The sequence below is a fragment of the Neopsephotus bourkii genome, unplaced genomic scaffold, assembly GCF_033783945.1.
Source record: "Neopsephotus bourkii isolate Nb327-2 ecotype Australia unplaced genomic scaffold, CSIRO-AGI_Nbou_v1 NB_795, whole genome shotgun sequence".
Lineage (NCBI taxonomy): Eukaryota > Metazoa > Chordata > Aves > Psittaciformes > Psittacidae > Neopsephotus > Neopsephotus bourkii.
Genome location: NW_026901291.1, coordinates 1,520,073 through 1,662,641, shown reverse-complemented (window position 1 = coordinate 1,662,641; position 142,569 = coordinate 1,520,073). Strand labels below are relative to the sequence as shown.

Sequence of the window (142,569 nt, the reverse complement as noted above, 5' to 3'; positions counted from 1 at the left end):
ATCCTTTGAAATATTTTACGAGAATGCTTTCTGTTTATATGACTTTCTGCAGAAAATCTTTAGATTTACAAGAACTGCCATTTAAAAGTGTTAAGTAAATTAAAGCATTACAAAATATTGTCCTTAAAGAAAGCAAGCCATAAGCCTTTACACTCTCAAGAAATAAATATTTAGACTTGGAGAAGCCTCTCATGTGGAAAACTTGCTCTGATTTGTTGTTCATTGTGGTAGTGTTGAATTGCAAAAACTGTCTTTTTGAGGTTTCAGTAAGTAGGTGCATGTCTGTCTACAATGATATACTGGTTTAATATATATATGCATACAGTGATACTAGTGGTTTAATTTCTCAATATTTTGAATATATTCACATTTCTTTCTCAATGCATACATAGTTCTAACAGAGTTAAACTGCCAGAGGTGAATTAGATTAGGAAGAATGATTTCATATAAGGTCAGGTTTTAATAGGCCTTCTCTGGTTCACTTCTTTATTCATATCATTCTGGCTTCCAACTGACCTTCAGTATGTTCTGATTCTGTTCCTTAATCTACATATTTCTTATTCAACCTAATTGCTTTAATTATGTGGGTTTTATTTGTTTGGTTTGGGTTTTTTTTACACAGGAAATTAGGTACCATTTCTTAGGGTGTTGTGTGAATCTGGACGTATTTATTTATTTATTTCAATTGGGTGTTTTCTGATTAGAACGTGATTCTTTAATTTGTCTTTTCACAGCAACTGTAGCAGCCATGTATTACAGTTACTATATGTTGCCCGATGGAACCTATTGCCTCGCACCTCCACCTCCAGGAATAGATGTTGCTACATACTACAATGCATTGCCTGCAGGGGTGACTGTATCAAGCACCACAGGGGTATCAACAGTACCTCCACCCCCTGGTACTACACCTCCACCTCCCCCAGACACAACCGATAGCAGCAGTGCGTTAACTTCTACCACAACATCTACAAGGTACCAGATACTGATTTGCTGCTTAGTTGGAGGAGTCTCTTCCCTGTACTTCAATATGATGTATTTAGTAAGGGTTCTATTGCTGGTGACTCTTCAGTATCATTTGCCAGTGTTCATCCAACTCTGATTATCTCCCTTTTGATCTTTGATATTGTCCATGGTTATTGTTACTTACCTACTATGATGTTTTTGCATGATGGAAGATGAAGTTATTTTAACTGGATAATGAAATGGAGAACAAACCTCTATGTAAATTTTTGTTGTTGTTGTTAAAGCAAGAGTCTGAAAGATATGTTCTGTTTATAAAAGCGATGTACTCTTGATGTTTTCAGCACAATTGCTCCAGTGGTTGCCATTATACCTCCACCTCCAGATATCCAACCTGTTATTGATAAGTTAGCTGAATATGTTGCTAGGAATGGGATAAAATTTGAAACCAGTGTTCGTGCCAAGAATGATCTCAGGTAAGAGAAAATGTTATTATTTTAACTTCTGCCTTAAAAGTTGAGGGTTTATTTTTTAAATATACTACCAGGACATGAAGTAGTGGTTTGTTTGTTTTTTTTTTAATTGAAATTCAGGGACCTACTTAAAGGTAATGCCAAACATTATTGCTCAAATCCTCAAAACAGCCAAGCTAACAAAAACATCTTTAAAGAGCATGTTCTGAATGTATATTCTCTGGAATTGCAGGTGTAGTTACAGTGCTTCTAAACATCATTGTTACATTTACTAGAGAAAATCAGATGGCAAAGGATGGTTGATATTTACTATGTTCATGTGCACTTTCACATACTCAGTTTTCTTATAACAGATTTGAGTTCCTGCAACCATGGCACCAGTATAATGCTTATTATGAATTTAAAAAACAGTTCTTCCTTCAAAAAGAGAGCGGTGACAACTGTCAGGTATGTGTGTTTGTATATACATTTATTAAAAATGCGATGTGTGACAAGGACTTGCTTCTATGTTGTGTTATGGTGAGACATTTTTAAAATGGAACACTGAATTATGGAGAAATAGTTCAGCAAAGTATGAGAATTCTTTTTTTTTTTTTCCCTTGCTTTCTGGTTTTGTGTAGCATTTAAATAAGGATATGTGAGGTGGTGTGATATTTAGTTTTTGCTTTTTAGTATAAACCACTCAGTGTGGTTGTAATATAAAATGACAACCTGAAAATCTTTTGGCCTTCTAGACAAGTGAACATATGCTTTGTGGAGGTTTAGAGCTTTGTTAGATTGGGATTAGTGTTCTGTTGTCCGAAGAGTTATGTATAGCTTTTTAACAACCATACCTTCTCGCATGTCTCATGGTTCTTTGTAGAACGCGAACACAGTAGCTAGACTACTTGTCTTATATATATATATTATTTCTTTTTCTGTTGGAGGTTTTGTTAAAGAGTCCTGACATGATTGACTGAAACAATACTGGAGCTTCAAAATCTCACATTAGTTTCCTACTCATTTTGCTTCTTCTAGACCGTGTTAGTAGAAGATGGTATCCAGACTTGGCATCTTTGTTTTCAACCATTCTCATGTTAGCTAATCTCATTAGATTGTTCTCTTGCTGAAAAGAAAATTGCAAATAGTATCAAAAATACATTATCTGATGTTAACTTTTCATGGGAAAGAGCTATTTTTTTTTTAGGCCCTATGTCATTTGTCACCTCAAGGCTTAGATTGGGGAGCCTTAAACTGAAGAAGGTAGGCCTGTGGGTAAACTCCTCAAAATCGCTTTGTGGAAAATGAAGAAATTCAATACTAGTTGCTGTTTGAAATGCTTGTGTCTAATATTTTGTTTTAATAGTGAAAAATGTTTGAAAACACTGTTTTTAAAGATAAGCTGTTCTAAATACGATCTGACGTAGTTACAAAATTATCCTGTACAACAGTGCTGTTATTCTAGAATTTTTTATTTGCAAACCAGTGGGTTGAATTTTCATAATACTTACATAATTAATAAGGACTTGTTAACATTTATTTTGGGGGAAAACTGTACTCTAACCGAAGTGTAATAATAAAGGATTCGTTTTTAGTGTTTGAATGAGTACAGCTAAGAAGCAAGCAGAAGCTGGCTTAAATCCCTTGAGGTTATATGTAGCAATGCATATTTTCCTACTGCATGGTTTGGTAGATAATGGCATTCTCCTTAATTTTTTTAGAATAATGATTTCAATATTATCTTTATGCTTTAGTAATGTGCATACACGCAACTAATGCAATTGATTGTTCTCCTTTTGGCCATTAAAGTTAATAAGAAATTGTAATATGGGCTTCAGTAAATACAGGATGAAGTCCTTGATTTCCTTGTGTTTTTCCCCTTCAAAGATTTTCAGAAATTAGTTCTGCTGGTCAGGGAATGGCTGCAGGGATTGTCTTCAGTACCTGGTATACATACAACATCAAGTATGCTTAACAGCAGCCAGTGGAAAGCAACCAACTATTTAATGAGAGGCTTGTTGAAATGTTGGATTACTTAATGTCATTGCCTGACTCACCGTGTAGATGCGTTCTACGATACCTTAACATTTTTATGCTGAGTTTAGAAGTAGGCTTGAATGATTCAGTCACGTACTAGTAGAAGCAGCATTTCTTTATTTGCTTCAGAATCTCAGCACGTCTGTACTGTATCAATTCAGTGCCACAAAGACCTTCGATAGGCACAATGTACTTGAGCAAAATGGTGAAAAAATCTAACACGTTAACCTGGGTTGATCCCTGTAAAACCTGATTCTGTAAAGAAGTTATCATGCAATTGTACACTAGGGAAAAATTTCATAACCTTTCATTCTGTCACTGTGAATTAACTTTAATGGATTTTTGTCCTGGACCCTGGAGATCAAGCCCTAAAAGAATATACTTTGGAAAAAGAAGTGTATGCTTTTAGTGTCCAATTTTAAAACCAGAGTTTCTAAAACAGCTGTTGGCAAAAGTGTACCAGCTGAAGAACGTTTTCTTTGTTGTGAAATAACAGCACATTCTTACTGTAGGTCTGTAGTTCTTGCAGCCTGTGGATTTACATGAAGCAGTGCATTATTTATAAGAAGCAGACTTTTGGTCACGAGTGCTTATCGATGTAGAATTAGATGTTATGTGATTAGCTGGTAATGTGACTTTTGAAATGACTGGCAAAATTGCAGGTCCACAGACACTGCATTAATTCTTCATGCACTCCCCAGTTAGTAAGCTTGCACATTTCTTTTGAAAAGGGAGTATCTTCATCTGAAGATGTTCCAGCAGATACCACCGGTGATGCACCAAGTGAGGCTCAGTTTGCAGATGAGCATGCACCTGAAGATGCACCTGAGCCAAGTGCTAAGGGAGTTCCAGGAACTAAAAAGGATGTTCTTCCTAAAACTGTCAGTGATGGTAAATTGGTGAAAGGTATGTTAATGTGATTCGTTGTGCATGAGAATATTTGTTAGCATATACTTAAAAGAGAAAAGAAAGTGGGGGAGTGACAAGGGAAAGTAGGGAAGAGAATTTGATTGTGCAGAAAATATTTTTACTAGAAGCCTCAGAAAAGGACTGAAATAAGTTGTTTGATAGCTTTCATATTTCTTATCATACTATCGGGTATTTATGGTCTAACAGAAGAAATTCTTTTATTTCAGTTTTGTGCAAAGTTGAAGGCTTTCATTAGTGACCCCAGTAGAATCTTATTTTTGTCATTTTAAACTTGACAGTTACAAGCTGTGCAAGAAGTTATTCTTTCTGAATAAAAGCAGTGTCTTACTTGAAACCATACATATGGAGGAAGTACACTAGGGTTATCACTCAAGTTGCTCAGTCTTCCTGTGTTGGACATTAGTCATGCTGGAAAAAAAGACCCTTTTCTATGTTTAAATGGAATGTTTTTCTTTCACAGACATAGCAGCAGAGGGACAAAATTGGAGAATCTCTTAAGAGCCAGTCAGACACAATCAGTTAGCACACTGTTGATGTCCTGAGTTGGACAAGCAATTATTTATACCTGGGAACTGAGTCCTCATCTACTGGGAAAAGATATCTTGAAATTTCTTCTTTTCAGTAAAAATTAGAAACTTAAATCTTTTAAATACAACTGAAAGCTGTTGGAAAAAAAACATGAAACACAAAAAACAGTCTTGACCTGTGTTCCCATGGATGGGTACTGCCTTCCTGCCGCTTCAGTCGCTTTCTTAGTTGCAGATAAGTTTATCTGCTCCCTGTGGTCCTTTGGAATCTTTCTCCCTGCTTCTCTCTGCAATTTCTTTCCCCGTATGGGTTGCAAGCTCCAGGGTCTTTGCTGTGGTTGTCTGGCTATCTCTAAAGTTTCTTCTCTGAGCAGCTTGAGTAGTGTCCACAGGGAAAGAACACTTCCCTGTCTTCAAAGATGCCATATTAAGAGACTAATGTACAACACAGAATGATACTTTTTTTTGTCGTGTTAGCAAGTGGCAGATTAGAGCCTGTGCTTTAATATGATGATAATCTGCTCAAATTTAGATGGTGGAATGTAACTATTTTGTGACAGTCCTATTCCTATAAACTTATTTTAATTTCCTGTAATATGGTACAGATCCCACATACTTGTAACCTAAATACTGTACTTGGCTGCAAGACAGGCATAACATCAGCACTAGATTTTTTTCTTCTGCCTCTGAGCACGTAAAATCCAATTTTGGGATTTGTTTTGTCATATGGAAAATTTGGAAAACCCCCATTATAATACCTCTTCTCTTGGAATTCTCGAGTTCTTGATTTCTGAGTCTGTTTCCTTACCCCAGAATTACACGATGCAAAGATTATATTTTATAAAACTTGGTATGAAATTTAATTATTGTATTTTAGTTTCCCTAATTGAAATCTTGGAGGATATATATATGCAAAGGGCGTCCTGAGACAGATGAATATTGATTGCAGCAGACCACATGATAGTAGGTTGCTTCTTTTTGAGATGTGTGAGAAATCCCATTCTTTATTCTGAAAAGTTGCATTTTGGGTAAATGGTTTATAGATATTAATTCTGTGTTTTATATCATAGCTATATGTTAGATATACTTTATATATTTTTTTTAAAGATCCATTAATACAGCATAGCTTGAAATGATCCACAATTTTCTTTTTATTGTGGTATTCCACGTTTTTTTACAGGCATGAATTTTCCTTTGTGCTGTCATGAATGTGTTGTGCTATCTTTTTGTGTTGGAGCAGCAGGGGCTGCTTGAAAGGAATAGTTGACTACCAGTCCTGTTACAGCAAGACTAGCTAAGACATTTGGGGAAAACTACCTAGCTTTTGCGTTTATATCTCCTGTAATGAAATGTTGTTAACTCCCCAAAGTAATTAATTCTCATATAGATGGAAATAAGTCTTTAAATACTGTTCAGTGAGCCTGCCAAATGCTATTGTTGTGCAAACTATCAGTTTAGTGTGAAGGACACATAAGGGACCATATCATACTGTACTGTGTCAGGTGGAGTGTTTTCATCTTAAGCCTGGAAGAGTAGATTGTTCATTTGGGAAAAGTACTAGTATTGAAACTAAAATTTATTTGGGACAGAATATTAAATTATCTTGTTTCAGCAAATTTAATTCCTGAGATGGTTTAGAGCACTTTGCTTTTTTTCCCTGCTGCTAGTGAAGTATTAGAAAAAGACTTTGAGAGAGATCTTTACAGGACAAATGAAGTTCCCAGTGTTTCTTATAAAAAAGGAAAAAAAGGAAAAAAGAAATTAACAGATTGTGTTGTTCTTTTCCCCAGAATAATTAGCATCATGTAAGGATGATACAAGTCTCTTTTAAAGTCAAGAAATCCAACCTGCTTTGTATTATAGTCAGTGATGCATAAAATCTCACTTGTTCATTCACAGCATCATTTGCTCCGATAAGCTTTGCAATCAAGGCCAAAGAAAATGACCTTCTTCCTTTGGAGAAAAACCGTGTAAAATTAGATGATGACAGTGATGAGGAGGAAGAAGAGGGCAAGGAAGGCCAAGAGAATGCTAATAATGCTTCAAACCATGCTCCAGCTGTTGCCACTCCTTGTACTGCTACTGAAGAAAGAAAACCTCAACTTACACAGGAGGAGTTGGAAGCTAAGCAAGGTATCCCATGTTATGCTGACAACAAAAGGAAAGATTGAGTCCTCAGGCAAACTACAAAACTGTCATGTGAATAAGTATGGTATATTGAATCTTCACTGTGTTATGTGAATAGAATCAGAATTCTTTTCCCATGGTTTTCTGCTTTATCGTTAAGAACTAAACTTTGCTGGTTGTTCAGCTAAAATCAAACTTGCAACTTACTGATATTGGGCACTTTGCCCTAATTAATGAACTTCCTGGTTTTTTGGGTTTTTTTCCCCCACTACAATGTCCAAGTAAAACACTAAAGTTCTAGTTTTCAGATTGCATTAACAGAGCCCAGAAAAAGGCATGTCCATTTATCATTTTCTTCAGAGAACAATGAAATGCTTCAAGCTGGTTTTCTGTTACACAGCACTCTGTTAAGAGACTAATATCACTCTGTTGATGTTTTGTTATACTTACAGTGCAAGGCCATTAAGTCTTTCTATGGGTTTTTCCTGTTACTGTGTTTATATGTGTAAAAGCAGAAGGGTATACTGTGTGAATTTGAATGAAACCATCTTTCAGAGAGATCAGATTTCCCTCATACCTTCCCAAGGCTGTTTCACAGCAAAGTGTTTAATAAAGTGGAGGTGCTGTCAGTGTTCACCTGTTTAAAAACTTAATACTTCTGGTACAATTATGAGTATACCACAGGAATTCAATTTTTCATTTCAAAATGTTTTTTTTTGTGTTCCTAAGTAGTAGTTCCTTTGTAAACTTCAGTAACACAAAGTATGCTATGGTGATACATATACCTAAAGTAAATATGAAACACTTTGTGTGATAATAAGAATGAAGTGTAAAACATACTTGGAAAAAGTGTGTTAGAAAAACTGCACTTGAACAGCAAAACCAGTCATCTTGTACATGCACAAAAAACAGAAGTGGAAGATTCAAAGGATTAGACACTTATCTGTTAGGTACACATTTAAATCAAATGGCTAATTTGCTGTAATCACACAACAATAGCTTTTAGTTGTAACAATGGTGAAACAGGTTCTGAAAAGTTCAGGAGCAGGCCTTTATGTAACCATTTTAAGATGTATGTAAATAGGGCTGGAAAATGTAAGGTAAAGATCAGATCTGTGGAAAGAACAAATGGAGAGTTTGCGTCGCTTTAACAAGTACAAGGGAAAGGTTCTGAATTTAGAGTGCTGCTTTTTTAGGTAGCTTTTGTAAATGCAAAAGGATGAATATCCTGAATTTTTAGGGTTGGGCTTTCATGTCGTTTTCCTTAATCTTAAATAGTTTTACTTTACCTGTACTGCTTTTCAACAAGCAGGTTGAATTATGGTGCTTGGAATTTTGCAGTTTCAGGCTGGTAGATCCTTATGTCTTTGGCTGTATTCCATTTGAAAATGGTTGGAGGGGGTGTTTTGTTGTGTTTATTTCGAGGAAACCTAAGTTCCCCAAGCATTACTCACTCTAAGCTTTGTGCTTAATTATCTTTCTTAGCAAAGCAGAAACTAGAGGATAGATTAGCAGCTGCAGCAAGAGAGAAGCTTGCACAGGCCTCCAAAGAATCAAAAGAAAAGCAGCTACAGGCAGAGCGCAAAAGGAAAGCTGCGCTGTTCCTGCAGACCTTGAAAAACCCTCTGGCAGAGGCAGAAACTGAGAAAATTGAGGAGAATTCCTTCAGTAATGAGGTAAGCACGAAATAAATTTCTCTTTATGGTAGAGCTTACCTACAAATTGTGAATCTGATAGTATGTTACAAAATTGAAGAGCTATAGAAGCTTTTCCAAATGGAGAGAAACTTGAATTCTAACCACTGATAATCTTTTTTTAGTTATCTTACGAATGTCTCATTTGTCATTAAAGAACTGGTAGAGAAATTATGCACAATTCAGAGGTCAGCCAGTTACAGAAAGGAAAATGAGCTTGTAAGCTTCACTCTAATAGTGGTCAATGAATTAGAATGCTTTCCTTTCAAGAGTATTTGCCTATCTGTTGTGACATTTAATGTATATTTTCATGTGAGTAAACATCTTCAACTTCAGAAACAGTTCACAGGCAACTGAGCTTATTTTAACACTTACTTTGCACCTGTTCTGCTGGGGTTTGTTGTTTGATACTATTAACTGGTATGAAACAGATGAACAGTTAGTAAACCAGTCAGTGTGATTTAAGGTTTCTGGCTGAGACATCCATAAGAAAAACCATATATATGAGGTAGAAAACTAGGCATATAATGGTTGTTCTTTGTCATCTTTATGCTAGTTGAGTATTTAATGTAAGCTTCTTAAAAGTTTGGAGTGTTAAGATGTTTTCCTCTATTTTTTAGGTCTAAGTTTAGTATGGGAGTTCCAAAAGATTTTGGTTTATTATGAGGACAGGATTTTTAAGATAAAGCTTAACCTACAGATAGCGGTACAGAATTCAAACAAATACATGTATGCATGTTATTCAATGCAAAGTCAGTGAAGAGTCAAAACAAACTCAGTGAAGTAATTGAGGAGGCTAATTATTTTGCTAGCTGTCTCCCAGAGAACTGGAAGTGCGTGCACACTGTGTGTGCCTACTTGCTCGTGGAATGACCTAATCCATTGGGTTCGTTCAGCAGGATCTTTGAAGAGTATAAACAAGTGTCTTTGTGTAGCACATCAAGTTGGAGCATTAGTATTCCTGCACTACTTTCAATGAACAGTTTCTGATAGCTGTGATAGAAGTCCTAACCCTCTGCTTCTTTCTAGAAAACTACAAGGAAATAGTCATGTGGCAGAGGCAGACTGCTTTCTGTCTTTCTTCTGCCTTCTAGTTCTCTTGTCCATTTGCACCCATTTTCATTACAGTCAACAACAATAGATAATGCTAGGGTAATGTAAGTTTTCAGAAGCTCTGTTTTGAGGAGGTTGTAATGATACTGTACTCTTAGGCCAAATGTAAGAGTAACCTGGATATTGATGATGAATTATTAGTTTTCAGGAATTCAATAACATAGTTAATAACTTCTCTTCCCATTTGGCTGTTTACACTGTTGCTTCAAAAGGAAATTGAAACGTAATTTCTCATAGGCATATATTACATTACTAGAATTTATCACAACGAGGAAAAAGATGATTTATCATGCAGATGTAACTGATAATCAGTTGCCATCTTCTGCAGAGAACAGAACTATTATGAGTCAGTTTATTGATGAGTAGTTATAATAAAAATATCTTTTGGGGTAGAGCTTCCAGATATCAGATTTATAAGACTTAGAATTTTCAAGTAGGCAAGTTTAAAGAGGAATCTTGGGCCAGAAGACTTCAGTAATGAAATAGAAAAACAAACTCTAAAAACCTCAATTGATCAAAGGCATGCATTTGCCTTTTTCCCTACTAAGAAACTAAGAATGCTCTTGCAAATAGCTAAGAAATAATGTGTTTCACATAAACCCTTTCTGATTTCAATGAAATAACTGTAATTTTAAAATCCTAAATGGAATATTTGAATTTATTATATATGAAAAATCCTTCAACTTTTGATTTGTCCCTGCATCGTAGCGCTGTCCTGAAGCTTTTCTTTCCCTCTGCAGGTTTTGCCAGCAAAGCTGTGTTTTCTATCAGAGAATCACTTTCCCGTATAGGTTGTATATTTTCTGTTTAAGTTCCTAATGGCTGAACTTCATCCATCCACAGGGGAGAATAGGTTCTGTTCCTGCCTGGTTTCTGTTCTTTTTTTTTTTATTTTTGCCTTGTTCCAGCTTTTTCACTGAGCCAGTCTTTCTGCTAGTACAGTGCTTGTCCTAGCTTAAGAAGCAATGCTTTTACTCCCAGGAGTGTCACAAGCACATCCCAATCCAGCGTGATCTGATCCATGCTTGCTAAAAGACAGGGGAGTCCGTTTTTCTAGCACTTGTACAAACATCTCCAACAAGTCCAGATAACTTGTTTTCGTAGTGGAAAAAAGACTGTCAAAATCCGTTTTCAGCAGTCGCCTTGCACTTACCTCTTCACTGCAATATCTGTAAGCAGCTGTAGATAAAAAGTAGGAATGAGATTTGATGCAGACTACGTAGTTTCCTGAAACTTAACCCAAATAGGGCCAGAAATTTGGGGCATTGTTGTAGGATCTCTCACAAACCAGACATCCTTTGTATATATGCTGCAGTTAGACCTTCCATGCACATTGCAAATGCAGAAATCGTTGGGAAGTAGAACCTTACTTTCCTGATACTGGAATGATGTTGCTTCCAGAAAAGCTAGTAAATCACTCCTGGTTGTGCTAATCAAGCAAGATACTTGAGATGAAAGTTTCAGACGGTCATTGTGATTGTGGTTGTGTGGTTACAAGAATTAACAACATGGCTTTCCGTGGTTTTCTTTCCCTCTGAAAGAATTCCAGTACCTAACAAGTACTTCATTGTCCAGTTCTTAACTTTTCCAAATTATGGAAAAATTATCTCTCAAAGTGCTTTCAAGGGAACAGACAATTGACATACCTCCAGTTTAGGTGATCCATATCCGCACACATTAGCAGATAAGTGAATTGAATGTGGTCATATCCCAGAAGAGATCCTGTGGATTCCCATTGCTACTGCTAACAATTTTTCCCTGACTGGCACATCAGAACTTTTTTCCAGTCATTGAAGAGTGAATGGAAAGAGACAATGATAATGCAAAATTGCTCAGCCTTGCAGTTCTGTTCCCCTTCTCAAGGGGGCTTGTCAAGGGCATAGATATTTCTAAGCAAAATTTCTTTGGTATTTTTCAAGAGCATACCTGAAGTAACCAGTAAGTCTTCATTCAACTGAATCTCTTTCAGAAGAGCAGATGAGTGTCCTCGCTCACATATGAACTTACCAAAGCTCTAAGATGAATTTACTAAAAGCAAGTGAACTTCTCAACAGAAAAGCACTCTAATCCCACTTCTCAGTAAACTGATTTGTATATAAGAGTGTTAAAGTAACCAGTTCCATTACTTCTTACCAATAGAGATGGTGTGGAGGGTCTTTCCTTTATAAAAGGGTTTAGTTAGAATTTCAGATGTGTGTTTAAATGTCACAGAAGTGACCATCTGTTTTGAAATAAAATTGACTTCTGTATTTGAAGTGGCAGAACTGTCTTAATGAACAGTCAGAAATACCATAATGTCTTTGGAAGTAATATTCCTTCTAAGTGTAGCTAGTTTATTGACGCACTTACATATGTTTATATAGATACATATGGATAGATTTTGCATATAAAAGTTTATTTTGAAACATGAACGTTTTTCATGTGGTTATTTTTTCATTTGCCGTATATGAAAAGCTTCCATCTATGTTTGTTCCAATGAGTGATCTGCCTTTTGCTCTACTTGCCTCGTTTGCCTGTTTGTAACAGCCCATTTGAGTCAAGAATTTTATTGGAAAAAGACAAGTGAAATCATATTGTGGATTTGTTAACCTCTGTTTTATATACAGTGAGGATCCAGTAAGCTGCATCATGCTGTCTAAATCAGTTTATGTATGAACAGGTAGCACAGGGGTTTTCTAAGCTATTTTCAGTCATGTTTCAGAAAGAGAAATCTATTTAGAAACACGGATTGCAAAAGTAACAAGAGGTAACTACAGTGGCTGTAATTAGAAAAAATAAGTATGTATATTAAGTCAAGAGAGAGATGTTAAATGAGTTTTGTAGTTTGGTCAATGGAACTAAAAGGGGAAATTGCAGAAGAAATAAAATTAAATATTTAAGTTCACCAAAAATGTCACTTAATCTATTTCATCTCCTGTTTTGGGGGAAGGAGCAACCAATGAGTAGTCCAGGAAACAACGATTGGGTGGTCATAAACTTAATGTAGTGGAACAAGCGAAGTCCAGGTTAGATATATGGAAGAAGTTCTTCATTGTGAGGGTGGTAAGGCACTGGAGTGGTTGCCCAGGGAAACTGTGAATGCTCCATCCCTGGCAGTGTTCAGGGCCAGGCTGGACAGAGCCTTGGGCGACATGGTCTAGGGTGAAGTGTCCCTGCCCATGGCAGGGGAGTTTTAACTTGATGATTTTAAAGGCCTTTCCAACCCTAAATATTCTATGAGTCTGTGATATTTGTAGCTTAAAAAGTTGAATAATGAAGGAGGTGTATAATAAAGCTTGAATCGGAGCTGAAAATGTCCACGGGAGATGTGTAATTCCAGTGACATTGCCCCTGCCTAATAGCTGTGCAAAGACTAGTAATGCTGTTTATGTGTACAAACAGTGTATGTTCTTGCTGAAAACCTGCTTACCACACTATGCAGGAATACATTAAATGAGCAAAGCTTTTCTGACCTCTGTCAGATTTTCCTGATACCAAGCATTTATTGAAAGAAATGCTGGTGCTGGGTACACATTATACCTTTGAACAAAATTGATTCCACTAACTGTATGTAAAGACAATACCACAGAATATAGTGCTTTTAAGCTTTTTTGGCTTCAGCTGAATCTTAAAAATAGTCAGGTCTACTTTTTCCATAGCTGAATTGCTTTTTGTATGGTTTCCTGCTTTTCCTTAAAAGTGAAATCAAGCAAGAGGAACAAAAGGTTGGAAAATGAGCTTGAGCAATGAAGCAGCGTAGCTTTTCACAAATAGTTTCTCACTGTTCTTACATGCATTACAGTTGTACACTTTTCTGAATAGTATTTCTTCAAAACTTGGAAAATATGGAAAAACTTGGAAAACATGTAGCTTAGCTGAGTTTCCAAAAGAGATGCTGTTCAGTAATGTTTTAGCTTGTGAAATCTGCCCTTTTTCAGGATATGGGTAAGCAGTACTTGGGTGGCATCTTACTTCTTGTGTTTACATGTATAATGCACATAGACACTCTTGTAACAAAATCACACCAACTGGCACATCTGTCAGGTAGTGTCAGTAAAGGGAAGTTGCAGTCGCTCTGCAGTGAACATAGGTTCTTTGTCCTACAGCAGCAAACAACCTGTAGTTTTAACAACTGCAGTTGTAGGTCTGCAGAGCTGGAGTACACCAGGTTATCTGGAGTGCTGCATCAAAGTGCCTTCTCATTTTTAAACAGATGAGGTGTTTTCTTAATATGAAATTAAAATCTTGTTCCAAAATTATTAAATTTAAAATGAAAAAAATAAGATGTATATCTTTACCTATTATATAAGTAGAATAAGGGCTAGTTTTGCACATTCCTATATGTATGTACCAAAACTTGATTTAAGTAGACCAGATACTGGGAGTTCTCATGTTAAGATGGTATGTTTGGGATTTGGGTTTGTTTTGGGGAGTGGGGTTGTTGGGTGTTTTCAATGTATCATTGACTATTGGCATGAGTAGAGTTCTGAATACAAGTGTCACGCTTGGTTGTCATCCTAGGTACAGTACACTTGGTATGGTAGGCATGTCACATTTTTGCCACCTTTTTCAGGACTTAAAATGTTGTTTGTCTGCAGATATGCCAGTTCAGGTCTTTTAGTTATCCCCAACCGTGTCCATCTCAGCAGTGGTGTTCTTAAGTGCATCAGAGAGAAAAAGGTTGAAAAGAGAAAGGAAAAGAATCTGTTACAGAGCAGTGTTTCTCCATCTGTGTGCATCCAAGCCTCACAGAAGGAAATTGGCATGGTTCAGTGTCTTGCTGGTGAACACTTGCTTAATGTTTTTGTTAACACATCAAGTGCTTGATAATGGTAGCAGGTTATAGGAGTCTCGCAAAGGGAAAATCTAAGCTGGAAAATCAGCTTCCAGCAAAAAGTTTTGGTAAGTGTCATTTGTGTAGGTAAAGTCTCCTCCCTGCTGTCCCTGTCACAGGAAGGCCTGCAGACCTGCGTTTTTTTGTCAAAGAAGTTGGTCCTAAGTGACCATTAAATGGATTTAATTGATAAAGTGTCTCCCAGAATCTACTGGGGCTGGTAATACCTGCCAGAAATGGGGGAAGGTGGTGCCTGGCCAGACAAAGCACAGTCTGTTCAACTTCTTTAGAGAGGTTGTTGTAGTGGCAAGTGTTCTGTAACCATAGTACAGTTCAGTTTTTGTCTATAGGGATGATTTAACTAATAGTGTGTTTAATACAGGTTATTCTGCTCATCTCTCATATTTTAGCCTGTGTCAGAAATGCTTTAGGGGTGACAGTACTTTGATATGCATGTAAAGTACAATTGGTTATACCCAAACTGTTACCTGTATAAACCTTAGTATCCAATTTAAACAAGGAGAGAAATCCTCAATCACAATGCTGCAAGAACAGACAAGCACATGATTTGAAAGTAACTCCTATTTTAATGGCTTGTTCCAAATGCCACCTGCTATTGTGCTTCTGAATATAGTGCAAACCAAAACTTCCCTTATTTTGTCTCTTTCATCTTCCATCTTCTGAAGTCCTGTTTCATTGTTTATTTAGATGGCTTGCCCTTACTTTTGTCCTGTATATAACAAGTTATTTTTCTCTGTGGAAAGCAGTGTGTTTACAAGTGAAATAGAAATGTGCCATGTTTAAAAATGAGATGCTATTCAAGTTTTGGCAAGTGTAACGGGGTTATCAACAACTACAGATGGTGTACGGCTTTCACTCTCACAGCTGTAATTGATCGTACTTTTTTAGCAGTGGACTGTAAATATTGCTGCATGCCTCTGGGATAATAGTTAGGGTTGGAAAGGACCCCAGGATCACCCAGTTCCAATCCCCCTGCCATGGGCAGGGACACCTCACATTAAACCATGCCACCCAAGGCTCTGTCCAACCTTTCCTTGAACACTGCCAGGGATGGAGCATTCACAACTTCCCTGGGCAACCCATTCCAGTGCCTCACCACCCTTACAGTAAAGAACTTCTTCCTTATATCTAGTCTAAACTTCCCCTGTTTAAGTTTTAACCCATTACCCCTTGTCCTACCACTACAGTCCCTAATGAAGAGTCCCTCCCCAGCATCCCTATAGGCCCCCTTCAGATACTGGGAGGCTGCTATGAGGTCTCCACGCAGCCTTCTCTTCTCCAGGCTGAACAGCCCCAACTTTCTCAGTCTGTCTTCATGTGGGAGGTGCTCCAGTCCCCTGATCATCCTTGTGGCCTCCTCTGGACTTGTTCCAACAGATCCATGTCCTTTTTATGTTGAGGACACCAGAACTGTACACAATACTCCAAGTGAGGTCTCACGAGAGCATAGTAAAGGGGCAGGATCACCTCCTTTGACCTGCTGGTCACGCTCCTTTTGATGCAGCCCAGAATATGGTTGGCTTTCTGGGCTGCAAGTGCACACTGGTGGCTTGTGTTCAGTTTCTCATTGACCAACACCCCCAAGTCCTTCTCCTCAGGGCTGCTCTGAATCTCTTCTATGATGTATAACAGAATTTTACATTTGCGTATTCTCTTAATGTTAATTTGTGAGCAAAATGTAGTAGTCTAATGAAAACCATCCAGTAAGGATTTAAAGAAAAAAAATGCTGTAGAATATTTCAGGGCCATTTAGTTCTTATTTTACTTGTTTTAGGATATAGGTGTCCGTACCTTCTGTTTAGCATGGAAGGGTGTGGGTGTCTGTCTTCCTTTTCAAAAGCACAGATAAAAACATAAAACAAAATGTCACATACTAATGGGATGTTAGAGGGGGATAGCTCACTGGCATTCCTCATACTGTAAATACCTCAATAGGCAGGAAAAAAGGTAAATGTCAGGAACTGTCATCTTAATTTATATAGATGAGGATGCTAAGAATGTTCTATACCTTGGTTTTTAGTCTTCAGAGTACTCAAGATACAAAGGTATATGGATCCATACAGCAAATAGATTCACAGGCACTAATTTCTTTACAGTTGGCCCTTCAAAAGTGAGAATGCAGAATTCTCTCTGGTTTTGAAGAATTTACTGCAGTCCCTGTACTGCTAATTGCTGTGTTTCAGTACATCAGCTAAACCCTGATGTAACTGTTGGGCCTTCGAGTATTGAATTTGTTCTATAAGAACTTTGTGTATAGGAAACATTTTCATCACCTCTGTTTAACCACTTTGTGCTGATTTTTGAGGTTAGGACTGACAAACTCTTCTAAAAGCAGTAACTGTTTGCTTTCATGCACAGAGCAATCATACATTTCCATTGCTGGTAGAGAATTGCTTATTGATGCTCAGCCAGGGAACACTTCACCATAAGCTTTGGGGAGCCTGTGGTAAAAAACTTGCAGTGGTGGAAAAGAATCTGGAGCATTTTCAGGTTTTAGGAAAGTAAAAGAATTGTTGATTAACTCAGTTCTGACATCCTTCACTCTCTCCGGTTTTGATCTAACATAGGATTCAACTTCCTGCAAAGTTCAGCTGTTCAGAACAAAAGAAGTATTAGCCAGTTGTAGAAGTGTTAGTCATGTTATTGATAATGTTCTTTACCAGCAGATTTTATTTGGACCAGGAACAAAGCTTGTGTTTTGTTGTATTACAGTAAGCATCTTTTGGTTCCCTTCTAGTGTTGGCTTTGTGTATTGATCAAGTAGTGTAAGCCCAGAATAACTAATGCATTTTCTGGTCTTAGGAATACCGCGAATATGCAGACACCTTGTAATGAACTGAAGTGCTCGTTTCTGTTCTCATATAGCTATAAATTCATCCTGATACCGAGTTCTTTCATAACCCATTCCTGCTAAACAGGCACTGTGGAATCATCTTTGTTTTCCAAAAGGTTATCTCTGAAACATTTTTTTATACCAAGTGTTTACTGTAGAAAGCATTATTTTAACCGGATTTGCTTCAGTCATGCGAGCAAAATGCTGGAGAGCAGCTCTGCCAGTGAAATTGTCTGACAGTGTAGCATTTAATAATGGCCAAAAAATGTGCTGTTACCTAAAATGGACAAAGAAGTGTGATTCAGTAAATGCTATCTGAATGTTTGCAGTGCAACTTCTTAGAAGAGCTCTCAAAATATTTAAATCTCTCATCCCTTGCGATGCATAGTAAAAGCCAGCAGGTAACCAGAATGTTGCTGTGCTTTCCAAAAATGTGTCCCTGCTGGCCTGCAGACTTGCAGAACCTGGTCGGGAAGACAGTCTTTTCTGCCTTTTGGAAGTGCTCAGTAATCTCCCAGTATCTTTGTTTGCTTTCGTTTTCTTTATTTCTTATTCCCCCCCTCTCACCTCACATTCACGCCTCCAATTTAATTCCCATTCCCTTAGCTTGCCTAGATGAGCTTTCACTAGTGAAACACCAGCCACTGACAGCTCCTTCTGTTTGCCAGAGAGTAAGACAGATTTATTTTTTCCCAAGTATTTGTATTCAGCAGCATTATTTATACACCTGGAAATTTCTCTGTAGCTTGGCAGCTCCCTGAGGTTAAGTTCTCTCATTGAGCTCTGTGTTGTGCTCTGGTGGTGGATCGTTTTAAGGCAACCAGAGTTGTCACTGCAGGAATCGGCACATTTGTTCACAGTTGCAACCTGATAACTCTCACTTGAGCTCCTGGTCTCAGTAGTGTGTTGAGTAGGTTTAGACAGGTAGGTGACTTCTCCCTGTGTTGTAGTTGTTGTATCTCACTTCAGAACCTGCATACTCACCTGGAGATGAAGTTACTTCTGCATGGCTTTCCAAACCTGATTCATTGGTAACCTGAAGTAGTGAAGTCTGAATCTACAGCAGGCCAGTCTGCAGTTGTGCTTTTCTCAGGGGTATCTGGACAGTGCTGTTACTCTTCAGTAAGCATCCTGAAAGGCAAAGAGAGCCCACGAGTTCAGCATCCAGTGCTTTTGGATACACAGGGGAGCTTAGGACGGTGGGGTCCTTTGTTCTGATTCCTGAGGGAATCTCCATATGTGAGCTGAAAGTAAATGTGTCACTCATTTATTATCTTCCTTTGTGGCAGTGGTATGATAACTTCTGTTTTATGCAGCCAAATGAACTTGGGCACTGAAAACTGTTGTTTTTTTTTCTTCCCTCTCTTGTTTTCCTCTTTACTTTACTTTGCCTACAGCTATTTTGTTTCAAGCTATAGGGGTGCCTACTTCAAGGCAAACTGATCTATTACATATTCAGTAGTGTTCGAAGTGAAGACTAGGGTATTGTATAAAGAGGTGAATAACACTGTGAAGGAAGAAAGTCAGCTGCAGTGGTCCTTAGGAAATTGAAGTTTGAAAATTAGGTGTCTGGATTACACACAGGTTGTGAAGTTAGTGAAACTGGAAATGGGCCTCTGTTAAACAGGCCACTCAAATGATCATGCTATAAAGTGTGTATAATCCTTGAAGTAAGCTACTTCAGTATACTGCTTTATTTCTATGTTTGTAAATATTGTGGTAGCAGTTACTGGTTAAAGCTCAGAAAAGTGTCATGGCTCTCTTAACTTGCAGCAAAGGTGGATTTCCAGCTAGTCAAATGTGGTCAATTATTGCCTTGACGTATTCACAGTAAGAGAATGGTAAAAGGAAAGGAAGAGATCAGCTGTTTTGAATTCAGTTATTTCAGGTTTTAGTGTATCACTTTTTATTCTGATCACACTATGCATCCTCATATCAAACAGTGAAAGTGTCAGGTGGAGCAGAAACGATGACAGAGAGAAACTGATTTCTCCAGTTGCCTTGAAATGGCAGCTGTGGGAATGACAGGCTTGGAAATGAGGAGCGTATCTGTAGTACCTGACTTGAATTGTTCTAAACAAGGCATTGAGCAGAATCCTCTCCGGTAAAAGCTGATAATTTGAAAATGCTTTGGAGTATGGTATGTTTTGCTTAACTGACTGCAGTCAGAATTACTGAGCATGAATTGTGCATGGACCTGGTTTTGAAATCTTCCCAACCCTTTGCATTCAAAATACGTATTTCAGCAAGTGCAGAAGCAGTTCATATCAACACAAATTAATTTTACTGTTTTCCTTGAGCTTGTCATCTAAACAGCACAGTTCAGGCATGTGAGTGACATGAAAACATAGCTTTGAATGTCAGGAGGTTCTGATTGTATCTTCAGGTTTAGCATTTTTAAATAAAAAGGATAAATAGATGCAAATGTATCTGATAGTACCCGTTTTTAGAATACGTTTCTTCCAAAAACTAAAGATGAAAACTTCAGAGCTATGTCCTAGTTAAGCTGACAGTCTCAGCATGCATGTCCCACTTTGCATATGTATCTTTAGGGAACTGTGTAGGCCTCCATTCAATACTACTAGACGCACATTTTTGAACGCATCAGCCTTACTTACGCATATTTTACGTGATACTGATGCAGCATTGTGAGGTGTTAAAGCATCCGTGGGAGGTTAGATTGTTATTGATTTAGCACCTATGTTCTTAAGATGGATGCATTTCTCACTTTCATGAATCAAAAAATGTAAGGTGATCGTTTATAGTTATTATTTTCCTTGCTTTTTTACTTGTTATCCAACGTTTCTATCTACCAACTACTACCAAGCAGTATATCTTGGTTTCTTTGCCAGAACATGCATGTATGTGGCATGCACAGGAGTAGATGTAGCCCCTGTATAAAGGACTAGAGATGCTTACATGTTGTCAACACTTACAGGACTTTCTCAGACTAAAAATGTGTGTGCAGCTTTGAAAACTGAACACTGTTCTTTGTTTTCCTTTGATTTCAGAGTGTCAACAGTATACCATGTCCTGTGACTGCAGTCAGAACATTACCCACCTTCGAAGTTAAACAGGCAGAAAGGCCTTCAAGCAAAAGCAGAGATCTTCCTAGGGATGAAGAAAAAGAAAAGAAAAGGAAAAAACACAAGAAAAGGTCTCGGACAAGATCTCGATCACCATTCAAGTATCATTCATCGTCTAAGTCCAGATCTAGATCACACTCAAAAGCAAAGCACTCACTTCCCACTGCCTATAGAACTGTCAGGCATTCAAGGTGGGTTTGGAAACCAAACATACTCTTTCAAGTTCTCTGTGGGCTAACACAATTTTTTTTCACTTCTTCCATTATTTATGTGCCTTCTTATCCATTACAAAGGGTATAGTCACCTTGAAGACAGTATGTAAATATCATCAGATGTGGAAGGTCTTTGAAAATAGTTTTAATGAGATAACGAGTCATTGATTTCTAATTACATAGTGTGAAATTTGTACCAGTAAATGCTTTTTCACTCTGGTCTGTGAAATACCTGGCAATAATGTGTAGGAATGCAATTACAGCATAAAGAGAACTTGCTAACAAGTCTGTGGCTTTTGCTGGGGTAAAGTAACCAGACACTATTAAAGTAAGAAATAGAGGTAGAGAACTGCGTGGTTGAACAGCAAAGCTTGGAAGGAAAGCAGGCATTTGGGCAGCATGTGAAAAAATGATGAATGAATGGCTGGAGAGAGATGACAAGAATCCAAGAAGAGTGAAAACAGAGTTTATGAGTAAGGGAGACCGTAGAATGAATGTAGCCCAGTGCAGTTAACTATATTTAATCTTTATTGAGATTAAATGCGCTATAGTAGTTACCTAGCTATAAAACGATATATATACTGTGTTACATTAATACTGTTAATTACATCTGAGGCATTTGAGTCAAGGCAACTTAGAGTTTATTTTGTGTAAAATTTGTCATATCTGAGTCCCTGCTACACAGCAGTTACTGTGGTCAGTAGGAAGGGCTTATTGTTGAGGTTATATTCTCTGGATCATGCTGCAGAGCAGTGTTTAAGTAACTTGTTCAAATGAGTTGTGTATATAAATACTACTGCAGTTATATATGTCTGTGATGTAGGCAATATCATTAATTTCTTTGTCTTTGTAGCCATTCCTGACATGTGCTTCTTCCTGAAAAACAGCTTCTAGCTCTTTATGGTGGTGTGACAGAACTTCTTGTCTTTTTCTTGTGCATTTTTTGTTTGTTGATGAAGTTTCTACACGAATATTATACACTAATATAAGTAGGTGTTAACACATTAAAACTCTTTATTTTAAGGTTAAATACAGTACTGTTGCAGAAAACATCTCTGCTGTTCAGAGATTCAGGGAATTAAATGACCATAACTTGGGCTGAAATGATCAGTTGGACATACCACTTGTTTGACTGCCTTTGTCAATAGATGATCATGATGCTCTGTTACAAGGCACATTTCAAAGTATTGCATGTCATTCTTTTCTGTGCTTACCACTGTGTAAAGGGAATGATGCTGAATGAAGCTTTCCTTGTTTAAGTAGTGAATGTAAGTCTTCTCAGAGTTAAGGATTCCTTGGAAAAAAGTCTCCTCAGGTGAACCACTCATCTTTTCAATTTCCAGCCAAGCCATATTTTCACTTAAACCTCCCCCATGTTACTTCATCTAAACTATATTGCATATATTTATCCATGATTTTACTAATACATGGTAAAAGTAAAGAGAAGCATCATTCATTGTAATGCAGGAAAACCCCCAAACAAACAGTAATCTTCTGTGGTACCTTGAAAAAGAGAAAGAATCACCTGAGAAGATCCTTATCAATAACTGGGTATGCAGCTTAACAGGATAAAGATAATCCTGCATGTTGCGTGAGTCTGCATTGGGCAGTGACCAGATTAATGGGAACTTGCAAGTTCAGATTGATATGTTTTCAGTGACTTCAGGGAGGTAAGATGTGTGGTCCTTTAGAAGCCTGAGTATTTCCACCAGCTCATGTACATTTGGTTCTGCTGGTGAAAAGACAACAGTCTTCTGAAGCCTACCACGTACACAGTGGATAGTCTCATTATAGATGGGTTTGAATTTTGGGTTCTTTTGCTGGCCAGCTGGTAAAAAAAGTACACAAAAATCCCCAAGAGCAGTTAATCAACTGGAGCTCATTTTCATGTGCCACCTTGAGCGTGCCTTCCAGCACAGACCAAACAATAGACGCATAAAAGCCTTAACATTGTGAACACCTGATTAAGTCTGGTTGGGTATTTCCTTGAGCAGCTCTTGAATTCTACAACCTGGGAAATCCAATAAAGCTTCATGCTGGTAGCTGTGTTTTGAAATTGCTTCAGAAAAACTCACCATGTCTTGCACATATTTTGCACATTTTAAAACTTGACAGAAGTTAGACCTGAATGGGAAAGGGCTTTCCATTCAGCCTGTCTTTCTGTTCTGCAAGTACTGGTTGAAATTAAGGTGTCTGGAGGGTGTCTGTCCCATTCAGAAACCTGTTGTTTCTGGGAACTTAAGACCGTATCATCAGTGCTGCATGAGTGCCTGTTCCCTTTGAGCTTTTTGCAGGCCATAAGAAGTGCAATTAGTGGTAATTATATAAGGTGGGAGACCTGTTAGAAATCTGAATATACCTTCCTCTCTATAGCATTTCACAAGAACATGGCTAAATCTAAACTTCTGACCAAGGACCTCTTATAGTTCAACTGTAAATATCTTTCTCCTGCAACTGATACTTAATATGGTGACTGTATTGGTTTAATGTAGTCAGTAAAGACAATCAAGTCTTAAGGCGGGATGCGTCAAGTGTCTCCTCATCTGGAAGATGTTCTGTTTGGCTTCAGCTAGAGTACTGTGTCCAGTTCTGTGCATCCTTTAGAAGGAATTAGACCATCTGGAGGATGTTTAGAGGGAATCATCAAGAATTTTCAGAATTGAGAGAATTGGAATGACTGTTTGGAAAGACTGAAGGAAGATGAAATAAATCTTCATGTATGCCAAAAAAGAGGGAAATGGACGTTCTTCTTCAGTCCTTGGAGTTTGGACAATAAGTAACGGATTTAAATTGCTAACAGACTAGAAAGCTTTTCATAGTGTCTCAGTGGTAAAGGCAGTTAATACAGCTTGGAACACTCCATTGTGGGAAATTTCTGTATCAAGAATTATAGTTCGGAGAATATTGAATAGTCTTTATTTCTTGAGGTCTTTTCTAGCCCTGACTTTCTAATTAGGGCCCACATGGTCTCACATTGTACAAGAAATGGTGATGATTGAAGGCTTGCTTTATTGAAGGTGTAACTTACTCACTGTATTTCCAAAATTAAAGCTCTTGCTCCTGAAACCAGAGGATTTGGAGAGTAATCAAGAGTGGGAGGGTGATTCATAGCCTAGTTAGATACGGACATGTTTTGTCTCACGCCTTGTCTTAGTAATTGCCAAAAAAGGTAGAAGTTGTTGCCTAGCTAGAAGATATGACTGGTTTCCTTTCTTTTTTCTATGTATTTATATATTTAGTGTGGATTCAGAGAAAATTATTTCCATGGATTGTCTTGTCTCATTCAAAACATGACACCTTTCACATTTCTTTCCTCTTTAGTTTCCCCAGTGCTTCACCTAAACCAGAATTTTTTTTCCCTAGATTCCCCCAAACATTGGATGTTACAGCTTACTATTGAATGGTTATGTAAAAGGACATACCTTCCTGGGATAAAGTGTAATCTATTTGTAGAGGTCTATATGTTCATCTGGTATTAAATGAATGGTGATAATTGTGTGGATATTGATGCTAAATAATTCTGGAACACCCTAGTTTGAGTAACAGCTTTATTTGAGTATCTCAGTCTGATGTTGTATGTTTGAGATTTTATTGCCTTATTTTATTCTGTTCAAAATGCATATTCTAACCTACGAATCTCAGTATAAAGGGATTAATGCTGCTTTATTTTACCTCAGGAGTGGACTGAAGAAAAAAAAAAGGGATTTTCCATTTCTGTAGTAATTACTGCTCCAGTTCCTGGAAATTAATGAACACAGGATCTTTTTTTTTAATAAAGAAACTTTCATCTTTATTAGAGAGTAGCTTATTAGGTTTGAAGTATCTGCAGCACAGTGATGATAAGTATTTTGGATTTGAAGTTCTTTAAACCGTTATATTTGAATGAACTGTGACATCCAAAAGAGGAGTTATGTTTATTTCATAATTTTTCATTAGACTATCTTACATTCAGAATATAATGAATTATCTCTAAATTGTAATAATGACTACTCAACACATACCCTGTATTTGGGGAACTGTCTTGAAGCCTTAGATTTTGTGAGGTTTCCATATAAACGTTAGTAGAGCTTCTCTTTGAAAAGACTTTTGAGTAATTACTATTTAATGGTATAATATCTTTCAAAAAGTAAGATTAAAAGCCACCTTTACCATATAACTTATCATGACAAGTTAACAGAGAATGAGAAGTGGAAAGTGCAGTTAAATGTAGAAATTTGCAATAACTTTCTTTGCTCTCTATTCAGGGGATGTTCAGTATACTTTTCAAGCTCTTCGGTTTTTGGTTTGTGTATCCTAATACTATCTTTTCTCCAATATGCTTATTTTGCATAGAAATCCTACAGATGAATGTTGCAATATACTTTTCTCTATACCATTTATACCATTTGTTTATCACTTATTTTTGCATTGTTAGAGGTCTAGAGGCTCCACTTCATTTAAAAATAGTCTTTTGTGGTAAGATGCAATATTTGCACTGTTGCATTTTCTTTTTAAATTCTTTCTAATGCCTTTTCAGCTCTATTGAAGTAGAAAAATTCTGTTCCAATAACATGAAGTTGATTCAAAGCATGCTTCTGGGTAGCACAACCAAACCTGTTTTGCAGCAACAAGTTTAAAACACTGCAGCTACATAAGGAACCCAGATATATTGTCTTAATTGCGGCATGTGGTGTGCTAACAGCATTTCTCTTTATATCTGCATGTTATTTTCCTGGAACAAAGTTTCTGTACCAAAGTTAGTCCCATCAAGCGCCTAGTATTGTGCAGTTTGAATTCTAGACCAACTTGACAGATTAAAGCTTAACAAAAGTCATGGAAATAGTAAACCATGCCCAGAAGTGCTGTAAGGTGTTGCAGCGTGGATTGCTGTGGAGCTGTTAGTCCCAAAGAGATAGTTGGTTATTACAAATAAGTACTCAGCGTCAAAGATGGGGCACATTTGTTAAATCTGATTGGAAAATGAGCAGTCTTTGGAACCTTTCGGTCACCTCTAGTAAATGTTTCAGCAGTATCTTTGTTCCTGATTGATTTCAAAGCACCACTAAAAAGTTTGATGTGAAATGCACCTGAGAGTGATGCTCTATAAAGAAGTGTAGGTTCTCAGTCACTGGAGTCTTCAGTAATCCTGTTCTAGCTGAGAAGTGAGGTTTTACAGTTGGCTGGCAGTAAATGCAAAGAATTATGGTATTCATCTGAACTACCAATAGATCTTTGTGCTACGTGATCTAAGCTAATGATGTATTTGTATGTGTGAGTGTGGTTTGCTTGTGTATGTAAGAGGAGTGGAGGGGAAGCAGAGGTACTTGTTACGTAGTGATTTAGTTAAATGAAACTTGATAGAGACAGAACATTTAAACTTCTCTTTGATACTGTTTTTGTTTTATTCTTTACACTGTCTAGTACTACAGGAGTACTAAGCCACAGAATTTATGCAGTGAGTTCTAAACAGTACTGAGTAGTTGCATACTTTATTAACTGGTTACTTTTCAGTAGGTTTGGATAGCGTACACGTGTGAATGTGTGTTTGTTGTGCTACTTTTTGCCTCAATGTTAGGAGTTTAAGAGACTTGGAAGTGCCTGGGGTTTGTAAAAGAAAAAAAGGTTGTTCGGGTTTTTTTCTCCTTCCAAACTGATTTTCTCATTGCTGAGGCGGTGTCCATTAACGTAGTTTTAATTCCTAGTTTGTAATGAGGCATGCCAAGCTTTGTAGCCCCTTGAACTGTTGGGACCTTGACTAAACAGAAGTGATATTGGCTTTAAAAGGAATAGAGTGCCTTTTGAAATAACAGTCTAATGAAAGCAATAATTGATGTATTGCGGTAAAATTGTTAAGCTGCTTTTACTTGTTTGAACCTAATGGCCAAAGTTCTTAACATTTGCTGATGTTGTAGAACCACAAACTTCAGTTCATGAAAATGAAGCTAATGACTTTTTCTTTCTGATTGGACTTTTTTTAGGCTGGTCCATGTAGGCATGTTTCACTAACGTTCAGCTTTTGGTTAAGGGGCTGAGCCTTTTCAGGAGTCTAGTTAATACCAAAACTAGGCCATTTTATTCTCAATGTGAAGTGTGTGCCTCCGTATCACAGACTCACAGCATCCACAGGGACACTGAGCATGGAGCCGACTCTGAGCAGCTCATCAATGGCAGCAGCAACAGAGCGGGGAAATTATCAGGCAACTTCGACAACGAAAAGATTTGACTGCTGGAGCTCTTTTGAGGGAAATCCTGGTAAAACGTCAAGGTGTCTGACTGACCCCAAACTTTATCATCTGTTGGTTTTTTCCTTTTTAATCCTTCTGAATGGCCTGCTAAAGATCAGATTTCTAAGTGACAAAGCAATTAATTTGCAACACTTTAACTGTCATTGTGATTAATTTTTTTCATTTTCAGTTGATCTCTTTCGTTGTAGGTGTAAGAGAAATGGTTCAGGAGTGTGTGTATGTATATGTATTATATATATGGTGTGGGTCTGCAGAAGAGCAGTGATTTCACAAATGACTTGTCTTTTAGTCACATCAAATTAGGTATTTTCAAGAACATCAGTGCTTGGTATACATGGAATGACATGCCTGTAGTAAATAAAATAGAAAGACTTTAAGCAAGTAGAAGTAAAATTATTAGAACTATATATTTTAGTGAGAACAAGACTAGCTGTTACTGCCAGGAATTCTGGGGGTGGGTTTGGGGTAGGTTTGGGGTTTTTTTTTCTGTTATTCCAAGCTGGGTCCCTGAATTACCCCCTTTATCATCCCCCCTTTCCCCTGCATCTGTCAGGACTTTTCTCACTTCATTTATTTTGTTTAGAAATACTTGGAATTTACTTGCACATCCACTTAATACCAAATCATAGAGAAAAGGAGTTAAGCGCTTAAGTTGATCTCTGATCTTAACTGGGCATGCTTTATTCTTTCCTCTCTTGATCTCTTTTTCTCACTTTTCTAGGAAAAGTATTTCAGGTCAAATTGCTAGTGCCAAACAACACCGGTCACGGGTTGTTGGTCACTTGCACAAGTGAAAATACTGACTGTGCTAGGATCATTCTGCAGTATCTCGGATAAAATTTCCTGGACTTGTCAGTGATGGAGATGTGCCGAAAACAAAAACTTGTATTTGTCTCAGTGATGCAGCAGTTCTAAAACCATACCACTAATGTGAGAAGACAGGGTCAGGCCTGACAGTCTCAGGCTTTGAGCCAAATTTGTCTTCTGCATACCACTGTTAACAAATTCTGTTGCCACAAAAGGTGACAGGGCTAAAGTAAAATCTTTCCACCTACTACTGCAGAAGTTGACATAAAAATAGCAAAATATAAATGTTTTTGCTATAGCAAAAAATAAATGTTCCCCCCCTGTTGGGAGTGAAAAGCAATGGATAACTACATCCTAAATGTCTTGAATGGGTAAGAAATTTTTATGCAGCTGACAAGTCTTGGACACTAAACACCCCATGTTGATGTAAAATAGGCATTTGAAAGGTGTTCTATTTGCAATTGCTGACAGCACAATTCCACTGAAATAAAAGTAGTGAAAGAAGTAACAAAAAGCAAACTGCTGTATTATTTTTTTTTCCTGCTCAGGTCACGATCAAGGTCACCTAGGAGAAGGGCTCACACACCAGAAAGGCGGAGAGATGAAAGAAGTGTTCCAACAGCTTATCGCATTAGTAACAGTCCTGGAAATAGTAGGAAACGCCCGCGTTCCAAGTAAGTATACCTGCTCCTGGAAAAGGTTATGTCCTGGCATCACAAGGACCATAAACATTGCCTGATGTATTGTAACCTCTCTAGGTAGAACTTCACATTTCTTTATGTTCTGGGCTTTATTTTAATAAACAGGTATTTCTGGGGAGAAAAAAAAGTATAGAAACTGTCATTGTCTTTCTTGAATTCTTGCATATATTTAAACACTAAACGTACAACCCAACCAGTGAACTTTAATATGCTGCTGTGTCCTAGCTGTGAGAGTTCATGTTTTATTTGGATCCTTGTCTTTCCTTCTTTTTGAGTTATTTTCTTATGCTCTGCCTGTGTGAACCAAATGGCCTCTGCACAGAGGTCATATCAGTGGTATTATGTTATTCCTGCTGGCATTGCTTGACACCTCATCATACCTGCAAAAATAAGGGGAAACTCCAGTTTAGCAAACAGTATGCTTTACGTTTAGCAGTTATTTTACTAACAGAGCGGAACGTGAAACATGAATCAAGAGGTGTCTTTTTGAGAGCACCTTGCATATGGTCTCTCTGAACCTATTGTAATCAAAATGGCATACCAAATACTATTTAAGCTAACCAGTTGCAGAAAGAAAGCGTGTGCAAAGTGTGTGCCCAGAAGGCTTTGAAATGTTTTGTGTCTACTATTTTGTGTCATGTTACACCTCCAGCATGCAAGGAAGTGAAAATCTTTTCGTGCTTGTATATGTACACCTAACCCAGCACACTGAATTACTAACCTGAGCATACCAAATTTTTCTTCGAATTGGCAAAGATTAAGTCTTAACCTGTTTCTCCTTATTTCCTGTGGAATAAGAAGCAAAGAGATCACTTTCAACCTTACGATTGTTTAAAAACGTCTGTTGTTTCCTGAGGTAACTTTCCATGTCTTGACAGTTTCTAATTAATTGATGTGTGGTATGCATAATTGAGAGCTTCATCAGTATACTTCAACTGATTCCATTTTTCACATTCATCAACTAGAGATAATAAAAGGCTTCTGTGGAATTCAGCATGCAGATTTGGTTAAGCAGAAAATATATGGAGGCTTAAAATGTTTTCCTATAAACACACACAGGAATTTGTTCCCATCCCTGTGCTGTTTTCAGCACAGTGTTGGTGTTTCTGCTGCTTGACCATTGAGCATCTTAAGCTATAAATTATCTCTACAGTTATGCCACTAATGATAAATTATGATGGTAATTGTGAAACAAACTAGATTCCTCCTTAAACAATATTTATTTATATAAAGGGAAATTGTTCGTATAAGTGGAAAGCTTATATAAGTTTATGTAAGTGGAAGTGGTAAACTTCTGTTAGGCCTACACTTCACAACAAAATATGGCAGTAAGTGCAAAAAATTATGGACTGAAGAAAGAATATTGTAATTACATGTGGATGAGAATATTTTGCAGCTCTGACTGCAGAAAAACTACTGTTTTAGCCCTCTTATGACTGACATGTTAATTTTTTTGTGCAAAAACGTGGATGAGTGGTGGACTTGTTCAGTTATGGAAGAGATTCTTCACAATGGTGTGATGGAAGCAGAGGTTGGGTTCGAGGTCTGTCGGAAGCTAATTGGTTTACTTGAGCTTTCTGTGAGTGAATAGTGTATATTTTGCCTAGTAGGTGAGAGCAGATTTCAGTCTTACATGGCAGCAGTCAGCTGAGTGGGTTTTATTAACCATCATTACACTAAGTAGTAGGCAAGCTTTAGAATCCAGTACTCTCAAGAGGACTGAAAGTTAGAATTCCTGAATACTGCAATGTTATAAGCTTGCTTGGGACATTAATCTGATGTCAGTCGTGGTGCTGAATAGCTAGCATTGCTTGTAAACCCTTAGGTATGTTTCCAGAAGGAAATATGTAAGAACTAGGAAGCTATGCTTTGTCTGGTTTGGGAATTACTGGCTCACTGCTTGTAGAATGAGGTGTGCTTCAGAATAAATATAACAATTGTCTTTTGTTCTGCTTATCCTGTACCTCAGTTGCTATCACAGTCACTTTAAAAAGAAGTCCAGTGTAAATGAGTGTTTTAATCTGACTGCAGTGAATTACTTTCCACAGAGAATATGCACAGTTCTTTGATGCTAGCTTTTGTACCTAGAAAGGTATTTAAAAGATATGCCTAATTATAGCAAATGGAATGTTCTAAAAATAGAAAATGGGTGGACACATTCATTCAGATATTACCATGTTTGTTCTTCATAATCTGAGATGAAAAATACTGAAAGAGGTAACTGTAAAATATTCTTGTATGATGCATGTTTGAGATTTTCAAGAGTTAAGTATGAAATATGTTCACAGCTTGATTACATTATAATGTTTTAAGAACTGGACAATTACAGTACGTAATCTGCTTGCCAAGGAAAAACTGGCTTTGTAACTGAGGCTTTCTTGTATAGTTGTGAAAATGTTGAGGCCAGGAGAGCTGTGGGGTTTTTCTTTTGCCACTTAATGATTATTTTTGCAAGGAAAGTTTAAGGAGGTTTTGCAATTACAGGTCTTAAATGTTTAATACTGTATAAAGACCAGATATTTGTATGATTAATTCTAAGCATCAGAGGTGTTGAATATTGATACAGGAATTTAATGTTATGGTGTAGCTGCTTTTAAAGTAGCAAATTCCAAATAAAATCAAAAAGAAACAATAATGTGATGCTTAAAAGATAGCTCAAAGTTTTACAGTGTTTTAAGAGGTTCTAGAAGCTTCAGCATTTTTCTGAACAGACTTCTAGCAGTATATGCTAGAGAGATATGCCTACAATGAGGTATTGCCTAACTCTAAGTCATTACTCCTGTAGTTCTAATTACAGTAATATCAATATCGGTGCGTAAATCAGATGGCTGTAAATTCATAACCATGTATAAAGATTTTGATAGTTCTGTCTCTAGTATAATGCTAATTGAGTTCTCTTTCAGTTTAATATTGTATGTGAAGAGGCTACCTCTGTTTTCCTCTTCTATCAATAATGAAAACATCAGATACTCATAAGCCCTTTGTTCCAGCTCTCATCATGACAAACATCTATCTACTTTCCAATTCATAAACTGTTTGCACTTAAGACGTGTTGCTAGGTCGAGGTTTGTTTGAGTGGCATACAGTACCTTGTTTATAATTTTGAGCCTGCCATTGGCTACATTAGATTGGATCACAAGGGGGCTGTTTCTTTTAACAAACAAACCATGGATTTGCCTTGTATATCTTTTGCATAGTTATGATTCCATGGTTTAGTTCATTTACGAGCTAGGAAAATTGTAAGGGATATAAATTCTTACATTTCTCATTATATTTTAAGTGTCTGATGTTGTTTGGAAAAGAAGTTCCCTCTAGCAAAGTTATTCTGCAAATCTCCAATGAAGGATTTTTCATTGTCATCCTTCAAATTGTCAAATACTGTCCAGTAATTCCTGTGTATCCATGAAGCACCATTCCAAGTGAGAGCCTGAGATGTTAGTAGTTGCCTAATGTAATATGTTAAAAAGAGCTTCTGAGAGAGTTTTTGCACAGATCATAGAAGTATTGGGGTAAAACTAATGCTTGCTGAATGCATGAGAAGTATTGTGTGGACAAGGGCTGGGTAAGCTTTTAGAAGGGCGACAAGTGACTTCAGTTGGGCAAGTGTACTATTGCTAAAATATCCTTCAATAGAATATTTTCTTCTTGCAGAAGTCCCCATGAAAAGAAGAAGAAGAGGCGGTCTAGATCACGTACCAAGTCCAAAGCTAGGTCTCCTTCACCATCCATGTCACCAGGCAAACCATCCACACACAAAAATTCTGTACATTCAACTAGTGTCTCTCCTGTGGAGAGCAGGGAATCCAGCCAGGAACGCTCCAGGTAATATACTCCTCAACTGTATTACAGCAATGCTGATGGTTCTTTTCTGTGTCTTTTGATCTAACATGGTGAGGAGCTTTGTGTGTGTGTGTAATGTACACCTATTAAAAGTGGAAGACTCTGGGAGTACAGCGCTATGTGTATCAGTCTAATGAAGACACTGAATTTCTGTTGCTTACTAGAGTAAATACTCTACAAACTCTTACAGTAAAACTGGTGCAGAAGATTCTGCAACTGAATTCCAAGTTAGAAATTGAAAACTCACTGAATGGGAGAACTCTTTGAAGTAGAGTTTTAATGGAATTGTGATGTCTGTGCGAGATTCATAATTAGATTATTTCAACACAATATGGAACAGTCCTGTTAAATTCCTAGGCTGTTACCCAGACTTCTCTGCATCAGTTGTGTGAGTGGCTCTTCTGACTGACTTGTCATGGCTTCTAGTTGAATGGGAGAACTGTTGACTTATGAGATACTTGTATGAAGTGTCTCTCATATGTATAAAACTCATGAGTAAAATGTTTTTTCTTAAACATTTACTATGAATTCTTAATTCTAATTTTACTTTGTTTTTAGGGGAGTTTCTCAGGAAAAAGATGGCCAAATCTCTTCAGCAATTGTGTCTTCAGTGCAGAGTAAAATCACTCAGGTACAAATAAAAAATTCAGAGTATGTTACCTAATTAAGTGTGTCCATCATGTCGCTTTCTTACTACCTTCTACTATTCTGAGCTTTTCATGTGATACAGAGACATGTTCATTGTCGTTCCTAATCTGTTTGCTTATGAGAAGAATAATTTTGTTGCTTCTGTAGCTGCTGTCCTTTCAAATTTAATCAAGCCTCTGAAGACCAAGCTTAATTCATTATGCCACAGTATATCCACTGTTACGAAAGTCGCATTATGCTACAATACCCCATCTTACCATGTAGGGCTCTTAACAAGTTTCATGGAAGAAGGGAGGAAGGAGAAATAACATGGCAAAGGCTAAGTTTAAGCAGTATCTTCAACTCACTTATTTCACCCTTGTTGCTGTTTATGTCTCTGAACAATTGTTATGATTTTGTTGATATATTCAAGTTTGCTGTGAATCATGGCATAATAAGTAAGTGCCTGTATATGCTGTATAGCAATCTAAGTGCATTCAGCTCATTCAGCTTCCCTAATGCAGTTTTAAGATACCCAGCCTCCATCAAAAGAATTCCATTCCTGTTTTAAAAGCTACCACATGGTACCACTCTTTAAAATTTTTAATTTCACTCATCCTCTTAGAGCCTTCATGCATATATTTAACTTCCTTTCAGTAGAATATGCCAAGTTTAGAAGAGGAAAGCTCTTAATTAAGCTTTGGGAAATTTACAATATCAAATCAAGAGATGATTTTTATATTCTTATTTTTTCCAATGGATAGATTATTCTTTAAATAAATTAATATTGTTCAAGCTTTTAGTTCCACTGGTGAACTAAACTGGTAGACTAGTATCTTATGTACCATATTTGATCCAGTTTTTAATGGGATACCCAAACCAAGCATATTCAGGAAGATAGAAAAATACCCAGTATAGGTACTAGAGAAAGAAAATGGAGTACTAATTCCAGAGCACTTCTTAGGCTACCGAACAAATTCATGGGTATTCCTGCTGTGAGTAGTGGGATATGAACTACTTTGTGGTCTTCAAAGTAGAGTGAACACTTCACCCTTAAAAAAAATTGAACGTTTCAGACAAAAAAACATACCTTTCAGACAGAAGTGACTGATTCATGCATTTCTTGGCTTAAATAGTGCTTATGGCATAGCATTTCCTAGTTCAATATTAGTTGGCTTGCTTGAAGTACAGCTGTATGAGGAGGAAAGATTACGATATTAAAATGCAGTTCTTAGTTATTACTTGCAAAAAGCAAAAAGAATGACGCTCTCGTGAATCTGCAAGATATTTTCCAACATAGAGTAGTTAAGCATCTTTTTATCTTTAAGGGCCCAAACAAATGCAATTTACCTAATCATTACTAAGATCATTTTGCTGTCAATGTGTTGGCTGACCATAATCAATTTAGTATCTATTTTTCTTTCAAATCCTTCTATCTGTAAAGAGAAATAGTGATGCTGAATTCCCCTATGAAGACTTTTGAGAGCTTGAGATGCAAAATGCTTTAAAGGACCTAAGGATTCTAATTCTTTCATACTGCATTTGTGAAGAAATATTTTAAGTAACTTTAATTCATTACCAATACACTTCATTTTGTGATCGTTTTTTGCAGCCCAATTATTCGGTGCCATTTACATGAAATTTCATTTCCTTTTGTAATGCTGTTTCCAGTGGATATGCAGACAAGACTGAGACTTGCTGTTTGGTTTCACAACAGACTTACTGTTTCAGTCAGTCTGTCAAATGTAAAAATACTGCTGCTATGTAAATTTTTGATGCAGGTTTGCAAAACTAACAGTAAAAAGCTTTCTGTTACAGAGTAATTGTTAGCACTCTCTTCTTGCTCTTTCTCTCTTCTTTTCTTTAAACCTTAGTAGTTGTGTGTTCACTACCGGTTTTGTAAAGATACAGGCATAGTTTCCTTCCATTTCTGTGTTTCATTGTAGAGAAACTGCTCTAAATATTTATGTAGAGCACTTTGAAGCATTGTAGTAAACCCAGGCTTCAATTGCTGGCATAGGAACTTTTCTCCAATTATTTCACTCATTCAGCCTAGGAACCATTAGTATCTGATGATCATGACTTTAACTGTTCTGTGTTAGAATATGGAGCATAAGCTGACCTTCTCATTCAGTTTTTTTGCAATCACATGCTTTAGCTCTGTTCGAAGCTCAGACATGTCTGATCATTTTCCTTTTATTTTCTACAGGATCTTATGGCCAAAGTGAGAGCAATGCTTGCAGCTTCCAAAAACATACAAACTAGTGCCTCCTGAGACCTGTTGAACTGACCATTAAAGAATTGTGTGAAAAAGAACAATATTGAAAAACTGCCTCATCTCAAATGTACAGCTGATCTTAGGTCACTTGGTTCACAACTCGTCTACTATTACCAGAACTTGGGGAGCTAAAACCTATCTTTCTGTACAGACGTGTCTCCTTGAAATTTCATTAAACTTTTTTCAGCCAGAATATCTTTGGGAAGTTTTTGGTTTTTGTAAATTGATTTTTTGACTAATTCTTCAGTAACATTTTATGATCAGCAGTCTATATGTGTATATTTGTAAATACCATGTTTCTGTGAAAGAAGTATTACACAATAATAAAGAAGGAAACATCTTTCATTAGCTGGAGTTTTTGTGGAGTCCTTAATTGTTTGCAGTTGACTTTTGTTACAAATGAATTTCCTTCAGGAATTTCTGCTTTTTAAAATAACAGCTGGTCTAGCCTGCTTGACCAAATACCTTTTTATCTTCCTTCATGCTTGGAATGATCTTAAGAAAAATGCTTGTTTGATTGGATGTTAGTAGTGGATAGTTTGGAGACAAGGGACATGATTTTCTGTGCATCATTTAGAAAGATCCCTGAGCCTCTGAGGAGTTGATGCTTTGAAGTCAGCCACTAATGGTCAGTGGCCTGTTTGTCTTAATGTGCCTTGTTCTCTCTAGTTAGCTACAGAAAAGAGATTATATTTTGTGGTCATTTAATGACATACTTTACAGAAATCCAGCATTCTTCTTTTTTAACATCTTTCATACAGTTGAGAAAGATGTTTACTAACTTATGTTTTACTGGCATATACCAGTTAACACTTTCCAGAAGGCTTGTGGCCTCAGTATAATTGCATGTTTTTTTATTGTGTGTTCTTTGTTGTACACCAAGACAATTATTTCTTTTTAATTTAAATGATGTTAAAATGAGTGCAGAAAGGCATGTGTGAATTTTTCCCCAAGCCTGCTTTAACTGTGAGAATTTATAATAGTTGGTGTATTCAGTGGTGCTCTCATGAGCAGTTATCCGATTCCATAGCGAGTGCAATCAGAGCTTTTAATAACCTCTGAAAAACTCTGATCTATCATCAGAAATATTATGGTTGTAGTGACTCATGTCCTAATTTTCTCAAATATTATCGAGAGTAGGTGGAGGTTGGAGATGGATTAGAGAAAAGAATGTGGTGAAGTTTACTCTTACAGACTAGTTGGTAATTTAACTACACAGATTAATATCTCCAATGCATAATCTCGTTCAAAGCAAGGGGATGAAAAACAGCATGTTCATGTAACTCAAGCTTTGAGTAACATGATGGTCAAAATGGCTGTTGTTATGCCACTCACTCACTTGGAATGCAAGAGATTTAAACCATTGAAACAATAATCAGGTTTCTTTTCAATTTTTGGCCAGTCATAATTAGCAGCTTACACTCCTACAAATAATATAATACTGTGTCTGATGCACAGAAATTTCATTGTCCACGTAAATGACGATGAAAAAAAAGCCATCTAAATGGTAATGTAGAATCATGTTATCTGCCATTTACCTAATTTGTTATTTGTAATGTTTTGACTGCCAAAAATAACTTTCAACCAGTGCAAGAAAGGTAACATTTTCTCTGTATGTGTTGATGAAACAGTACCAGTAGAGACAGAGGTAAAAAAAGGACATAAAGTAAATTACGCAGGCAGCTGTTGTGGATTGTTTTGCAGTGTTAAACTTACAGCAGCTATATTTTTCCCTTCTAAATGGAGTTAAAAGTCTCACCATAGTTAAATAATTGGCAGATTGGATGCCAGTTGTTTGTCATGTAACAGGAAAAAAGCCCAACTCTTTGATAAAATGGACTGGGCAGCTTGTTTTGCTGCTGCTTTGCAGATTTATTCTCTCTGAGAAGGTTGTTGCTTTAATGACTTCTTAAAATATTATCCCTCCCTCTGAGCAAGCCTTTTTTGTCTTTTTTTCCCTCTTACTCCCTTTTGTGTATGAAGTGAGATGAAGGGTTTATCACCAAGAAGATTTAGATTAAACTGCATTTTTATACACTTTCTGTTGTTTACTGAGGACTGTTTGCATTTAGCACTTTCTCATGGGTAGGTGCATTCTCCAGAATTTAAGAACTAGTAGTGATTTTATGGTGTTATTTTTTATTCTTTAACCACAGTGGACACTTTCACTGTATTAAAGGAGCTTGAACTGCTGTACGAGAATAATTCCTTTGTATGTATGCACATTTAGAAATTAGTGCTGCTTTTTTGGTCTGTCTTCACAGGCACTGGCTGTGTTATAACTGATTGTGAATACAGCGTGGAGCTTGTGATACAGTTAGTACTGTTTCTGGTCTCTGCTATATCAGGAGAATGTGTAACCAATAACAAGATAATGTCCTAAGAACTTCAGACTTGGAAGATTCTCACATTTCTGTTTTCCAGGGGCAGACTTTCAGTGCAAGCCCTGGAAGAGACCTCTTTGTGGACCCAGTTACACGATCCTGCCGAAGCATCTGGGACCACAGGCAGCAGGTCTGGGCTTTGCAGAAAAAGGGGCGCTCACACCAGCCTCCCATCCACAGAAACTGTACGTACTTCATTCTTTGCAATGTGGCTATGCACCAGGAAGCCTAAAGAGGCCCTGTATCACCTGACTGTATTGCTAGAATCTTGTTTTTGATGCTTGCTACAGTGGGGAGTTAAGAAATTGGGAGATCTTCAGCTGGAAGAAAAGGGAGCTTTGAAATGAGGAAAGCACTGTGATAGCTCTGAGTTGCCAGCAGCTAGTTTTAGTTTTTCAAATTTCTTAAGTTTTGTGGGAACAATATGAGACTGCTTTACTTAAAATTTGGTCAAATACAGCAATTTAAGCAATTCTTTAGCTATAGGTAATTTGAATTATTTCCTCTGCATGTCTAACAAACCAGGACTTGAAATGTTAACTCTAGCTTTCCAAGGCGCTTTGGAAGGGCCTTCTTGTCTGTAATGTGCTAGGCAGTCTGTCCTCATTGTCTTAGGGGTTTTAATCATATTTCTGATGATAAGTTTTTTTTAGTTGTCAGTTTATACAATAAAAACTTCATTTTCCCTATTCACACAGAGCAGCCTTCTCTCAAACAAATTCCATTGGCAGTAGGAGCTGCTCGAGAGGTGTCAGCTTTTATTCTATGGAGATTAAGGTTCAGCTGAGAAGTTGAAAAAGTACTTTGCAAATGATTTAGTGGTTCAAAGTGTAACAGACTTGGGTATTTGTAGGTGTTACAGACATTTTCTCAGTGATGGATAGCTTTATGAAACAAAGCTAATGGGACAAAGACATCGCTGCAGCAATTGTAGTGTGTAGCCTTGAGTTCTCCACCTTTCTTTGTCAAATAGAAGTGAAACAGATGTTAGGTGCTTGGATACATCTGTCCTCCAGTCCCTGGTATCAGTTTACTTTAGAGTGTATTTCTCAGTACAGCTGTTTTACTTCATCAGTTTTGCCTAGCCTGCCTGTTTAGGTATAATCTTCATAGTTCAATAGGTGTATTAAAGATGCTCTAATTTGAATTAGGTATGTTCAGCAGCTTACTACTTGCCTCTTCAGTCTGCTGGGTAACCTGTTAATAAACTTAAAATAACTTAGATATATCAGTATATACTTGGTTTTCTACAGGTGAAGGGACCTTGCTGCCACTTGTAGGGCAGCTTCTGTTGAATTAATAGTTTGCCATTGAACAATTTGACTCTGTCAAGAAGCTGACAGCCATTGAGATATAGCTGCCATCTCCTTGCACTGATCACGATTTCACATCTGTTGTCAGTTGTAACTCTTTGTATTGTAACATTTCATTTGACAGCAATTACTTTGAAATGCACACTTTCTCACTTGTAAACTTCACCTATTAGAGACAATCAAACCCATATTCTCCGTTTTTCAGCACAGCAACAAATGATAACATTTAGAATTCATGTTTTCTTGGATTTAATGCAATATCTATTATCTTGTGTGAAGACATTTTACTGGGAAATCCTATTACATTTCTACTTAATTGAGTTGCGTTTATCATCTATTCCTCTTCTCCCATCCCTACCCAGCAACTAATTACATGAAGCAAAGAAGTAAAAGACCTGTGGACCGAGGTTAGTAAGATAATAAAGCATTTTCTTTATTAATTTTCCTTTTGCCCCATGATCTCAAATGATGAAATACAGCATTGCACTTATCTGACATCCTTATTTTCATCTTGTAAATTAACTTGGCTACAACTTTATGAAAATTTGATTGAAATTCTTCTGGAGGCAGCTCTTGAAAGCTCAGTGTTTGAATTTTTTTTCCTCCTGTGATTTAAATATGCATATGTTCTGAATATTTTGCTTTTAGGCAGATCCTCTCAGCACCAAAAGCATAGTTTGGTTAAGAATTAGATGTAAAAAGAAAGGCTTTATTGGAGCAGTTGGTTGGAAACTTAATACCTTCCTGCACACTAATTAGGTTTCAGTCTTTCTGATGGCCAGCTTGGCCTGGTATTACTTTTGTTATTCTGTTTGAACCAGTGAAGGATCCTTGATAATTCTTAATGCAAAGCATGTGTTTGATTTCTTGCCATAATTTTCCCTGCTCTGAATTACAGAGGAGGTGAATATAGGTACGGGAATACTCTACTGGATCTTATGTTACTCTTAAAGCAAGTCCTGACTGTTTATAACAAATTCACTTTTACCTTCCAGTGAACTTCAGACTTCCATGGTGTGAATTTAATATCTTTAATTTGAATGGAGATTATAATCTCTTGGCAACAGTTCATCCTGAACATGTAGCATGACAAATGTTACAAAAAGCTCTGCCAGACCATTTCAAAAGTGATGGTGGTAATCTGCCATTTCTGGATCTATGCCATACTCAGGAGAAGTACTGTAACTTGGTTTTGATAAGGATGAAATGGCTGCATATCTAAATGCATGATGACAAAGACTCTTTAGACTGAGTATTAAACTGTTGATGACTAAACAGAAAGTGTGATGACTTCCTGATGATATTTGACAGTTATAAAAACAGCTGCCTGGTTGAGTAAGAGAAATCCCAATCTACAAAACTGGAGAAGGGCAGATGTGACTTGTATTTCCTCTATTAAAAAGTAAGAGGATTTGGCGTTTCTTCTTAAAATGCAATCCAAGTGCGTTTGTCTGCAATTTATTTATTAGGATATGGTAGCCTTGCTGATTGTAGAACTGTCTGTTAAATTATTGCTCTGGTTTGTTATAAAAGCTTTTTCCCTTCATAAATGTTAAGGCTTGGAAAAAACTAACCTTAACTCTCCTCAAGAAATAAGTCAGAGGATTTGGAATCAAAAGGAAGAAAATAAAGCTAATCTCTCTTTTCCATTTTTATTATTATTACTATATTTTATTTAAGTTATAAAACTGTTCTTAACCCATGGTTCTCCCTTTTCCGTGGTTCTCTTCCCCATCGCACCAGGGTAGGGGGAGTGAGTGAGCAGCAGCATAGTAGTTGCCAGCTGGGGTTAAACCGTGACAATTGTCCGCAGGTCTTTTGAGTGCCCTAGCTTATGCACAGTGAAGATTATAAATCACCATATACAATAATTAAAATATTTTACTAAAATCATAAGATGTTACCTTAAAAAAAAAAAAGTTGGTATGGGTGAAGCCTCTTTTACAATGGCACCATTACAGTCAATTTTCAGTGAGCTGTCTATGCTGCAAGAGAAGTTAGGAAGCCATATGATCTTGACCTCACCCAGAAACCTTCTCCCAGTGGATACTCACCCAGAGTGAAAAGGCAGCTACTCAGAGGTGTATTTCTGGCAGTAAAGCCCTTATTCCCTTGGATTCTTATAGTGAAATATGTGGGATTTAAGTGTAATGGTATCATAATGATGGGCAGAGGAATGAAGGTTCTTTAAGTGCTCCAATCTATTGTTTTATATTCCCAGAACTAAACATTTCATGTATTTGCATAATAACAAGCCACCAGTTTGGTCAGTTGAATCATGAACTGTGAAAGCCTTTGAGTTTATAAGTTAATAGTTTTCTCAGAATTGCCTTTGCAGAGACTAGACAATCATTATCCTTTTGTGCTGGTCACTTACCTGTCTGGGTTCATGCTGGCCCTGTAAGTTGTGCTGCAACTTACAGAATTTGCAGTGGGAAGGTATTTCCAGCTCACTCGTGTTCTGTCTGTCAGGGCTCTGAATACACTGATAGACCCTAGTGGTACTGATCAGTTTGGCATGCACCTTCACCCACGGCCTTTGACCCACAACCCCGTTTCAGCTCAGCATCTCTCTCTCTGCTAAACACTGTAGGTATGTCTCCCTAGGTCCATGGACCTCCTTCAGGGAGCAGCTGGCTGTCACGGCTCCAGTTCAAGCAGCTGTTGTCATTGCCTTGAGGGGTTGTGAAGCCTCTATCCCTGGAGACAGTCAGAACTGATTGCACACAGCCACTCTGCCCTAACTCTTCTTGCTTTGAGTCAAGGGCTTGGATGCAAAGACCTCCAGAGGTCTCTGCCAACCTCAGCTATTCTGTGGCTCGTGTTTGCTAACACTCCCAAGACTGTCCATTTTAATCAGGGTGGAAATGACTGTGGTTTTGCCTCCACTCTGCATATTGTAGGTCAAATGGTCCCCTATGTCTCAGGAATAGCTTTTCAGAGCTATATTAAGTTCAAAGGTGAATTCCCTATCTTACCACAATAGGCAATAGAAATGATAACAAAGACTGGAAAAAAAGCCCCAGTGTACTAAAGTAGCTTTTATTAAACTTCCATAAAATATACATTTAAAAAATATAGTAATACGCTGTGTAATCTGGGAAACCTCATAGATGAACATTGGCAGCTTCATGATCCTATTAAAACACTCCCTGAACCCACGCATCCCATTGCCAAAAACTTCCTATGCTTTAAACCTTTGTACGTCACGTAACAGTTTGTCTCCAGTTGCATCTTCTGTTTGTGCTTCTTGAATGGGTGTAAGCTTGCCTGGGTTTTTTTTAATCAGGAAATGGGAGCAAGTAACAGTCTCAAGCTGTCATTGTGCACAGAAAACATCGAGACATACCTATTAATCCTGCAGAAGCAGCACGTTAAATTCCTGCTGTTCGTAATCTTCCGTTGGAACCAATATTGGCTAATGGCTTGAATGGTATTACACTTGGCAAAAATTAAACGCATCTTTCATTCTTTCCTTAAGCTATTTCTGTTTCAAAGCACTGTAGATAAGGAGACAAAGTGGACAAAGAATTATTATATGTTGAATTTAAGAGAATAGTGTTAAAATGAGTGAGTTATCAGTTACCTGGCAAATATGATGGCATTTGTCCAGTATTTCTCAACTGGCAAAGAAATGTTCACTCAGTTCTGACAACCAACTGATTTTGATAACACTGTGATAGTTTCTTGAGCATGGGTACAATATGTGGTGTTGAAAAGCCGTTGTTCTCATACTGTGACAGTGAAAATTTGCTGGGTTTAAGGCCAGTGCAACCCTGCCAATGAATAAGGTCTTACATCTTTAGAGGCAGAAGCAATTCTGTTTCCTTCCCAGGGCAATGACTACTTTACATGGAGCTGAGGATAACAGGCAGTATGCTATCAGACTGCTTGCTTACAGAAATGATTGAGCTACTGGCCTTCAGAATCATTGAAGTTGTTTCTTCTTTTTGACAATCCTCCAAGCCCAAAGCAAAGGTATGATTTAGGAAAGCTAGGAATGTGTTTTCTGTAACATCTAAGCTAGGTAGGTCTTTTTTTCTCAAGGGCAAATCGGTTGAATGCCGTTTTATAAGTAGGGGGTTGGTTTAATTGTCTGTGTCTCTATTTGAAGCAATAAACAGTTCATTCTTCCTATGGGTAAGTGGGTGACATCTCACAAAGAGCCAGAAATAGAAACAGCTATTGAGGATGTGCATGGGTGAGAGACCTCTGCTCTGTGAATTGGCTGCTCATGATGAGGCAGGGGAGCACTTAGATTCCCCAGGTGCCCAAGTTTAGACTCACTGTCTTGCTGCATACACTGTGCTGAAATTTGTACTGGCAGAGGCACTCTGAAATGTCACTGGAAATGAGGTTTTGTATCCTGCTAACTTGTCAGTGTTTTCTTGTGACAATACAGAGGAACATGAATGTGATGATCTTACTCAAGCCACAAGCAAACACAAGACACCAGCTATAAGGAAAGAATATTATTTGCTCTTATGCTTTAAGAGTATGCAGATACAGTAAATACTACTATTTATCCTTTAAAAAGTTATGTTGTGGGAAGTCTCCTTTCATCAGAGGCCTGTTCTGCATGCAAAGAGAGAACAGAATATATTCTAAGTATCAGTTAAAACAGTGTACAGTTTAAAATGGCAAGAATAGATTCAAATGGGTGTTACGAATTACATGTAGAAACTTGTTCAGGCAAGTATAACTTAGATCCCACAGCTGGCATAATTCAGGAAGTCAGACCATAGGTAGAACAGAGCTAAGTAGGGTGATTTCCAGTTTCAGCTACAGTTCAAGATTATTCCACAAAGTTTTTTTGCCTTTTTCCTTTATTTTTAAAATACTGCAGATACCAACCTTGCTTTTAACAATAGAAGACATGCTTCTGTATTTTGATGTGTTTGGCTCAGACTTACTGATGTTCTTTCTCATTTGGGAGTGAGGAAGGGGAACAGTGCTGTGATTTAATGTGCTTGCAGATTCAAGAACTGAGTTGTAAGAAACTGACAACTTGGCTGGGACATCGTCTGAACAATGGCAGGAGATTTGCAGTGAGTTGAAATGTCAAAACACATGTATGTACAGGGTCTGTCCAAACCCAATGGTAGGTACATGGTTGGAGAGCTGTACTTCCATCGCCAGTGGTGGTAGCTATGGGTGAAGGTAATGCAGTTGGCTGCTGTTCTTCATGCTTCAGAGTTGTCCCTTTCCGTTTCACCTTGCTGAAGGTCTGGAGAGTATCTTGTTAAGTCTGAAAATAGTGACAAGTTTGAGCAGCCGTCAGCTGATTTGATACTCTCAGGGAAGTACTTTCGTGGTCTCTTAAAAGGCTGCTGCGAAGTGTTTCCATACAGTCTCAGCAATCTGCTGTCTGTGAGTGGATCTTCCTGGATAAAACCAGCTAGTCCCCAGATGCTTATAAGCACTTTTTTCCTTGTGGTACATGCTTTCTGCTTGGCTAGTGACTCACTTGTGACCAGTCCAGCTTCATCCTGGGCCTTCTGAAAGCTCCAATCTCATGTAAGAAGTCACAGCATTCCCTAAGGAAAGAAGTAAGCAGTTGTGACCCTAACACAGTACCCCATGCTGAAGTTTCATTTCTAATAATGAGTACCTCAAAGCTCAGTTCTGACTCTGAACTTGACAGACCATACAAGCCCCATTTTTTCAAGGTCTGTCATTATCTGAATGCTGGAACTTTCAAGACCAAAGTTTTACAGTTTTTAGCCCTTAGCTAGTAATGAGTTCTACACCTTAATAAAAGCTCCAGCAAAGTAAGATCTATCTGCAGTTTCTTTAAAGTCACTGAAGAGTCACTGATTTCATTCAGGCATTGTCAGCAGTACAGAAGCAGCTTCTCAACAGTCTTCTATAAATGAACTTTTACCTTAAGAAACAGCTTCCCATTACTGTTCTCATATAGTTACTGTTTCTATCTAAATCACATAGTTTGAGTTGAAATGTTGTTCACTCCATTATAAAAAGCTTTCAACACCATTTCTGTTGCCTAGACAGAAATTAGCAGGAGGGAGGTTTCACAGAACCTCCCTGAAAACCTATGATCTTTGCAGAATGGACTGCTTATAAAAAGCCTTCCAAATCCTCCTGTTGCTCATACCACAGAGGCCAGGTCTGTGAATGATCTGCTCATAAATAAAAATGACGTGCCAATCACACTTGTTTTTCTCCACCTTCTTAGAGAGGTATTTCACTGTTCAGTGCATAGCTGAACTCTGAAAAACATTCCAGATGATCACTTACTGTGTCAAATTATGCTGTATTAGGTGGCTGATAGGTGGCTATTTACTGGTGTGCAGCTGTAATTCAAGTTACATATGTGGGCTTAGTAGTCATGGCTTCAGACAATGGCAGGAAGTGAGGGAAGTATTCCATTTTAACAGCCAAAGCAGTATGAAAGTAATGGTTAAGAAGTGCCATTTGGGGACAGGGCCACCTGTGGCACTGCTGCAGGGCTGGGGAGGAAGGCACATGCTGCTATGCTGTCCCGCTGGCAAGATGCATTATATGAGATCCTGCCTTCTGCTGGCTATGCTTCTCAAGCACATCTGCTGGCTCACGCTGGCTCCAAGCTTTTATATGACTGATTGGACAAATAACTTCAGGACTGTTTTGAGAAAGCAGTGGTGGCAACCAGAACATTCAGGAGATTTTAATTCTTTCAAGAGGGGAACAAAAGGTAAGGGTTGAATCTTAAAATACTTAAGCCTAGTTCAAAAGTGTGACTTTAGCCACAGTATCTGGAAACCTCTTTTTATGAAGAAAATGAAACACTCATTGCAGTGTAAAAATGCTGCTTTCAAAAAAGTCAGTAGTCTGTAAATGGCAAGGAAGTCAGGCCCACAAGCAACAAATCAAATAGAATGTGTTTTATTCTGCCAGCTGTTGATGTCCTGAAATAACAAAGAGAAATGCTGTAAATATTGCTGTATTGGAACACTGAATCACTGAATCTAACTTTCCTTTTAATTGGACTGTCTGGAGGATGAGCCTCTGCAGTGTCTGGAAGTACCCATGAAAACTCAAAAGGGAGAAAAGGGAATATATTAAAGCAGCTAATTTGTAGCGTGGTGCCACTCTGCCCTTTCTATTCTCCCTATCAACAGAAATCATAACAGGCTAATTCCTCACTGTAAAATGTTCTTTGTTATTTGTACCTCTGAAGCTAATGGTGTGCTGCACAGAGTGAGAAACAGGGAGAGGGACTGGTACTATCAGACAAAATAATCATCTCATTCCCTTGGAGCAGCACTGAAAGGTATTCTGTAAAAATGGTCACCCTCGCAGAGGGGAGGAAAAAGCCTCTCTGCTGCCACATATAAAGCAGAGGAATTTGCCTTTTCTATTGAATATTACAAATCATATTGCTTACAGTTTTGGTAACAAAATTTGATGAAAAAGAGGAAATCTAAATCTCAGAATCTCCTGTTACCTTTATTGATCCCTGTTTGTAATATAAATGTAGGAGCTTTATTGAGGGAAGGACCCCTGAGCACTGGAGTTGATGCTAACACCTGCAGGCTTTAGGCATTTGCTGCCACTCAAGGACTGCAGTGCTATGAGTGCTTCCCCTAGTTCCCAGTCAGGCTGTTGACTGTTGTTGACTTGCAGTAAGAGGTGTTTACCGATCTGTGTCCTTCAACTTACCTCCTGCAACCCTGCTGATGAAGAAGTACTGTTAAAGGTGTGTGAAGTCAGTGTGTCCTTGCAGTAGCGCTACTCCTGGCTGGCACCTTTGTGTTGTAAGGCTGCAGGCAGCAGCAGGGATGCAGAAATTAGAAACAAAGGCATAAAAGAAGGGATGTTTGGAGGTGTTTTGTTGCTCCTGTGTTGGCTGCTACCAAATTTAGGAGTATTTGAAGCTTTTAGTTAAATGGAAAAAAAAAGCAGCAAAGCAGTCCTTCCACAGCCAAACTATAACCTGAATCCCAGCAGCACACAGCACTGCTGCAGGAAGTGCCTTAAAGACTCTGTTATTGCTTCAGCTTTAGTTTATATTCATTGCAACTTTCGTCTTTGCACAGTATAGCCTCGCATTGTGAATGTTATTATCTGCTGGCTTTGATTGTCAGGATTTGTACAAAAATGTTGCTGTTTGACCAGTTGAATTCTGGCCAAGTGCACAACAGCAGGAATTGGGCTCTTCTGCTAATTGCACTGAGCTTCCTACCTGTTAATTTATTTGGATAAGTATTAACAAAAGGCTTTGAGAATGAACAGCTATTTCTGGAATGTGCCTATCGCCTGTCACCATCCCCTTAGACTGTGGTTGTAAACTATGGTTGAAGACTGCTCCTCCAACTCTGAGCCCTGTCTGTTTGTTGTCCTGTGCAATGAGGCTAAAATCTTCTGGAGACCACACTGCAATGCAGGTAGTAATCCTGCATTGAGATGTCTGCTGAGATGTCTGCAGCTCGTTCTGTGAGCGTGGTGTTCTTGATAAGAAACGCACTTCCAGTAGTGTAAGCTAGATTGGTATTTCCTAGTGCCAGAGGTGCTATATGAGACTTCTGTAACGTTTTAAACTGCATTTTTCCCCTTTTCTAGAACTTAGAGCTTACTTGATGTTCAGCAGCATCATAGCATTAAAACTGGCTTTTGGGTTAATTTAAAACAGATTAAATTCTTGAATGGTGGAATCTTAACAGTGCTGTGCTAGATAATGTGCATTTCATTTTCTTTGGGTTTGCATCCTAAATGCCTTCACATAGATGAGGCAATAGTTTGCACTTTCATGCAAGAAAATGAGCTCAGTGGTGATGTATGAAGGAACTTTCCTTGTCTGGTTCCTTCTTTTGTGTGGGTGTGCTTATTTCCAGGAGCAAGAGCACTGAAGACTTCTTTAACTGATGGCTTCATTCAGGTCATCTCAGGGATAGGTAGGGAAGAAAACTATTGACTTAACAGGTGATGCAACCAATAAGATGAATGCATAGCTAAAAATGACATCTCAGGTTTTGAAACATGAAGTTTTCTGGGCTGCAAATAGTCTCTAATATCAAAAAAGTGAAGCTGAACCTTAGCAATAATTCTTTCTTCAGCAGCAATGGGTCTGTGCTGGGATATTTTTAAATCCTAGTTATTGATCTTCTGGAGAGGTGTTGTGTTGAAATAATTATTTCAGAGATTGAAGGAAAAGCAAGATCATCTTTGCACAAGAGGGTTGTTTTTTTTTTTTTCATCACTTAAATATATTCATTGTAGAAATACCTTCCTCAGATAAAAGAGGTGAAGATCATTCCCAGCATCCAGGGCTGCTTTTTTTTTCTGCTCTATCTGCCACAAGTTTTGCAGCTGGCACAATCCATTAATTCTGTTCAAACTGTGTTCTCTTAAACCAGCAATGAATCTGATCATCAGCATGCTAGGTTTTGAACATACAGTTTTCTTTTTACTCTGAGCTACTCACCAAGTATTACTGTGCAACACAATAGCTTTTTCCAGGGCTTTCTCTGGAGTGGCAGAGTGGAAACAGCAGCGTATAGATGGTGTGAAGGCATTTCCATCTCCTTGGTAGGAAATTGGTTAGTAGACATTACAACTAACATCAGCACTAGGAAGGGATCAGTCCTGTCACCTTCCTGAAGGGAAGATCCTGCAGTTGCCAGGACAGTCCAGGGCATCAGAGCAGGCTGGGACAGAGGTTGAGAGGCGGGAAGAATTTGTAACAGAACAGCTAGGTAGCCCAGGGAACATGGACAGGGGTGCAAGTATGAGGAGAAGTTACAGGGGCAGTGGGAATGAGCAGGAATAATAAAAACTGGAAAGTCCAAGGAAAGAAAGGCACGTGCAAGTGACAAGCCTATATAAACTTGCACAGATGTAGGCATGGATAGATATAAACAGGGAAACGCCAGGCGTTTATGACTATCTCCATAAAGCACACTCATCTTCAAAAGCATACTGTCTACCTCTTCTTCTTCTGAAAATTTACTGTTTCATGACAAAACCCCAGTCCTATAAAGGCTCCTGATATATAATTCATGTAAGTAAAGGATTCTCTTTCTTTTCCCTTGCAGATCTTTCTGGAGTACTCCAGGGAGATCTGTTTATCAGGTCCAAAGCAAAGCTTTGTTTTTCCCTCTCCTCCTTGACAAAAAGCCATCACTAAGTTTCAGTGTTCAGAGCAGCATTAGTCTGAACGTGTACAGGACCCCATTGTACTGCCACATTCCTGTCAGCTTTCCTGTGAGTGACGAACTGCTGCTGCCTTCATCTCTCTATGTGTGTAATAGTAACAGCAGATTTGTTGACCCTCATGTTTGCTTTAAATGTGTCTCAGTAGAGCTGAAGCAACGCACAGTTTTTCCAGGGGAAATAATAGACAGGTGACTTAATGGAGAAATCCACCCTCTCCTTTGACTACCCTGTACAAATATTTCTGTAGCTGCTGGTAAATTCATGCACACTAATGAGCCGAGAACAGCTTCCCAGGGTGGAAGAGACCAATCCTGAAATCCTTAGCAAAGCAGGGCTGCCCACAGGGCAGTGTGTCTGGATGAGTGATGGGGACCGCAAAGACAGAGCTGTCAGTGCACAGCCGTGCTTGCCAGCTCCGTGTCACCCTTCCACCCTCCTCTGTGCCATCCTCACTTGCCCGCAGTATTGTGCGCTCCCCAGAGAAGCAGTTTTGATTGTGGTCAAACTAGTGAAATCCCTGCCTCAGATCACTGCAGACATCTCTGCCACCCTTGCCCTACATGAAAAGTCGACAATTCACCTTATCCACCCTGCCCCATACACCTCCGATCCATCCTCCACACTGTGTCCTCCACTGCTGCAGAAGAAGCCTTTTGTGCACAGGAATTTTTACTGCATTTGTTTTCCCCATGTCCTTTTCACATGCCCACATTGTTTTAAATGCAGCATGGACAAACAGAGAGGTTCCTTTAAATATGTACATTATTTCATCTGCTGAACTTAGATTAGCTTTTTTTGATGGTTATTATAAAAAATCATACTAATTTACACTGTTCATGACAGGTTTACCAGCATTCATGCAACTTATTGTTAATAAGCTACTGTATGTGTGTTACTTCAGAAGCCAGACCTACTGAGTTGTGTTTGCAGCCAGTGGGTACCATTCTGCTGCCTTCACTGGCATTTCAGGTACTCTTCAGCAGCTGGTTAAACCTGCATGCTGTTGGTGATGGTCTTGTTCCAAAGATCTGGGGGATGAAATCTGGACTAAGTTCAGAGTTGCTGTCTCACTAGATTTCCCGTTGAGCAAATTGTTTCCTATTGTTTCCTTAAGCAAAGCAATATCTTTTTCCAGTCCCTGTTTGCAAATAGGTATGTAGCAGGTAGGAATCCTGTCCCATGGCCTCAGCTGAAAGGACTGATGGGTTGACCCTGGCCAGCAGGAAGCCCTCACCAGCCCTCCTTTACTGTTCTTTATTTCTGTTTGGTTTTGCCTGTTTGTAGCTGGGGATTTGTGGGTTTGGGTTTGTGGGTTTTGGGGTTTTTTTGCATTCACAAAGGTACATTGATCAATTCTTCACTATTTACGTATTTCTGTTTCAGATGCATTACCAATGGAGCAGGATGCAGACTGCATCCTTTTTGTTGCTGGCTGTTAAACAATGTGTCATGTTTCTACTTTAAAATCCCAGATAATTAGCTAAATGTACCCAAGGAAACCCTAGTTTATACAAGGTTGCTGAATAATTGTTACATTCATTTAAAATTAGCTAGATTGGAGCCTTTTCTGTTCTGCCTTTGCTGATACGCTCTGGAAACGGTGGGGATTTGGCTGTTTGCTGAAGACAAGGACCTCTGAGGCAGGTAAAACATGACCTTTGTGCTGCTGGGGCATGTCCTCTCACCTCAACACACTGGCGGTATCTGCACAGGAGGGAAGGGAGTTTGGGATGGAATATGGGAAGTTTTTGATCATGTAATTGACTTCTCTCCCTGTGTGCTGAAATACCTGTAAAAGTGTCTTACTTTCTGCTAAAAATAAATAAGAGAAGTAGTCTCTAACACCCAATTATCTCAGACTGGGAGAAACAGTTGTGTAAGGTTTTCAGGCAGCCTTCAAACAGGCATCTGAAGCTATGTCCAAATAGCAAGCGTAGGCAGATGTAGGATAGAAGGGAATGTGATTAGCAGCCATTGAGTCAAGGGGTGCATAGGGTAATAAAAGAGGTGTTAGGAGATAAAACTAAGGGATGTGGGAACAGCAAAGCCTGTGAAGTAGCTGTTGATGGAAAAGTGGGGAGCTGCTTGAATGGAGATGTTTGGAGGAGTGGTCTAAGGCCATCAGCTTTGAACAGAGTTGACACTCTGGCTATAGGAGTAGGTTTGCCACCTTTTGGGGTAGGAGCACAGGAAACAGGGTGGCTGAAAAGCAGGTTTAGGGAGAAAATTCAGAGTTTTCCAAGTATGTTTGTGTTCTCCTCTCGAGCAAAACCAAAACCTTTCCTGCAGCCTCTGTGTGGTGCTGTTGTAGTGGCAGCCCCTCACCATGCTGCCCTGGCTGCCCCAGGGCTGCGCTCTGTCTTGGGACAGTGCTGTGCTCTGCCTGCTGTTCCCCTGCAGGGATGTGCATTGATCTTGGCCAAAGCCATGGGCACAGGCTTGATGAGAAACACACATTGCAAACCTAGTCTCAAGACCTAACAACATACCATTCTGCATGCCCGCTATGGAACAGTCCTCTCTACAAAGTGCCCCCAAACCCTGAGTTCTGTCTGAATCCTAGAGCAGAGAACTAATTTATTTAGGGTTTTTTTTCCCCTCCCAGAAATCCCCCTGCTGCCTCAGTGCCAGTTTCCACTCTTTCAAGCCTTCTCCAAACAGTCCCCAGCTTCTCAGAGGCTGAGCAGGAGGAAAGACACAAATCAGTGCCCGTCTTGATGCTTGTTGTGACCTGACACACCTGATATGTTTCTGGCTGCTGGAGACAACTGGAGCAGCTCAAGTGCCTTTTCATGACACTTGCTTTGCTTGCAAAGGCAATGACATCTGACTCTTTCTCAGTAACAAAACCCCACCAGAACTCAAGGGATTTGTTGAATTAGCCAGCACGCTTCCATCAAGTGCTAAAACACTTGGAGGGTTGAAGCCAGGAAGTGGTGTGGCTGTGGTCCCCGTTGGGCTCGGTGTTGTTGCTCCCTACTGACATCCATCACGACACATGTCAAGGCCCAGACAGACACTGAGTGAGGGCAGGGAGGCAGCAAATATTCCAGCTCTATTTCTGCAGATACTCTGCAGCCAAAACAGCCAGGGTTTCATTCTTTTATTATCAGTTTTCGGATGTGTGTGGGAGACTTTGGCACGGAACTTGCAGAGGACTCTGCTGTTTGTGCCAGCAATCAGAGCTGAGTTAGGGACCTGATGAAGAAAGGGGACAAGGACACTGAGTCAGTGTGCAATCTAACCCAATATGTCAAAGGCAGGGGGGGGGGCTTTGGTGGTGCTTAATGGACTGTCCTTTAGAAATGCAGTGTTTGCCTCTGGGGATGATGTGCTCGCCTAGCTGAGCTGGGAGTGCTTGCAGTGAATTAGGCTGTATAATTTCAGGTTGCCTTTGAGTCAAAGAAAGTTTGTGGAGATTCATTCTTTATTTATTGATGTATTTTCTTTTGCTTCAGAGAAAGAAAAGGAAGTTTCCTGCAAGGTAAAAAAATAAAACCACTTTCCATCCTGCCCATAAACAGTGCCTCAGGATTTTTATGAATTCCTTGTTACAAATTGCCAGTGAAGTTAATCGGAAGACTGGACAAAAACCCAGATTGGTGCTGGGTCTTTTTCTTTACACGAATTATTGCCTTTGCTTTGTCTAAGTGCACTCAGTGCCTGAAATATCAAATGTGCCCATGTCCTGAATACTTCTGGGAAGTTTAAAAAAAGGAAATGGGGGGGAAGCAACTAAACCAAGCCCTGAATTGCTCAAAATAATTCTTGCATTGTGTCTCGTTGGCTTAGGGCTGACAGTACCTCAGAGGTACAAAAAAGACAAAGCAGCTATCCTTTTTCTAGTAAAGCAAATCAGAGCAATATGCCAAGCTGAGCTTTTGTTGTTCCTGCAGCCCCAGCTGGGGCTGAAAGCACCCAATGTTTTGTGCTTCCCTTCCCTAATCAGGGTGGCCATCTCTAGGCACCAGGGATCTGTCCCACACCAGCACTGGGAAGCCCTAGTGCATTCCTCGTGCCTGTTTGTAGCTGCATCTTTTCACAGTCATGGTAAACTTAATAAACACCTCTGCTGGGAGACCACTGGCTTTTCTTTAGTCCGGCTCTCACAGCGGTGGAAGAAGCAATGATCCGTGCTGAGAACAAGCAGGAGGTAACAGGTTTCAACGTGCTTTACAATGGCATGGCAGCTATTATCATTCATTTAGGGGCATGGAGGCTGACTCAGTGGAAGTAAGGCTCTAAGGTGAAATCTGCTCCATTATTTTCAATCAGAGATGTGCAGAGCATAAATAGGTTGGTATCTTCAACATGATCAGCAAAACAGCGTGGATTAACTACCGTGTAATGCCCTGCTTTATTTATGACAGGTCTGGATGTGCCTCCTATGAGAAATGTCCCCACGTTTAACCAGTCCCCACCTGCAGCAAGGGCTGGTGGCCCCCAGCTGCTCACATCACGGCTCAAGGGCTGCAGACGGGGCAGTAAATCCGTGTTATTCCTTGAGCTCCTTTCTTGGCTCAGCCCAAGGTTTGTGCAATTTATGTCATCCTTTGGCAAACAGCTTCCACACAGATAAACCAGAGTAAGAGTAACTTATGTCTCCTTCCTGCTGCCTGATTAAGGTTTTTAGGGTCAGGATTCTCCCATACTAGCTGTGTCCTGTACCTACTATGGTATGGTCCAGTCTCAGTCAAGCCCTTTCAGGGCTGTTTTTGTACCAATAAATGCAACCAGATGCAGATTGACTTGGGGCTGGGTGGTACTGTTATATTGCAGTCACATTCCTGAATGGCAGCCAAGGTTCCCTGCCTGGTAAAGAAAAATATATAGTGGCGAGTTTTATGATTTGCTGGGACTATGGCAAGGGGTGCAAGGTGGAAAGTCTTTCCTAAGGCACTCATTTTCATGTGAGTACACTGTGTTTTAAGGTTAAAAGGTTATTCATTTTCCTTATGTGCTGGAAAATGTATAGGGTGTATTTGCTAGCACAAGGGACTCTCTAGTGTGCTGCTGTGAGCTTCACTGACTGGGCTGACAGGTCACTGGCTTGGACTCCAGTAAGGCCCTGCTAATGTGCCCAGCTCACCCTGAGGCACTCCTTGCTGATTGCAAGTCCTGCATGGGATCCTGGCACCTCATGGAAAAATGCATTTGGAGTGAGAGGGGAAAGAGCAGGAGGACTCATGGAGGCAGTAGGGGGAGGCAGACGGGTGGGTATCACAGTCCAGTGGCTGCAGGATTAATGCTCAGCTGCTTTTCATCTTGCACAAAATACCCAAGAGATGAGGAGTTAAAGGAACCAAGCAGTGACTTATACAAGTGTGTGTGTAGCACTGGCATAGTGAAGTCTGTTGTGTCAGTGGTTTTTGACTGAGCATGACCGGAGCTGCCAGCAAGGCACCAGTGAAGGGGAAGAAATGTGGGTCTGGTTCTACCCATCAAGATGCTGCCCTGAGCCCTGTGCTGATGTGTGTGGGGAGAGGGAGCCGGGTGCTGGTGCTGCTGTGGGACCCAGTGGGACTGGCACAGCCCAGAAGCACTGGCAGTTTCAGGGAGTGTGGGGACACAGCTTGTGGCAGGGAGTGAACCATCCTGGCTCCTGCATAGTCTTTGGGAGAGTAGATACCACCTGCCTTTGCCCACCTCAGGGCTGCAGATCTGAGCACCCACTGCACCCACTAATTATTCTATATATTAATATACACATATTAGTGTTATATAATGTATGTAATAGAAACAAGACCTTGTCGTAAACCTTCCATTTTAAAAAACCTGCTGGCTCCCTCTGCTCTTTGGTCTGGTGGGGAAGGAGACACAGCAACACCCAGCTTACCTCCCCTCTGCCACCCATACACTGGGCAACTCTCTTGCAGCTCATGCTGCATGTGCTCTCTGGAAGCCCACAGCACTGATGTGTCCTCTGCTGCAGATCTGCTCCTTTACTGCTGGGCTCGTGTTTCTGGGACAGCTTGGCCTGAACTGGCTGAAGTGCCGTGTTTGACTTTAGCATGGTTGGGTTTTGGTGTAACTTCTTCCAGGCCTTTATCATCTGCATGCTGATTACTGATTTTCACCTCCCTTAAGCCCTAGCGAGGTGCGAGAGCCCTGTAATCCTTCTCTCTCAGCACATTAGTGTAAAGCCTCATGAATCTCTATTAAATTTGAGAGAGAACATGAAGATAGTTTGCAGCTGCCTTGTTGATTTTATATTTCCCCTCATTGTAGTGCCTTGCCGTGAAGCTGAGAATTAAATGGCTAATAAGGCATCTGCTCCAAGCAGGAGTTTCAGGATTGTGACACAAACAGCTTACATCAGGGTTGGGGTTATTGGTTTCTCTTGCCATCACATAATCATGTTATTAAAATCTTTAGAGATACCTGATTAGAGATTGTGAATGTCAAAGCCAGCTTAGCTGGCTGAGTACATGAGTAGGCAGCAGCTGGGACATTGGAGCCCTCTCCATGGGTTGGATGGATGCTGCAGCTCTGCCTGTGAAGTGTCTGCAGCCACGGGGCTGGGCAGCATGTGCAGGCAGAGGACTGCAGAGGTGTGGGTGCATCATGTGTGATTGATAAGCTGGAATCCTTAAAGAAATAGACTCTGAAAGAAACATGAGAGTGCTCTATTTGGGGGTGACAGCTGGAAAAGGCATTGAACACCTCCCAGCAGCCATCTGGAAGAGCAGCACCCAATGGGAAAAGAACCATCTCTGGAAGTAGGAGGTAGGCAATGGCTGGGCCAAGGCCAGGCTTGTGCATCGTCAAGTGAAGAGTTAGCTGTGGGCTTGGGAAGTGGTGACAGTGGTCCTCCTGCTGTACACTTGGGTACCAGCATCCAGCATGGACCACAGAGCTCTGTACATGTATGATGAGCCTCTCTGCTCATGAGGAGGAATATGGGGATCACCAAACTGAAGGCAGAGAGACTCAATGGCAAAAGGGAGATGATGGGGTTGTCCTGAGCCCCAAGTGCCTCAGCTGCACGTGGGGGCATCAGAGGGAGCAGGACGGGTCTGTCCCAGTGGGAAAGCTCAGCAGGCATCTTGGACATCAGAAGAGGCACTGTCTAATTTTGGCTTGGGTGCAGATAATTGATTTTTAAAAAAATATGTTAAGTTAAAAACTCCACTGTCAGACCTGTCATTTTCATGTTAATTTGAACTCTAAGTTCATACTAATTCAATTAATTAAAGCTATAGCTTGATGGAATGGGTCTGATCCATTCTGACTGTGGCCTTCATCGCTGGGATGAGCAATGCCTTGAAGATAGATTATTTCTTTAGATGTGCTTGGCACTGCTTCTTTTGTCTCCAGTTAAAGTGTTGTGTATTGCAGAGATCACAAAGTCACTGTGCCTGCTACAGCGATGCACCTAGGAAAAAGGGAAAACTTTTCTTATTAATGAAGTTGCACCCATTTTCATTAAAATAGGTCTGTGCTACTTTGTTAGGATATCTGCATAATCTTTTTTTCTTAATGAGGATTTGCTGTAGGCTGGTAACACACAGTTTTAAAGAGGAGGCTGCAGGTACTGAGCACTAAAACTACCACTATAGCCAGTATGAAGCTTGGCTCATCAGCTCCAGAAATGAGGCCACTTTGGCCTTCCAAGGTAAAAAACATTGGCAGCAGATTAATGATCATCCCATGTGTGAAACGGAGTCTGATTCCGTTCTGCTTTGTTGATGGCTTTGTACAAATACCTTGTCTGCTGGGGACTTCTGAACTTGGATTCCTTGCGGTGTTCAGCCTTTTCTTCCTGACATCTCAGATGTGGTCCCCAGAGCAGAGGTGCCCCTGCAGTTCCGTACTGCTGCGGAGGGCATACAAACCGAAGTACTTCGTGGTGTTTCTGGTGATTAAACCTTCGTTAAAGTTCACCTTTACCATCTTCAGCTCCAAAGTTTTTCACTACAGTTTAATTAACTTCTGAATGAAGCCTGATCTCTAATAAGCAACTGTGTCTTCTAGGTCTTTGGCGGCATTGAAATCAAATTGGGTATTTTTATTCTTTTCTTTCCCACCTCCTCAGGCTCACCCCAAGCATGATGTCACCAATTTCAGGGATTCATTAGGCCCACAGTTTGTAGCATAGTTAAAATACCATCCAGAGAACTCTGCAAGAGACTTTCTGCTCTGCCCTAAGCCTCAAGTGCTGTGTGAATGAGAAAGACACACGTTTGTACCAGCAAAGACAACTCTGACAGTTCCTGATGGATTGGTGTGATTTGACACTTCCCTCATATATTTATTTCCCCTGCAGATGAAATACACTGTTAAAATTGGAATTTGCTGCACTAGAAATCATTCCAATGCATAACCTTAGCTCCTGCTTTTGAATTTCTCACGTAAATATTGAGAAGAGGAGGCTTGTGGTGGCTGGTTTTGGGAAGGAGACTTGTCTGCTTTATGGGTCCTGCTGAATCCCTTCTGCTCTGTATTTTCCTACTACTCCCCTCAGGTAGCTACCTTCAGACTGATTGCCAGGCCTTGGGTGGATTATACAGGCATATTTTACTCCTGTAAGACTCTCAAGATGGAAAGTGCAGCATGCTTGTCCTCTGTCAGCTAGTCAAATATTCTCATTTCTGCTTGATGCATTCTAAAACCCTTCCTCCAGGCTTTTCCTTCTCCTTAGAAAGGAGAGCTGACTGAAGCATGCAGGATCATTTCCATCCCACTTCAGGTGAGTTTGTTTTGCCAAGCACCGTGGACACTGGCACCAGGCTGAGATCTGAATGTAGGGCTGGTCCTTCCTTCATCTCCACATGGGACAGTCCTGCTATGGCCTGGCCCTCAAATATTCTTTATGCAGATTAACTTTTGCATAGCTAATCACTGTCTAATGATACTAACCTGACCAAAGTAAGCCGTTAGAAGTGCTTTGCCTTTCCCTGACCTTGAACTGGTGCAAAGATCTAACTTAAAAAGACGTTACATTAAAAAGAGTCTCTGAGTATCTTTTGTCTTAGCTAAAGGTTTTCCAAGTGGCTGCAAAATGTTTTCCCAATGCCCTGATAGTGATGTGCTGTGCAAGCTGCTTTTGCTGGTTTCTTATCTGGATCTCCCAGTTTTATACATGTGAACATGTACCCATGTTTCTCGTGCTCCTAACTCAACAAGACCCTTGTTTCCTGTCTGTTCTCAGTCAAAACTCTTCATGCTGTGGTTGTGTCCCCTGACATGGAGGTAGGTACCACGAGTCCAGGATGATAGTCACTTCACTTCCATTTTAAACATCTAATTCTGGCTTCAACAAGATTGGTCTTCACCCCTTCCCCTTTGCTCCCATCATGTTAAGCGTTAAACACCTTCCACGTCTTGTCCCTTTTGGTTTTAACATGCTCAGATTAACAATGACCATGTTCAGTGAGTAGGAAGGAATATATATATTCCACTTGACTTTACTGGTGCTGTTCAGGTCAGTGGAAAGAAATGTTTCTGGTGGTAAAGGGAAAGGCTATTTAAAAATAAAGCTGTGAAAGCGATGCTGCCAGCACCTGGACTGAAAGGACGAGTTCATTTTGGGAGTATTAAATCCTCTCCTAAAATACTTCACTATCTATTTCTAGTTACAGCAGGTACATGTGTGGCTCCAACAGTTCTCAAAGAGCAGGGTGGTGGTGGTGACCAAGATGAAGAGTGATGGGAAGGCTGATGGCTGGTTGGGCTCTAAAGCTCAGGTGGACCCAGTTTCCAGCTCTGCTGCTGAACCCTGCGCTGATAATCTCAGTCAGGGGGAGACTTTCCCCATAGTTCAGCCAAACTAAGTTCTGATTGTAGCAATGCCCTATTTCAACATCAAGATGAAAATATCCTGATAATCAAGTATTTTAAATGGACTGTAATTATTGCAGCAGTTCCAGGATGGAGCTCCCACAAAGGGCTGAAACATGTGCAGCACTGCCCACCAGCCAGATAGGACATCCTGATAGGGGAAAATGGACTGGGGCATGAAATCCATATCAGGCATGGCGAATAGCCAGCAATGTAAAGGTCAAGGCAAAACCTCTTAGCTCAGTATGTGGGTTGCTTGTCACGAGCTGGGCTGATGGGGCTGTCCTGTACCACTGGGGCCACTTTGTCTCTCCTAGGGTGATGTCCTGGCTGTGCGTGGAGTGGTGTCACCTTTTGGTAATGTAGAGGCTTAGATGCTTCTTTTAAGAGCTTTAAAATACAGCTCTCACAGATAAAACACCTCCTTACACACCCCAAATCCCTACAAAGCCCATGTGCCTCCAGCACAACTTACCTGTACAATTGAACTCCACTGTGGCCTCACTACCAGTGCTCAGATTTGTCCCAGTCATATCCTCCAGCACCATACCCGTTTCTCACAATGGGAGCACAGATGCTGTGGTACCCAAAGGATGCTTAGGATAACTGAGGATGCAAGAAGATTCTTCAGTCTGTAGCCAGCTGAAAGTCCTCGAGTGGTCACGCAGTTAAATGAGACTTGTACCTTAAGTACCTGAAAATCTCATCAAACAGAGCCCTATTCACACAAGATCTGCAATTTCTGTTAAAGTCTCTGAATTCAGCCCTTCTGGATATCAAACTGATGCGCCCATTCTGATGATGGCTCAGTGACACATTACATACCAGCTTGTCTCTTACTGCTTTACAATAGCATTCAACAGGATTTAAATTAGCTTCAGCACTCTAATCGTGTTGCTTTTATAACAGCAGCAAGATAACTCCCAGGCTTTGGTTGTGTAGCCTGTGAGGGAGAAAGATTTTGGATGTGTTCAGCAGAAATGCACTGTGTGAGCCATGGTTATAATTTCATTAACAGGATGCTACTCGGCTCCTGCTGGGAGTCGGAGGAGATTAGCATTATAATGGGATCAAGCGCCTTTCCTTGTGTTCACACTACTCTCCAGCCTGCAGGAGGATGAGCTGTCGGATGATGTGATTTTCTAACCTCTAGCCCAGTATTTGACCCACTCATGAGGCTGCTCTGGAAAGGGGGATGCAGTACTGCTGCCAGCTGCGGGTTGGGACCCACTACTCTGCAGTGAGACCTGCTGGGCTCTGGCAGCCTGTGCTCAGTGAAGGGTTGATCCCATCCTGACAAGCCTCCAGCAGCGATGCTGGACCCACAGCAATGGATGACAGAGCACTCTGCGGGTGTTTTCAGTGGGGCACCAATGGGATGCTGTGTGGGCGCTGAGGAGCCGAGTACCGATGGGATGTGCCTGCCACCCCTCACAGACCAGGGTCCATGTGCTTTCCTGAAACAGGCTGTCCAGAGTTTGCTGTGCAATGCCCGAGGCACAGCCCTTGCAGGACAAACCTTCACTAGGCACTCAGGCAGGCTCCAGATGGATCAGGGCTGCTTACAGGCCCGTCTCTTACCCAAGTATGGTGGCTAGCTGTGGTGTCTGACTGGGGACAGGCAGGTGAGTGTCCATGCAGTGAAAGCCCTGGATCCTTGCCAAAGGATGCTCACAAGCATTGACATTTAAATCCCTGCCGGCTCTGCAGACAGGGAAGCGCAGCCCCAGCAAGCCCGGGCTGTGTGAGGCTGACATTCCTGAGAGCCCTGGACACCTCCTGCTCAGGTTCTTGTGTTATGTGTGTGTGTGAGCACCGAGATGAGCTCTCACGGTGCATCCTGTGGGAGACCCCAACCTTTGTGTTAGCACCCGTGACTGTGCACATGGGGAAGATGTGCAAAGCCTGTGCTCTGTGGCCAGGAAAGCTGGGGCAGCCCAGCTGGGATAACCCCATCCCATAGCCACCAGACCGGCAGCTTCCCACAGTCCTGCCAGTGCCAGCAGCCAGATCCCAGCCCTGACATCAACCTGGGGATGCTGAGGACAGTGCTGGGAAGAGCAGGCATTGACATCTCTCACAGAACTGCACCAGAACAGGCACATGCCATCAACAGCAGTACCTATGGGTTTATTTAACCTTCATGTCACGTAAGTGATGGGCACTGCCCACGTTACCGCAGCACAGGCAGGAGGCAGGAGCTGTCCTCTGACTTCAAGCAGTACCTGAGCATTTTATAGGAGATCACAGCAGCCTGTGACTGGCACACACGTAACCCCCAGGGGAGCAGAAGGACCCTGGGAAGGGACAGGGACACCAGAATGGCAGCAGGCCCAGGGCATGAAGCTTTCGTACCGGTTTTCCTATTGCTTTTTCAAGTACTCCAAGTCTAAACAAAGTTTCTCTGGGATTTCTCCTGGAACTCCACTGTTTCTCCATCCGTACAGCACCATTTTAAGTGCTTTCATGTGCAGGAGGCCCCAGGGCAGTTGGTTTTACTGAGCACATGTATTCTCATGGGTTATTCACTTCAGCTTGGTTTATGCATTTCAGCTCAAAACACAAGATTCAACTAAACCTGTCAGTGCCAGGATCTGACCCAGCAGTTCACCCCAGCCTGGGGCTCTCACTGGGAGCCATTTCCCCAGGAAGGAGCTGGTCCCAGCCCTGCATGAGCTGTAAAACCAGTGCCAAGCTGTGCCTGAAGGCACCTCCTGTCTTCCGGCTGTGCTGGCCATGATGTGGTGGTTGAAATGGTGTTTGCCTTTGGGGTATCTGACTTCTCTCATCCGCCTCTGCTGCCTTGCACCCGATGGACAGGGCCCCATCAAGGCTGATGCCCCAGCTGCTGACCTCTCCAGCCTTCCCCTGCTTCTTTCCTCTCCCAAAGGAAATAGTCTAGAAAGCCAAACTTTTAAAGGAGAGCTCTAAATCTTCTTGCTCATCCTTTTAACCAATGAAGCCATGCATTTTTGGTAGAAAACTCCAATAAGTTCAGTAGTTTCTTGTTTTTTTTTCTTTTTAAATGAGCTGCTGAAAGCATGTTATAAAGCAGAAGGAAAGAATTGGTGCCATTTTACATCTGCATGAGGTTTTCAGCAGTTTTGTTTGAGTGGAGCATCAGTCTCCTGACACTGCAGGAGGGGGGCCATGCCCTGCAGTAAGATTTTCCCTTAAGCCATATCTGCTGGTTGGAACAGGATGCAGATTTGTAAGGTCTGGCATGTCTTAACGTGAAGTAGCTGGGGCTGGGAGGCAGCTGGGGAAGAGTGATGGAGCTCGCACTGCTGTTTGGGAGCAGAGGGAGAGCTCCAGAGAGCTCACGGTGAGGCTCCCAGCAGGCTGGGTGGCTGATGCTCTTACTTCATGTCTACCTTGCCAGGCTGTATCCTGCACATCAGAAAGGAAGTGTGGAGCAAGCATCATTGGAGATGTGGGCAAGCGTATTGGAGTGAAATGGTGCAGGTAGAGCTAAGCCTGTGTATTGTATTTCTATAGGTGTATTAAGTGTGAGGGTAGGGGTGAGAGGAGAAGGGGAAAAGTGATCCTGCAGTGTGGTTAGTAAGGGAGCAGGAAGTGATGTGCCCTGCTTTTTCAGTGTGGGTTTTTTGTTTGCTACAAGTGCAAAATCTTCCTTTAGATAGTTTTTCACAGAAAATGACTGATGTTTTAAAACAGTCTTTTTGTTTGCAAATCGTGTCCTCAAACACATCATTCTTCCAGGTAAAAGAGGATCTTTAATAACTGGTGCCGTAGCATTTCCGAGCACTTATTCCCTGTATGCTCCGTGCTAGGTTTCAGTGATGTGCATCATGTTGTCACCCAGTTCTTCCTGGGGTTTGGTCACTGGCTGCTGTAGCAGGGACAGACCTGGCTGCTGCTCCTTCCTTGAGCACTCCAGAGCAGGGAGCCTCTTCTCCCTCCTGGGGGGTTCATTGTGCTTGAAATGAGACTCATTGGGAATAGGGCAGAAACATGCCCTGGGCTGACAGGGCTGTGGCTCTGAGAGCCCCATGTTTCACCACCACCTCCTTGTTCAGTTCTGATGAACTGGGGGCAGCTTTCCTTCTGCTGCTGCGGGGTCACCCCAGGCTGTGTAATACATTTCCTCCCTTAAACTCCTCGGGAACAGCGAGGGCTGCGCCCCATTTGCCACTGGAGTAATTGCCAGTACTTTGACTGCCTTAGGGTGGGAAAGCTCTTGCAGGCTGCTGGGAGATGCTGTGAAGGGGAAATGTGGAGCTGGGCTGAGTGCTCCAGGAGAGCCAGGCTGGAAGCTGTGGAGCAGGAAGGCTTTTGGGGCTATTCCCTGTGTGGAGCTGAGCAAGCACTGAGTTCGTGTGCAGTTTGTGAATATAAATCTTCTATAAAGCAGCAGGCCTGTTTCCCTCCCCTTGGTTGCTGCTGTCAATAAAAGGAGATTTCTCTCTGATGCTTTTGAAAGAGTTTCCAGCTCTTATATGATGGCAGAAATTTTGCCCCCCTGGTTGTGGCTGTAAAGGTGATGGGGGCTGTGCTGGGAAGGAAAAGCTTTGGCTGGGAGGGTGGTGTGTGGAAATAGAGAGAAAAATCCCAACAGCAGCAGCAAAGAAGCACTGCAGTTATCAGGGTAAAGGGGAGCTCACCCCAGGATGGGCGATGCTCCTCTGCCCCTCACCGGGTGGCTCTGACCATGCTGGACGTGAGGCTGATAGGGAACACTGCCCTTACAGATCCCGGGGTGGCTTTCTGGGGGAGGCAATGGGAGGTGTTGTAAAGCTGTAGCATTGTAAATCCGTGAGCAAGGAGCTACTCTTTGGCTCCTGACTCCCATAAAGTGCATGCAGCTGACTTGAAGCATCACTCACTGAGTTTAAACACTGACAGACTCACAACAGGCACTGCAACAAGCTAGTCTGGAGAGTCCCTCTTTATTGTGCTTGCAGAGGTGTTGGAGGTGCATCTCCTTATGGCTGCTGCCTGGGAAGAGGCTTTGGTTTTCTTCTGCCTTGGTACTCCCATGAGAGCAGCCCCTGCCTTGGGCATGGCCACAGCCATGAGGAAAAAGCCTCTCCTTTCTCCAGCAGCATCTGCCTGTGCTGCCGCTTGTTCCTCTGGGGGACAGCCACCTCCAGATCCTGCCTCTGCCCTTCCTTCACCCTCATGGGGTTCTTTGGTATCCAGTGATGGGGATAACCTGCATTTGAGAGAGTTCTGGGGAGAGACCTGACTTCCAGAAACTGCTGAGCACCCAACTGAGCTGGGTCCCTGGGAGCTCACAGGCTCCGGTGGGCACCCGGAGTCCTGCAGAGCATCTGCTCTGGTGTATCCATGTTTGCTAGGAAGGGATTGAAGAGGGACAAGGGGAAAACGACTGTCAGTGGGTAATAATTGGGCAAAGTGTGGAGTTTTCAGTGTTGGAGATCTCAATTTACCAACACAGCACTGCCTAAGGAGGCTGATGCCCGCGCTGGTGTTCAGCTCCCGGTATGAGGCTAATCGCTTTGACTGCGGTGTGTGATAACTGCATTGCTCCCTGTCTAAAACAGCTCATCACGTTGGATGCTCCTCTAAAGCATCCTCATGGCTGCAGCAAGCCTCCTGCCCTTCTTCTGATACACAATGGAAATATTCTTGCTTTTTTAGCTGGCTGCAGTCAGTCACTTCAGTTTATGGCCCATTTGGGAAGGTGAATGTCTTCTCCCAGCTCTCCTCTTTCACCTCTTTTCAATCTCTCTGCTAATGACACATTCAGCAGCTCTCTTTCCTCTGCCCACAGGCAATTGCTGCTAAAATTATATATCTTTTACTACAACCTTTTGAAATAAATGGTTCTATTTTAACTGTTAAATCTTTGTGGCTGTCCTTTAAGCATCACAATAAAGGAAAAGTGTTTTGTTTCGGCAAGATTATTTAAAAAGGGAGGGATGAAACCCAAGAAATTTAAGATGAATTTCTCTAGTTACTGTGGATGGTGGGTTGGTTTGGGGTTTTCTTGCTAGTTTCTACAAATAAAACCCTTTATCTGTCAAATTCCCTGTTGATCCAATGCTGCTCCTTTCTCCCCCTAAGGGACTGCTTGCCTCTCTTGGCACCTAGAGGGGTCTTTTCTACTCTAAAGTCTTTGCAGCAGCCCCTGTGATGCTCTGCTCTGGAAGCAAATATCAGAGCAAACCAGACAGGCAGGACATGGCTATTGTGAGAATAGTTCTGTACATTCTGAAGTGTCTGTCCTTAGGCATGTTTCTGGAGCAGGTGTGATGAAATTCAAATCAGACCTTGCAGGTCTCATTTTACAAATGGGGTTTTTCTTTGAAGGCTAAGGAGCTGTGCTTTTATTTCCCCCTTTTCATAGGAGAAGCTTGTCAGAGGGATACAATAGCTTTCCGCATCTAGTATCTGTGTGCAGAGCAAAGGATGTGAAAGACAGATGTCAGAAGATCTGCTTATTCAGTCAAGAACTCTTGTCTTCCCACGGTACTGAAGATGTTCCTGATCCCATCTATATGTATAAAGATTAGCAAAACATCATGGGCCCCAGCAAACTGGCATTAATCATATTCTGATTGCTTCTTCTTGGGTGTTTTCCCTCCTCCTATCCCTAAGTGAAGCAAGGCATTGTCCAGACTTGGCTAGTGGTCCCTGTGAAGCATGTGCCTTTTTGGAGTCACCTGAGCCCTGTGGGCCAGAAAACCTCATGGGAAGAGTACCCTGGGCAGGTTGCCATCATGTTGTACGTGTCAGGCTTCTTGCAGCATTTTTCTTCATCCTTCTCCTGTTTCTGTTACCACCCATCCCTACCTTTCCCTTAACCCTAGCTGCTTTTGGTGCAGAGGACACGCAAGAGGGACCCTGGCAGGGTTGGCTCATCCCAAATGTTCTGCCCTTCCCCATTACCCTGAGCAGGACTTGGCCAGGGGCACGGCTGGCGACATCCCTGCCCCAGACCTGCAGCCCTGCTGCTCTCTGGCCGTGTTCCAGGAGGTACAAGACAAAACCCCATTGTAGCCATTGAGTGATTACAAAATGCCATTAACGGAAGGAACCGCAGCTGCACGCAAGCTCCTGTGCTGGACGAGCATCCTCACACAAATTACATTAGGAGTAGGAAGAAGCCTACTCTGCTGTAGCAGAGAGCAGTTAGTGTGGCTTTCCCATCAGGAGACAGCCGGCTCCTCCTGGGCAGGGAAAAGTTGCTTCTGTCCCCTGGGAGGGGACTTGTGTGCACTGAGAGCTCCAGGGATGGGGGCTGCATTTGGGGTGATGTGTGCTGCAGGAGGTGGGTAATTAAGGTGCTCTGATGCATCACAGAGCCCCTACACCCATGTCCATGCACACTTCCGACTGCTCACACACACCAGTGCAGCTGAGCACAGCATAATCAGCCACTGGTGTGGGTCAGGACCAGGGTATTTCTTGGAAAGCAGTGGATTTAGGACCCCAGACCTTTGCTGTAGCAGCCTGATTTCTTTCCACAGGCTTATTACCACATTGGCTGCACATCTCATGCTCAGTCCCGTATCCTCCTCATGAAGCCTCTGAGAAACATGATGCTGTTGGTTGTGCCCAATCTCACACAGCATCTCCAGGCCAAAGCATCACGTTCTCCACCCTGCTCCCAAGCAGTGTAGCTGCCCGTTCCCAGAGGAAAACAGGGACAACAATGTGCAAAGCTGGACAGTTTTAGGCCCCATGTCCACTGCCAGCTGTCTTCTGACAGCTCAGATGCAACGAGTTCAGGGCTGAGTCACTTGGCAGTGGGGCTCTAGAAACCCCAGACCCAATTGACTGAGGATTTTCAAGAGCTAGACCCTGCTCTCCTCACCGAAGCTTTAATAATGCAGGGAATTAGTGGTAAAGTATTAGATGATTTAAAAATAATAAAAAATTCCTCTAGTGAAGCTTAAAAAAAGGGGCACTTGATTGTACTCTGATTAAGCACTGAGAGAGGCTGTATCTAAAGCATCCCTTTGGACATCTTGGTGCTATAACCACCATAATAAGTTTGGGTTATGGAACAGCCTGCAGTCTATGTAATGCACTTTGCAGTGTGGCCATAGAGCTGAGCTGCGCTGCGATTGCCAGGAGCCGTGCTAATCAGTTCTTTTGAGGACACAAGGGGTAAATAAGAGATTGTCTGTAAAGCAGGGAGCCTTTTCAGTGAGACCTTCAATAGAGCAGGGAGATTTTTTGCCGTCTATACCTGGGAATCATTGCAAACTGAAAGATTTACTGGTAGCTTGAAGCCAGAAGGTTCACGAGCAATTTACTTCCGAAGCACTGTGCTATTGCCCAGGTTTGTTGTTGGTAAAGGAAACCATCCAGGGGGGTTTCAGGTTTCTTTTGCTGGTTTTGGTGTTTGCAATTGTTGTTTTCTGTGGGTTTTCAGGTCTGATGCTGTACTCCCTGCAGCAGCTTCAGCTTCTAATGCAACGTGACACAAGTAGCTGCTTCAGACCCGGGGAGTAGGAAGGAGTCATTAAAATTGAATCCTGAGCAATAATGAGGTTCCCAAAGTTGCTCCACAAATTATGCTACTCTTTGTTTCACCTGGCTCTGACATTCAGAGGCATCCTCCTTCCAGTCTGAATGGGGCTTTTGTTCTTCACCTTTCTTCAATCCAGGGGAGAACAGAGTAAGAGAAGGATGTTCCTCCTGGGACTTGCCTTGTGTTTCCAGTAGTGAAGCCTCCCCCTTCCAACAGAAGCCACTTACTTCTGACCTTTATGGAAATTACCATGGGAGAGAATGGCCAGAAAGAGAAAATACGAGTTTTGCCCCCAAGAACAGGTTTCATAGTAAGCATTTGCTGTATTTAACTGATGCTCTCTCTTCAGGCTTCAAGCAGGGAGGACTGATCAAGAGGGTTAAACTTCCCTTTGCTTGTAGTTTTGCTGAGGAGGTCTAGAGGAGGCTGTGGAGTATCGCAAGTATTGATTTGTGTGGATTTGATGCACTGGAATAGCTTTACGTGACAGATGCAGGGCTTTCCCATTAGGGCGATAACAGGGAAGCTGAGTGGCACTGGAGGAAGAAATAAAATGTAAAACAAGATTAGGAAACCCATCAGGAGTCTGTTCTCCATCCGTCTGCACCAGGGGGCCAGCCATGCCTGAGCTGGTCCCGAGAGCCTCTTGATCTAGCGGTGGGGGCTCCACAGCCTTTGCAGGCAATGGGGTTCAATACTTCACAATCTTACAGCTTTCTGTAACGTCTATCTCACATTCTTCTAACCTCCTTTCTGCTTGTCCCACCTTTGTGAAGAGTTTCTTTACTGCCTCTTATTTTCTGGTGACGTTTTCATTTGAAAAGATGGGGATGGTCAGTCTTGAGCCGTTTCCCATAAAACATCTCAGTGCTTTTCCTTTAGCTCTCTGTTGAGCACTGCAGTCAAAGCCCATCTACTGGGGACTGCAGGGAGCTTACAGGGTATGTATATAAGAAGGGTTGGGCAGAGGAATAATTCTGGGGTAAACCACGAAGAGGAGCAGCCTAGAGATCAGGGCAAGCATCCCTGAAGCAGCATTTGCAGGTGGGGGTACTGCAGCAGAGCAAGCAGCTGAGGTCTGGGTACTCCTCACCCATGACTCTCTGAGGGAAAGCATTGCATTAGGAGCTTGCATTAGAAGCTTGATTGACCTTGCCAGCAAAATCCCCCAGCTGTCTGAGCCAGGTCTCTGGAAGGGCTGCCAATCAACATGTCATGTGGAAAGAAGATATATGGCTAGATTTAACTGACGAGATGTGCCATTGCTAAAGTGCCGATCTGCCTCTGCAGGGTACAGCATACGTGTGCATGCTACGGGTTGCTGGCTTTTGATGTACGCCACATAATTTGCTCTCTTCTTGACTGACAGGAAGCACAAACACTTATTAAAGCACTAGAAAAGCAGGTCAAAGGCCTCATGGTGTTCCTAAGCCGAAGGACAGCCTGCTGGTTTTAAATAGTGTTAAAATTAGTACTTTTCTTCAACTGGAAAACTCCAAATGCTGGGGTTTAACTTTTAATTTATCTTTGGTTTGGTTTTTTGGATTGTTTTGTGTTTGTTTGGGGATTTTATTTTGAAGGACTATGTTCCATTTCTCTTTAATTAACCTCTGGACTTCTCTCTATCGCTTAAACAAGACAGTGCATGAAAAGATGTTGTTATTAAGAAACAATGGGAACGGGGATAGGAATGCTGCTGGTGAGGAGACAATTACACTTCAGTTTGCTTTAGTATGGCAGTCTGGCCCGTCCTTCTGCCTGGGTCGTTATTGCAAGGTCTTGATGGAGGCTTTGCTTCATTGAAGCTTGCAGCAAAGCCAAGCCAAGAGAACATGTGCATCTTTTGTACTGTTTCATAATTCATGGCTGCTAATGCCTTAAACAGTGTTCTGTGAGAAGTATAGGATGTAATGGGGAGGCAGAAGTGGGCGGTGGTGTGGGATATGGTGTCTGCTCAGTGGCAATGTAGCTGTGAGCTGAGTAATTGGATGCTGTAGCCATCGGTGATGTTACTGTAGTGCCAAGGGACTGGGGCAGTAGGTCAAGATGACCTTGTGTTAGATGTCTCATGAACTTGGGAAATGGAGTGCTGTTACCCAGGAGAAGGCACAAAACAGGGGATGACTGCAAGGAAAGAGATGAAAGAAACTATAACTTGTTGGAGCATAGTTGCATTGGGAAAAATGTACCTGTGGGATCCTGATCTTATAGGATATGTTCATAGGCAAAGGGAGGGTAGCACAGTTGACTTGGGAGGAAAAATCCCCAGGCAGAAGGGCCAGCGTGTAAGAAAGTCTGAGTGTAATTGTCTGAGAGCCTAGCATAGGAAAAGAGAGGCTGGTCTCATGGTCAGCTGGAGAGGGGAGCTGATTTCTTGCTGCTAAATGAGTAATCAAAGGCAAAGCAGGGTCGAAAATGAAAGCCTATGAAATAAAGATGAGCAGTTTATGTTTGATCTGATACACAGAATTCAGCAGAGAGAAGTGTGGAGAGGACTGCAGAGAGATGGTCAAAGGGATAGGCTTGGAAAAAGACCTCTGAAACCACACTGGATACACACACCTGTAGGACTGGCAGAGGGAGATAAAAGAGAAGGATCTGGGGAGAGCTGCCCCTGTGTGGAAGCCTAGGGAAGGCTGCATTTTTCAGGTGTTACATGGGAGAACCTGCAAAATTTAGACTGTAGAATGAGTTAGAGAGGTCTAAACTTTGCTGTAGACTGAAGTTGAATGAGCTACGAGGAGGGGGTAGCTTTGGCCTGTAGAGCTGGAACTGGCAGATGGATACCAATGAGATGCTGGAGATCCTTTTGACCAGAGATGCGGAGAACAAGACTACTGCAGCCAAGAGCATTGCGAGCATCTCTGCAGCATCCCTCCCCTCCAGAATCCTGACCTGCAGGAAAATACTGGTTTCCCTACCCCTTCTAACTCTGGCTTCCTCCTTTCATGTAAGGTATTGAAGAAACGTCAGCAGGTTGTTGAGAACAAGCAAGCAAACCAGCTGTATGCTCCCGTGCCACCTGTAAATGTATTCTTTGGTTTTGCTCATGGAAAAGGAAGATTTCTAAGCCTCCCACGAGTAATAGAGAACACATGTAACTGGGTGCCTTCTACTGGTCTCAGAAGAACAACTGATTACTGGTTTTGTCTGCACTGGTCACCCAGCAGTCCTGAAAGTAGGCAGGCAAATAAGTAGCTTCTAGGCAATATTAATTATAAGCAAGCAAATTAGATTCCAGTAACAGGTTTTCCCATGGCTACCAAAGCCTCTAGGAGAACAGCAGGATAATATCACAAATGTCCTCATTCTCGCACTTCACAGCATCAACTGATTCATCACTTGGGCTCAGCAAGAAGCCTGTGCTACGTGGCTGTCCTTTGGGAATGCTGTTTGCGCCGTCGGAGCGGCTGCTCCCAGGGAAAGGGAACCACGTCAGCCCGGGCCCCAATCTCCTGCAGTGCTGTGATTTCTGTCTCCCTGGTTGATAGGGCAGAAAATTATCATTTCCCAACTTGCCAAAACATGAGCATCTGCAGTGATATAACAGGGCAGGAGGAGTTATCCAGTGCCTTCTGATAAGAACTGCTGCAGACTCAATGCAAAGGGTCTTTTAGGTGTGTAATTGGGAAATTACATAGTCTCAATGTTGTCATACATGCTAATTATACTGAAGACACTGAGAGGGAAAATCTTCCTCCTGCGCATGGTGTATGCAGTTACGAGATAATGACATTTTGGATTCATACTTGCCATCTTGGTGCGTAAAGGTGAAAACACCTTCAGTATGTGCATTCTGTTTGGAATGGCTGTGGAAAGGAAATAAATACAGCGTGCTTGTTGAGAGGTTCTTCCAAACAGTGGCAACAACGGGCAGATCAGGGAAATGCAAACTTGCAGATCAGCTTTACTGGCATGTCTTGCTTTGCGTTGAAGTTTTGTGCTAAAACAGACTATAGGTACCTTTATAAACAGCGCTGTGCTCTGTCTCTCCATTCGCTTGTTCTTGCTTACAGATGATTGCAGTTATCTGTGTTTTGTTGTTGTGCAAAGCAAATATTTTGGCTAAAATGTGTTGAAATGCTGTTTTAACTGAGTCATTCATTTGCAACAAATGAAGCATAAAGAATGCATTTTGGAAGCTACACTTAACAGAATTAAAATCATCACGCTGTTCCTTCCTTAAATAAATTCTATTCAGCAACTCTCCTGGGTAATGAATGGTATGAAAACTCTACCTACCCCCGCGCTGTTCTTGTGACACAAACGTGGGGTTAAACCTGTGTCACTGAGGTGGGGCTTTTTATTGACTGAAAAGGAAAGAGAGGAAAACATATTCGCAGTTCAGTTTGTTCTAACTAGGTTCTTCACATTGCCTATAGCTGCAAGGAGCATCCATACAATCTGCCTCGTTATGTTGTGCACAGCTTCCACCTTTCCAGGAAGAGATGTACTTTCATTACCTTCCTTTCATTAGAGTGATGTCAGCATGATTATTCATACACTATAGTATGTATCCTACACCAGTCTGAGGGTTTTGAGCTTCTCTGATACTTCTTTGAGCCTTGATGATCAAGCAGTGTTTTGTTGGAGAGGAAGTCTCATGCAATGAAATTAAGCTATTAAAGAATCTCTCCCTGCTGTTTGTACATGATTGTAGACTCCTTTGGTATTGTAATTTGTGACATCTTTTGATTAACAAGCAGAAATCTGCCATCTTGTCTTTTATAAATGCATGCTAAAGATGCTTATAAATATGCTGGGAATTGGTTTAAGAAGCCTTAGGTATGGACAAAGCATCTACTCATGCAGCATATATGATTACTTACACTGTAGGTTCCTGTGGTGCAAGGCTGGCTCTCGGGTGCTGTCACAACAGATGCTAATAACTAATACCTGGGCAGATGGTGAAACAGAGCATGTATTGACAACGGCAGAAGTCAGAGCCTGGAAAATTCAGCCACCTGAAAACTCTGAGCCTTTTGTTGGGTTGTTTTTCTTTGGAAATCTCAGCCGGATCTGGAAAACTGTCCAGCTCCTACCGGGAACATGGCTCTGTTCCTGTCCCAGTTGGAGCAAGATCCATAGATCACAGCCCTGGACCCAAGCCCACACCAAAGCTGTTTGGATGCAAGTGGTGATCCTGAGCTGTAAACTGAGGTGCTTCATTGAGTAGGACTGAGGGTGCTGCCCATCCACCAAACTTTACACTAGCTGAAACACTGCCTCTGATGCTGGTCACTCAAGGCCCTGTTTCAGCAGCGGAGAGCAACACACACACCTCTCCTTTTGCTGCTCACAGATGGGGCCAAGGCAGCACTTGGGCATTTGAAGTCGCATTCAAAGCTGTCCTGACCACCCAGAACTCAAAATTCCCCTGTGCTGGTGAGCAACTGAACCAAGCAAGCAGAGTCCATCCGGCCCTTGCTAACTGAGCTCAGTGTTAAAAGCCCATCTCTTGGGGACCTGTTCCCATCTGCTAAACTAGCACTAAAGGAGATTCAGGATCGTGATTTGGGCAGTGCTGGATGTGAGTCCTGGCGCCCATAATATCTGCATCTATCCTAGCGTTACAATGCTCCCCAACAGTGGCTGTTACCAGGAATAGATGATACGTTCCTTCAGCACATCTGACCATCTGCTCCACCAAAAGCTGGTCTGCCCCAGTCAGAGTGAAACTCATTCGTGATATGCTGGAGGCAGGAGGCTGTGCAAGGGAATGCTGGTGGGAAGCTGGGCTTCTGCACAGTGCTCCTCAATGGGAGGATGGAGCTGGCAGCTTGGGATGAGTCTGATGCAGTAAAACGTTTTGCAAGCACCCAAAGCTCTGCAGTTACATACACTGTAATACATGGACGTGAGAAATGGCTGTGGGGAAAGTATTCTTTTGCGATAGGCAAGTTTTAGTATGGTACATTTGGTGAAAATGAGTGCACTCTTACATTTAATGCCACAGGAAAGAATCTAAAAGGATTAAAGTACATTTGACGTAGAGCAGCATTTTCCATTTACCCTGCTGTCAATCTGCTTAAAATGCTCGGTCTGATGGAAACTGTGAAGATTTCATCCCTGATGTGCTGCTGTGAGAGGATGACCCAGGAGGTGAGAGTAAAACTGGTGCACATGCCCTAAAATCTTGACCCCTTGAAGTTAAGAGCAAAGCTCCTCTAGCTGGAGTGGGCTCAGCCTTTACCTTTTGGTCCAACAGCTTCCAGGCTGCCCATGATGAACCTTTATACTTCATTGCCTTTATGTGCAAAATGGGATTAAAGGTCAGGGTGGAGCGTTCAACATCTTCCAGAACCACGAGGAAGGAGCTGAGGTAACCTTGCTGCTTCAGGATGTGGCCAACATGGGAGAGGTGGCACTGTGCATGTGGTGCAGGACCAAGCCCTGGAGCTGCAGACTTCCTGGTCTTCTTGTGCTGAGCAGTAATAGGAGAGCCCCGAGCCCCTAGAAAGCATTTCCAGGTGCTGTCAGTGACAACCCAAACCCGTTTCATGTCGGTGAACTTGTGCTGGCAGTCAAGGCTGTCACTGCAGAAGCTGCTCCCCCCAAGGGCTACAGGCTTGTCCTAAACTGAGATTTTGAGTGTCCTCATAGCCCTGTGTGGCTCTGCTGCCTCTGCTTTTGTACCAAGGATCGCTTTGATCTGCCCCCAGTCAAGTCAACTGGCAACAAAAACGATCCCTAACAAGAAGAGACTCTGGGGCTGCTTAGCAGGAAATTACTACGTGGGATGTTGTTAAGCAGTGTCAGGCTGACCTGCCTGCCTGGAATAATGCTTCTCCACTGGAAAACCCAGGAAAGGTTGAGAGGTGGTGGGTGGCTGCTGCTTGCTGCTCAGAGCAGTGGATTCTGGAACAGAGCAAATAATGATCCTCACTGGGGTCAGTGTGACATTATTGGAAGCAAGCAACAGAGCTCCCCTGAGAGCAGCAGCAGCTGTGGGATGGACAGGATGAGGCCAGAGCAGCAGGAGTGAGAGGGATGTACGCAGGGGGAGATAGGTCTTTGCAATGAGATGGCTCTGGCTATCTTCCCAAAGTGACATTAAATAGTCAGTGGGAGCTGCCAACCCCATTGCTCAGCACCTGGGCATGGGGAGCTCCTGCCCTGCAGAAACCCCATCCCTGCATGTATGGATCCAGAGGGTGGGCTTTGATGTGCTTTTTAAGCTGCTCAACCTTGCTTTACTAGTGAGAACTCTTCTGGAGCTATAACAGGTAGCTCTAGTTTGGTGAGGCTCTGAGCCCCATAATCCAGGGTTTCCCTCTGATGTCTCTGGTGTTGGAGCAGTAATTTCAGGCCAGCTCATGAGAACACAGAGTAGCACGGACTCGCCTGTGGGAAGCGAGGGCTCTCTGTCACTTCTCTTTAAGCAATTTCTTCTGGACAAAGATTTCTTCATTTTTCCTTTACTGCTTTGCTTTAGTGCTGTCTGATAGTAAATATCTCCAGGAGCAGCTATGGTTTGTTGCTGAATTAATCTGTTTGTGCAGAAGGTGTCATATCGATGTCCATTACAATATCAGCAGCACCTTGAAGCAATTTTTCGTCTCTGCCAATTCCTCATTATTTGCATTTCTTTTTCTTTTTAAGAGTACATTTACAGTTTCCATTTTAAAACAACTTTGAAGATCATTTGCAAAGCTGTTGAGTGTATTAATGTGCTAATAGGAACTGGGGAACGCAGATGCTATGAAGTGCATTTTCATCCTGAACTGGCAGGAGCTGGAGATGTCAGGGTGTCCCCTGCCATCTGGCCTGTCAGAGCATGTGGCAGATTCACGGCTCTCGGGGGAGGGCACGCTGCAGAGTCCGTAGGATCCCATTATGCTTTTTATGGGGACAAGCCAGGCATTTGTCTCGTTGAGACTCGCTATCAGCTGGGGACGCACCAAGCCCCCGGGCTTTAACACAGCGCCTTAAACACTCGGAGGGTGAGCATGGAACTGAAAGACGTTTCCATGCTTAGAAAGAGGCGCCTCGGAAACCTGAGGCTGGGAGGGGACACAACCTGCCCTGGGTGCTGCGCGCTCCCCCGCAGCCGCGGCGGGGCCGGGGCTCGGCGCTGCCCAGCTCCGCGCCCACACCGCGCTGCACCGCCCCCTCCGCGCTGGAGCCTTAACACCGCCTCTCTCATTAGCATCCTTCCTCCTCCTCCTCCTCCTCCGCCGCCGCTGACCGGGCGCTCCGAGGCAGAGGGGTGCATGGCAGCAGCGACGGAGCCGCGGCCGCCCCGAGCAGCAGCAGCCGCCGCCGCCGATTCGCGCTCTGCTCCGCGGCAGAACCCGAAGCAACTTTCTGGCCCCGCGGGCTGCGGGACGATGTGACCGCTCTCCCGCCCCCCAGCAGCCGCCCCGGCGGCGGAGCCCCCCCGGCAGCCAGCGCGGAGCAGCGCGGAGCGGAGCCTCCCCGGCAGCGCGGACGCGGAACGGAGCCCACCCCCCCGCCGCGCCTCCCTCCCCGGCGGCGCCCACAGCCCGGGGCGGGAGCGCGGATGCGGCGCGGAGCCCGGCGGAGCCCAGCGCGGGGCCGGGGCCGGGCCCTGCGGGCGGGCGGCGCGGGGGGATGCTGAGCCCCGCCGCCCGGCCCCGCGCCCGCCGCCGAGAGATGCTTCTCGTGGTCGCCCTGTGGCTGGCGTGGCAAGAAGCGCCGGCGGCGCCGACCCCCGCGGCGGAAGACATCACCCGGGGAGTTGTGAGTTACCCGCCACCCCCCCGCTCCCACCCGCGCCCCGCTCCTTCCACCTCCGGGCACCGCCGGCCGCTGCGGCGCTGGGAACGCTCCGCGGAGCCCCCCGCTGCTCGGTGCCCCCCTCGCCGCCAGTGCCCTCCAGCTTGCACCCTCTGCTCGGTGCCTCTTTACACCCCGTGTCTCCCCTTAGCACTCCCCGTGGTGCCTCTCATTGCACCGCGCCCGCGGAAGGGTCTGTTTACCTCCCGCACCCAGCGCCCACTGCACGGAGCCCTTTCGAAGCGGTGTCCCCCCTCCCTTGCAGCCGCTGTACCACGCATCCCCTTGCAACCGTCTCACATCCTCTGCACCCAGTGCATGGTGCCACCTGAACCCACTGTGCTGCCCCCCCCCCCCGTACCCCGGCGCGGTGGCTCAGCTTTCCCCCAGCCCAGCACCCGGTGTGATGGCCCCAGCAGCGTTCACACATGGATGGTGATTTCTCAGGCGCTGAGAAAGGGCTGAGCCTCTCCCAAGGGCTCCCTGCCTGCGGGGGAGCCACACAAACTCCTACCAGTAAGCTGGGTAAAATGGCACGTTTGGAGTACGAGTGATCCCTGAGGACTCGGACACACTGGGGGATGTGTTAGGGGCTGTTCTGTGCTGGTAACAGGCAAGGGTTGGCTTCATTGCAGTAGTCTGCACAGCGTGGGCATCCTCTTGGTCCTGCTTCTCTGCTTACAGGTGCGTGCTCGGTTTGCAGTGAGGTGGCAGGTTCTAGCAGGCAGCACGGGCTCAGGTCGTATCTCTGCCAGGTCAGCATGAAGCTTCTGAGGGGGCAGAGATGGAGGCTTTGCTCCTGGAGGAGGAAAAGTTTCTTGTATCTGCTACCAGCTGTAGCTTAGGGAAGCTCCATGACCACATCAAACCACATTGAAAAGCTGTGGCTGGGCATGGGTCGGGTATTCCTGGGGCTGGACCCGCCGGTTTGGAGAAATCCCCTGACATTCAATGGATTTCAGAGCGCTGCCGTGCAGGAGAGCGGGAGGATGGATCTGTAGCACGGCAGGGTTACCTAATGAGCGCCAGAGCACTGCCTCCGACACCATGTGCGTGCTCCGGCTCGCAGGCTCCTGCTCAAACACCTGCCGGGAAGGACAAAGCCCATCGCTCGCCATCGGTTCCTAGCTGAATAGGAGATGTGAGGAGGATAAGGTACATCTGCAGCGTTACGGTCCACTTGCTTTCCTCTATAACCAAATGTTAAAGCTGGAATTAATATTTCATGCAAACAGCTCGCAAATCAGTGTCTTCTGCCCCAGTGAATTTGACACAAACTTCATCTTTGACCTGCTTTTAACCTTGCTACCGTACATGCTGCACTCAGCTTTTACAGGTTAAATGTTCATACTCGAGGGGGGTTATTAGTTACCTCTAACGATTTTCAGGTGTTAAGGTACCTGCTTGTGTCCTGGACTGGATTTGAGCAGTAGCTCAAAACCATGCTGAAGAGCTGTGCTAGTCTCGCAAGGCAAACGCTGCTGGGGATGGTGATAACAGTGCAGAAGTGAACTGCAGGAGAAGGGGAATTATGGTGTCCTATGTTAAAACCAAGCTCTATTTAGGGTGGGAAGTACAGAACAGATGATGCCAGGTGGGTGTCTGGGTGTTTTCTTCCTTCTGATGGGTGTGCTCTCTGGGGCAAATACATCTCTCTGGCTCAAGATGGTGCTGGTGGAGTTATGAAGGGGTTGCTTGTAGAGCAGGTTTGTGCTTATGCCATCTAATAAGCAGCAGGGAGCAGAAATCACAAGGTATTTTCAGAGGTGCTGGTCAGGAAAATACCACTGTGTGGGAAGTGAGAACTTTAAGAAGAATTATTTGATACCCACTTGATGAAGCAAATAAGGAATTAGAGTTCTGTGATGCATTTCAACCAAATATTTGAAACTAGGAAGCGTGAAACCATAGCAATAGAGAGCTCCACTAACCTTTGAAAATGACATCCAGCAATTCTCTGCGGTAAATAGAGCACAATGTCAACCCAGCTTTTACATCCCAAATACTCCCCCCTTACACCCAAGCAGCTTTCAGCACGGGCAGGACCGTGTCTCCGAGCTGCATCCTCTGCTGCAATCCCGCTATAGGTTTGTGTTAAACAAATCAGTGATGCTGGGCCAAATTAAAGTTCAGCAAAACGAAAGAGGGCTATAATTCAGAGGCAGCTCTTGTTAGAGTGCTGTCCAAAGCAATATAATATTGAATGATTCTCCAGATTTCATTACCAGTGGAATATCCTGCCCAGTTTATAAATCTAACTTGATTATTAATGTTTTTATTGTTCTCCATTAGCTTTTCTAACAAAGAGAGCATAAAACAGCAGATGGAAGGGAGCTTGACTTGAGTGTTCCCTTTGAATTTTAGTGCTTTGCTTTTGAGATTTACTACTTAGCATTTCGCTTTGCTGCCTTTACAGTAAACCCCCAACCCCTCCTCACTGCATTCACAAATTGCATCTTTTTATGGCTGTTGAGTTTGAGAGTCTCGGGGGGGCAAGCAGCAAAAACTTTGTATATGTTAGCAGTAAGTGGGTAGTAAGAGCTCTCCCTTCCCTGGGCTTTGAACCAGGACGGAAGGAAGGAAGGTCTGCCTTCAAGTTCAGAAGAGCCAGTAAGCTGGGGTCTGTGCACTGAAGGTGGTGGAGACCTGCTGGTTTGCACAGGAGCTGGCTGTCAAGGGGAGATGCTTTGCCCTGGTGCTGAGTGGTGGTAGCATCACCGAGGTCACCATAGGCTTTGGTATCAGTGCCCAAGGGATGCAAGAGTGCCAGGAAAGTTTGGCTGCAAGAGCACGGGTGCAAAAACCAGACCCTGAGCTGCTCTTTCTTGACTCAGGGGTGATGGGGAAGGTCTGTGTGTGCCCCCCAGGTGTTTCTTCAGCTGAGGCTTGCTGGGCATTCCTGGGGGCTTGCGTATGACTGATGCCTTTCTCAGCCTCCCGCTCACAAAGCCCGTCTGTGTTGCTCCCAGAGGAGTTGCTCCCAGGGGATAGAGGCATTTGCATTCATCGATGGAGACCATGGACCCGCATCCCCCTCTGCGTCCCAAGCGGCTCTTTGTTCAGGGCAGGGCCCTCGCCTTTGTGGCAGCTTCTCATTTGAATGACAAGGATACACTTGAGGGGAGAGCCCGGGTGGCACAGAGCCCTGTGATGCTGTGCCCCCCCGACCGGCTGTGGTGGGCCGGGGCGACAGACAGAGGTTCCTCTGTGTCCGCACATCAGGGAGCGGAGGGCGGGAGGAGCAGCAGTTTCCTATGGGTCTGCCCCATGTCTCCCAGGTGACAACTTCCGGAGTAAAAGCCAGCCCATAACTGGGGAACGGGCTCCTTCTTGCTGTTTCCGTGGTGCTTTTCCTGCCTGCAGAGGGTAGGAGCATCCCGCTGCTGTGGCTGGCAGGTGCCCACATGCTGCTGAGCTGCACGTTCCAGTCCAGCCACCTCCTGTTCCCACCTGCTCCAGGATCCGCCAGGATCTTTCCTATGTTGCTGCATTTAAACACCTGGGATCAGACACTGTGTCCCTGAGATGCGGCTTGCCTCCTGGTGCAAGGCTTTGGATAATTGGCCCTCTGAAAGCAAAATCCTTTTATGTGAATAGCCTGCTCCCTCTACCAGGAGCAAATACCAGGCTTGTAACCTTCTGTTTCTGCTAATGGAGAAATTAAAAATAGATAATCCCAGTTGGAGCTTCATTCAGCCTTCTGGAATGGCAAGTCCTGCATGGCAAAATGCTCACTGGATTCCTTAAACAATGTCTTATGGTCAACAGCATTAGAGAGGGGAGCTTTGCTTGGCCCCTCTGATATTGAAGCACTTCATTTAATCCCTCTACAGAGCAGTAGCCATCCCAGGTCCACAAATTCCCTCCAAGAAAGTTAAGCTACCCTGTTAAAAAGACCATAAATGTGATGCTGGTTACGTTTTAAGGTACCTCATGAAGCCAAAGTACAATGCAAACTAAATTGGCTTGACAAAAGGCTGGCTGGAAGCTTTCACATAGACAGGCTTCTGCAAAAGCATTTAATCAGGTATTAAAGCCTTGCCTGGTTTGAACTGCCACTTCCCTTTCAGATTTGAGCACCCCAGACCTCCAGATACAGTAATGCAATCTCCTCCTGGGCTTGGCTGCTTCTGTGGGCCCTGCCATGTGAATTACCTGGCATAGTTAAGCTAAATTGCCTGCTTTAATGAGACCGTGCCTCTGGATGAAATCCTGCTGTTGCTGGGGACTTCCCCATGGTTGGCACTGGGAATGGATAGGTGAGCTCCTACCTTAGCCTTGCTCTTCCTTGGTGCTGCAGTGAAGTGCTGAGGGGTAGAAGCAGCTCCTGGCTGGTAGGACCTCCCCCAGTTGGACCGCACCATCCTTGGTGGCAGTGTGTGATGGAGCTGTACCTCAATACCCTCCTTTTGCCCCTACCTAAAAGCTCCCGGGGCTCTCCTGAGGGAGGTTGCTGCCTCTGTGTGCCTGCCTGGCTCTGCCTGTGAGGTTTCAGTGCTCTCCCTCATTAAAACTTGCAAAGAAGCAATGAGAAAACAGTGTGTCCCCATCCCATCCCCTGCTGGCATCCCATGGGGAGCTCCTGGTTTGGTGTCAGGGTGTTACTCACCAGTGGGACCCCGTGCATTGACCCCACTGAGGACATGGGTGATGTCAGCACCAAACAGGGGGGTTTGGATGTCAGCAACACCCTGTTTGTCCCTGCAGGGTCACTGGTGCCAGTGGTGGCTCGCTGTGGCCGCACGCTGATTCCTCATTACTTACTCATAGGCAAAAGTGCTGCAGGAATGGGCTGAGCAGCTCTGGGAAAGGTCAGGCTGTGGCTGAGAGAGACTTTTTGTGGATGTTCTGAGAACTGTCATGTCCCCCGCATGGGTCTTGGGTCCTATCACCCTCCTGGAGGTGACTGTGTGGAAGGGAAAAGCTCTTGTGTTTCAGGTGTGAATCACCGCCTGCGGTAAACCTGGACCAGTGCGTTGCTGCTCTTTAAAGTGTCTTGTTCAGAGTAGAGCTGCACTTGAAAGCCAAGGATTTGCTTTCAAAATAACCCGAGATCTGACAGCAACAGTTCTCAAAATGCTTTCTTTAATCAAAATCACTATAAATGGGTAGATTTGAGAGTTTCAGAAGCTCTCGCTGCTCTGTGTGTGCAGCTGCGTCTTCTTTGTCCCGGATATTTATGAGGATTGTCTCTGATTTCTGGGTCAGAGAATTAAGAGATTTGATGTTATATTAAAAAAAGCCACACCAAACCCCATATGCAAAGTTAAATCCAGTGCAAAACAAAGCAGACGTGCGGGGGCTGAGGGGAAGAAGCTGCTGCAGGACCAGAGAGTTTTAGATGAGCTCAGTGAGAAACTGCCTTTGACAACGGGTTTGTTCAGAGCAAAGCCCTGCCGTGACTGACGTGGAGTAAATGCTGATGTCTGCTGGAGAGTGTGGTCTTCAGACAGGACCCTGGCAATTTGATTGGCATGATGATTTAATAGTAAGGAACTTGATTAAATCTGAGGAATTTTCTGCATCAGAATAAACCACACGCACAGGAAATCATTCTTCCAAGATATCTGGAGATGATCTCCAGATCCTGGTGAGAACGGTCCAAATGCAGTGGTTGGGAAAGCAGCAGCATATTCAGGATTCTTTTAATATCGTTTTCTCCAAGAGGGAGCTCCTGCCTGTTGACTGTCCGTGGCCAGGCCGAGTTCTTCACACTGCCTGACATATTATTTCATCCTGACAATATTGATCTTTTGGGTGGACAAAAGCAATTTTACCTGTGTCACAAGGTCCGTGCTTGAAGGTGATGGACATGTTTGGATTGTACTGTCTTGTCATTTAACAAACCCCGGCTGGCACCTCCTGTGGTTCAGCTCCCGCCTGCTGAAGATCACCCGACAGCCCAGGCACTGCATGGGGTTGCTCTGCAATTCAAGCGTGTCCCATGTGGCCCGCTGCAAACATCCCTTTTTAAGGATGCAGCACTAAAGTTTTCCTTATCCAAAATACAAGAGGGAGATGAGAGATCTGGAATGCTTCATCCACAGGTTTGCCTTCATTTGCAGAGGTTGTCCTACACCACCGTGGGGGCATTTAACCCACACACAGCTTCCCTAGGGCTCCCATCCCAAACCACCTGCCTCTGGATTTTTCCACTTCCCAACAGATACCCCTTGCTGGAGATGGCAAGCTACCAAGAGATCGAAAGGAAACTGCATGGACTGTTGGCTGACTCTGGGGATCTCACTGTCCAAGGCTTTTTGAGTTTGAGGAAGCAGAGAGTGGTGACGGGACCAAGTGAGTGGCTGAACCCTGGAGGGACCTGAATGAGATAAGAAGATGGAAAAGACCAGAATGCGAGGAAGGGGGTCCCCTGGGATCCCTTTTGGGAGGAAGCCCTGGGAACACTCATCTGAGGAAGCATGCACTTGATTGGCAGCTGTAGACGTTCCAAAATACTGTGAGTTACAGCCTACACGGCTTGTTCTCAGGCTTGTACTGCCTGAGTATTGGCCAACCCTTGATGAAGATTTGCTTTTCTCAATGAGATGTTGTCACATGCAGAAGAGCTACTGCTGATAGTGTGGCTGCAGCGCATCTCAGGAGATGGATTTTTGTGTTTCCCTTAAAGTTGAAGCTGTGAGCCCTGGTGCCCTGATCAGCTGGGTGGCTCTGCTGGGCTCCTCCACAGCCACCCTGGATGCAGTGCCTTACTGAAAGCTTGCTGAAGGGTGTAACACAAGAAGCTGCTCCTGTCGTCTTACTGTAGCTCCTGGGAAAGTTACAGGATCCCAAGGAAAGCACAAGGAGCAAAATGATACCGTGACTGCTAAAGACAACCCCACCATGACTCCAGACCTAATTACCTGTAAGCTCTGGAGCTGATGAATTCAGCCTTTGGGAAAGGGTGACAGGTCTCGTTTGTCACTGAGCAAGAGCAAAACAAAGCTGTCTCTCCTGTTTTCCTTGAGACCAACATGTGGGATGTCCTCCGGAGACATTGCATCCACTCAATATTAGTTATGTCCTAGCTGGTGCTTGGTGGACAAGGCATGAGGTGGGGAGCATGGAGAGCTCCCACCAGCCCGTAGGCTTGTTCCCACCTTGTTACTTGTGTTTACTTTGTCATTGCTGTTCCTTTTTCATGCTCAGAGTGTCCCTCTGGCACACCTGCCAACAGAAGGGCAGTCAGTGATGTGCTGAGAAGCATCTTTGCTCCTTTGATAAATTCTCTGCATTAAATTGCCTTTTATTTTTCTTGTTTGTTCTCCATTTTGTTGCTGCTCAGCCAATTCCCTGTTGCTCTGCACCAAGCCATGCTGTCTCTACCTCTGCGTCCCTTGTGTCAGAGATGCGTTTTTGTTCAAAGGCAAGAGGAAATTGGGTTCACAAAAGGGAAATCCTCATAGACATGCCTGTGAAATAGCGATGTGTTTTATATAAAGGCTCAGCTAGAGGTAGGTGGTTCGGGACTTTTGCCACCTTTTGTTTATGCTACAGAAATGCATCCTCCAAGTCTGATCAACGAGACTCTGAAATGAGGGATAATCTTGCATGGCCTCAGCCGGCACTGAAGCACACAGCAATCCAGTTCTTCCTCCCGGGCTGGATGCGTGTCATATTTCATGACAGAATGACAGTCCCATCAGACAATCTGTTGCTGCTTGGGCATTTCTAATACACCTTGTGCTTTGGTGCATACTCGGTGTCCAGCAGGATCAAGACAATCTAGAGGAAATCAGCTGCCACACCAGGGTCTCATATGGGCAGTGAATAGAGCAGCAGTGATTTGAGCAGGCTTCTACAAGCTCACCTGGGATAAAAAGCTCGGTCCAGAAGAATCTGAAATGCTCTTTCTCTGCCTAAAACCTGGAGGACCAAATGCCTGTTCTGCTGGGCTCTGAGGCATGAGGTGTAGTGGCTGGCTGAACAAGCGCATCACTTACTGAAAGGGGACCTGAGCTCTGAGCGCCAGGTTTCCAGTAGTAGTGGAGGAAGAAGCACTTGGTGTATGTGCTCAGAGTTGTGGTATGAATGTAAGTGCGCACACTTCTGTTACTGGGGGTTTACTTTCACTGTCTATCTCTTTCCAGCTGGGTCTTCCCCTGCATCAGGGCATCCCATAAGCTCCTCAGTGCTGTTTCTTGAGAGGTTCATGCTCCGTGCTTGGGCTGTGCACAGGGATGCAGAAGTCGGAGGAGGTGGGTGGTGGTGGGGGCCCCTCTGGACACACCGAGAGGATCCATTCCCTTCCCCGCAGGCTGTCAGTGTTAGCAGAGCTGTTAAACAAAACCTCCTTTCTGAGCAAGAGGGATTTCTCCCCGCAACAGCAAACACCTCGGTGAGGCAGGGCTCCTGAGCTGACACCTCCTCACTCCCAGCCTTCGCAGGGAGATGTGCATCAACCGCTGTCCTCCTGCAGACTGAACCCAGGGCCGCATCCTGTCCCTGAGCCACCCCGAGCCTCCCTGCGCCCCTGCTCCTGCCTCCGGGTGCCGGGAAGGGGCCGGTGCGGGGCGGGCGCTGCTCGGGCACACCGGTTGTGCCGGTCGGTGTCGTGCCGGTGCCCTCTTGTGGAAACTGGGAAAACATCCGGGAAAACTGGTTGGTGCTGGGCTGGGCTGGGAGCAGAGGGTGGAAACCGGCCCGTGGGGTGCTGGGGTCTCCCCCAGGGCCTGCGCCCCAGTGCCTTTCCTATTGCTGTTATCAATAGGGGGTGAGGGAGGCAGGGGCTCCCAGCGTTCAAATCCTGCCCCATGGTGCAGACCTTCAGTCACTAAATCCCTGCATGGCAACAGTAGTCCATGCTTTGAGTGGACAAGGTTTTCAAAGCGTTTTCTGTGCCTCCTTGCTCTTGTCTGCAGTGACTGCCATTTATCTCTTAGCAAATACCTTTATGAGCAAACTTTGACTTTCTTCTTCAAACAGTGTAGCACAGATCTGAGCCCGGCGGGTTTCCTGCAGCCAGAGAGCAGGCACAGACCAACCGCTGCCCGTGCTCTGCTGCTGCCCCCAGGAAGGTGCTAATCTGCTTCAACCACCCCCGAAAACACCAGGAGGTGAACAAGCCCATGGGACAGCAGTGCTGATGCTCTGGCCCTGGCCTCCGCAGCCCAGCACCACCCCTTCATCACACTTGGGCAGCTCTGGCTGCAAAGGGTGATGATTAATATCTGCCCTGGAGCAAACCTGCTGGTGCCAAGCATCCTCTGACCCTGCCAATGGCCTCGCTTCCAGGCCGCTCGGCAAGAGGTGTCAGAAACCGTGGTCAGTCTGCTTTCCATCCTCTGCTCTGGTTTCCCAGCCCTGTGGGACCCACGTGCCTGTCTCCCACCTCCACTGCAGGAGCAGCTCAGGCAGTGGATCTAGCCCTATTGTTCAGGAACCTGAGTCCCACAGCTTCCCTGAGATAAAGTGCTCCCTGTCTTCTCCAGGATGAGGGGGCAGAGGGGATTGCTCCATTGAGATAATCCACATACCTCCTTGTTTTCAAGGGCATATAGCTCTCTATCTACACCATCATGGAGGAGGAGCTTGCTCCTGGGGGTGGCCCACACACCATGGGACCAACATTGCTATCTGCTGTGCTTGTACCATGGAAGTCTGGATGGAACATGCTCAAGCCACCCAAAAAGGAGCTGACCAGAACAGACTTCTTTGGGGACTGTGCAGAAATAGGGATGTTCAACTGAGGGGTCACTGCTGGTTCTCACTTTGCCTTATGTTCAAGGGCATAAGAGCTTATTAGCTAGAAAAAAGGGCAATTCTACTCCTCATTGAGAAGCAGAAAGGAAATTGTTTTCACAGCATCAAAACAGCAGAAAGAAGCTGGTGGGCTCCATTCTGCCCAGGCCTGACTTGCTGGCACGTGTTGGGGCGGGAGGTGACCTCAGCAAGAGCAGTGACCGAAACAGCCACAAACAAATCCTTTAAGGACTCTCCTGACTTAAATAAACATGGAAAATAAATGATGTCCCCGGCACTCTGCCCTCAACTGATGGGAAACAAGCTGCATTAACATAGCAGTTCAATAACCTGGAAGAGCTTCAGAAGAGACCTGCTCACCAGCCAGCCCCAGGAGAAGGGGGAGCGCTGCCTGAGAGCATGCAAAACAAGGTTATGAAATGTGGCAGAGCACTACACGATGGGGTAAGAAGGTACTTGTAGTTTGAATTATGAGATATTCTGGTTCTCCTGCAAGGAAGAGCAGAAAGGACAATAGGTGTCTGTAGCTGGTTTTCTGTTCATCCCATGAGTAGTAATTGTGCTTTCTGCAGGGGAATATGCTGAGACTCAAGGTAAGGGCACACAGAGTCTCCTAGGGGACTTAGTGATGTAAATCCCATCCCCAAAGGTGCAGAAGTTGGTGCAGAGGGGGCTGCCGGGGGGGCTGGTTCTGCTGCAGTGGGCCGCTGCCCTTGCTCTTTGGCACAGAATGCCTCCAACTTCAGCCCCAGCCCACCCTGCTCCTTCCTGCTTCCCACCACTTCAACCCATCTTCTGCTTTATCCTTTAATTAGACAGGACGGGGCATTACCGCGGTATTCAGTGCTCTCTGAAAGCTGCTCTCTTCTGGCAGTGTTATAGCTTCAGACTGTTGCGTTCCTCCAGCTGCTCTAGAAAATTCCCTTTGCCCACTCACCAACCTGTCTGTTAGGGCCCAGATGGCTGCTTTCGTCTCGGCTTTAGAGATCCCCTGCTTAATTCCCCTGGTGCCCTGCCAGCCCTGTGCCGGGGAGGGCAAGGCGAACGCACGGTGTGCACTGAGATGCTGCAGCCAAGGGGCGCTGCTTGCAGGGCTTCCCCAGCACCATCCCTGCTCATGGGGGTGGCTCTGGGCAGGACAGAGAGGACTAAAAGCTGCCATGGTCTGTGGAGGGGTGGCTGGAGGATGCACGCCACCTGCTGAGGGTCTCCTGTGATCCTGTTTCTCCCCCCTGCCCTACCAAAACAGCACCACAATGGAGTATTATTCCCAGCACTCACACCTCTGAGAGCCTTTTCTTATCCCCAGCCTTGTGTTAATGCTGTTTCATTGCATTTTGAGTTTAACTCTTCACATTAACTCTTGATTTCAGTGCACTGTGCTTGTGATGCCAATGACCTATGCCTGTGGCAGGTGGCAGGTGCCCAAAGCATCCCTGGGCATCACCACCTCTGTGTGCCAGGAAAGAGCTGAGCACCCCATAAACCTCGCACCATTTGGAGTGCAGGGACAAGAAAACTGGACACACTGAAAGATGTGCAAGTGTTTTAGGTGGGGGGGAGAGTGCTGAAGCCCTGGCTGTGTCTGGGGAGGCTCTGCAGGAACCGACCCTGCTCTGCTGTGCATTCAAGAGGAAGAAAGCACGGCTGAGAATTACCTTGGTGCTCAGGGGAAGGTGTGCTACAGCCAGGCAAGGCCTGAATATTTCTTATCTATTGACTTGTGAGATGCAGCTCCATTCTAGAGGAAATGCTGTTATCAGGGAGGGCTGTTGTGTGCAAGCAGCACTCCATCAAGGCAGCTGACAGCAGTGCCCTGTGCGGAGGCAATGCTGTGTGACTGCTCACTCGTGTGCTTTGCAGCTCTTTTTACTCTCCTTCTAAAGCCACTTTTGCAGGGGAAGGTCTTCCAGGAAGGCAAACCTCCAAAAGCTGGGGTGGTGACTCAACCAACACGCACCTGCATTGATGTCTTCACTGCAGAAGCAGGCTCAGGACCCACTAAAAGGAATCACGTCTTCATTGCCATTCTTTATTCCTTTGCTGTGGGCAGCACCACAGATAAGAGGCCTCTTTGCTCAGGGGATGGTGGCTTTTGTGGAATCAACCTCTTGCTCATTTTCTCTGCCTCATTTCACAGACTGAGCTTTCAGATCATGTTGTGCTTTTATGTAGGAAGATGAATTTGGGCCTGAGGTGGGTGAGGAAAGCACATACTGCAAATGCATCTGGGGTTCCAGTGTGCTGCTGAGGTATTGGATGCTGTCTCCTGTCAGAGGAGGGTTCAGCAGGGCCTGATGCTGCTGGACCACTCTTGTTCACCCCCACCATGGCTACCCTTCCTGGGGGTACCACCTGCCCTTTGCATTTCAGATGTAATGCAGAAAATGCATCTTATCTTGAATGCATCTTAATGCACTCATGTTGAATTTAACGGTCACCTTGGCACGGCAGCCTTACTCATGAGTTCACTCATTCATCTTGTGTCTCAGCATCCTTTGATCACACCTGGGTCTGGATTGCCCTCCTTCATCTCTTACTCTGCCCTTTTTGGCTGGTCCAGTACAGGAAAATGATTGCTGCTGTGGTTGAGTTAGAGTGGGGTGTTCCTTGCAATGTATTGAATTATGTTAAGTATCTGAGTATATGCCCTTACTAAGTATTTGTATAAATCCCTCTGCATGCCCTTAGGTTAAGCTCTCATCTATATAATCAAGCGGCTTTCCCCAGAGGCTGCTTATACTCAGTACAGTTCAGCTGTCCAAAGGCATGGGTTGTAGGGCTCGATGGGCTTTGCACTGACTTTCCATGGATTTTTAGAGAGCCCTTTACCTGCTCAGGTATTTGGCTTCCCACCCATTGCAAGGGGCTTGCAGGAGTCTTCCACCTTTAGCAAAAGGCTTTGTGATCTTCTGAGCACTGGTGGTTACTTCAAAAGGGATGCCAGAGGCCAGGCAGGTTTCCTGGCATGGCTTGGTTTGCTGTGCCCATCAGCAAGGCAGGGGCAGACCCAGGGATGGCAGGATCAGTGGCCAAGCCTGTGCTGGGCAAACCTGGCTGTTGCCACCTGAAGCAGGGGGCTGACCTTGGCTCCAGCATCATAAGCCCTGTCTGGTGCGCATTAACCAGCCATCACCAGTGCTGTGACATTCCCCATAGGTGAGCAGTGAAACAGCTAATGACTTCTGCCTCCTGACAAATGTTTCCTGACACCACCAGGGAGGTCGTTGTATTTTCCCCAGAACCATTTGTCTTCTTCTCCCTCCCATGTCTGCATTCAGACAGCATCCTGCCTTCCCTGCCTTTGCGCAGCAGGTGACATGCTTTGTATTGGATGTATCTTTGGCAAAAGATAGGAACTATGACCAGCTCCAGGCAGTTTTGCCTGGGAATCAATGTTTTTGGCCTTGTTCTCGGTTAAAACACTAACTTCAACCATTTAAAACCAAGGAAAAATAAGGTAATACATAAAAGTCTCAAGGGGAACGAATAGCAAGTCCTCACAAGCAAAATCAAATAAGACAGAGGAGCCTGGAATTTTGAAGTTGGAGGAAATGCCTTTTCCTGGATTTATTTCCCCTTGAAAGGGTAAAGCTGCTTCCAATCAGCATGGGAGCCCCTTTCCTGGGTGCCAGTACCCATGCTGAGGGCAGCAGGGAATGGCAGGAGGTAGCCAAAGCATCTGGGAAGAGGGAAAGAAGAGCTGGATCTGATCCTGCTGCAGAAGAGGCAGCGCAGGGTAGGTGCAGAGCCTTAAGACATCACTTCCAGGTTCCCTGGGCTTCACCATTGATGGAGGGGAGCATGGCAATGCCATAAAGGCCAGGGAAGGTGGAAGACTTGGAAGACAGTAAAGCTCTGCTAGGGAGAGCATCATTGCTTGGGTGGGTGTTGGAAAACATTCCCTTTGATTACTGTTTTCCTCTCGCTGTGCTGGGAGATTCTGGGCTTGTTGGGCTTTTCCCAAATCACTGCCATGCGGGTGGAGAGCCGAGGGAGCCGTGCTTCACGTTTCATAATCCCTGTGACTCGATTCATTCAGCCCTATGTTAAAAACCTCATGAAACTGGCCAGTTTTGCTGAGGTTCAAACAGATTATATTCATCTCCTAACATCAAGCCACTTGGTGGCTTCTTAAAATGTTAAAGATAGGGGGTAGGCTGCACGGTGCCAAGGAGAAGGCATATTTAAAAGAGATAATATGTCTTCTGTGTGAGCTGAAATGAGGAAATGGATGTTTGTGAAGCTCTTTAAAACACAGTAATGTCAAAAGCAAGGAGAGCACATTTCTTTTTCATTTGTGTGCAAGGTGAAGAAAGGGCAAGCAATTTTTTCTCTTCTCTGAACTCTTGCCGCCTTGCACCATAGGAATTGGTGATAATGGCTGCAAAATGGCCCAGCTGGGTCAAGGTGTAATTTTGAACCTTGAGTATCTTTCACTCAGTGAGAAATTCAGATGATTTGACTTTGACACCTTGGCAACCCATCACTGGAACTGATAGAAATATGGGGAGTGGATGCCAGCTGCAAAGCAGCATCGATCCTGGGCCCTGAGAAAGGCCATGCACTGCCTCTCCTGACACCTAAGAACCTTTTCCACTGATTCACCTCCTTTTGGTAACTGGCTTTTTGCACATCAGCCTGGGAAGTGCTTTAGAAGCTGCTTTTTTATCTTTTTCCTTCTTTCTGGAAGATCTACTTAGTTTTGAACTAAGAAAGGGGAAGTTTTGAGGTTTTGGGTGAGGATGAACTTGGAACAGCAGGGCAAGGGTCCTCCGGATGCACTTGTGTGTGAGTGGGATGCGGCTCAGCAGCCCAGTGACCCTGCTGCTGGATCCAGCTGCAGCCATGGGGTTGGTGCAGTGTGCTGTGGAGTGGGATGAGGTTCTGCATTGTGTGCGTGCAGTCCCTTGTGTAGGACAAGACCTCATGTCCCCACTCACAAATACTGCTCTGTGACCGCCTCCCTGGGACGGAGGAACTCCTGTTTAATTACTGCGGCTTTGATTGTGACAGCACACATTTCCCTCGCTGCCTTCTGAGCCTTCAAGGGCTCCTGCCAGCAAAGATAAGCCCCCTTTGCAAAAGCTGTTTGCTCTCTTGAGGGTCCCGGTGCTCTGATGCAGGGTGAAAGCACGGGGAGGAGCAGAGGGTGATGCACGCCATGGCCATAGGACTTTCATTTTACCATCTTGAAAGGTTTGAGAAATGGGAGTTAATCCAGCCTGCAGCTGGATTAACCTGGACCCTGTCCCTCCAGCTTTCTGTGCATAAATGGGGCTGGAGGAACAGCGGCCGTGGTTTGGGATATGCTTGGCAAGGAGCTGAGCCTTTGGGGAAGGAGCCAGCTGGGGCAGAACCTGCCCAGCCCTGCCTGCAGCAGTTCCAGACACAAGGCACTGCAGGAACCTGCCTGCACAATGCTGGATTGGGCCCTTTGCAGAGCAGTGCTGGAGGTGATCCCAGCCATTCCCTTTACTGACATCAGCAAATGCTCTGGGTTTGTGTGTGGGAAACTCGTCATCCAGGTGATCACTCAGATGCAGCGCTGCCTGTGCTCCATTTGACACCATCAGCTGCAAATGGTTTGCCACTGTGTTGGTGCACCAAACCCACTACCAGTTCAATGAGAACTGTGGTTTCTTCAGCACTGCTGGCAAAATCTGGTGTTACCTTGGAAGATGTTTTAATTAAGCATCTTACTGCAGAGCAGAAAGCTTGAACAGAGCCCATGCTGCCTTCCACATAGCATGTGCTAAAGCAGCAAACCCAGAGTGTAACCCCACAGCACATGCATGCACTTGCCACCCCTTTGCAATGCAAGAGTTGTCTCTTTAGCAGCTACTCTTAATCTCCACTTCCTTGAGCTGAAGACATTGAGGTGCCCTATGGAAAGGGCTGGTGGAAGCAGGGCCTTAGGGCAGCTCCCTGCATCTCTCCCCTTCCACTGACTAATGCAAAAAGGATCTGTTTCAGGAGGTCTTGGCTTAGAGGTGGGGAAGCAAAAGGGTCTGTGTGATGGCAGCCAGGCTGATCCAATCTGATGGCTTAAAAGCACTGATTCAGCAGTCAGTAAAACATGCACATGTGTGCTCTCTTCAGTAACTACTTATTTACATGCTTAAAACTTAAGCACCTGCTTATTTCCCATTGACCTTATCAGGTCTTAGATACAGATGCTCACTGTAGCAGGACTAAAGAAGAGAGAGCACTTACATGCTTCCATCTCCAGGTATCTATTGTTTTGACCTATACATTTTTAATGCAGCTTCACTAGGGGAATGAATGTAATGTGAAAATGTAGGGTAAAAGCCTGGCTGTGTGGATGCCTGTGGTGAAAGTCTGTTCTATGAGGGTAGAGATTGCATGGGTGGACTAATCTTTAATTTCCTTTTATTGGAAGGAAGAAGGGGGCAGGTACATGAGAAATGAAGGTGTTTTGCTGAGCATCTGTGTAATTAGGAAAGCTGACAATTGGAAAAATTGGACAATTAGATTGTTGCCTAGGATAACTGGTGCTCTTTCCTTCTGGTACTGCAGGGAGGTGAGGGTCTTGCTTTGGTCCTCCTGGGTTTATTTTGCAGGGATACTGGTGCTCAGCAGCTGCCATTGGTGCTTGAGACCTATTTCATTTCTCCATGTGGTTTGATACGCTCTGACAACTCTTCTCTATCCTAAATGTGATATTGTGGTGCCAAAAGACATTCATAGGGGAATATGCTTGCCTAGCCCAATCTGTGTAGCTGACTATGGGTCTCCAGGGCAGAGAGGACCGTGCAGCTGAAGGTCTCTTGCCTTTCTCTCTGTGCAGCTCTTAAGCTGGTGTTGCAAACTCCCTAGCAGGCTCTCAGCCTTGGTGTGTGCTGGAGACCTCTCTTGTATATTGATGATCACCAAGAGATGCTCTTATTGCACAAACTCCTCGGCTACAGCTTCTAAATGAGCATGTGTAGCTTGGAGGAGCTGTATATTGTTATCTTCTAGGTGCTCTGGTAGGACATTAAAGTGTCAGATGCCAAGAGAGCCTCCAGTAGCCTCATTCCAGGATTGCTGCTTTTGGAGGAATTGCTGCCTTGTTGGGTATTAAATTATTTGTAAGTAGTTTTGTTGATTGTTGGATTTGAGAATTAGAATGTATTTGTGAAATAGAAGTTTTCAATAATGAAATAAGGCAACAAAATATAAAGCCATTATATGCATAATTAAAATGATACATAACTATATGTTCTTTATGTAGCTGCTTCAGCATCTCAACTAGGTTGTTAGGCTGAGTAATCAGCCCCTAAAGCCTCTCCCAGACTGGAGAGTCTAAAGATGCTGCAGAGCTGCTTGGGGCAGGGCCCTGGCCAGTCCCTTTGGGACAGTGGTCCCCCCTCATCCCTTATCCCCTAATTTCTGGGCTTGGAGAGTGGGATATCATACAGCAAGGCAGAAAGGCAAAGTCTTAAGACTGCTGAATAATCTTGTTTCATCACATCCTTTTGCTAGCGTATTCCTGGCTCTGGGTTTCAAGGTGCTCACAGTCTTCTGAGGGTACACTGGGGGAGCTCCATGCATCCCCTTCCCCCTTGTCTATTAATTAATCTGTTTCTTGGCACAATGTAGAGATCAGACACAATACTGCAGTAGGCAGACTGGGAATCCTTCCCTTGTGATAAGAAGCTCTCTCTGCAGGCGCACAGCATAAGGCATGCTGGTGAACAGGGATGAAGGAGGCTGTTGAGAGAAGCTGGGTCAAACCCTGCTCCAAGACTGTCCCAGGGCATCCTATGAGGTGATAGAGATACAGTGTCCTGCTGCTGTGGGGCAGGTCTGCAAGAGGAGCTGGATGAGGGCTTGTGGCTCTGCAGGTGCCTTGCTTGGGTAGAGGGCAACAGGGAGTGTCTGAACACGTTGGACCTGCTCAGTCCCTCTAAGAAACCAAGGGGAGAAGGAAGAGCAGTATCTGAGGGTGCTGCTTAGGTTTTCCTAGGGGTGTCCTGAAGATTCCCAGTCAAAAGTGCCACAAAATGAGCTCGAATAACAGCATACTTAGCCAGCTCATTAATTAAAATAAAGTGTTTTTCATCACTTCTCCAGCTACTCCCAGCTGGAGCCTGCAATGCGCTGGAAGGAAGAGAAGTATAATCTCCTGACAGTTCTTGTTTTCCCTCAAAGCCTGAAGCTCCCACAGCAGCCAGACCCACATGGGGTTGTGCTACCAGCAACATAAGCAATGCGAAAGACATCACTTCTGAGCCTTTGAGTTCAGAGAGAATAATTTAAGCTTCTTTAACCTTTCCTTACAAGATCCATTTCAAAGGGAGCCTTGCTGTAAGCCCACCCTTGCGTAACATTAAAATGCACTTACGCTCTGGGGCTCTGGGGAGGCTCCCATCCCTGGCTGCTCCCTGCTTACCCACAAGTTCTCATTCCCCTTTCCTTCATCTGCCCAAGCAGCAGGGGATTTTGCCTTTGCTTCTGCTCTCCTCATGTGCCTGGATTTGGAATGGCTGGAGCTGCCTGCCATGTGCCCAGATCCTGCCTGCACTGGCCAGGGGGACGTTCAGCCCTGCTTGCAGTGCAGGAAGCCAGTGGGGCCCCAGCAGCAAAGGGAGGCAGGAGCAGCCCACCGAGACGGTATTTCTTGCTATCCAGGTCAAGTACATCTTGGATTTGTTCTGCTTGTATTTGTTAGATTTGTCATAGTTGTTAAAGTTTTCTGACCCAAAGATCTTGCTTGCCTTCTCTCAATAGTTTCAGTTTGCTATGTGCTGGTGGATTTATTGCTTTCATGCCAGGTTGCTCAAGATGGCAGGGTTCATCTCCAACGTTTTGGGCGCAGGCAGGAAGATGGATGTGGTGGGTGCAAAGGCAGGGGAATGGGGAGCTCTGTGCCTGTTTGTTAGTGCCTAACCCCTGGGGGGCAAAACCATGATAGTTTTGTGGGCAGCATCACTCCGGACTGCTTGGCAAGGCAGGTGGGGATGGCTGATGCTGGCTTTGCTGGTGCAGGAGGATAACCTCACAAGTGGTGCTGGCGCCTTGGGGAAGCTGCCCATCTCTTGCAGTGTGCCTGCTGCCTGCCTGCTGAAGGCTTGGGCAGGTTTGGGGCAGCAGGAGGTGGTGGGCCATGCTTATGTCGCCTTAGCAGCATCCATGGGGCTGAGGGTTCTACCAGCACTGGTTCCTTCTTGAACCTGCCTTTGCTTTAGAAATCCCTGTAATGCAGATTGCTGCTGCATTTTTCTGTTTAGCCACATCTTCATCAGGATCTGTCTTATTTCTGCTCTTGTCTGTCACTTGCTTTCTCTCTCCAAGCAGTCTGTGATGGTCTCTATCAGGGTATGCAAGGCTTTCTTCTTGCCCTCTCTTTGGGTTTCCTAGCTTGCTTCGCATGCTGCTTTCCCACCTGCCAGGTTTCGGTGGGGGGGAGCGACCTGGTGGAGCCTGCCCACCCCAGTGCCCCACTGCGTGCGTCCCCAGGCTGTCTTATCTGTCATTCTCACCCTGAGAGCTGGGAAGCTGCTTAACGCTCTGTGTAGTGCACTCCATGGTGCACGATATCCTCACTTACACACAAAGCAAACAAGAAGTCCATTAAAACGGGCCCTGCTGAGCTGGTGGGTGGGGGTTACTACGGGCGTCCGCCTGCTGCTGCCTTTGTGGTTGCAGCTTTTAGTCAGATTAAACTGTGCAATCTGCATAGAGTGTTTTCTGTGCCTCCCTCTCCATCCATCAGTCGGAGGACACCTTTTGCTGATCTGTTTATACTCGGAGCAAGCTGTGGCCGTCCCTAAGGCTGGGTCTCGCTGTGTGATGGGTAACGGAGGAGGGAAGGGATTTCTCAGACCTCCTCACCTGGGTGATGGGATGCGGGGGAGAAATCCTGGCTCCTTGTTTTGCTGTGGGTGTTTTGGCCCAGTTTCGGAGGAGCTGAGATTTCACCCTTGCTTTGCCTGCCCTGTGCCTCCCCACACCTGCCAGCCCATGAAGTGGCAAACCGGGAGCCAAACGAGATCAGATTTGAAGCAGCACAAGTGCCGTGTTGTGCTCAATGCTGGCCTCCAGAGAAAGGCACTTCATAGCCATGGAACTAAGAGAAAAACATGGTCTTTCAGCTTCTGCTGCCCTTGCTGTGACCAGGACCTGGTTTTCAGCTGCTCCTCTTCGGGGATAGGTGTGGAGGAGCACCGGCTGCTGCCCACCAGCTCCATCCCTGCTGGCTGCAGTGCTCCTTCCCTCCCACCCAGCAAGCTCAATTAATCTGATCCATTTGTGCTCCTGTTTGATTCTTTAGCCTCTGCACTCTATTGATTAGCCATTACTTATTTTGGAGCTGGTCACAGAGAAACTTTCCTGAGTGTTTTCACATCTGTTTCCTCTGGAGCTCTGACATTAAGCTCTGTGACAGTGGCTTTCCCCTCTATTATGGCAGTTTGGGTAAAGATATGTGCCTTTGCATCCAGTATCCATCTGGGCTCGTGTATCTGATGTAGTAGGTGGTGGAGAGGAGGGTTGGCTTGAGGGTGAAGGATGCTGGGTCAGGCCGGGGAGGGTCCTGGTGTGCTGGTGGGAACACAGGTCTCACTGCTCCATCTCCAAGCCCATCCTGTGAAGGGCAAATGTGCTCTCAGCTCCTGCCAGCCATGTCTCTAATACTGCATGAAATGCTGCTGGCTGTTGTCAGTCAGCAATTAAGTCCTGATATATATGAACTGATTTGATTTGTGTCTCCCCCCCCATATGCCATTATCTGGCTTTGTATAGCTTGAAATATTCTTGATGGTCATAAAATTATCTTGGTCTTTTTAAAAGTCAATACTTGCTACTTAGTGAAACTGTGAGCCTAGGGGCTGGAAAAGGTTCAAGTCCTGCCAGCCTAGCTAAAAGGCATTAATTCACAGGATAGATACATACCAATGCTGTCCTGACCTGCGGTGAGGGCTGCCTGCAAAATTTCTTCCCCTGTCTACAAGATGGACTTTGGACATCTTCTTTTATTGCTCTGAAAGCTCAGTCTGATGGATAGATTGGACAAAGCCAAGCGAGGTCTTTGTATTAAAGCAAGAAAGGAGACAGATCAAAATTAAGTGTTGGGATGACTGAGATCAGTATGGGCTGGGTGAACCCACCCCTCTCTGGGTTCTCTGAGAGCAGTGGCAAAGGAAGGGGCTCTGATATGTGGTTTTGGCTGCTGCAGAGTAACTTTACTCTTGGGGCAGGTCATTTGTTCCTGTGTTTGTTTTCCTTCTGCTGTACCTGGTTAGCAGACAGGCTTCGTGCTGCCCTTGCTCCAGCACTACCCTCTCAGGAAGGCAGGAATGTCTGTGAGCAATTCCCAGCTCCATTGAGGGGCTTGCCCAGGGCACACTGGCCACAGGAGGAGAGTGCTGCTCACCCAAACCTGATCCCAGCCCAGCAGCCGGGCTGTGCCCCTTGTTGGGACTCCTTGATGGAGCCTGGAGCGGGGAGGAAATAGAAGACAGTGGCTGGGAGCAAGTGTGCAGCTGTGCTGCAGGACAGGCATTGCATTGTGCTCGGGCACCTCCAAGAGATGGGCAGTGAAGCTTTCCACTGGCTTGGTTCCCCTCTGCGTTGGGCCAGGCTGGATTTTGTCCCCCAGTGCTGGCTGTGACACCCCCATGTCTGCAGGGAATTGGGCAATGCAGACCTCAATGGCAAAATCCAATTGATTTTCCCACCCTGCAGTTTCATTCTGTTGGGAGCACAAATGCTTTTATGTAGGGATCCTCAGGGAGCCCTGCATGCCTCAGTTTATCAGCTCAGCCACTAACCACGGTCCCCAACCACGCTAACAGCTTGCTTGCAAAGCAGGAAGGAGAGGGGAAAGATGACAAAAGGCATTCATTTAAGGTAATTAAGTAAAGAAAGAAGAAGGAAAGGCTCTTGCAAACCCCTTACTCTTCCCAGCCAGCCAGCTCTGCCATAACCTCATTAAATGCAGGCGCTCGGCTGTATCCCTGTTCACAGAAACCTGGTTCGTTGCAGAAAATTCACAGGACACTTACATGCAAAACCATCACTTTTCCCAAGGCCTTATAAATGGTGGCATTAACTACAGAAAAGGGAGCAGAACAAAGGCTATGAGGGGTTCGTTTACCATTATGGCCTGATCTGTGCTGGCAGGGAGCCACTGACAGCATTGCTGCCATGCCACCTCCCCAGCAATATTCCACTGGTTGCAGAAACTGCCCAAAAGAGATGAAAATAATATTATTTTTAAAATCCATATTAAAAAAAACAACAAACAAACAAAAAAAAAAGGTTGAACCTGAGGCTTTAACCAGGAAAAAAACCCACAGAAAATAATACATAACACAAAGTGCTGCTGTGAGTAATTGCTGACAGGCATTGAGGTTCAATGGCCAGGGCACCTGCCTGGGACACGGGGCATGTTGTGCTTCCCACAGTGTGACCTCCAGCCCATGCCTCCTCCTCCCTGTTTCCCCTTTGCCATTTCTCTTGCTGACATGGAGAGATCAATCCGGCGGAAGGACAGGCTCTGCCTGTCTGCCTGTAGCCTCTGTGCACCCCTGCAGGACAGCAGCCTCAAAAGCAAAGATGCTATTGCTCACAGAGGGCTATTATTTGTACTATGGCTAGAAGAATGTTAATTTTAGTGCTGCTAGATTAAGCAATGACATAAATCTGTGATGGGCAATCTATGCGAAGGCTTGAATTTGCATTAACTTGGGGATTTACATGTTGATTTCAGTGTTTATTTTACCAAGAACAAGATTAACTCGCTTTAATAGCTTGATGGCTGAAATTGGCCTAATCATGCTTTCAAAGTTACATCCCTTTGAGGAAGAGGCTGTGTCCTACCCCTGTGGCTGCTGCTGTGGTTTTGCTTGGGGACAGCTGTCTGCTGAAGCGGGTTAATTGCACAGCAGCAGCAGATCTGCTTGCACCGAGATGTCTGTGTCCTTGCTATGGCAGAAAATGAAGGCTGATGTTCACACTGGTGGCTGTAGGATGTAGAAAAAAGGAAAATAAGCCACCAAACCAGAGCAAAACAAAGCTAGTTTCTTATCACAGCTAGTCAGCTCTCAGCATCTACCCTGCTTAAAGCTGTTTGAAAGCTCTCTGTGCTACCTTTGCATTCTCCAGGCTAGATGTACCCCAAAACATCTTTTCAAAGGCAGGCTGGAGCTACAGAAAGCTGCAGGTGTCTGCAAGGATCAAATTGTTTTGTTCCCTGTGTTGAAGAGAGAATAACACTTATTTACTGATATGTTTATAGCTCTCTTGTGCTCACTGCTATTTGAGCACAGCAGCATCCTTCCTTTCCCAAGCAAACCAGGAAGAATTGGCAGGTTGGTCAGGAGGAACAAGGATTCACCTTGCTCTTTATGAAAAAGAAACTCATCGCCTGCGTTTCTGAAGCTTCTTGCATACTTGAGGCAAAACCCTAAGCAATGCAGTCAGCAGAACCTGATGCTTTGCCTTAGTCCCTTCAGGAACATACATGCCCTGTTGTCTTCTATCTTTCTGGCAGGTTTTGTTTGCCTTTCTCCATAACAGTGTCTGTTGTGGCATCACTGCTCTGAGTCTTTGAGCCCCAGGGTGCTTCAGAGGTGGCTGTGTGTGGTTCCTCATCCTGTGTGAAGGCATTTGGCTCTTTCTGGGGGAACTGGCCAGCTTTGTGAGCTTTGGTGGGTGATCAATGTGTCAGCAAAGTGTGGGCATTTTCTCTGCTCCAACCAGCAGCACCTATAGACTCTGCAGCTGCAGGATGATGCCAGTTTCTTTTCTGCACCACGTTCAGCAGGAGATTAAACTGCTCTTGTGGTATTTAGGGCAGGAGACAGCAGGTCTGGAAGGTTGGCTTCCATGTAGTTAACAAACGGTACTTGATATATATATATCTGTATATATGGCCAAAGAGAATGGCAGCCCACTCAGGATGCCAGGGCATGTCTCTGCCTCTGATGAAGAGCCATCCTGGTGCCGCAGAGAGCGATTCTGCTCGTGACATGGTTCAGATGGTCGGTCACTTTGACGTTTTCAATCAGATGTGTTGACAGAGCTTGTGCCATGAAGCTGAAGAAGTCAAAATATGTGAGTCCTGAGGAGAACAAAAGGCAAACCAAACCTGGTGTGAGTTAAGTGTATCCAAGTTACCAGATGGGTTTCAGCTCTGCTATGCAGGATGGCTTGTTCCAAGAGCTTCTCTGCATTTCATATTCTGCTTATGCAGGAATGTTAGACCTTTCCATTTAATGAGTTTGATTGGTATCAAAACCTAGTCTCAATTGTTCCTGTTAGAATAGGTCTCAGGAAGGAGCCAGGGGATGAATTTCTGCATAAATTCCTAAGCAGAGCAGTGTCTGCCCATAATGGAGCCATCTGCCTCTTCCTGCCATCCCCACCAACGCCCCCAGTCCTCACAGATATACCTTTAGCTCAGATTCAACAAGATAAAAGTCTGTCTTCCTTTACTGCTTATGTTGTAGGGGTTACTGTGCAAGGCAAACCAAGCCAGGGAAGTGTGGCTCAGGGCTGAGAGCAGCAGTAGGTGGGGTGGTTGGATGGGATCCTTCTGCCTGGGTCTCAGCATGGGGTATGTGACTGGGAAGCTGAAACACCTTAATCTCAATATTTGTCTGTATTGCAAATAGATGTAATAGGTGTATAAAGTCTGGCTGTTCACATGTGGGAAGGTGAAGGATGCCTCCAGCTGTGTGGGGCTGTATCAACACCACAGAGAGGCCACAGAAGATTGCCGATATTTTCCCATTAAAGCTTTTTCAAAGATGTAAGTTTTATGATCTTTTTATCTCATCATTTGCTGCCCAGTGGGGGAGAGATGATCTTTGTTCATAACTGTGCTTGTTGCCAGCCGTGCTGGGAAGGGGATGTGCAGAGATGCAGGCTGGAGGGTGGTGGGGAGAGTGGGCTCCTTTATCACAAGCCTGGAGTGGCTTTTGATGTGTAAAATCGCAGGCACTGGCTTTAATTTGCACATCCCACGTTCCTGCGACCAGGACCGCAGTGGGTGAATTGCTGCTGCTGTAATTAAGACCAGGGTTGGAACCGAGGTGCTGCACGCAGCAGTGGTCGTGCAGGTGGCCATCGTATTGGGAAAAGGCTTATTCCTGCCTGAGGGCTTCAGGGAGCTGCTGCCCCACACACATCCAAACCCACATGAACGGGGGTTTGAGGTCTTTAGGCTGGTGAGAAGATGGCAGCAGAGAGACCCTGTAGCAATGGGCACATGGCATCGAGCCACTCAGCAGAAACCTGGGGTTGGGGTAACTGGGAGGTGCCCCAGGGATGCTGGTGCTGCTGGGTACCAGCCTCCTGGAGGGGTTATTTGAAGCAGTGTGGGGGTACATTAGGACAGTCCATCCTTCAGCGCATGGCTGCCTGGTCCCCTTTCCTTTCAAAAAGGCATGAGTCACAGCAACACTTTGTACTCATGTTCTTCAAGGGAACATTAAAAGCCACCCAAATGCTATTTATTGTCTGCAGCCTGTACATAAAGCATCCCCTCTGACTGAATGGCTGCTGCAGCTGGTGCCATCAGTCACAGCAGGCACCTTCTTGCTGCTCCTGGTCCAGAGCTGAGAACAAGGACTCCTGATTAGGTATTTAGTTGTCCATGAGTGACGCTGAACCAAGCCTGGTTCCCCCTACCGGGTCTTGGTTTGGGGTGACACTGTTAGAATGAGGAGCCCCTTTCCCTGGTTCTTCCCTGAATCCCCCTGGCTTCCACCCCATTTACAGGAGCCTGGAGATGATCTTGAGCACCTGAAATGCCTGTGCTTAATGAATCATAGAAGGGTTAGGGTTGAAGCTCCCTTGCTGCAGCCTGCTAGATGCTGTGCTGGCTGCACACAGCTTCCCTCTCCCTCAGGTACACAGTCCTGAGCTGCCCTAAGCACAGCAGTGTCTGGAAAATGGGAGATTTGGGCAAAATGGACAACTTGTTGGTAGTGTGTCAGCCAGAGACATTGAGGCTTGGTTTGGTTTGGGTCTGATGGGCCAAGCTGGTGAAATGCTCCAAAGCCAGTGGGACCTTCTGAGGATGTTTCCATCACATTATGATGAGTGCTGGGCAGATGGAAGTTCTCATTGCTGCAAGTGGGATGTGGGGTCTGGATCTTGTTTTCCTCTGAACTACCTGAGTAGGACATAGACAATAGTCCTTCATCTGGCGGCTCCCACACCCCAGGGATGGGTAGTGTGGGAACAGCAGCCAAAAGCTCCTCGCACCATCTGCAAAGTAGAGTTATGTGCTGCTGCCAGTGCCCCATCACTTGTTTCCTTTTACTGCCCCTGCCTCAGTTTCCCCATTGGTAAAACAGGACCTGTGCTAAGGAAGTGCTCCCCATAGCAGCCATGGAGTGAAAGGGATGCAGGAGTTTTCCCTGTGTTATGCATGTGGACAAGAGCAGCTGTGTGCTGATCACCAGCAGCGTGTGCGCTCGGAGGGAGCACTGAGTAGCTCCCCCGTGGAGCTGCAGCCCTGGCAGGGGAGGGAAGAGCTGTGTTACAAACAGCAGCCTCTCTCCTAGCAAGGAAGCAGAAAACCTCTACTTGTCCAGTATCCCATCAGTGTGCACTTAACCGGGATGAATCTGTGTGCCTGGAAGCGGCTGGCAGGGGGTGAGCAAGAGCGAACAGAACCGGTAGCGCATGCACAAATCATAGCCTGTGCCCACATTCCTGTCGGATAAAGCACTGCAAAACCTCTGCTCTCAGCCTGTTCTTCTGTGTGTCAGAGCTGTGGGTGCCCGCAGTGGGCCTGGTGTTCCTGGGGAGGAGCAGTGGGTGGTTTGCAGGGGGGATGTCAGCTGTGCACAGCTGGAGGGATGCATGGGTCCTTGGCAGGAGGAGGGCTTGGGACACGCATCCTTGGCTCCCACTCTTGTGTGGGAGCTGGTTATTGCTGTTTGCTCAGTCGTGGTGGTTGGGTACATAGACAAGTGATACTGCATTAATTCTGTACGGCTTGGCATGCTTAAGGAGATCACAGTGTGTGTAGCTGTGCAGATTTCTTCTTATTTAAACAAGTGTTTGGGGCAGGGGGAGTGCTGGTAAAAATCAGTTCAGTGTTCAGCTGGTTTGCCAGACTCAGGTACTGTATCATCTGGATCCCGCTGCGGAGGAGCACTGTCTGTGGTTTCGTTTGGTTTCTGCTTTGTTCTGGTTGTTTTCTGCAGAACCACTTTGGTCCCAGATCATGATTAACACCAGCTCTCACTGAAAGTAAAGTCATCCTGGTAGCCACAGGAAAAAGCCCAGGACTAGTCAGAGCAGGTTAAATTATTCATTCCAGTTAGCTCGTTTGAATAATTCAGGAGGTTTTGTCATGCTTTGCAAATTGCCCAGCACTTTGTGGTGATGCAGGCTTCTTTTTACTGTAATCCGCTGCTGTTCAGTGGGTAACTCCTCGCAGCTTGTACAGCCTGTGGGGTGCTCCTGAAGTACTTCTGCAGAGTTCCCAGTGTTTGCACCTGAGGGCTGCTCCCCTGACAATGCTGATATTATTGCTTCCTTTGGTTTAATAGCCTGGCTTGTGAACAGAAGGCTTCTTTTTCCGCTGTTTGACAGTTGCCCACAGCATCAATAATTGTTCAAGACACTTGTACAGCTAATAGAAAGCGCCTGTCAACAAGAAAAGCTCATTGTAATACCTCTGTTTTAAAGAGACTGGGAGAAGCAGCAAAACCAAACAGGTAGCAAATATGTTGTTCCTGCAGTCACATAGATCCAGGGCCGGGAGACAATAAGTGGGGCTTAATTTTCTCTCAAATGGATGCTCTATTTCACACCCCAGGACAGCTTCTGATTCACGGGCTTCTTAACATCACAATACTTTCATTGCTAAAAACTAAACGGGAAGATGCAGCCAAGCCCTGGTCAAAAAGCTGCTGAAGTAAACACAGGGACTGCGGCTGTTGTTTGCAGCCCGTGGACCAGTCCTAGCAGAGAGCACGGTGATAACAGCATTTGAATTCCCAGTTCACAGAGGAGTGGAGAATTTCTGCAGTCTCCTGAAAGGGATGCTGAGCCACACTGTGAGCATGTTTGAACAGGCAGACTGTGTCCTGAGGTTATCCTGAAAACCAGCCCTACCTAGCTGGAGGGAAGCGTGGTGCTACAAGGGGAGGAAGGATGCCACTGATCTCTGAGCTAATGAGTGGAGGGGAGATGTGCAGCTGAGCTATTTATTAAGTTCAAATGTTGGTTGCTGTAAGCAGGCAAACAGTTGAGCCATGCTGCAGCTTCAGCTCTGCTGCCAGGGGTGGAGGACATGGACTGGCCAAGGCAAACTGTGGTGTTAGGGGTCGTGCTGCAGGTCTGGAGTCCATCCTGGAGAAGACACTGTCCTAATAAAAGATCCAATAATAGGAGTTAGCGAGAGATTTGTTTTGATGTATAGCAGTCTGTTTGGTTATCTATCAGACATGGTTTGTTTAATGACTGAAACCAAAAGAGTAGGAGCTCATCTCCATGAGACCAGGAAAGAATATAGATTAACGCCATTGTGTTCTCAACGTGTCATTGACTTCCACTATGTACATGAGCAAACGTGCTGTTCAGGTCCAATGAGATGGACAGGCTCATTAAGCAAACCCAGCACCTCTAAAGTCACCCCCTAGGAGGGCCTTGCTGCGTAATCTCACTTTGGTAAAGAGCAATTTGTACTTCTTTTGAGAGAATTCATCATTTTCTTGCTCATCTTGGTCCTGATCCAGCTGGAGGACGGGAGTGTTTGGAAGTTCTCTGCATCATCTGCTTGGGTGATGTCAACAGCCCCACATTGGATACTTCAGAGCCTCAAAGGAATGTCCAAACATCTGTGTGCTGGGATGAACCACATCCCTGGAGAGCTCATCTTGCAGAGCCTCCCCTCTGCGTGTGGAGCAGGAGACTCAGCTCCCATGGGGGAGAGGCCTTGGGGGGCCCCCTGATGTGGGGTTCCCCTTGTGCAAGGGGCACAGCAGCTCCCCTCCCTGCCTGCGCTCCTGCTGTATGGATGGAGAGAGGTGGAGCAGTGCTGGGAGAGGAGGGTCAAGGCACGGTCTGTTCTCTCCGTCCATCTCCAGCAGATGTTTCCTGAGGAGCACTGTCCAGCTGGCTCTGCTCATAGCAGCCCCCGGCAGCGCTGGACTCCGATGAATCCCTGTGCAAAACCATCCAAGAACCCGTGGACATTCCTATGTCCTGTGCCCAGAAATCCCTGAATTCACACAGTTTTAGCTTTGATTTCTCCTCATAGAGAGGATGTGATTTCAGGGATGAGGCAACCTCTCGCTGTGATTTATTGCACTGTGTTGAGCAGGCAAATCTCTTTGGCTACGTGTGGACAGCAGCCGGGTACACGGGGAGGAGAGCTCTGGGCTTACAAATGTTGTCAGTACTGGATCTGGTAACATTTAATTTAACCCTGTCACCTGATCTGACATTAGATTTGATCCAGTTGTACCTGCAGGCATGCTTGGAGTGATGCTGATGGGGAAGGTGGGTGCCAGGGGGATTTGCTCCCTGGCTCTGGGTGCTTCTGGAGCTGGTGTGTAGGAGAAATGCCTGTCCTGGGGCTTTGTGTGAGCTGTGAAGGCTGAACATCATCATTTGCAGCTGCTTCAGGAGTGGTGGATGGCAGGCCTCATGGGTGCCGGTTGCTCCATCTCTCATGCTGGAGCTGAGCTTTTTCTTATACCTGCTTAGCCACTGTCTGTCCTACCTGGACTCCTCTGTCAAGGCCATATTCTGGTTCATCCTGTGTAAACAGAACTGAAGTGAGCCTTTGAATTAAGCCAACAGCCACCACCCTCCATGAAGCAGATGAAGCTGGGCATAGCCTGGGTACCAGCAGCACAGATGGTCTAAAGTAGATTTTAAAGCACATCCAAACTCTGCTGCTGGTATTTATGTGCCATATGTTGCAATGGTAATTACTTACTGTGCTTCTCAATGGGACAGAGTATTGGGGTGGTTTATAATCCCCGTGGTGATGTTACCTTACTGTGCTTCTCAATGGGATAGAGTATTGGGGTGGTTTAGAATCCCCATGGTGATGTTACCTTACTGTGCTTCTCAATGGGGTAGAGTACTGGGGTGGTTTAGAATCCTGATGGTAATGTCACCAGCCTCTGGGTGAACCAGAGGATAAAAACTCATCATATCTTTATTTTTAGTGCAAGCAACAGCACTTTTCTTTGTAGTAGGCAGGGGTGGGTCTATGCAGGGAGAGCCAAAGACCCAAGGTGATGTTCAGCACAAGGTCTGGCTGATGGCATCCATCACCAGGACACAGTGCTGCCAGGTGAGAGCCTCTATACAAAGGAGAAGGTTTATTTTCATAAACCATGCTAAGCAATGAGTTACATGGGTTAGAGCTATTTTTGCAGCAAGATAAAAGAATGCTAATTCGATCATTTACCTAACTTCCCATTACAGTTCAACAGACTATTATACACCAGGACTTTCTTCTTTTTCCTTCCTAAATAAGTCCGTGATGACAAAGGATACTTCACCACAACAGGCAGCATTATGCAAAACTAGGGCTGATTTAAAAAGAAAACCTATTCCCATTGAAACTCCTTTTTGATGGTTATGTGGAGTTTCAATTACACACAATTTTGTTTGCATCATTCATTGCCTTTGAGTGGAAATATTTAGGATGTGCTGTGAAACATCCAGTGATTGAAGGCCTCCCTAAAGCCCTCTTCTATTAAATCTCCACCAAGAAAAATACACATTTATGTTGAAAATGCAGGATAAACTGTACCTTGTTTATGTGTTTTGTCACTTTTTCTCACCCTGGTAAGGAACCTAAACCAGCTATAGCAAACATTGTTCTCAGCTATGCTGTTCTGCCTGCCTTCTATGAGTGGGAATTGGTTCTTTGATCTTCAGTTCAAAGAGGTTGAAAAGGCTGTTTCTGTGGTCTGCAGAGAATTCCTTTCTGATTCTACAACATCTCTTGATTAACTCTGTGTTTCTGGGGAAGCTCTTGGTGCCCTTCCAACCAAAGAGATGCTTAGGCCTTGTGTAACATCTACCACAGAGGGCTTGAAGTTTGCTCCCAAATCACTTTGCCTGGTGGAGGACATCATCCCCCAGCACCCAGGAGAGTGGGGATGTGAGCAGAGCACTACAAACAAGTAGTAGGAAAGACCTGGTCACGTCCGACAAGACCTGCAGGCAGCCAGATTGACATCCAGGTGCTGGCTGGAAAGAGAGCCGCGCTGGAGCAGAGGTGCTCTCTCTACTGGATCCTTGATGATCCAGATGTCCCAGGTCCAATGTCACCGAATGGTTTGATCTATGCCTTGCCAGGGGACCTGTTGTCTTCAGGACTTGTAGGTTGTGGCCTTTTGTAATGCCGCTGTTGTTAACCTGATTGAACATCTAAAGCAAGGAGGAGGGAGAGGAAATCATTAGCAGCTGCATTAACTTCTACCCTGGATTCTGTGCACAGCGTTCACTGGAATTAAATGGCTGTTTGGATTCCAGCGACTCCTCCGGCGCGGGCTAATGAAACCAGTCCTGCAGTTCAGCGGTGGCATCCACCAAAACCCTGCTTGTAATCCAGACTGCAGTTTGTTCTGCTAATGAATTAATCAGCTGATTCCGGGCGAGCAATAGCTCATTAGAGACGTGTGTGGCAACCTTCGGAAGGGAATTATTGGCTTTGTGTGGCCCGGAGGCCTTTACATTGCCCTCGGAGCATCGCAGCGCCATATGTGATGCTGTAATTAACGGGCGTTGTTCCTGAGGTCGTTTGATCTCGGGGCAAATGAGTGTAAAACTGTTAATACTGTAAACCTTTGAAAACTTGGGAGTAGAAGTCAAAGAGCCAAAAGCAATTTCCCTTTCATCGAGCTGCTGGTGGTGGTGCCTTCTTTTCTTATTTATTTTGTGAGCTTCCAGCCTGTTTTTAATGGTAGGTGCCGAGATAAAGTGAAGTGTAATTTGGAAATCAGTTCCAGATGTTTGAGTTGTGGCTTTATTTTAGCTATCTGGGTCATTAATTTTGTTGAATAGTTTGATTGGATTTTCTTCCCCAGTGTGTGCAAAGCACGACTGCACCCAGGGCATAAAGGGACTTCCAGCAGGAAAGGGAGCTTGCAAAGGTCTTTCCCTGGTGGGTGACCTTACAAAAACAAAGCCTGTTTCTCTGTGGTTATCTGGGGTGGACAGCAGGGTGCTGGGGTGGTTTGTGCTCCTGCTGCAGCCAGGAACACTGGGCACAGTGGGAAGGGACATCACTGGAGCTGCCCTGCTGGAAAGCCAAGGGCAGGGCAGGTCAGGTTTGGGTTTAGCTTCTCAGTCATGACAGGACCCTTTTCATATGAATAAAAGGATCTTGCAGCTTGATTAGTGAGCAAAGGTGCGGTTTGGTAAAGCTTTTCAAGGGATATTAATGAAACGGATCTTCTGAGTGAAAAGATGCTTCTGCTCAAGCTTTGAACTACCTTGAAAATGTGGGAATTTGGGTATACCAGCATCCTCTCCATGCACACCCAAAGAGTTTCTGGAGGACTGTTGCAGATCACTGCAAGTGCAGCTCCTTGCTGCAAAGAGGTGTCTGGAGCAGCACCAGTAGCCATGGCATGGAGCAAGGAGAGGTGCCCATGGGTGTCACCACCAGCAGTCCTTAGTCAGGGTGTTGTGGGTGCTGCTTGCACCCCTGTCAACAAGGACGGGAATTCAAACACAGCATTGGTGGGATGGGAATGGAGCCAGTCTGTGAGTCTGGGATGCTGGTGCCAAGCTCAGGGTCCAGAACAGGGATCTGCAGAGGAGCCAGTGACTAGGAGTAAAGCTCTGCTTTTGTCTCCACTTGGCAATGTGCTGGGTAAACTGGGAGTAGCTATCTACACCCCTGAACAGAGGGAGTGCTACAAACTGCAGGATTAAGGCTCTATTTCCCCCCTGTATGTTCATGCAACATTGAGGGTTAAAAAAAAAGAAAAAGACCCTGTTTTTAGGGGCTAAACTTTAAAAGCATGGTCATTATAATAATACAAGAGCAGGCAGAAGCATGGAGCTGGCTTGGGTCGAGTTTTTCTGCTTATCCTGATTTCAGTTTTGCCGTTTATCCTGTTTATCCTCTCCTTGTTATCCTGAACTAGTTTGTCTTCCTGTAAACACCAGCCTACGACTCTTAAAAAGAAACCTTCAGGAAGAAAACTTGCTGACTGAGCCTGTTTCTCGCCTGTGGCAGTTGAATAAGCCCATCAGCTTATATAATATTAATATTTGTAAAAGCAAACCTGCAGAGCTCATAAATCTCTCCCTAAAAGAGGGACAATACCTAGATCTGTTTTATAAGTGAAGCAGATAAGTAGGTTCTAGGACAAAAGGGTATTGATACAAAGGAAACGGATTGATGAAAGAAATAAAACTGCCATTTTAATCTGAAAATTGGCTCTGCATAGGTGATACCAGAGGCTTCACTGCTGCTGCAGCCAGCGTTTCGCTCTGGGTCATCACTTTGCTCTGGAAAGCCCCAGTCCCTGGCTGCTGCCACAGCAGTGTTGCCTCCTGGTATTCCATACAAGTGGGTTAAGGAGTTCAAATAAGTCCAGCATTGAAGCAGGGTTTGTGCAGATGAGAGGACTTCATTGATATTTTTCCTCACTTTGTGCCTTCCCCAAAAGAGAAAAAAGTGAAACGAATTCTGCAGTTTGGATTCTGTGAACCATTTTTTAAGGCAAGAAGTAGGCTTTTCCCCAGTACGCTGTGCCACGACAGTATGGGAACACAGACAAAAAAACACAACAATACAGCAATCTGTCTCCAGACACATGCACAGAGTGGCTCTGCATCACCGTTAACATAGTCCCTTATCAAAGGAAACCTGCTTTGAAGCAGTTGCTTTAAGACCTCCTTTCTTGGGTACCCCCCGTGGTGGGATGGGAGCACTCAGCAGCGTGAGGGCTCTTGCTGGCAGCTGTGTTTCTGTGGTGCAGAGGAGGGATGGTGCAGAAGGATGGGTGTCTTTGGATGCTGTTGCCAGGCGGTGCAGTTCTTCCTTCTTTCTTTCTTGTTTTAGTCCTGACCCTGAGCACAGTGGAAACCTTGCATTCCGTGTTGCTCAGTAGCGGAGCTGGATCAGAGGATTCCTCACAGGCTTTGCTCAGTCCCTGAAACTTTCCCCAAGCCCATCTTTCCTAACTTCCCACACTACAGAAGTCCATTGTGTGGGTCCACTCTTGGTGATGGCAGTGAAACACATTGGCTGGGTCCAGCCTAGGAGCCCCCCTTAGTTGGGGTTAAGCAAAGCAGGGGGCAGGCTGCTCTAAAGAGTTCAGAGTGAGCAGGACAAGTAGATGGGAGACCAGGAAATACCATTACAAGTGTTTTATAGATGAGAAATTGAGGGCCAGAGGCACAATGAGGTGATTCCCACAAAAACTGGGCTGTGATCCCCTGAGCCCCAGACCGAGGTACGTATCCTGGCCCATAGCATGAGTCATGTAATGCAGCCTTGCTCTTTCCCAGCTCATCTTGGAGCTGGAAGATGGTCAGGTCATTGGCTCAATCTGAATTTTGTGATGAAGCAATTTTTTTGCTTTTAGGATAGGGAGCTGCTGAAGCTGCATCTCCTCCTGGGATTAGGTCAATTCATTTAGCACAGCATATTTTTAAGGAAAACTTTTTATCTTGCCAACTCAGGCAAGAAATATGTTCAAAGAATTTTAGCATTCGGCTCCAATCACTATTTCATTTAAACGTTTTAAGCTAATGAGACTTGGCAAAAAAAGCTTTTTTTTATTAAAAAAAGAAGTGGCAATAATAAGGGAACGAGTTGAAGTTATCTCAGTGGAAAATGTTTTCCTATTTTCCATTTCTGGAAGTTTATAGGTTTAGCTTTTGTCCTAATTAAGGGTGAGAAAACATCTGAAGAGCTTTCACAGGGCACACAGAGTAGCAGCCAGACAGTTCCTGCTGCTTCTCCTCATCTCCAAGTCCAGCTGCATTTTCCCTAATGAAATTTTCTGCCACAGCAAAGGTGGAATGTGAAAGTTCAATATTATGGATCAGCTTTGCTTATAAGAACAGAGGAAACCAGGCAGAACCTGTACATGGGAAAAGAGATGAATGACAGTGATATCACAGAGCTCTATAAAACTATGGAGAACCTGAGTAAAGCATGACAAATGATGGTCCAGATGAAAAATCACATGCAGGAAAACGAGGGCTTGCAAGGGAGATCAGGTGAAGGGGTTGTGCTATCTGGCTTTTTGTCCCATCTAGCTCTGGAGTGTGTTTGTCCTTCTTCTGTCCCTTTTGGTTAAGAACGAGAGATGAGGAGGACTTTGCTGGACCTCACCGTGCCTTTACTTTCCCCAGCCTTTTGCTGCCACCTCCTTCTCCACGAGAGCCTGGGTAAAGCTGTGTCCATCTCCAGCACAGCAGCATCCCTGTTGTTGTTAGAGGATAAATGACACTGTCTCCATGGCCACGGAAGAAACCAAGTTAAACTCCACCATCCCCTGCAGCCGATGGGCCAGCTGCCGAGCTCCGTGCCACAGCTGATTTCTCACAGACAATCAGGGGTGAATGGTACCTCTAATTCCTGTCACAAATGTTTTTGCTATGAAAAGAGACAAATAGGAGCACGGAGAAGGGGAAGGAGCGCTTGGCCTGTCCTTCAGCCTTAAGTTGAGGGAAGGTTGCAACCACACTAACATGCTCCTAGCAAGTTGGTGGTTGATGTTGTTGCGTTAAGCAATGGGAAATGGCCTCATTGACAAGCTGCTTTTTCTGGCTGTAATAGCACACCATCCCACTAAAATAAGGCAACTATGAAAGAGGGTGAGGAGCAAAGTGAATTGCTGGTGAGAAACCTGGCACAGGAGAACATACTCCCCAGGGGGGAACCACACCAAGCATGGGGAGATCTGCCATAAAGCTCTGTAAGTGTCAAATTATTCCATTTGGCTTGCCAGATTGGGGCTGGGGATGCTGTGGCATTCAGGGAACACCAACATACAACCTCTAGCGATAAGCAGGTACTGACTTGTGGCACTGATCTGACTACAACATATTTGTGGTGTATTGACCACGGTGCAAGCCCAGATCATTATCACTCTTCAAGAGGCTCAGGAGATCAACGCTTCCTTGATACAGAGAGACAAAACAGAGGGCAGGTGTCTGTGGCTTTCCCTGCATGCGGTATTATTATTTGCTGATCCTTCTGCTGAGGTAGGGGAGGGGAGTGAGAAGGAAGGGGAGAAAGGATTTAGAAAGGTGATTTGCCAGACATTTAAAAAGTGGGTGTAAGAAGGAGATCTTTGGCATTTTCTCCATCAGTTTTAAGCTGAGGGCCATCCATCACCAGGAACGACTTTTGGCACTGACCAGATTTGAGGGGAAGGTTGTTGCAGGGTTTTCTCACGCTCCTTGTCCCCATATCCCTTCCTGCCATGGTGGAAGGGTGGCGGCACCCCTGGGAAACTATTGGCTCTTGTTGGGGTTGTGTTTAGGTTCCTGGAAGCTGAGGCTGCAGCTGCAGCGCTCGTTGCCAGGGAACTGGTGGGAAGGGGCCAAGCCAAGGTCCCACCGCACATGGTGGCCTCCAAGGAAGCAGCTTGGCGCGTTGTGTCTCCATGGTGTTTTTCTCCAGAGGGCTGGGCCCAATTCTGTGTCGATGCTGAGGTCATCTGCCTCGGGTCTTGGATGGCTGCATGGCCCAGATAGGGGTCAGAGACTTGGTGATTGAGTTTGTTCCCAATCAAAACCCCGATGTTGTGAAGGTACAAACCACCCTCATAGAATCGTTTTAGGTTGGAAAAGACCTTTAACATCATCAAGTCCAGCTGCCAGCATCAAGCCATTAGGGTGCATGGAGGGGTCTTGGACTTCAGGGATGTCCTTAACCCTGTGTCCCAGCTTGTCTCCACTGGGTGAAGGGAGCCTTTCCTGCCAAGCTCTTTGCATCCGTAATGCCCTGCATCCCCAGAGCTCCTCCACCCCAGCCATGTGTGGATTAGAAAGCAGCCGGAGGTCACAGCAGGATGAAAGCATTGCAGCACATTGGTTGAAAGGACCTGTAGAGCAGGCACAGTCCTCATGCTGGCGTGGGGACATGCAGAGGATCATGGCTTGGTCATGGAGGTGTTCCCTGTGCTGACAGGGTCCCCTCCTCTCACCCCTTATGGGACCTTACTGTGGTGCCTGTCGGGTACAACAGAAAGCCCAAAGCCCAGCACACGTGGTCAGAGGGGTTCCTCCATCAGAGCAGGGCACCAGCCCCAGCACCCTCTGTGGGCTAGGACTTGAAGTGGGATCCCGAGGGAGGTGGCATCACCTGGCCCCTGTCATGGGCAGTTTTCCTCCCCTCAGTGCAATTGGTCTCCAGTCAGAGCTGCCCGTGTGCAAGGAGAACCAAAGGCCCCGGTGTGGCCCAAGGGCTGGGGCTGCGCTGCCATCAGAGGTGGTCTGCAGCTGTGTGGGGAATTGGATGTCACCCTTGGAACGCGTGAGGGTCGCCAGATCCCAGTATTGATGTGAACAGATCTGCCCATTCATTAGCAGAGACCACGCAGTTCCATGGGGAAGCTGGGTATAAACACACAAACAGGGAAAGCACTTCCAATCAGAACAGAGGGCAGCATCTTTCCGTGTGTCTGTATCCTCTTCCCTTCCTTTTCTCACCCCAATCTCTTGTTTCACAGGACTGGCTGACGAAATTTGGGTACCTGCCCCCTCCGGATCCCGTCACAGGACGACTGCAGACGCAGGAGGAGCTCACCAAGGCCATCACTGCCATGCAGAGGTTCGGGGGGCTCGAGGCGACAGGGGTCCTAGGTCAGTGGCTCGTGGTCCTTCCTCTCTTTGATGCAGAGGGATGCAGGGACAGCTCCTTGCAGGTCTGGACAAGGAGACTTGGCACTGAGTTGTGGAGCAGCAGCATCTCCAGGAGAAGCTCAGGCGGGTGTAACATACGGCCCAGTTTGCAGCTGTAAGAGTAATTACATGGCTCAGGTGCTTTGTTGCCTTGTGCTTTCAAGAACCTGAGGCAAGCAATTATTTCACCAGACCCACACACCCTGGGGATCCTGTTGTGCTTAAAATAGCTCTTGGTGTGTTGAAAGATAACAAAGACAGAGAAACTAAGGCTGATAGGGTGTCCTGTTCAAAGCCTTCACTGCAGCATCAAATTGAATTCAACACAAATCCTGATTAAGCCTCCCAATTTGTATAAACAGATACTCTGGTTTCTTTGCTGCTGGGGCAGAGCGCAGGGGAGGGAGGGAGGAAGATGCTGCTGCATCACCCCAGCACTGCTCACTCCGTACCATAATATGCAGAGCCACAAAGTGCCTGCAGAGCTGGCAGAGGTCTCCTTGGCTCCCTGGGCACACTCCCCCCATCTCCTGTGGCCAGATAACAGCCCATCACCAGCTCCACCCGCCAGCAGGGGCAAGGCAATGAGTGCTTCTGCCTGATGTGGTAGCTGGGAGGGAGCAGTCCAAGGCCAGGATCAAGCAACACAAGTTCCCCAGCTGGCTGAGGTCACTCCTATCAATGTCCTCATTGAGGGGAGGAGAAAGCCAGCATTATCCTGGCTGTCAGAAGGATGCCTGTTTGCTCTCCTCGCTTCCCTGACACACAGCTGTGACCCCTTGCTGGGGGCCAGCTTGCTTCCGGTCCTTGGAACAGGATTAAGGGGACGTTCCTATTAGAGGGGCTGCTATCCATCCATCCATCCATCCATCCATCCATCCATCCATCCATCCATCCCTCCATCCCAACACCCACCAGCCCTCTACCAGTCCCCCTGAGCAGCTGCCACTTCACAGACGCTGTCTGCATCCCATCAATGGGGCTTTTGCTCTGCTCTTAACTGAGCATATGAAGTTATTTCTCCTCCACCTTATCACAAGCTGCAGCAGGCCCGGGAGCAAGGATGGCTTTACAGATGCATTTGCATTTTCAGTTTTGGAAGGGGTGTTTGGAACAGGCCTGAGGGGCTGCCCTGGGCAGGGCACGGATGTGGTTTGTGTCTGAAAACAGTGTCAAAGGGGTAAAGCCAGTGCAGAGAATGGGTGAATGCAACAACTCGTCTGTTTCAGCAGGTGAAAATAGGGGCTTTAAGCTTTCATTCAGTTATAAAAATGAGCAAGAAGGAATATGAGCTCCTACCTGAATAGAGACAGGTTATCTGCATGTGAATGTGCATCTGCTTTGTCAGAGGACTAACGGGAAATTCAGCAAGAGAGGACAAAACAGAGTAATCTAAAAGCATTTTCTTAACTGCAATCCAATCTGGCCATAGGTGCTTTCCACGTGAGTTTCTGAGATCCATCAAACAAGCGAGAACTTGCTGTGTTTTCTCCTGAAATCACTAACTGTCCATTGACACTAATAGCAAAGTGAGTGCTGAACCCCCAGCCATGAAGGAATTGCTGCTGGTGATGGGTGCACAGTGGCACAGAGGGGGCTCAGTGCCCCACGGTGTCACCACAGGTGATGCTGGAGCTAGTGCTGTGCCCCAGCAGGCTCTTGGGCACTGCCTTTTGCTCTGCTGCTCAATCCTTAGCACTTCACTTCCCATCTCCCTGTAGGACATAGTAACGCACCATTCCTTTGAGCTTATGGGGTTTTCCTCACCCTAGACGAAGCCACGCTGGAGCTGATGAAGACCCCTCGCTGCTCTCTGCCCGACCTCGCCACCACTGAGACCAGGAGGAAGCGATTCGTGCAGGCTGTCACCAAGTGGAGCAAAAGGAACTTGTCTTGGAGGTAGGAATTCAGCTTCCCCCACTGAAATCCTTTAGCAAAGGGCTGGTTCCTCGCAGACCTGGGCTAAACATGGCTTTGTGATGAGTTTCAAGGTGACGTGTTACAACATGGGCTCCCAGGACCCCACAGACTGTTTAGCTGACTCTTTTCCTGCTGATCCCAGGCTTGGGATGACTCAGACCTGCTTGGCTGCTGGCTGGGAATGGTGCAGCTTTGGCTCATGGGTTAGCTTGAAGCTTTTTGCTGCACTGCAATGGTTAGAGCATCGTTTCTCTTGAGCTCATTGGGACTTTGCAGTTTGTCAAGCAGCTGCCACAGACTTGGCTCAGCACAGATGGAGGAGCATTTGCTGGGTAATAGAGTCACTTTCTTTCTCCTAGTCTTTGCCATGGTCGAGTATATTCGCCTTGACATCAGGGAGCAGTGCATATGGGTCGCTCTGAACCTGTGCCATGCAGAAGTTCTGGTCCAGCTTCCAGAGACACTGCAGGTCAGGGTTGTCAAATAAGCTGATCCCTCTCCCACCAAGAACTGTGCTTTTTGGGGACTCATTTTTCCTCCCTCAAAGCCCATGTGCTGCAGGGATTGTTCCTCCAGGAAAGATTATCCCACCATAAGGTACTCGTACTATCCTGGAAATACATGTGGATGCTATGGAAAGATCTCCTTATTAATAAGCTTCTCTGATCCTGACATAGTCCCTAGGGCAAGTCTACCTCCCACTGCAGTAACAAATCTCATCTTGGCTGTGGCTGTTGACACGTGTTGAGCTGTGGCCTTACCAGGGATTTGGTCCATGTTCCAGCACTTCCCTCTGAGACCTTATTTTCCTAAAAGACAAACTGAATTCAGCTTCAGTAAGAAACAACTTTGGCTTCAGCTTCTTGTAATGCTGCTCCCCTCTGAGCAGCCCCATCTTGATGGGTAAGAGGAACAAACTTCGTATTCCAGAGGAAAAAATCCCTTTGGGTGAGGGAATCCTGGCACAGCGTCCTCAATCCCAGGCTGGAGCAAAGCATGGAAGGGAAATGGGGACAGACTGTCCTGGTGGACGGCATCCTTGCTGCAGAAAAATGGCCATAAAAAGGGGGTTAGGTCTGAGACGGTTTTATATGTGACATAAAAATATCCATCTCCTGACAAACTCGTTTCTGCTTTTTATTCTTTGATCCTTTCCAAGATCTTGGCTTTGGTTCAACAAAGGGCTGTATTTTATAACTGGAGGTTGTATAAGCCAACAGAAAGCTGTATCATTATAGAAACTCCAACACAGTATTTATTTACACCCAACACTTGAGATTAAAATAACTTCTTTAAAAGCGTTGTGAAAACCCACCAATAGAGACATTGTTTTACCTTTTACACATTGGTGAAGGGTTTTAAGAAAAGCAAACCAAACCATGCATTTAAAAATCAAAGAAAAACCTGAACAATTGCAAGGCTGGAATAAACATGTAAGCAAAGCTGAGCTGTACAGAAGGATGGTCTCAGGATAGGCATCCACACTGATGGAGAAGGCAGCATTAGCAATATAGGCACATAGGTTGCTCAGGTTTCTTCTTCTTCTTCCCCTTGAGTACAGCCAGCCCATGGGACTGGACCACTTAGGGAGCAAAACCAGTACAGGCTGCATCCTGTACAGCCCGCAGTACAGCATCCTGGTACAGCATCAGACACACACAGTCTCCTGTGCCCCATCTCCACGGGAAGTTTCCAGGATATTACAGCATATAAATCTTCTTTTCACGGGATTTTATTATTGTGTTTTCTGCGTTGTGTGTAGGTACTCGGGTCCCTGGTAGGCTGACGAGGGAGCAGTGGGATAGAGTTGGGATGCGGGAGGAGCGTGCTGCCAATGCCCTCTGCTGGCATCAGTGCCCGGAGCTGCCCGCAGCGAGCTCCTCCTCGCATTTGCAGCCTGGTTTTCCTTTAGCTCATTTTCCTTTACTGCCTCTGGTTATGCCCCAACGGAGGGGAGTTCACAGCCGGCATCTCCTTGCAGCCATGGGGAATGCAGCAGCAGGGCCATGCCCCCTCTCTGCACGGTTCAAACTCCCTGGGGCAGGGGGAAGCACTGCAGCTTTCTACATTTCCCATTTCCTTTCTTGCTGAGATCTCAGCCTGGCGCCCAACAGAGCTGACTTTCATCCACCTTCAGTTAAGGACAAGTCCCTGGTGCTGCTTCATCAAAGCTGCAGTCTTTGGAACTGCGATGCTCAGAGCACGAGGTGCCAGAGCTGGGGCAAACACAGGCGGCAGAGGGGCAGTGGTGTCTGTCAGTCACTGCTCACCATGGCTGTGAGCATCCTGAGCCCACCCGCACTGGAGGTGTGTCACTGCCTGAGCCAAGATGTGGATTTACTGCGGTGTGGAGGGGAGGCAGGTTCCAGCAGGTAGAGGTGTGCAGCCAGGATAACCCCTGTACCATGCTCCAGCAGCACCCCTGGAGCAGCAGCTCCTCTCACAGACTGAGAAACTGGCTGTGAAGTCTGATTTCACCCACCTCTTCTCTGCAGGATGGATTACTCCTGTATTGGTGCCCATTCCTGGGATGCAGGGAGCTGCCTAGCACCACATACATGTAAAGGACAAGAGAGGGATTGTGGCCCCAAAATATTCAGTATCATGCAAAGTGCTGGGAAAGGGGTGATGGAGGGTGCAAACATCCCCTCTGCTTTCCTCTTGTGGCACTGGGGTAGCACAAGGGCAGGGTTGCCACGCCATGGATGGCTCTGGGCAGATGGAGAAGCATGTTAAGCAAGGCAGCGAGCATCCACCATTTCAACTGTCCCCTCTTCTCTCCCCAGCCCAGATCAATCTGGGTTTATCAGGCAATCCTGCTGTGTTTGGTAGTTATTACCGTTTATTTTATGTGTCTGTGGTTTCAGGGCTGCAGAAGGTGAAGGAGCACCTTCATTAACCACAATTGATTTCTCATACATCTAACCTCATACTAACACTCTTCCTCTTCTCTCTTTGGGAGGACAAACCCAGAAATCAGAATTAGCTTTGCTGTGGGTGCCCCTCAATAGCAAACAGGGACAGATCAGCCCTCTCTGGCCTCTGCTTATTAACCAGCTTGGACCCAAATGCTCTTCGGGATGGGACAAGCAAAGGAGGGGACTCCAGGTAGATGTGGAGGGCTGGCAGCAGCTGGGTGAAAGTCAGCTTTCATTTGCCTGCGTGGGAGTGCTGCTGCCTGCGTGAGCTCTAAAAGCAGAGCAGAGATGCTCTCCTTGGCATCCATTTGGGTCACTTACCTCCGTGTACCTCCCAGCTGTGTCAAGCAGCGCGGCTGATGTTGCCTCACGCAGCCCCATCTGTGATGGGAACGGATGCTCCTCAGGGTGTCCCAGCGTGTGGCTTTGCAGAGGAATGTGGCTGACCCCGCAGCGCAGGGCAGTGTTGGTGGGGTGGATGGAGGGGGCTGAGCAGCCCAGTCCTCATCAGCTTCCCAGTGGGTTACAGGGACCATCTGGAGGAGAGAGCTTTCCCTTCAATTACTCACACCAGGCTTTTGCCTGAGATTGGAGCTCTGTACGAGGTGTCTCAGGAGGGATTGACATCCAAGAAGAAGTGCTGCTCTCTGCTGGGTACCTAAGCACCATTTACTACAAATAATAACAATAATCAAGGTAGGAAGAAGCTTATTTAGTCCCATCTGCATCTGCATGATGTTAGAAACGTGCCTCCTTCAGTGGAACTGGGTAAGGCAACAGGGACGAACATCCTGTCAGCATAATAGTCTTCTCCTAATCTCATTGAAAACAATTAGTAGAGCTCCAGCAATCAAATCGGATGCTGAACTGAAAAACCCTGATGGGATTTTCTTGACAAATAACAGTGGCAATGAATAAAGGATGGGGGGTTTTCACTTACACCTGCAGCATGCTGACAGAACGTGGGACAGCTCAGAGGTGCAGGGCCTTTTCAAAGAAGCAAAATAAGTATTGATGCTGTTTCTGCCTTCATCTAACATTTCTAGAGTCAGGGCTTGGGAAGAACGTTAATAATGCTTGTCTCTGTAGACAGGGCTTTTCATTCCCCATCCTTTTACAAGGGGGATCAGATTTCTAATCCTCATTCTACAGCTGGAAGGAGAGGTAAAGGAAAGGAAAAGAAAGGAGAGGAAAAAGGAAAAAGGAGCTCATAATGTTTCTGAATCTGAGTCTGTGCCCTAAGCACCAAGGTCTTGGAGACAGGTCACAATTCCTGGACTAAACACGCTGTGTTTTATATGTATAATGCCTTGTTCAGTAGAGATTAAAGCAGTGAAGGGTTCACTTAAACCCAGACAAGCGCCATGGAAGATGAAGATGCACATTTAAAGAATGTTTGGAAACCAGGTGGATGGGTGTTTTGTACTGTAGAGGTTTACACCAGCAACAGGCTCTTCTAGATATTAAAACTTACCTGACAATTGTCTTTCCTGATGGCATGCTCATACTGTTTGTATCTGTTTGTGCTGTCTTCTTTAGAAATGTGTGTTGTTTGAAGCCCTACAATTATCTACTAAACTAGAAGTAATTTAGTTTAGTAGACAAGGTCTTTATGTGCCCAGAATAGTTTAGGCGTAGCAAAGCCATAGCTGAGTGATTTCTGTTCACCTGGCTGTGTGTGTTTTGCCTGGTTCTCCTTTCTCATTCTCAGCCTCTAGGATGGGGCTCCCAAGCTCCTCGGAGAAACTGTTAGTGAGGTTTTTGCTTGTTCTCATGCATCCCTGTTTGCTGTGTCCTGGATTTAACCCTCACTGCTTTTGCCCGGGTCAGGAGGTGGTACCACTTTGGGCTGCATGTCTCTGCGGGCATGGGGTATATGCAAACCTCTGTGAAAGGAAGAGCATCCAACCTCAGTCAGTGAGTGGTTTCTACTCTGATCCATGCTCCCAAATCACTGCCCGTAGGAAGAGCTTGAGTGACGTGATATCCCTTTCTGACACCTGTAATTACCTCTGGAGGTTTAGTCGGGTCATTACTTCACACTGGTGCTGGGGAGTGGTGTAATGCTGAGCGATGCTCTCCCAGCTACATTATGCAGGAGGGCAAGTGAGGTGATCATAATTGTTGCTTCAGCCTTTAAAAATCTGTCAAGCCATGAATATTTCATGATCGCTTTGGTTGGCGTGCTGGTACACAAGAAATAAAATATCTGTTATTACCGGGGCAGAGCTGGTCAGGAATTTTCCATCAGAATTGGTTTTTGTCAATAATTACTCAGTCAACAGTGCATTTTCCTGGATTGTGTTTATTTTAGTCAAAATTGTCACTGAAAGATTATCTAAGCATACTCTTTCAGAAGCCAAGGTGCCCTGCTGCATCTCTGCCTTTTCATCTCCTCTATTAAACCAACAGTATTAGGAATTCTTTCTCAAGGCTTGGTTATATGGGAAATGCTGACATTCTTTCACACCAGCTCAGACCAGAAGGGAGGTTTGGATCCTGCAGCTGCAGGGCAAACACCAGCACACAGCTTATCCTACCTGGCTTCTCTGCCAGGGCAGGGCAAAACTGGGGACCAGGGGGTGCAGTCCTGCTGCAGGGAGACTATGAAAGCCCTGTGGTGTGTGCGGCAGTGGCAGAAGCCCCTGCTCATCAAATGCTTTTTCTACCAAGAAGCAAAGCAAGAGCTTCTCAACTGCAGTGCTCCATCAGATAGGCTGTCTCCTGCAAGCAATAGGCTGGAGGCATTTGGAATGAGATTTCCATCAAATGAATCCTTTTCTCTTCCTCTTTGTTATGGATTGCAGGCTCGGGCATTGCTGGCATTTACGGCCTTCAAGGTATATTTTATACCTCCAGCAGACATGCTGGGAAATATACAGAGGTAGCAAATCCTTACTGGATTTCTGTGCTTGTAATAAGAACAGGCAATGATCTGCTGTTTGTTGCAGGAAAACTCATCGGTCTGTGTGTGGTGCAAAGGCTTCAGAAGCCAGTAATCTTTGCATATTTGGGTTGCACTTGGAATGAATAAGTGATAGAAAGCATTTGTCAACAGGTCTGAAAGGGAGCTTGGGAAAGAAGTGGGCAAGCTCTGGAAAGGGATTAACGGTGTTGGCATTTCCCAGGTGGACAAGGGCTGTATTCCTGGGCATTGACAGCGGTTAAGTGTGGTTCTGAGGCTGACCAACACCTGGTACAGCAGGAGCGGGAGGTTCTGGGATTCAAACCCTGGTTGTGTTTCCCATGTGTGGGACAAGACTGGCTCGGTACTTCCAGAGGCCCCAAACTCAGCCTCTGAAATCCTCATAGCTGTGGAACCAGTGTGATTCAGAGGCTTAACGGTGCATCTATAAGGGGTGTGAGGGCACTTTGGAGGAGTGTTAAGAGCTCTGTGAAGCACCAGCTACCCGCAGAGCCCTTCCAGGTGGTCCTCAGAGATGTTTCATGTTTCTGACCCGTCCTCTTTTTTATCCTCCCTATTTCAGAGTTCGCACCTTCCCAAAAGAGTCCCAGCTGGGCCACGACACCGTCCGAGCCCTGATGTACTATGCCCTGAAGGTCTGGAGTGACATTACCCCGCTGAACTTCCACGAAGTGGCCGGTAACAACGCTGACATCCAGATAGACTTCTCCAAGGCAGATCACAATGACGGCTATCCCTTTGACGGGCCTGGCGGGACAGTGGCACACGCTTTCTTCCCCGGAGAGCATCACACGGCAGGAGACACTCATTTTGATGATGATGAGTATTGGACCTTCCGATCATCAGGTAGGGCAGGGTGGGATTGCTGCAGACAAATGCAAGGGCTCCCAGTTTCCTCCTTCTGCTTCACTGCTTAGAGTGGTGTGGCCTCTGCTGTGCCTACACCCTCAGCTTGGGGGTTCCAGCATCTTCTCCTGGTTCCTCCTCAGTGATATGAGAGGGAAACCAGCCTTGCTAGTGAAATCACAAGTTATCACTGAGGGCCTTCAGTGTTACTGGAAGCCTCAATGACATCTCCATGTTTCTCCCTGTCACATAGGCAGTTGCAGAACTCCCCAGTCCCCATGTGCTATGGGACCTGGACGGTTAAAGGTTGGACAGTTAAGGGCTGTTGGAGCTCTTTGAAGGAGACTGTATTCTCTGATTTTAGTGTCTTTTGGGTGGCTTCACTGACACGTACCCTGGTTTCCTATTTTCAAAGCCTACTTATAAGCTGACCTGCCTGGAAAGGGCTCTGTGGTCTGCGGGGAAAAAGCTCCCTGTGAACACTAGTTTTTCCCTGCCATCTCATGTCCATGACCTGACATCAGGGTGGTTACAAGCAGTTTTATTCCTTTTTCTCCTTTTATTCCATCTCACGTGGCTGGAGCCAAGCTTTAATAAGCAGAGTGAGTTCAGAAGCAAGAGCTCCTCAGCTGTGGAGCCATCTGTGGGGATCAGGTCCCCAACCTTTGTGTCAGGCGTGGTTTGACAGAACAGATCCTCTGCAGTCACCAGCTGCTAATGTTCTTGTCACGCCGCCTCCTCCGCCAGCCTCCCCATGGGCTGCTGCTGCCTCAACTTAATGATTTCATTTAGACCTAATTGCTGTATTTCCTGAAGCCAGAGAACACCTTCTCCCTCCCCACCCCTGTGCTCTCTGTGCCCTCCTCAGCCCTGCCGAGTGCTCGTGGGCAGGAGCATCAGCCAGATGTGCTGGAGGAGATCTGAGGTTCAGGGTAAAGGTCTGGACAGGGTGATGCTTGGTTCGTGCCGCTGCATCTGTTTATGGGGAAGGAGAAAAGCAGCAGCTCTGCTCTGCAGACATCCATAGGGGAGGGAAGCTGAGGTCTGGGAGCTCACTGGGGTGGATGCGTTACGTGGTGAAGCAAGGAGTGGTGCTCCTGTTGTAGCTGCTGTAGAAGAGGACCTCATGGGGGAGCAAGCCAGTGGGCCCTGCAGGGAGGATCCCCCCAAGCACCACAGGGGGATGATGCTGACAGCAAGAAAGTAGCCCTCTATTTTGAAGGTCTTGGAACCACCCGAGCTTCATCTTTTATTTATTTTGTTCTCCCCAGTGATTCCGAAATAACAACTTGTAGGGGATATAAAAATATCCCCAAGGTTGTCAGTTTGGCATTAAAATGTCAGAAAGCATATGTCTTGTTCTGCCCTAGTGCCGGGGAAAACAGCTCAGGTTGTAAAATCCTGCCTGTTTACAGACATGTAAATAATAGTCATTATGGAGAAAGCAGAATTCAGCAAAAATATCCCCCTTCAACACCCCAAACCTGATGGGGAGTGCTAAGAACAGTGCAGGATGAGCCATGCCTGCTCCTGTGTGATGTCTCCTTTGGTCCTGACCATGGCTCAGGGAACATGAGGCTCCCCTGAGCTTTGCAGAGACCTTTCCAACCTCCCTGCCTGTTTATTACAATACTTGCAACTGCAGTCTTTGCAAGAGCTGTACTTAAAATCACTGCTGCCCTCTGGTATTGCTCTGCCACAGCAGAAACATTGCTGTGCAGCAATGAGCAGCAATTGGATGGATGCTTGGCTCAGCTGGGTGGTGGGAATGCACTGAGCAGGATGAGTCCCATTCAGCTTCTGGAAGCAGTTCTTCCTGTGCTTTAGCAGCATTGGTGTAGGTTTGGGAGTGGACATTAACTCCCTGATCTGAGTGTCTGAGGCTTTGAGAGTACAGGATGGGTCTGTGCATGCGGTGTGAGGCACTGGGGGCTGAATTGCAGATAAGAAACTTAGGTGCAAAAGAACAGAGAGCCCAGACTGAGAGGGCAAAAGTCATCAAGGGAGGTATCAATGCCCAGTAAATCCCCCTGATGCCCAGTGTGGTGTGTGAGCATCAACGCATCTGCCTACAGGAGCAGAGCCTGGAGCTGCAGCCTCAGCAGCACATGGTGTGGAAGGGGAGAAGGGACAAGTCCTCCAGAAGCAAGCTGGTGGTGGTCACCTTCCCCTCCTGCCTTGTCCCATCAAGGCAGCAGAGGTGAGCGGGGTTGGTGTGTGCCCAGCAGGGACCAGCTCTGTGTTTGCAGGCAGGAGGGCGTTTGATGTGGGTTTGGCTGGCATTGTGAGGCAGGGAGAGCCCCATGGGCACCGCTGGGCACTCACTGCTTACTTGGCACATTATCACAGGCTTTGGAGAGCCTCTGGCTGCCGGCTGCAGCAATGCAGCATCGTGGGGACCATGAGGACCGTGCTGCAGGGTGAGACACGGGAGGAGGCTGCTCTGGCCCGGGCCCTGCAGTGCTGCTCGGTGGGGATGACGGATGGTTGTGCTGAGGTCGCTGTCTCAGACGCTGGTCCAGCTCTTTCTCAGGTGCCATCCGTGACCTGGGAATAGGAGGGGTGATCCCCTTATGTGTGTGGGGCTGAGGACACACTGGGGGCTGATGTCTGCCTTGCTTTCTGTTTTCATACAATACTCTTCAGTCCCCTTTTCCCAACTGGAGAAATATGTCTTTTCCAAACTTCACCTATCTAAAGCTTTTCTTTCCAGTTTATCCAACATCTACTGACACTTTCTCTTACAGCCCACCCAAATCCCCAAAATACAACCAGCATGTAGTGACTTTTACATCAATTTTGTCTTTATTTCCAGACGATCATGGGATGGACCTGTTTGCTGTAGCTGTCCATGAGTTTGGCCATGCCATTGGTTTGACTCACATCTCTGCCATAGAGTCTATCATGAGACCCTACTACCAAGGCCCAGTGGGGGATCCGCTCAAGTATGACCTACCTTATGAGGACAAAGTCCGAATCTGGCAACTGTATGGTAAATCTGTGTCCCTCACCTGGCAATGGCCCATTTCTGCCATGGGGCATGCTGCAATAGCTGTTTTCCAGGGTGAGTGGAGCTGGTGCGAGGACAGTGTTCCCCACTACTTCTTCTTTGTCTTTGCGCATAGGAGTCAGGGAATCTGTGTCCCCCACAGCCAAGCCTGATGTAAGCAAAGCTGACGACCACCCCGTCCTGCCAGAGCTGCCAGAGAACCGCTCCACCGTCCCGTAAGTCAAGTTTGTCTCTTTGCTGCAGAGGACATGTAGCAGTGGAGCTCCATTCGGTGAAGCCTGCTCACTAGGGCTCCACTATTTCCCTCTGGAGCTCTTGCCTCCTGGGAACCACACACACCGAGTGCCCCTTCTTCTCCCATCTGGTTATCCCCTCCATACACTATTGCGTTTTCCAAGCAGTACGTGGCCAGCCAGCCCACAGCTGGAGGACTAAGAGCGAGAACAAGTGACAGTTGCTGCTTAGCTCTTAAGTAATTCTTATCATTCAAGGCATGTCCAGAAATTCTGTAGCATCCTGCAGTGCTCTGCATTTCCCTGAGACTCAGCCTTTTACTCGTGTTAATGGAAATCTGCCCTCATCACCCTCACGTAAACTCCTCCTTGCTGAAACTTTAATCAGTCCCTCTGCAGTACCCTGGGTTGTGCAAGCATAACTTGCTAAATCTCTCCACGGTGAGCAACTCCCTAATGTACCTGTGGGTGTGAATATTGGAACAAGCGGACTGATAGCCTGCCTCCAACGCAGGTTTGCATTGACAAGGGACTGTTTACGCTGAGTGTCATCAAGCAACCAGCGTGCCCTCATGAAGGGATGCTCTAGATCTACTTCATTAATAAACGTTGGAGTTTCCACATTGCTTTACTACCAGGGCAGCAGGAGAGCAAAGAGAAGGGTCACTGAGCAAAAAGGCAGGAGTTCATGGCCACGTATATGTCTGCCAGATACCAGGAATGGCCCAAGTGAGAGCAGCAGAGACGGAGCAGGTCACCTTCACCTCCTGGTCTGCCCCATCTGGGGTGAGACCTTCAGGAAGTCATTTCATCTCTCTGTGTCTCAATGACCCATCTGCAAAGCAGGGATCACAGCACTGAAGCATGAACACCCAGATTAGCCCTAAAGTAATTGAACCAAGAACAATTCAATCTTGAAAAAGTATCCCTGCGCTGCAGTTGCTTTTCTCACCTCAGCACCTTTTTCATCCCATTTTGCCCAGCTTGGTGTGATGCCCACAGTACAGAGGTGCTGAGAACCTGCTCGTGGTGGAGGTGTCCCAGCTGCCAAGGGTTGAAGAAAGGCGATGAGGGCCCTAAGGGACCCTTCTCCTTGAACGTGCTGAATGCTGTTAGCTGTCTTTCTTCCTGGGTAGCTTCCTATGGAGCTTGTCCACAAGGCTCTGTGTGGCCGTGTTTTGACCTAGAAACACGAGAGCATTTCTCCCTGCTGCTGTAGGGGTCTGTCATCTCACACCACTAACAGGAGGAGCACGAAACTTGTTCGTGCCAGCCGCTTCCTCCTGCCCAGTGTGTGACTGGGAGGGAGGATGGGGTTCAGCTCTGTGTCTGTTGCTTTGTGGCTGAAAAGGGTTGTGAAGCTGGTGCTGGCAGCCCAGCACAACTCTTCTATCAGCAAATTAGATTTATGACTCCCTGTCACTCACAGCAGCTTTTCCATGCATGTTCCCAGCATCCTCTCCTTGTCCTCCATCAATCATCATTTCTTACATGGGCTTTGTGGCTCTTTGGGTCCTTCATACTCTGCCTTCCACACCCACCTTGTTAAAAGCAGCTCAGTACCTCGCTGTGACTCGCCAGCTGGCATTCACTGGGTATTCCATGGCACCATCTCTCCTCTGTGTCCCTCTGTTTTGGCTCAGCTGCTTTCTGCTTTGGAGCTCTGTCACCCCTCATTGGCATTTCAGACACTGGAGCAGCAATGTCCCCAGCCGCTGGAGCAAGATGCTGCTTGGCTCTTATCCACCGTGTGTCTTGCTGCCCGGTGCAGCCAGCCAAGCCATGCTGTGCCACCAGGGAGCAGGAAGCCAGCTCAGCCCTCACCAGTCCCTCTAGCTGGTAGATGTAGGATGTGTCCATGCTTGACTCCCACTGATGGTCTCTGGTGGCTCAGGAAGCATCTGCCACAAAGCTGTCTTCAGGCTGAGGGCTGCCCAAGCTTGCCTTGGCAATCCCTGTGCACATGGCTGGGTTTGGCCATGAGCAATGACAGATGGATGCAGCCTGTAGTCTGCTGCTTGGGAGATGTGGTCCATGGGATGGGGGGCATGAGGGAGGAGGAGGCAGACTTTCACTGCCCATCTGGATCATGCTCACCTGGGCATCTCTCCACAGGATCAGGCGGGATGTGCCCAACAGATGCAACACTCACTTCGATGCGGTGGCACAGATCCGGGGAGAGGCTTTCTTCTTCAAAGGTAAGCACACACTGTGGTCTTGGCCCATGTCAGCCTGCGGTGGCATTGCTGTGGTGGCACACACTGCAGAGAGTGTCAGACAGGCTGGGGTGGGTGATAATGATAAACTGGCTCTGGGTATGCAGGCTGCAGTGTCAGCAGACCCAGGGAAGTGTCTCACCACTGATTGCTTCTGGCTCAAACCAAAGGGCTTAGACCTTTAATCTGCCCACTGAGGCTGAGGGTGGGTGATAAGGAAATGTTAATGTCAATGCAAATCAATGCAGATCCAGCCCCTGGTGCAGAAGGAAACCACCTGGCTCGTGCCCTGTCTGTCACAGCGCAGCAGAGGCTCATGGCTGGGGACATGCAATGGCATTGCTGGGGGACCGTCAGAGATCGCAGCTAAATGGGCACTGTGAGGGAGGAGAAGGGATGTGGTAGAGGTATCCAAAGGACCGAGCAGTAAATTGAGCATTTCTTCTATCTAAAAAGGAGAAGGCCATGGAAACTTAAACACAACTTATTTTAAAGTTATAAAAATGGGTGCTCTACCCCAGACCATAATTAACCTGTGGGATCTGTGGCCAAGAGCAACTCGGTTGCACAAGCAGGCTGGGTTCTGGCAGGTGGTTAGGAAGGAGAGACCATTGGGAGCACTGGGCCTGGTCAAGTCCCTGCAGCGTGGTGCCCACAAGGGATGTATGTCCTGACACCAGGGCAGGTGCGTGTTCATGTGCCATGTCCTGGGGTTTAATGCTTCCCTCTGAAGTGGCTGGTAACAGCCCAGCATGTACCATGCCACACTGATCCATCATACTGCTCTGCGCAAGCGAAGGACTACAATCCGATGTATGAACTTTCAAAGTCAAAATCTGGGTAGAACCAAGGATGAGCAGAGCAACAACAGCCCACCACTGCTTTTCTCCATGGATACCTCCAGCTTTCCTTCCTCCCACACTTCACCTTCCCTAATGCTGCTTGCTGAGCATTGCCCAAAGACAACATGCACGTGAGTGTGGAGCCGTCTGGTTCCGTGTCAGCAAACACTTGTGTGTCCCTGCGGTGCCCGGCTGTTGACAAGGATCCCATCGGTGCCTTCTCAGCTGTGCAGAACCCATGGAGGCTGGAGCTTATTTTGCCATCTTTCCAAAATGGAGAAATGCCCACTAGGCACTTCTTTCCATCCCTGGGCACTGTTTGACAACCCCGAAGCCATCCAGCAGGGAAGCAGAAGCATCTTCCCCAAGGATGAAGAGCAGTGTCCAGGCGCATATAACCCATCTGGGTATTACACTGCGAGTCTCATGTTGCAGGCAAGAACAGCAAAAGGGCTCTGGAGAATTCAGTGTCTGTGCCCTTGGGGGAGCATAATAGGGAGGCTGTTCCCCTGTGGCATTTGCTCAGATGCCAGCTCCGAAAAGCCACAGTGAAGAAGGGAAAATAAGAGACAAGAACTGGTGTTTGGGATAAATGGCTGTCTCTGTTTCAGAGGGGGGAAAAAACAGATGAAAAGTAGAGAGAAATCCATCTCAGCATCTATTTTTGGATATATTTATTGTGGGCCAAAATGCAAATGCAAAGAGCACAGTGTCAGTGGGTGCCAGCTGCATGACTGCATCCGGAGTCCAGCATCCTCCATCAGAGCCTCCATCGCTGCCACCAAACCATCCGGGGCACCAAGGAACAGGGATGTTGCCTTTGAGGCAGGATTTTAATGCCCCCCTCCAGTGAAGAGCTCCTTCCACCAATGGGCATCTTGTTTTGAGCTGGTCTGGATGGTTCCCTAGCTGGAGAGCCGCATCCCCCATCACACAGGCACTGGGACCAGAGCTCCCCAGGGCTCCTAGGCCTGTACTGAAGGAACAGTGGGTTGGAAATGCTGCTTGTTTTGATTTAGGTGCCGTGCTACAGACTCCTGAAGTTTTTAATACGACTTTGGCCTCTGTGTGTGTCTGCACAGTGTGTGCAGCAGTCTTGCCAGAAGCAGCCAAAGTCTAGAGAGCATCATACACAGCTGGGATCAAAATCACCTGGTATTAAAGCAAGCAATTGCTTCATCCCTTCATCTGTATAAAATGAGACGCCTGGGACTGCAGGACTTCACACCTGGCTTTCATCCTGCTCCGTTTTCCAGCTCAGACAGTGGCTTTAAACCAAGTTTTTGAAACAAGCATGGGGTGGGGATTATTGTTTGTGTGTTATTATTATACTTCTGCATGCTAATGGGCAGCAATTCCCCATGGCTCTGGCTTTGGCTGATGATCACCCAGCACTCCGGCAAGCAGCTTGGCTGTGACAAAGCACGAGCACAGGCAGACTGGGGCTGTTGCATTCCGAATTCCTTGCTACTCGCTCTGTTTCTTTGCTGATAGCTTACCAAAAACCCAACCAACCCAACCACCAGCCCAAGCTGTGCCTGACTTTGAGGGTAGATTTAATGCGTGCTTGCCGCAGCTGCACACCCAGTGCTTGCAAAGGGTTGTAATGTCAAGAGCACTGGGGCTTCCCTCCTTGTCTCAGAGGAGCCCAGGCCACTCCGAAGTTCAGTGTTTGCTAAAGAAGGAATTATGTTGAGCTGTATTTCCTGTTAAAAAGTGAAGATCTGTCTTTGGTGCCTCGCTACTTAGAGATGCAGAGATCATCTCTATTTAAATACATGTATTTCCGTCGATACACAATGACCACCACATTTGAATCCTTTTTTCTTTTACATTCTTCAAAAGAATCTGTAATTACAGCAATTCCTACCATGTATTATTCATTGGTGTGCTTTGGTCACAGCAAATATGCAGACTGGAGCAGAAGAACAGGACTATGATATAAATCCTTATAATTAGAATAAAAGCTGCCTCTCTGCAGATGTTGAAGTGCTGAAGTTTTGCCTCCTGCATTATTAGGCTAAAATCCAATTTCCATAATACTTTAAAAGATGGTGTCACAATCTGCTGGCTCTGGAGGAAGGGCTGAGTGTCATGAATACAAATCTGAAGAGGCATCTTGGGTTTCTGTTGCTTATCCCCCCGTGGGAATCCATGTGAGAGCAGGCGTAAATAACATGCAGTGATTTCTAACAGGCACTAACAAATATGAGACAAAGTTGAGAGCTGCCGTTTGGACATGTTGCTCCAGCTCGGAACTCACTGTGTGGAGCTCTCTGGGGAGAACACAGCACAAGGGATGTTGCACAAACTGAGGCTGTGTAGCCCAGAGACACTGCAGAGAGCTGGGGTTTGGGTTGCCCCTAAAAATCCATCAGACCCCTCAGGAAATCCCACACAAGGCTCCTTTAACAGGAATACGTTTGGCATCCTTCCCACAGAGAACCAGCCTGTTTCTTTTTCCATTACCCAGAATAGTCCAGAAATACCCCAACTCAAACTGTTTTCAGGCTGGGGTAATGGTGCTGCAGGTGCTGGAAGTGTGTCTGCTTACCACCAGTACATTCAGCTCTGTAGGAGCCTTCTACTTATCCTGCACCTCTAGATGGTACCGAACTCCTCAACTGTGCCTCTTTTCCCACCTCAACCCCTTCCAGTTTTATTACTGTAGCTTAGAACCACAGAATAGTTAGGGTTGGAAATGACCTCAGGATCATCCAGTTCCAACCCCCCTGCCATGGGCAGGGACACCTCACACTAAACCATCTCACCCAAGGCTCTGCCCAACGTGGCCTTGAACACCACCAGCTTCCTCCTCCTCTGTTTTCTTTCTCCCTTTCTTCATTAAAGAAAAAGCCTCTGATATTTCCATGTTTTACCATGACCTCATACACCTTTCTAAGCGTGAAAGCAGGGATGGAGGGATGAAAGGCTCCTCTCACCTTGCTCCGGTTCAACAGTGCAGTTTCACACCACGGGCAGCAGGATAACCACTCCAGTGCCATGCCCAGAGGATTATTTTGATCCCCCCAAGGGGATTTCTTCTAATGGCTGCCAGAAATAGGAAGCAGGAGCAGGTGCTGCTGGAAAGCAGGATGTGCCTCTAATTCACAGCTCCCATCTCACGCGCTTTGCTTTCGGCTGCTGCCACGTGCCCAGCGCCCATCCCTGCCGGGGACGGTGGGTTGCGGTGTGGTTCAGTAATGTCCAGTCTGTCCCTCCAGGCAAGTACTTCTGGAGACTGACTCGCAATAAGCACTTGGTCTCCCTCCAGCCGGCTCAGATCCACCGTTTCTGGCGGGGCTTGCCTCTCAACCTGGACAGCCTGGACGCGGTCTATGAGAGAACCAGCGACCACAAGATCGTCTTCTTCAAAGGTGAGACCAAATGGAGGTAACATGTGTGTCTCCCCAGCGTAGAGCCCAGTGCTGAGGCACCTTGGTAGTGTTTTGACTCCTTCTGGAGGCAGGAGACACCTGTAGCAGTCTTTGAACATCTCCCAGGGCAGGTCCAAGACCTGTTGTGTATGAGCAGGGCCAGAAGAAAACAGCCCATAGGGAGGGCAGGCAAAAAGTAGCACTCATGTTCCCTAGAAAATTTGTCATTTAAGACAAAGTTCAGGCACACCTAACTGAACTCAGCTTTCCAAGAACGGAATAAAAGTAGGAATCACCCATGCACGCACTCCACAGGCTTTAAGTTCCCTCTTTGGCCCCTTCTCTCTTTAGTACTTGCTGCCGGGAAGAGAAGCAGCAGCAGAGGGGACAAAAATGAAACCTGAAGAGCTTGGGTTTGCTGATTCTATTTCTGTTGCTTTTTCTTTCCCTTAAAATAAGTGGCATAATCCTCACCTGTTACCCACAGCTAAGTTGCTTTCTGAAGAGCTGGAGGAAAGAGATTTGCCCTTGTTTCCTATACACACGTCCAAGTCCCCACAAACCATCTGCCCATGCTGGTTCGATGTTACCCACATGATGAATGTCACTCAAGCCCCCAGCTCTTGTTTTGGGCAGGTTGTGCACATGAAGAGCTAAACACATCCCAGCCTTTGTGCTCCCCAGCTGGAACCTGCTTTTGTCCCTGACTGTCGTGCTCCAAGCATGGGGCAATTATCGGTTGCAGAAATGATGAACCCAGTGCTTTTAAAAGCAATAATTTGGTTTCGATTCCTGCAGCAACGCTAAAGGAATGGCTAACCCTGTGCGAGGCTCTGTGCTCACAGAAGTGTTTCTAAGCCAAGCCAAAGCCAAAGCCCTTCCATGCACTGAGCATCACAGAGCAGCGCCAAGCGCTGCATCTTCCCAAGGGACAGCGCGCAACAGGCTCTGCTGCACGTTTCCAGCTGCCTCGGGCAGCACACCCTGCTCTGCCTTCCCATTAATCCAAGGGAATGGGGCCAGCTGGAGCCTGGCAGCCCTTGTGCCTGCCACTACACCCTCAGCCTGGCCTGTGCACCATAGCAGCACTCACTCCCTTCCTTCCCCTCTCTCCATGCTAGGGACAGACAGATCTCAGCTGTGAGGCCAGATTACGGCTGTGCCACAGCTGGAGGCTTGCAAGGCACAGCACTGCGTGGTCACACATGATGTGTGACCATGCATAGGTTTGTCTGCCTAGCCCCAAAGATTCAACTCACGATGTTATTTCCAGCTATAAAATACTGTCTCACTCTCTCCAGCGCTGTGTCCCTGGACACAAACCAAAGCACACAGATTACCCTGGCCTCTAAGGTCCTGCTGCTGATACATGGGTGTGTACTTAAGTGCCTCTTCAGATTTCCTAGAAAACCAAGAGAGGAAAAAACCTGGTCTTTAAAATAGGCTGTGTAATACCTAAAAGGTTCCTAAAAATGCACTGTACAAACAGAAGGACTGTCCCAGTGGTTAGAGGATTATGTAGGAATTAAGAGAATCATAGAATCACAGAATAGTTAGGGTTGGAAAGGACCTTAAGATCATCCAGTTCCAACCCCCCTGCCATGGGCAGGGACACCTCGCTCTAAACCATATCACCCAAGGCCTCGTCCAACCTGGCCTTGAACACTGCCAGGGATGGAGCATTCACAACCTCCCTGGGCAACCCATTCCAGTGCCTCACCGCCCTAACAGGAAAGAATTTCCTCCTTATATCCAATCTAAACTTCTCCTGTTTAAGTTTTAACCCATTACCCCTTGTCCTGTCACTACAGTTCCTAATGAAGAGTCCATCTCCAGCATCCCTATAGGCCCCCTAAGAGGTCTGGGTTCACTTTCTTGTTCTGCCACAGAGCAGGAGCCAGTGATGCTGTGCTTCATTTTCATCAGGGGGAAAATAACCCATACTGACAGTTCTCTCCTGCCTAGGGTAGCGCTGATGTAGGGTCCCTGTGTAGGACACCTAAAGAGCAATGAGCTGCTCAGATGGGATTTGTTGGCCCCTGTGTATCTTCCTTACATCCCTTAAACCCCATAGGTTCTTCAGCATGGCTGGCTCTAAAAGGAGTGGTGATTTCTTTTCCAAAGCGGGACTACACTTTGCTTCTCAGGAGTCAAATAGCAGACAGAAAGCACCCCATCTGCCTACTAAAGCTGCATGTAACTTCCTGTTCCTTGCAGCTGGATATCAGGCAGGGGCAGAAAACCTAATGCCACCACCTGCAGCCATTCAGGAGGGAAGGGGGGCTATGCCTGACTCAAAAAAGGCAACTATCTATTCATAGATCTAGGTTCTGCACCATCCCCATCCTTAAAGGCTAAAGAGCTCAGTGCTGAGGATTGTCACGGTGGCAGACAACGAAACATCAGCTTGTCTGTGGGGTAATGATGGTTTCAGCTGTGAAAGTGATTTTGCTCTGTGCTTCTTTCCTTTAACAGGAGACAGATACTGGGTCTTCAAAGACAATAACGTGGAGGAAGGGTACCCACGGCCCATCTCGGACTTTGGCCTGCCACTGGGGGGAATCGACGCTGCTTTCTCCTGGGCCCACAATGACAAGACGTACTTCTTTAAGGACAACCTTTACTGGCGTTACGATGACCACGAGCGGAGGATGGATCCTGGGTACCCTTCAGAGACCATGCTGTGGAAGGGAATACCAAGCCCTTTAGATGATGCCATGAGGTGGTCAGATGGTGAGTCCATATGCTGGTCCAGAAAACAACAAGAAATAAGCAATCAGTGCTTCATTTGCGCCTGAGCTATAGCCCCTTCTGACATAAACTGCTAAGCCCCAGATGGGATGACAGCTCCTGGTGTCTGAAAGCTGAAGGGGAGGTAGGCTTCTAGCCAGAGCTCCCTGCATGCTCGCTAAAAAGACTCTGTAATTTCAAGCAGACAACAGAAATATCTTGGGGGCCTAATAAATTGATTTCATTAAAAGCACACAGTTGATGTTGTTTTGCAGCGGTTTTTATCCTAATATGTGCTGATTTGCTCCTCACTGAATTTGTTGTCATTGGATTTTTAGCCAGATATATGAGGATGTGAACAGAAAGTATTTTTAAGGGAGATCTTTTCCCCAGAGTTACAACTTATTTTGCAGGGATGAGATTTCTCAGTGGTTTCCTCCCCTTAAAAAGACCACAAGTGGCCCCTGATGGCCTCTGAGAGATGTGTGGTGTGTGCAGCTGTGGATTTACCAGAGCTTTTACCCTGCATACCCTCATACCAGGGGGATGCAAGTGTTCTAGGACCCACCACAGAAGAGGCAACACATGACCCATTTGTGTGGTGGCTCCTGAATGGTGTGAGAGGTCCTGGCTGAGCACAGCATCGTCTTTTTGAGCATCCCACCAGCAGCCGCTGTGCTCTGCAGTGAGCGAGGGTATTGGCAACAAGCAGCAGCATTGCATGTGCCTCTCATACAGGGCGTGGGAGTGCTCTGAGTGCTCCACTGGGAAAGCGCCCATCACGCTCACCTTGCCTTTGGGCTTTGGTCTCTTTGCAGGTGCAAGTTACTTCTTCAGGGGCAAGGAGTACTGGAAAGTGCTGGACAGTGACCTGGAGGCGCAGCCTGGTTACCCGCAGTCCATCGCCAGAGACTGGCTGGTGTGCAGCGACATGCAGTCCGACTGGCCCGAAGCGGCCGGGAGCACGAGGACTGGGGCACGCTCCAAGCCGGGGCAGCACGATGAGAGCCGCTCCGAGAAGGGCTCCGAGGTGTGCTCCTGCACCTCGGCATCCCCATCCCTCCGCGCGAGCCCTGCGCTCGGACTGGCAGCCAGCCTCCTGCTGACCAGCGCATGGACAGCAACGCTGCTGCGTCCAGCCCTATGACGTCTCATCCCGCACAGACAACACCATGGTGCTTGGGGAGGGGAGGGTGACATGATCCCCTGATGCTAACTGTTGCAAGCAAAACAAACATTCCTAGGAACTTGCCAATGAAGGGTTTGAATTCTCCATGAGAAATGGACAGTGGTTTTTTTGTTTTGTTTTGGGTTTTTTTTTTTGTCTTAATTTTAGTTTAAAGGTCTAATAACAGACTGTGAGTTCTGCACCTTCTTATTCCCCATCCAGTTGAAGATGAGGGCAGCCTAACGTTGAATTTAGAAATGTTCCATAAAGATGTGCTGCTTTGGATGTTTAAACACGGCGAAGGAGGGAGGGGAGAGCTACTGTGATTGAATGGGAACAGAGGAGATGCTGCTGAGACAGATGGCAACATCCTGGAGGAAAGGCAGCAAGGCCATAGGCGAGAGGTAGTAGTTATGCATCCTATTGGATGTACTAGCTAGGAAGAAACTTTGACTCCACTAAGATTAACTGCAAGGTGATGATTTAATGTCAAACCCATTGTGGTCACTGATGTCTCGGTAACCTATATCAGTTTCTACCGGTCAGAAACACCTTTGCCTTTCAGAAGGCACTGCAGCTTATCTTTGTACCTGAGTCATTTGAATCTAGCAGTTTCTCTAATAAACCTTGGCTGCCTACACAGAGATCTCCCAGTCCTCTGCCAGACCAAGCCTGCCATCTGCAGTAAGCACTGACGACTGAGGCTGGGGAGCAGCCTTGTGCAGCCAAATGAGATGCGATTACACCCATCACCCCTGCCTAATCCTCACACATGAACTCCTGCTCTTGGAGCTCCTGTTTCAGGCTGGTTTATGTTTTGGGAGGGATCAAGATGTATTGCATTCATTTGTGACTCTGTCAACCTAGCTGCTCTGTGGAGGATGGGCTGGGGCAGGGAGGGATGCTGAATAGTCAGCATCAGACTCTTCTTGATGCCTCTGCCAGGAGTTTGGGGCCACAGAAGCAAGGTCAAGCACTGCATTAGGATGTTCGTGGTGGGGTTTTTTCCTAATCCATTTTCTGCAGTACATTTTGGGCATCTGAGAGTCCTTGAAAACGGTGAGAGAGAGCCTGTGCTAGGAACTGCATGTGATGGAGATGTCAGGAAGGCCAGGGTCCTGCAGGCTGGTGTTGTCAAGGAACCGGAGGAGGCAAACGAGCAGCAGCAGCTGGGACACACTGTTCCCTGCCCTGCTTCTATAAAGCTCCTACAGAGGTGCCTCTGGCTGCCTCTGCCAGGGCCAGCTCTTTGGAGAGATCCATCAGGAGGCAGGAAGCCACAGGCAGCGAGTGTCACTGTGGGACCCAAGGCTGCTCCACTGGCCCTGGTGCCAGAGCCCTCTGTGGCACAGCAGGAAAAGCAGAAGTGCCTCCTGATAGAGAACAGGGGTCACTTTGAGTTTTCCTCTCTGCTGTTTGCAATAGTCCCAGTCATTCACAGGGTGCTGCTGTTTTCAGGTTGATGGCTACAGGGTGATGTTGGGCATGAGTCAATGGAAACCTCCCATTAAACCATTTAATATCCTTTAAAAAGAATACAAACCAGGAATCCTCAACACATAGCAGCTCTCACTGCTGAGTGAAGCTGCCTCTGGTATTTCCATTGCATTGGTCTTGCTCTGCCCAAAGCCATTCCCCATTCCACCTCTTGCCATTGTGAGAGATGGGTTTTCCTTCGGTTCACATCACTTTTCTTCCTCTCCCCTCTCAAGCCAAGAGGACACAGCTTTTAGTCCTTGCTGGGGTGACACTGCATGAATGTCAGCATATGACAGATTCCTCTTGGGAATGAAGCCAGGTAGGAGCACAGCATCTTGGGGAAGACAGCCTCTCTCTCTTTCTGGTCTTAGTTCACAAAAGAACTACCCAGAAGCTGCACCCGAAGGATGCACTGCTTCCACATCTTTCCAGCCCAACCAAGGAGCCTGCTGTGACAAGGACCAGTGGCCCTGCAGCTATGCTGATGTGGTCCCAGTGGTGCTGGGCTCTGCACTAACAGGGATGTCAAGTTATATTCAGTTTATCTAACATGGGGGACTGTGATTTATAAATCAAGCCTGTGGAAAGGCTTTCAATATGCTCTTCTCTACTTCTAATTATGCATTTGGATGATCAGAAATGGATCAAGAATCAGGGCTCTGCAGTTGCTGGACAACCCTTGGGGAGGATGGAGGAACACTGCAGTCTCTTCATGGCATGTGGCTTGCTCCTCCATTCCCTCAGCTGCTGGTGAAGCCACCCTGCAGTTGCCATCAGCTCTGGATGCAGCCACAGGAGGCTCGAGCTCCCCCACGATGGAAATAGGATCTGAAGCCATTTCCTATCAAGGTCACTGGTTCAGTGCAGGGCTGAGGGGGTCGGCTGGGCTGGAACATCAGGAGCAGATGTCCACAGCACAAAGACACTGCTATAGCAAGCATGCTGGTGCTCTGGGTGCTGCATCATCTCCCATAGGGACACAGCAGTTCCACGTGGATGAAGCAGTGCAGATCCTCTAATGAAAGGGGTTTGTGCTTTGCAGCCCAAAGCAGAGAAAACCTTGTGCCCAGGAGTGTGTGGGGCTCTGTGGCACCCAAAGGGCATCCCTACAGTACTTCTGTAGCCACCCCTCCACGGTGTATTCCGACATTCCCCGGCCATTTGCAGATGGCTCATAGGGTGGAGGGAATAGGTGCAGATCACAGCCTGCCCCTGCTACCTGGGGAGCTCTCTTGGTTTCCCCCTGAAGCCAGGCTCACCGCCGGTTCCTGTGGCCCTGGGGACGATGGGCACTGTCTCTGGGTGGCCCTGGTGTGGATGCGGAGCCCTCTCCGGGGCCAGCGGCAGCGCGGGCATCCCCAGGGCGGCCGCAGGAGGACAGCAGAGACAGCGCCGGCAGCGCTGCAGCCGCGGAGCTGCGAGCGGCTTGGAGATACGGGTGTAGCACGGAGGCGGTCTCTGCACTCCAGAACGTTGGTGCTGCCCTGCTGCCGGGCTCCATGGCAGCGTCCCTGTGCCTGGACCCCTCCGCTCCTGCCCACCTCCACCCTGCGAGGTGACAACCTGAGCATCACAGGGCTCATTGCTCAGGCCGGGTATTTTCTGATTATTTAAACACTCAGAGACTTTTGTGAGGTCATTTCAGAGTGGAAACACTTCTCGTATGGAGCAGGAGGGGTGGCCATCTGAACACCGGAGTATTTAAAGCTGAAAACCTGAGTTTATGGCAGCTATGCTTATTGGGGCGGGCTCCAGGGTGCCAGTCAAGGTGTTTCCTGGCCCTCACTGTCCCCATCCCCAGGCTCAGCCAGCACCTGAGGCCTTTCCTAGTTTAATACCATGAGGAAAAGCAGGAGGAAAATTTAAAACAGCAGTTTTCAAAGGACGAAGCCACAGCAACGCCTGGATTTAATCATGTCATCTCAGACAGGACCTGGGATCAACCTGAGAAGCACAATGAGGTTATTGAGAAGAGACCCGTCTTTACACACTGTTTCAAATCATACAACAGGCTTGTGTGCTGTAAAAGGTCCCTGCCTCCTATAGCTCCCTTATAGCTGAGGAGACTTAGCCCTTACTCCAGGAGGCTGTTCTAAACTGGGACTTCCTGCTTTGTAAGGAATGCCTTTACCTTCTCAGCCCCTATTAATCAGAGAACATCCTTGCACATCTGTGGTCCAGGAAAGCAGGTGGTGGGGATCAGCCCCACAGCTCAGGTGGAGCAGCTCTGGATGATGCCCTATATCAGCACAAGGGTAGGGGCTCCTAAGCCTTTCTTGCCTTGTAACTCTTGCAGATGGAGCTGTCTTGCTTCTCAGATGGCAGCCTGGGAGAGGACACATACCAGAGCTGCTCTGCCACCCTGCTTTTTCCATGCCCTCTGCCAGGTGGGTGTCATGTATGAACCAGGGCTGAGCCTGGTGCTGCTGTAAGCAGCAGAAGCAATCCCAAGGAATGTTTTGTCCTGGGGAAGGGGGCTTGTCCTGGCTCTCCATGTCCCAGGGATTCCTGGTAAGCTCAGGGCTGTGCATTGCTTACTTGCTGTTGAAATTTCCAGACAGGGGGAGTTGCCTGGCCCTGTGGGGCTAAAATAGGCTGGCAAGGGGTATTGGACAGCCACAACCAGGGGCTATGTGGCTGAGTAACTGTCTGTAAGAAGACCAGCTCGGGCTAAGAATAGAAGAGGGTATTAAAGTTGGATGGCATGGGAAGGATTTCTGCAGGCATGTGCTAGGCCTGTTGGTGGGGAAGCAGCGGGGCTGTCTCTGGATCACAGTGCAAGGGATTACTGACCTTGTGGCACTTGCAAAACTGCTGTAAGAACTGCCCAAGCAGGTCCCTGTCCTTCACTTGGATTTCTGGCCTCTTGTTTAAAAAGAATGAATCCCAGAGCTCTTGGACAATGTGATCCTGTATGCACCAGGTTGCTGGTTTGGTGGGCTTATTTTCAATGGTATGGAAGGATCTGGGGCTTGGGTTTTGTCTGGGTTTCTTAAGGGCTTTGAGCTTGACTGTACACCCAAAACAGTCAATAAAGTGAGACCCAGGCCTGGCTTTTGCTTTGAGCATTTGTGGCTTGTCAGGGGAAGAGCTGCATCGACAACAGGGTCACTTTGTTAGGTGAGGACGAGGCTTCAGAAGCTTCCCAAGGAAATGCATCGAGATTTACGGGTTGTGCTGCTTGGGTTCTGGCAGCTCATCTTTGGGCTTCATGTGAGGAAAGGCACATCCTGGGGAGAGGCCTTCTCGCCCCATATCTGACAAGTTGAACCCAGCTAATGTGTTGTGCAGCTGGAAACTGGGAGCAAGAGGATCCTCTTGCTCTAGATCAGATATTTGGCCTGTTCTCCTCTGTCAGAACAAGAGGAGGGTTTGGGGGGAAGCATAGGTGATGATTGTGGAAGCCTGTTTGTATGCAATCCCTTCACTAAATATCAAAGGGTGCAAATGCCCTATTTTGCTTCCCATCTCATCTGTGCAATAGAAAGAGCCAAATACTCCCTGTGGAGTAGGGCAGGGAGCTTGGTGGTTACAGGGAAACTAAGTGACAGTGTCTCCTTCCTCTTCCCAGCCTGGGAAATTGATGGTTCTTCTGCATCTAATGCTAGGTTTGTCTGGGGAATAGAAAATTATGGTGTTGGGTGGTCTCCATGTGCCAATTATCCATCATCATCGTACAGCACCATGGCCATTTCCCATCCACTGCTCCTGGGGACTCACCCTGCTGCTCCATGTTTACTTGGATGTCAGCTACGCACTGCGTGCATCAGCTCCTGCGTGTCAGCAAGGAGGCAGTGCTGTGGGATGGGTTTCCTTGTTTCCAAAGCTGCCAGGTAAAGGAGTAACTGTGCCAACGCGGGCTTGTTGTGACCAAACTCCTGCCTTGAAGCCCTGCCTGTGAGCAGAGCTCACAGGGAGGGGTTCCATACAAGCCATGGGAACTCTTTGCCCCATTTAGTTGTATTGCTGTGCTTGAATTTATGTGAAATGTCACTGCTAATGCTCAGCTTGGGTTCTGCACTGCTCTGATTTCCTGAGCATGCAGAAGCAAAGGGATCAGTTTTACAGCAATTATCTGCTTTCACCCTCCCTTTTTCTGCTGCTGCGTTCCTGATGAAGTTCTCCTTCCTTATTGCAAGAATGAGCAGGTCTGGCTGACTGATGGTCTGGAATTGGTGGTCTCTTAGGGAATCAGACCCTGGAGCTCTGCAGCCATCAGTGGTTAGAGAACTTCTCATGTCTCTGTATAATGGATGACCACCACTCATTAAAGCATAGCATGACCTCAGCCAAGGGCCAGGAGGATCAGAAATACCACATCATACTTGGTGAATCTGATAGCCTGACCTAGGGATATGAAAGTAGGAGAAAGTGGGACGGGAGTGACCTGGGAACACGTATGGAATGGAGATTGTGTGATGGAATTTCACATCTGTCTGTGGTGCTGCTGCTTTAAAACATCTGTGCAAATGTGTCTGCTGGGCAGCAGCAGAGCTCCCAGGCTGCAATGAATATGTATGTAGAAGGCTATGTAAAAGAGTGGAGCAATTTGGCAGCTTGCAGCAGGTCTCATCTATAAACAGGACGTGGATCCTCTCCTAGTCTCATAAAAAGCACAATGCCTCGTGTAGGCTGCTGAATCTTCTACTGAAAGAGAGGGAGCTGACTCATCAGGAATGCAACTCCTTCATCTGTTGGCTCTGGAAGGCTTTTATTATCATGTACAAACAAGTGAGATCAGAAACCCCCTAAGTAAAAGCCATGCTCAGGTGAGTAGAGCTTTGCAGGGCCAATGGTAATCCCACTGTGCAAAGCACATGCCAAACACTTGAACCTCTTGCATTTATAGGAATGAAGTCATGTCCCTACTGGCCTCCATCTCCTTCAGGGGTACCAAAGGGCCCTAACTCTCAGAGCTCTCCTCCCTGTGAGCCTGCCAGGGAGCAAGTCTGTGGCTGCCCTAGGGAGCCAGGCTCTAAATAGTTCCATTCTGGCAGCATGAGGTAGTGGAGCCCCATTGTTATTCTTAACCCTTGGGTCAAGTAAGGTAGCAGTGATGTAATGGAAGAACTTCACTCTGCATGCTGTCCCAGCGGCTCTGAAGTGTCATCAATCAGCTGCCCCACTGTGATCTGCACCGGGACTTGTGTCGTTCTGTTTGCTGCAAAGAGGGATGGCCCCAGTGCCCCCCTTGCACTGGCATAAGCTGTTTCCCATTAGCAACATGAAAAGCTCTTCTCTGTGCTGTCAAAGGCAATCT

The 142,569-nt window shown here is 45.6% G+C and overlaps 2 protein-coding genes and 1 long non-coding RNA gene across 10 annotated transcripts in view; 2 read left to right on the top strand and 1 right to left on the bottom strand.

Moving 5' to 3' along the window:
* SFSWAP (splicing factor SWAP) overlaps window positions 1-35,630 on the top strand; it is a 49,414-nt gene extending 13,784 nt beyond the window's left edge. For 4 of the 6 annotated variants that reach the window (XM_061355362.1, XM_061355366.1, XM_061355367.1 and 1 more), the window contains 12 exons: window positions 735-972; window positions 1,305-1,436; window positions 1,787-1,880; window positions 4,181-4,355; window positions 6,806-7,039; window positions 8,519-8,709; window positions 20,519-20,784; window positions 26,894-27,049; window positions 28,385-28,510; window positions 32,189-32,359; window positions 32,936-33,008; window positions 35,214-35,630. In XM_061355362.1, the coding sequence (XP_061211346.1) occupies window positions 735-972; window positions 1,305-1,436; window positions 1,787-1,880; window positions 4,181-4,355; window positions 6,806-7,039; window positions 8,519-8,709; window positions 20,519-20,784; window positions 26,894-27,049; window positions 28,385-28,510; window positions 32,189-32,359; window positions 32,936-33,008; window positions 35,214-35,279 (1,922 nt within the window). In that variant the 3' untranslated portion in view covers window positions 35,280-35,630. The remainder of the gene's footprint in view (window positions 1-734; window positions 973-1,304; window positions 1,437-1,786; window positions 1,881-4,180; window positions 4,356-6,805; window positions 7,040-8,518; window positions 8,710-20,518; window positions 20,785-26,893; window positions 27,050-28,384; window positions 28,511-32,188; window positions 32,360-32,935; window positions 33,009-35,213) is intronic. The other 2 variants (XM_061355363.1, XM_061355364.1) reach the window with 2 other exon arrangements.
* A 40,299-nt stretch (window positions 35,631-75,929) lies between these two features.
* MMP17 (matrix metallopeptidase 17) lies at window positions 75,930-136,470 on the top strand. Of its 3 annotated transcripts, none has more exons than XM_061355359.1 (10): window positions 75,930-76,084; window positions 113,473-113,605; window positions 115,417-115,543; window positions 121,971-122,254; window positions 125,070-125,246; window positions 125,380-125,479; window positions 127,613-127,695; window positions 131,780-131,932; window positions 134,408-134,665; window positions 135,481-136,470. In XM_061355359.1, the coding sequence occupies exons 1-10, from the start codon at window positions 75,956-75,958 to the stop codon at window positions 135,807-135,809; spliced, it is 1,773 nt and encodes a 590-aa protein (XP_061211343.1). In that variant the 5' UTR covers window positions 75,930-75,955; the 3' UTR covers window positions 135,810-136,470. The 3 variants fall into 3 exon arrangements, with proteins under 3 accessions (XP_061211343.1, XP_061211345.1, XP_061211344.1); XM_061355361.1 differs by lacking the exon at window positions 75,930-76,084 and adding an exon at window positions 77,261-77,275; XM_061355360.1 differs by lacking the exon at window positions 75,930-76,084 and adding an exon at window positions 94,337-94,462.
* LOC133213264 (uncharacterized) lies at window positions 109,664-111,893 on the bottom strand. Its single transcript, XR_009725749.1, has 2 exons — window positions 111,816-111,893; window positions 109,664-110,871 (listed from the first exon to the last, which is right to left on the bottom strand). It is a non-coding gene; the product is annotated as an uncharacterized LOC133213264 (long non-coding RNA).
* Window positions 136,471-142,569: the final 6,099 nt, after the last annotated feature.

Excerpts from the sequence above, each read along its gene's own strand:
- MMP17 (XM_061355359.1), top strand. The coding sequence starts at position 75,956 with ATGCTGAGCCCCGCCGCCCGGCCCCGCGCCCGCCGCCGAGAGATGCTT. Across the intron at positions 76,085-113,472 it reads AAGACATCACCCGGGGAGTT|GACTGGCTGACGAAATTTGG; the intron begins GTGAGTTACCCG and ends CTTGTTTCACAG. Across the intron at positions 113,606-115,416 it reads CGAGGCGACAGGGGTCCTAG|ACGAAGCCACGCTGGAGCTG; the intron begins GTCAGTGGCTCG and ends TCCTCACCCTAG.